This window comes from Ursus americanus, chromosome 25 (assembly GCF_024610735.1).
Source record: "Ursus americanus isolate L20-20 chromosome 25, mUrsAme1.1.p, whole genome shotgun sequence".
Taxonomy (NCBI): Eukaryota; Metazoa; Chordata; class Mammalia; order Carnivora; family Ursidae; genus Ursus; species Ursus americanus.
The window spans coordinates 43,478,122-43,615,215 of record NC_142151.1 but is presented as its reverse complement, the minus strand read 5'-3'; the positions used below and the strand labels follow the sequence as shown (position 1 = coordinate 43,615,215).

Below are 137,094 nucleotides of genomic sequence, written 5' to 3'. Positions count from 1 at the left end.
GTGATATTTCTGAGTCTGCGTAAAAGAGTCCTATAGAAGACGTGACCTACTATCTCCTTCCCTGAAGGAGTGCAGATGGCAGTCGGATATGGGATTCATTCAAATATGACTGCGGCCCATACTGATAAGACTGTGTGTTCCCACGCACGCCCCTACCTCCTCTCTGAGAGGTTTCTCCCCATCTCACCTTAGCGACAGCCCCGTGGGGGGACGGGCTGGGAAAGGAGAGGTGGGCAGAGGGGCTGCCCGAAGGGAAGGAGAGAGGGCGTAGACAGAAGCCATGTCACGCTTAAAGTAAAAAAAAAACAAACCAAGAGCACGGGGCAGGGACAGGGCGAGAGAAAATAGCAGTGGGTGTATCAGCCACTGGAGACAGCCAATGGAGACAGCACATGAGCCGACAGCGGTTGGCAGCCCCTGGGGACAGGCGTGGGGACCAGGAAGGTAGTAGTGTGCCGAACCCGCTTGGGCTCTTCCGTAGTCTGACCACTCTGAGGACGTTACTAGAGAGGAGTCCATTCAGGTGGCAGTGGCCAGGATGCAGTGGTGAGCGATCAGAAACCTGACCACAGGGGGACAGTGGAAGGCCCTGGAAGTCTTTGGGAGGAGATGTGAGAGTTAACTGCAAAGATTGGAAGAGCTTCCCTGGCAAAGAGGGATTGACCCGAGCTGGTGACCAGATGGGCAGGTGGGAACTGTGGCAGATTTGGCTCAGTGTTAGAAGCAATTTTTTTTTTAAGATTTTATTTATTTATTTGACAGAGAGAGAGACAGCCAGCGAGAGAAGGAACACAAACAGGGGGAGTGGGAGAGGAAGAAGCAGGCTCCCAGCGGAGGAGCCTGATGTGGGACTCGATCCCAGGACTCTGGGATCACGCCCTGGGCCGGAGGCAGACGCTTAACAACTGAACCACCCAGGCGCCCCTAGAAGCAATTTTTATTGGTCCTCAGATGGGAGAGGCATGAGGAGTTGGCCCATCTCAAGCAGAGGTTGGCCAACTATCGGGCAGGAGGATGAGGGAGGGACTGTGGGGTACGTGGGAATATGTGTATGGCCGCCATGCATCCCTTTGCTGCCCTAAGAGTTCATGTGATGGAGCCTGAGAAAAAAGGAATTTTTCTGTCTATTTTATACTGGGGAAAATTGAGGTCAGATGCCAAGGAAGGATCAAGCCATGGAGAGGCCAAGGGCCCAAGGGCCAAGGATTGTGAAATGAACTCAAGTTTTCTGACACCACAGCCCTAGTCCCGGGTGCGGACGAGAGTCTCCCCAGGATCATGCATGTGCATATGACGTGCTTAGGGAATCCAGGCTGGCTCTGGATAGGAACACAGGGCAAGGTGGATCAGAGGTCATCTCGCCCTATCCTTCTCCTTCTGGGCGGGGATTGGGTTGTCCCAGAAAACATGGCCCTGCTTTTTCTCTTCAGAAGCCTTGACCTTCTCAATCACAGAGAACTGGGGGACAGATGGAGGGAACCACGTGCCTGAATCCTAGAATATTGGAACGGAGATTCCACAGGGTAAGGGCATGAGATAGGTAGGGCAAGGAGAGAGGAGTTAGCCAAAGAGGATCTTGGACTCCAGGGAGAGGCCTCGATGTCATGCTCTGGGCCTCAGCAAGGGGGCTAGCACTAAAGATGCTGGACGAGGCCTCCTGGTATAAACAATACTCCTGTTAGAGACACTGAGATCCCATCAGGAGCAAATGCCTCTCACTGTAGCTCACCCCGTGACAACAAGGGGCCATTCCGTAGCCCCCTAACCATGTTCAAAATGCTTCCACACACAGTATCTCGTACAAACGTCACGGGCCCCTGGGGGAGGCTGGGGGGGATCACCTGTGGTCCTTCCAGAGGCCAGGAAGCATTCCATCCCTGCTTGTGGTCAGTGCTGTTCCCACGGTGCTGACACTCAGAGGGAGAGTCAAGCAGGCCCATCCACCCAGCAACAGAGGGGTGGGCAGGAGGGAGCACGGAGGAGGGCAGGAGGCCGCTCCCAGGGAGAGTTTGCCAGCTGCCCCTCCCGCCGAGAGGCTGGGGCAGGGCAGGGCGCTCTGGGAATCTAAATTTAATTCCACCAGCTCCTCATCTACATAGATTCTCATCTAGGAACACGGTGACAAGAGGAGCAACCATTGGCTTGATAAAATTCTAACTCTGTCTGACCTCGAACAAGGTGTACGTTTCTGGGCTGGGAAAGTCCTCGATATCAGGAAGCCTGTGAAGAGTGTTGCTTCACCCTCCATTACTGGACCTTTGGCCCAGGATGCATCTTCCAATTAGGAGCCAAGTGCTCCGATAGGCCTTCTTCCAGCTCCGTGTAACTCCCATCATTTGGTTGGACCTGCTGCCCTGGTTTTATCAGCTTTCTGATCAGTCCGGGAAACAGTATCTGCAGGTTGATCAATACTCGGCTGAAGACTGAGCTGGGAACTTGGGGCGCTGGGAGGTACTTGAGCATGGAGGACTGGTTCTGAATGTCTCAGTGCTGGGCCGGAAGGACTTCTGGGGGCTCCGAGGGTGTGTTTCAGCTTCCACACCTGTCCCAGCATGCTCAGCCATGGGGCTCTGTCCCCACCCTGCGGAGCAGGGATTCCACAGTGACAGTAGTTCCCAGCTAGCCCAGCCCCCTTGGCTGCAGGTGCATTCTGCATTCCCTCCTGTGTGTGATGGGCCCCTAACTTCCCTGTTAAAGATTTATGTCCCCCTCCTCCCCTAAGACTTTTGCCCACGAGATGACCTCATCACAAGAACTTAAGCTGCCTTTCCAGGTCCTTTCAGCTTCCAATGAAACAGGAGCTTGTTCCAAAGCTTTTCCTGATTGTTATATCATCTTCTGGATCCTTCCAAATGCAATAGTGAGAATCTTTCCCGCATCTACTACACTTCGGTTTCCCTCTAAGGTAGATGCAGTCCCTCTTTAAGATGAGGAAACTCAGGCTCATAGAGGGCTAGTGACCTACCCAGAGTCACACAGCTAGAAATTTGCAGTCAAGAGTGGGTCTCTGGCTGACTCCATGGCTCAGACAACCTCCACCTCCCCTCTCCTACATGCTCATCTTTGGCTTCCTCCTTCCTGTCCTCTATTCCACTCCAACACTGCTAGCAAGCCACTGGGGGCCTCCTTCCCTGCTGTCTGTCCTGGGCAGGCTGCCTCAGTTGGGCACCTCTCCCTCCTGCCTAAAAAGCCTCGGCTGGCTGCCGGCTTTCCACATCTCACCCCGCCTCCCCATTGTCTCTGACTCTCCTTTATGCCCCCCAGGCTTCAGCTTTCCCCACTCCCCTGAAATTTCCTGCTCCTACGTCCCTGGTGGAGTCCCACAGGGCTGGGTGGCTTGTCACTGCATGTCTCTCGTCAACTTTTTTCTCAGTCCCATCCTGCAAAAAGCTATCAAAACATCACCACCCCTGCCCCTGCCCACGGCCACAGCCCGCCTGTGGTGGCTTCATCCCCGTGATCGGTTCCAGGGTGTGCTTGTGGGTTCTCAGGATTGGAGGTGCTCTGGCACTCTGATAGCCAGCACGGATGGGGGTACCTTGAGGTGCAGGGGACTGTGTGGGAGGCTGGAGCAAGTGGGGGTGCGAGGAGGGCACCCAAAGACACAGAGGACTTAGTTTTACTTTCGAAGGGCTTCCAGAGCAATTGAGGGACTAGTAAACACACACACACACACACACACACACACACACACACACACACACACACGTGTGAACATGCACTTGAATCTGGCAGCAGCTGAGCTTAGAAAAAGAAACCAATGGAGCAGCCGAGTGGCTTTAATCAAGGGAAACTCCCTGGAAGAGGGGGCCTTGTCCACTGCCTGGAGGAGCAGGGGTGCTGTAGGCATTTGCTCTCAAGGCCTGATGGACAAATCCAGATTCAGGCCCAAACGCTCAGGAACTGAGATCGTGGGTGCCCCAGAGCTTGCCTATGAGTAGAAGTTCAGAGTGGGTCACTGACAGGCTGGAAGGCCCATCAGGGAGAGAAGCACGTGAATGGGGTTGGCAGATGGAGAGGAGCAGAGGAAGAGCGAAGAGGGTTGAATGGTTTGGGCAAAGCACGGGAGTGGAAAGGTCAAGGCATGAGGGTGGCAGGAAAGCTGTAGGCCATGGGGGCGGGACCATAACATGAGAAGGCCTTTGGGATGGAGGCAGGCATGTTCTCGCAGTTTGACAGGCTTGGCTTGTCCGTTCCCAGCTGGGGGCACATCTTTTAAGCTCCATGGACCTAAGTTGTCTTTTCTTTAAAATGGAGCTTATCTCAGTGACCACTGTGAGGACCTTGGGTGATGTTCAGATGAGACGTGGCTCCCAGCCCATAGTCTGTACCTGTGGGTGCGGGTGCCTCTCTCCTCTTTCATGCTCTTTCTTTTATAAAGGCAGGGCCCGCAAGGAAGCCAGGAGGAAAGGTGGGTGGCTCACCCCTTTCTCCCACATTCGCTTTTTACGATGGCCACATGCTCACCACGGTCCTGGGGACATGGTGGGGAAGGATGAGCTGGGATCGCTGGTGACATTGTAGCTTCCAGCCCCGCTGGGTTCCCGCAAAAGTGAGCAGTGGGAATAAAATGCGAGTTTGATTCAGAAACTGGACGATTCCCAGGAATGGATTGCATGACTTGGACACATTTTTTGACCTCTTTGGGTCTGCCTTCTCACTTGTTTCATCAGTGGGTGAGACGGTGTGGTCTCTGAGTCCCTGCAGATGGGAACATTCTGTGATCGTCTGACACTCGTGTCCAGGAACCCGTTCCACTTGCCGGTCTTTGAGCCTCTTCTCAAGCCTCTTCCTTTAGAAGGAAGAACACTTGAACTGAAAGGAGGAAACTTGGGTTCTAGTCCCAGATGTGTGTTTTCCCGGGTGGAGAGTCTAAGCAAGTCTCCTCATCTCCCTGAGCCTCGGTTTTCCACTTTGTAAATGGGTCTAAACAGTCTGACTGCTTCGTTCTCGCGGCTGCCTTGGGGACAGTTTGGTGTATGCGCGCGGTCAGGCGACGGGCACAAACGTCAGCGGACGGTGATTTTTATGCCTTCTCGTTTCTTCTTTTCCCTCTGACTCTCCCTCCTCACGGTACCCCCCACGGTAAGTTTTGCAGCTCTGTAAATTGTCAGTCAATTGTCTGTCCACCTCTTTGCTTTTACTGTCGGTTTCTTAGTTTGGGGTTGGAAGCACGGGTCCCTGAGAACCTGTTGTTGGCTGGCAGAGGTGAGAGAATAAACACACACACACACACACATGCACACACAGGTGCACACCCCTCCAAACTGCTAGAAGGAGTCAATGTGCAGCGCGACGTGTCTCACAAGGGAGTATGCTGAACTAAAGGAGTTTTGATTGCCTGTCGGGAGGTGATTAGGCAACAGTCACTAGCATGCCAAGCCCGTCCCAGGTCCCATGATTCCTACTTAGGAACAAGATCTGAATTACTCATTCCCCAGATAGATGGCTGGTTTAGCAGCCCACGGATGTTAGTGTTAGGACCGAGTCCCAGACAACAGTGTCACAAAGATGAGGGGCGAGAGGGGGATTAGTGGAGAGGTGAGGGGCACTTTCTGGAGGAGGGTGTGTGCAAAAACTGTGGGAGAACAGGAGGGACAAGGCTCAGCGCAGACGCCTGGGCTGGGGAGGGCTGACATGCAGCTGGGCTGCTTTAGGAGCACAGGGAACCCGTCTGGAGGGTCTCCCCAGGCTCTCCCTTCTCCCGTGTGTCTTGTATTCCACAGTGGGACCTCGCACACAGGCCTGGGACCACTCAGACCCAGCCGAACTTAGTGCGGGCTTCTCACCGAGTCTTCCATTCTGTGTTCATGTGCAAGGGTGGGGAGCAGGCTGGGCTTCTAAGCAGTCTCAGAATGGAAGTCTAAGTGGGGTTCAGGTCGTTCCAGATCTCGACCCCACTTCTGTCTATTAAGATTGATCAAAGGGTGCTCCTCCAGGAGCACCCCTGCGGCTTCCTGGCCAGTCTATGCAGTCGGGACACTCTTGTACCCGGATGGAAGCGAAATCTCCCCACGGAGCTCCGTGCCTGCAGTTTCCCCTCCTGCGAGTGACTGAGGCACTTGGCAAGTGCTTGCATGTGCCGGGGACCAGCTCTCTGTGGCGGGAAGCTGCCTGTGTCGTCCGGCTTGACAGGCAATGGCCAGCACACCCCAAAGTCATTGCCGTGGTGTCATACAACACGCTGGTCAGGATCCCACACGCTGTCACTCAGCATCCTCAGATCAACCCCCCGCCATGCCCCTTACTGCCTTTGTAAACTTCAGCTTTGGTGCCTCGGTTTCCCGGTTTTATTTATTTATTTATTTATTTATTTATTTATTTATTTATTTATTTTTAAAGATTTTATTTATTTATTTGACAGAGAGAGACAGCCAGCGAGAGAGGGAACACAAGCAGGGGGAGTGGGAGAGGGAGAAGCAGTCTCCCAGCAGAGGAGCCTGATGTGGGGCTCGATCCCAGAACGCCGGGATCACGCCCTGAGCCGAAGGCAGACGCCTAATGACTGAGCCACCCAGGCGCCCCCAGTTTCCCTGTTTTAAAAATGGGCAGCACAATAGCATCTGTCTCAGAGTTGTGAAAATGAGACAGATGGCTACATATAAAAGCTGTAGAACAGTGCCTGGAACCGCACCGGTTTCTCGTACATCTCAACTATTGTCAGTACTGTTGTCTGGAAACAGTTTTCACTTCTCGGATCGGGCTTTCCAGAATCACATCGTTGTCCTCCCTTCCAAATCTACATTCGTCTCTGCATGCCATCTGGGATCACTCCTGACGCCTCCGTGAAGCCTCACCTCCAGCCCTTCGCTTTACAAAATGTATGGACTGGGTACTCCCTGTTACCTCCCAGCTCGCGAGGCTTCTCCCACTGGCATCCCCATGGCCTCTGTTTGCACCAGTTTCCTTTTGCTGGTTTCTCTGCCGCCTGCCCTGGCCTGTCTCTGAGGAAAAGGAACAACTGGCAAACTTAGAAAAGAACATGTCTTTCCCTCTGGCTCTTCCAGAGCCCCTGCCCACCCATCCTGTTCTTGGCCAGTGTCTCTTCCTATAATATGAATGCACATGTTGGTAAAGCTTATGTAATAAAAATAAGTTCTTTTAATATTTCACTTATTAAAGCTCTTATTCGGGGTCAGGAGATATGACTTGATGAGCTCTGGGCTCTAGAGAGCAGTCTCAGAAATGGGCCAGAGAGTTCCTCCTCCGATTCGAGCATGAAGAGTTGCACCTGCCAGGCTGAGGGGACGGTGTGCTTAGCAGCTTACAAGGCCAAGGCAAGAAGGGGAGCATCCATATCTCTGTGACAGGAGGTTAGGCAATCCTACCAAGAAGCACCAGGTGGCAGATGCAGGGTCCTGTTTTCCCAAAGTCACAAGCACTTGAAGGAGAGATTTTCTCTGATAAAACGATTACCACACGATCAATCTTGCAGGCACAGCAATTTTGAGAGCTATCCTGGGAGCTAGGTGTGTAGTGTTTATCGTATTGTTGAGTCTCGTAAAAATCTTGTATGGCTGCAGGCAAACCAGGCTCTGCGTCCCGCTGACTCGAGGACCAAGCCCAGATGTGCTCCCTGTATATAAGGGACGGTCTCTGTGCTCAGGGTAGAGGAGTGTGAGCTCCTTTCCTTTCCCGACTTTGCTCCAACTCTCTCCAAGGCAGCATGAGCCGACACTTTAGTTCTAGGTCTGGGCTCCGGAGTGGAGGGGGCTTCAGCTCTGGCTCTGCCGGAGTGGTCAGCTTCCAACGCAGAACCACGAGCAGCTCTGTGCGCCACGGTGGGGGAGGAGGCGGGAGATTTTCAGGGGGAAGATGTGGAGGTGGCGGTGGTGGCGGCGGTGGTTTTGGAAGTCGAAGCCTTGTCAACCTTGGTGGCAGTAAAAGTATCTCCATAAGCGTGGCCAGAGGAGGTGGACGTGGTGGTTTTGGTGGTGGTTATGGTGGTGGTGGCTTTGGGGGTGGTGGTTATGGTGGTGGTGGCTTTGGGGGGGGTGGTTTTGGTGGCATCGGCTCTCTAGGTTTTGGCAGTGGAGGTGGCTTTGGTGGTGGTGGCTTTGGGGGGGGTGGTTTTGGTGGAGGAGGTTTTGGTGGAGGAAGTTTTGGGCCCGTCTGCCCCCCTGGTGGCATACAGGAAGTCACCATCAACCAGAGCCTTCTGCAACCCCTTAATGTGGAGATCGACCCCGAGATCCAAAAAGTAAAGACTCGAGAAAGGGAGCAGATCAAGTCGCTCAACAACCAATTCGCCTCCTTCATTGACAAGGTGAGTCATTCTGCTCAGTGCCCTGGGAGGCCTTCTCTTGGTCCGTTTGAGATGGCCTGGGTTTCAGCCTCAAGTTTCTGTTTGGGTATGTGTGGAATTGTCTGCTAGGAGATACGTTCAAAGTATTCTCACGAATGATTCTAATGACTAAACTCTCTCTCCAACAAAGAGGTCTGTGGTCTACGTAAGTGTGGGTCAATGTGACATCACCTTGAAGTGTCTTTTCATTCAGCTCTTGAGCTGAATTGGGACTTGCGTATGGTGAACGAAGGCAATAGAAATGGGGCTGACTCAGCTTTCTAGGGTGCAAACAAGAGCTCTGGAAAGGTCTTCCTAACCATGAGAAGGGAGTTGAGGGTGAAGAGAGTGCACTGTGATAATGTAGCTGAAAGGAGTTCGTAAGGCAGCACCAAACATCTTTGCTTTCAGGTGGGGAGTCTGCCCTCTGAAAATATTACATTGGGACCAGGTTTTCTAATACTTATATTCTGAGTATCTGCTCTGGAAAAACATGTAAACCATTTCTTGGTTTTTGCTTATTCATCAATCATGTCAACTCAAAGTTATCTACAATAGATTTCAAATTCTGTTTTGGATTTCCCAACATACCTCTGAATGTGTGAATGCTTACAGAATGCATTTCAACGTTTATGGCAATCTACCTAAAAAAAATTGAAAGGCAAATCTCGTGTCATGTATCTATCTCAAGTGTAATTTCAGTAATTTTATATGGGGCTTTGCTGTTTGGTGTTTGTTTAGTTGCTCCCTTTAAAAGTTCCAGCTGCAACAGCACAGTAATTACCCTTCTCAGGGAAATTAAAGCTTCTGTGAATTAACAGTGAGTTAGATTTTGTTATAAAAAAATGATGCTAAGTGGATCTTCTTCTTCCTGTTTCTCTGCCATGGCTAGGAAAACAGGGCTTGAAAGAACAAGTTCTTTTCCAAAGGAGGCATGGGTCTCACTGTGTGGTAGCCTATGGCACTCAGTGGCCAGTGGACTCCGTTTCTGCCCCAGTCGGTAATGGGAGCTTGTGTTCTCAGGTGCGGTTCCTAGAACAGCAGAACCAGGTGCTGCAAACAAAATGGGAGCTGTTGCAGCAGGTAGACACCACCACTCGGACCCACAACTTAGAGCCCTACTTTGAGTCCTACATCAACAATCTTAGAAGGAGAGTGGACCAACTGAAGAGTGACCAGTCTCGGATGGATTCAGAATTGAAGAACATGCAAGACCTGGTGGAAGATTACCGGAACAAGTAAGGGAGACTGGCCAGGCAACCTTTGACTTGCGTTCTAAAATATTTCCAGAAAGTGGCAAGCTAAGACTACGAGTCTTAAGCTAAGACAGTATGTAGTGATGTCTATTCTCAGGTTCGAGGCCAATTAATTTGGCATTTTCAGAATTCTTCCTCTTCTCAGAAGCTGGAGATAACTTAGCAGTTTTGTTGCTCAGAAGGAAGGGGTGGCCAAGCTGTCCTAGGCTAAAAACAGGAGGCAATGACAGGTGATGCCAATCTCAGTCAGGGAAGCCGAACTTCGGGTCTCACCTTCTCCGAAAACCCAAATCCCTCTGATTTCCTTGCAGGTATGAGGACGAGATTAACAAGCGGACAAATGCAGAAAATGAATTTGTGACCATCAAGAAGGTGAGCAAATCTGTAGGATGGATCTCACATCTGAAATAAAGAATAGAAGAGGGTCTCCAATTACTAAGCAGAAGGAAGTCATGATGTGGGATACCTGGTGGGGGGCCTGATGAATAGCCGAATAGAGTTTTCCCCCCACATTATCACGGACCTGGGCTTCTCCAGGCCCTTTGCTTCTCCAGCTCTCTCAGCCCTTCGTGGAGAAGGCGGGGAGGCACGTTCTTATCAACTCGGGCGAGCTGTCCTGTGATTGTGATTCCAAGGGTGGGGCAGTCTAGGGATTGAGATCCGCCTGGCGTAGGAAGATGTGGAGGAGACTCCAAACCCTTGTTCTACTTGGAGAAGCCTCTCACAGCTGGCGAGAGCGACTTGTCCTGGGAAGAACATGATGTCATGATGTCCATTGTTCCTCTAGGATGTGGATGCTGCTTATATGACTAAGGTGGACCTTCAGGCCAAAGTTGACAACTTGCAGCAGGAAATTGACTTCCTCACAGCACTCTACCAGGCAGTAAGTCCTCTGCTTTCGACCACGTTTACCCAAATGAAGAGCCTCTGAGCCAGTGCCCAACATTACCCAGAAGAACAAAGATACATCTTCCATCTCCTGGCTCCTCCCTCTGTCTAAGTTGTGCTTTGTTTTAACACTGTAAGAGTCACTGAACTATTATGTCTTGCAGGAGCTGTCCCAGATGCAGACTCAGATCAGCGAGACCAATGTCATCCTGTCCATGGACAACAACCGCAACCTGGACCTGGACAGCATCATCGCTGAGGTCAAAGCTCAGTACGAGGAGATCGCCCAGAAGAGCAAGGCTGAGGCCGAGGCGCTGTACCAGACCAAGGTGAATGGGCCTAATGTCTAGCCAGTTTTTCTGAAATGTCTTGTCTCGCTGTCCTGTGTTTTCTCTTATATGCGTATGTGTGAGCCACGGTATGCTCTGCCGCATCTGATTGACTTGATCCACCATCTTTAGTACGAAGAGCTCCAGATAACTGCTGGCAAACACGGGGACAATCTGAAAAGTACAAAGATGGAGATTTCAGAGCTGAACCGGGTGGCCCAGAGACTGCGATCTGAAATTGACAGTGTCAAGAAGCAGGTACTTATTCCCTCCTTCTACTGCTCAGCGATCACTACATGGTGTTGGGGAGGGAGGCTCAGGTAACTAGAGGACACTTCCCTAGTGTTGAACCTTGAAATCCACTCCAAGACTTTGGTGACTATTCTGGTTTCCACAATTCAGCTTTCATGCTGGGTTCTCTTTAGGGAAGCTTGCGAAAATGACCTAGCAGAGAAATGGATGTGATGGTCATGAGTGATCTAGCCCATGATGAAAATGCAGCCAGGAGGTTTCAGGGTAGACGTTTAGAAGAAGGTCTGTAAGGGGTGGAGAAGCCTCCACTCAGGGCCAAGAGAGGCTGCTGCATTCCGTTTAAGGGCTTTTAAGGAAGTCAACGCAGTGACGAGCTATCCAGAGGCAGTGATGTTATCCAGAGCCATGAGTTGACTTAAAACTGTTGTGATTTGGTTGGACCCGGAGTACTGGCCTCACTGAGGTGGACAGAGGAATCAGATAAGAAGGCCAGGGTGGGATTAGGTGATAGGACAGTGGGTAACGTGTGAGCCTCTCCTCTCTCAGATCTCAGCGCTCCAGCAGTCCATCAGCGATGCCGAGCAGCGTGGTGAGAACGCCCTTAAAGATGCCCAGGGCAAGCTGGCCGAGCTGGAGGACGCCCTGCAGAAGGCCAAGGAGGACCTGGCCCGCCTGCTGCGTGACTACCAGGAGCTGATGAACACCAAACTGGCCCTGGATATGGAGATCGCCACCTACAGAACCCTTCTGGAAGGAGAGGAAAGCAGGTGAGGACAGAATCCTGGGCAGTTTGGCCATTTCTTATGGTGCTTCCTCCCTCGAAGGCTGACTGCTGTCCAGCCTGCAGCCGAGGGATTGTAGCTTGTCCTGGGTATGAGGAGAGGAAAGGAACAGGGCGCAGGAGGAAAGACTTGGTCTCATGTTGGGACCCCAACGTTGTTTGGAGGGCTGTATGAAGTGCTTTGAGAAGGAATAATTTATTCTCCATCTGGCCTGGCTCAGATGTCCTGTGGCCTAACCGTCAATGGCACTGTTAGAGTTAACCCATACTCTCTGCAAGACTCTTGCCTACTTTCTAGAGATTTCTCCCTGTTTGTGCTCACGCTGCCAAAATGGCAGCAGTTTGGGAGGCCAAGGGGACTGGCTTAGGTTTCAGATCAAGTGGGGAGGACGAGCCCCAAATGCGGAGAATCTCCGCCAGAGCTGAGAGGGTTCGTGCAGCTGGAGAGTCACGAGGGACTTGCTTTTCTTCCTCCTACAGGATGTCCGGAGAGTGTGCCCCGAACGTGAGCGTGTGTAAGTACAAGCCGCTTTCTCAGGGCCACGCGCAGGTTTTGCTGGGCTGGGAACCGGCGTTGGGCTGACGATCACGGCGTGTCCCCTTGCAGCTGTGAACACCAGCCACACCACCATCAGTGGGGGTGGTGGCCGAGGAGGTGGGGGTTTCGGCTCCGGAGGCGGCGGCGGCTATGGCTCTGGAGGTGTCAGTTACGGATCTGGAGGTAGCAGCTATGGCTCCGGAGGCGGCGGCGGCGGCAGCTATGGCTCCGGAGGCGGCGGCGGCTACGGCTCCGGTAGCAGCAGTGGCGGCCACAGAGGCGGCTCTGGAGGGGGCGGCTGGGGTTCCGGCGGGAGCTCCGGAGGCCGGGGATCCAGCTCTGGGGGTACCAAGTCCTCTAGTGGCAGTTCCAGCGTGAAGTTTGTTTCCACCAGCTATTCCAGAGCAGTCAGATAAAGGGGTGTCCTCTATCCTGTTAGCTCTCCCTCTCCATCGCCACCAAATACGCTTGGCAAGACCGAGGTCCGTTGTCCCAGCCTCACTGGAGAAAAGAGCTATCATCAGTTACACCAGTTCACCCTACTTCCCTAGCTCTTTCCTTTCTTCTCTGCTTCCCAAAGCAGTTTTTAGATCAGTGGCAATCTCCGTCCCTCTGGCTATGACCCTGCTTTGTGCTTTACCTGAGAAACAGTCCAGCAATGACCACTACACACATTACATTTCAAAGCACCTTCTTAAGTCAGCGAGGTGAGGGCTGGCTAGGACACAGCTTCTTTGCTGTGTGTGGAGCACAGGCTCTGGACACTCCTTAGTATCTTGTCTCTTGGAGCAAGCTCTGTGCTGCTTTGGTTTTGTATATAAGGTGTGAGCAAGTTGATTGTCTTTTGTGTAGAGGTCTAAACTCCCCCCTTCCTTGTATTGCTGCAATAAACTGCATTTTGAAATTCTCTCTGAGTCTCAATCTCTTATGTTCACGGCACTGTCTGTCCTGCGCGGGTGCTTTGTGGGAGAGGAAGAAGACCTCGGAGCCACATGGCACATGGGGGAGCTGGGACACAGAAAAATGATTGGCAAGACGGGGAGGCTGGTCTGGCATCATTCATCTTTAAGCATTTGGTAGTTAAATACAACACACTCTTTCCCAGAGTGTGCAGATATAATGGAGACACGAAGAGACCAGAGTATTCATCTGAGAAGCTTTCATTCATCTGAGAAGTCTTTCTTGGAAAGAGCAGTGAGCAAGCAGTTTGGGAAGGAGGAGTTCGGCATTGAGGAGAGAGGGAAGTATGGCGTGGAAAAGTAATTGTTCATGTGGAACAGTCAGTGATGAGAGGGGCGTGGGTAACACAGGGTCGGCAGCTGCTACAGCCAGAATGAAGACTTTGGCTAGGGAGTTCAAGAACCAAGAGTGGTACTGAACAGCTAGACAGCCATTTCCCTCTTTTCAGTGCCCTACTCAAAGCTCTGTTCAATCTAGAAAGTTCAGTGTGCACGAATATCTCGTACTCGTGAAGTAGTTCAACGGGAAAGCCTGGCGATCAGAAGCATGGGCATTTGGACTCAGATATGCTTGGATTTGAATCTCACTACCCCATTTACTAGCTCTGTGATAATGTGTAAGTTATAGACTTCTCCGTACCTCAGTTTTATTATCTCTAAAATGGGGATAACAATGCTTTCCCTGTGGGACTTATTGTAAGGATTGAATGAATGAACATGGTTTAGCACCAGTAAGCACTCAGCGGGCGCCATTTTTGAGAGTAATGTCGCTGCTGATCTGGCTGTTGTAACGTTGCTTGTTGGTCTCTAGATGGTTCAGGAGATGCTCGCTTTAAAGACCCATGAACATCGGCTTCCAAGGGGATCTACAACCATGAAAAAGTCAGTCAACTTTCCTGAAGATCAATTTTTTTTTAAAGATTTTATTTATTTATTCGACAGACAGAGAGACAGCCAGCGAGAGAGGGAACACAAGCAGGGGGAGTGGGAGAGGAAGAAGCAGGCTCATAGCAGAGGAGCCTGATGTGGGGCTCGATCCCAGAATGCCAGGATCACGCCCTGAGCTGAAAGCAGACGCTTAACCGCTGTGCCACCCAGGCGCCCCTGAAGATCAATTTTCTTAACTTCCAATTAGGAAAAGTCTTCCTAGCTCTGGTGTCAACCAGAACTGAGGGGAGTAAAGAGAGTATAGACCGACAAGAGTATGATGTAAATACAACGTGGTCAGCTAGATCTCTCCTCTCCAATCCTGTCTGGACTGATGTGAAAGTCAGAGAAGCATTATGGTGGATAAAAGAACAAACTTCAATTCAGAGGAACTGGGTTTAAGCTACTGTGGTATTTAAGGGGCAGGCTCAGGAAAATAATCCGCAGCTCACTGGATGTGTGGATCCTTGGACAAGACACTTGGCCATTCTGAGCTTCGTTTGTCTTGTAGGTAAAATGGGATGAGACTATTTGCTTCTGGACCTCAAAAGGATAAAATACATAGTGTGAAATGCTTTGTGAACTGTGAATATGTTATACAGAAGTAGGTAAATGAAATCGAAAGGGAATGGCAAAGAAGTAGAAGACAGCTGGCTGTCAAGGGCACCAGGACAGAAGTGCCTTGGCGTGGTCACTGTGGCCCAGTGATAGCTCTGTAGTGATGTAGAATTGATTCCGTTAATGTACCCAATTTGAATGTGCTCCTGAGGATTAATATTTGTGAACCAAACACACAAGCGATGGATGTGTGAACCATATGTCCATGTATTAGTTCGTGACACACTCAGTCACTGAGATGCCAGAGCTCCCCATCCTGTTATCCAGGTACCTAGGAAACTGAGTTAGTCAAAATAGGTGGTTTGGTGCTTGTTAATTTAGAACAATGGGAGTTGAGTGGCCTTGAAGGAAATGGTTTACTTTCCTCCACAGGAGAGAAGACTTCCGGGGCCACTAGATTCAACACCCGGGATACTACTGAGTGAATGAACCAGTGAGAGTGTTCTAGGGCTCTGGCACACATTTTCTAACTTCTTTCTTACAACTTTCTTTGGTTACATTTTACATTGGCGTTACCCTTGCTCATCTTGTTTGGACTTGGGTTTTCTTGGTAAGGTCAGATATGAAACACAGACCCTACAATTTGCAGTGAAACTTATCAAAACCTGTCAGGTCACGGGACTAAATGAAAACCACGTGTAGGTCAGTATATAACGAAGAACTAAACGGAACACTACAAAGTGCCAAAGTGCACAGAGAGAGCTGAGGAAAAATCTGGGATTCCATTCAGTTCGACAAACAGTTCCTGCACACATGCTATGTGTCAGGAGCAAGTCCACACGTTCGGGGATACTAGGATGAGCGAGACATGGCTCTTGCCGTGAAAGAGCTCAGAGGCTTGGGTGATGGGGTGTATGCAAATGTGCCATTACAATGCACCCAACCCCCGCAGTGATAAAAACACATGTAAGGTGTAGAAATGGTACATACGGAAGGGGTGCAGGCAGGGTTTTAGAGGATAAACAGGAGTTTGTCCAGCAGACAAGGCAGAGAAGGACACTCCAGACGGGAGGAATAATGTGGGTAAAGACATGGGAGAATGAAATCACATGAAGTGTTTGATCATCTGAAGGAGCATGAAGTTAGTGACAAGAAATAAGGGTGAAGAGTTCATCAGATCCACTCAGAAAGGACCTTCCCTGTAGTCATCAAAGGAGTCTGGACTCTAGTTTGTGGGTCGGAAGTTCTCAGGTGGGGTTTTGGACCTATGGGCTTATTGTAACGTACTATGTCCTGCGACAGTGGAAGATGAAGGGGTTGTTTTACTGCTGTGGAATAAGAATTGAGTATGGACCACAGTTTGTCTCGTCCTTGAGTATCCCATAAGAAATCTGCTCTGCTTATGGGAGATCTGCTCATGGAAATGCCATTTTTTTTAAGGTATTTAGGAGCTGCAACAGCTATTATAGGTGAGAAGGAGCCAGTGAAGGGATTTAGGAGATTGGCATGGTCAGATGGGTGTTTTCAAGGAATCACTCAGGCCAGATTGGAGGGGACCATAGTGGAGTAGGAAGACTTGATAGGGAATGATTGCAAAGGTGCGGGCAAAAGATGATAAAGTCTCACACCTTAAGTTCAGGTCCTTCGAGGTGGGTGGGTGGCCAGAAATGAGGGTGTGGATCTTCATTCCACAGGTAGTTAGGATTCACATCATCAGAACTTGGTGACGGATTGGTGTCTGGGTTGGGGATGGGTGACACAAAGGGAAGAGTTGAGGAATTCTCCATGTTTCTGGCTTGGGTGGTAACAGATAATGTAGCAAGAGGGCTAATGTGGAGAAATGATGAGTTAGGTCTTTTGAGGTGCCTCTGCTCTATCCATGTAATTATTGGGGCTAGAGGTGTAAACTGAACTTCATCAAAATCTGAAAGTCAAGCTGTGAGATAACTCAGGAAGAAGAGGTAGAGGGAGAATTGCAGAGAACACGCAGTAGCAAAGTAAAACAGATATGAGAGGAGCTTGCACAAAAGGAGAAAATTTGAAGGTCGTGAGACCAGACATGATTCTTTGGGGGCTCTCCAGCCAAGACAGCGGAATCCCCCAGATCTAGTGACGACTTCTCAAAATCTTGGACTCCCATATTTCTTTTGTTAAAAGATTTTGTTTATTTATTTGTCAGAGAGAGAGAAAGAGACAGAGCAAGAGTGTATAAGCAGGGGAAGCAGCAGGCAGAGGGAGAAGCAAGCTTCTAGATAAGCAGGGAGCCCGATGCAGGACTTGATCCCAGGACCCTGGTATCATGACCTGAGCCAAAGGCAGACACTTAACCAACTGAGCCACCCAGGCATCCCTTAGACTCCCATATTTCATCCTTGGGTAAGTCTAGTGTGAATTTGATGCCTGGTGCTTATCCAAGTAATGGCATTCAGAAGGATGGAAATCTATAAGTAAAATTGTATGATAACAATTCTCCCATCCCCCACCACTGAGTTCCCTTTCTCTGTGGCAACCAGTAGTTTCTTGGGTATCCCTCCAAAGGTGTGTGCGTATGCACATGCAAGCAAAAATATACCTATATATTTAATCTCTTTTCTCAGAGGTCCTGCCACTCTGGCCTCCCCCCACCCAGCACCAGACTTGACTGTCTCCATTGGGATTTGAACTGCAACTTCTTCAGCAGATAAGCCTTTTGGAATTTGGCTGTGGCTTCTGCCTATACACCACAGCCTATGAGCCAATTTTAGCCTTTTGTCCTTACCTTAAATTGCCTGCACACAGCTCCTCTCCCTGGGTCTAGATCCATGTGTCTCACTCCTAACGTCTCAGCTGGAGGGACAGAATCCTTCCATCGGCCCTTGGGCTCCATTTGGGCCATTCTTCTTCCTTGAATGGTCGCAGTGCTGCAGCCATCAGTTCAGTGGCCCATCTTCCAAAGTTCTAAACTGGCCAAAGTTTCTTTTCATAACTGTCTGGCTTGAGCATAGCCGTATCCCTAATAGAGTTCTGAGATTCATCTAACTCTGAAGAAGGGCGGCCTTCCCACCTTCTCCCTTTCTCCCACACTGAGTGCCTCTCCTACAATTCCAGGCCTCGGACAATCATCTACTGCCCGTGGGAAAAAAGCAGAATCCAGCAACTCTTCCTGCAACGTCTGATGTCCTAGTTCAGCTTAGCTCACTTCTGCCATCTCCACTCCCTCCCATGCGGGAGGGTCTTCACTAGCCTTAGGGGCTGTTCACTAGCCCTTGGGACAGAGGATTCCAAAGATGATCTTGAGCCAGAGCTTATGTCTTTGCACGGAATTTTAGGAACCATAACCTCCCGGGACAGTCTTCATTGGAATGGGGACCTTCTGTCAGTCTCTAGGAGGGATTATGAGGAAGCCTCATTCAACTCCTCTGTTCTCTCAAAAACATGTGTGGAAATGTTAACAGGGGCTTTATGGACATTGATAAAAGTTTACTTTGAAAAGGAATATTCTTTCTTTAGGTCCGTTATTCTAAAGGTATCAGTCTCATTGCCCTCTGTTTTATAACAAAAATTCAAACAATATCCTTTTACCGTCAGGAAAAGCATAGATGGTAAACCTTGCAATCACGTAGAATTAAAACAAAGCAACACAGCGCTTTAACTGCAATATAAAGGAGACACAAAAAGGAAAAAACTGGTAATCGTATGGCCCATATTTCACTTTGTAACTTGTCAGACAGGATTGTACCGAAAACATAATGAAGCGTTAGATGTTTGCACTGACAGATGGAGTTGCCATACGTTCCACCAGCTACAACTGCAGGCTGACGCAGGTCTGCTTACTGGCAATCTGAATGCTATGAGCAACTTTGCCCTTGACCAACACAACTTTCCGGCAAGGTGAAAATTCCTGTAAGCGTTCTCAGGAAAAGAAAATATACTCCTCTTGATTTGCACAGCTGTTGCATTCCTCAACAACACAGTTGTTGAGAACAGAAAACTGAGTAAAACCACTTTGTGTGTGTATGTGACATGGAGTTGGGTTCTGGGCTGAGCCATTATAAATGGGGGGGTGTTCAAAAGTTGTTCAGGAAGTCTAGCATAATCTGGATCATGCTCACTAAATGTCAGTAGCAGCCCCCCAAATCACAGTGACAAGCAAAAAACTGACTCTGCAGATTTCCTAAAGATTTCTAGGGCAATGCCGTTGTGTGTGTGTGTGTGTGTGTGTGTGTGTGTGTGTGTGTGTGCGCGCACATGTGCTCATGGAGTGGGAGAAGTTGTGGAAAAGCTAAACTCCATCTCAGAGATGGACCCCGATTTGTGTGACTGTTTCCATTAGTTTCTGTTTCATTTGCAATCAAAGAATCTTACTCCCTTAAAAAAAAAGGAGAGAAAGAGGAGAATCAAGAACAGACTCCCAAGACCATTCTTCCCAAGGACAGAAAAGAAAGACAAATCAGTAGAGTGTACAGGAGCAGTCATGGAAGATGGGAGAAATGAGAGCGTGATGTCATGGAAACCAAGAAGGAGGAAGCACAGTCCAAGAAACAGCCAGGAAGAGAGGTCAAGTGTGAGTGGAAGGTTCCAGGAGGAGCTACACATTGAGAAGAGCCTAGAAACATGGTCGGGATTTGGGCAGATGAAAGGGATGAAGTGGGCACTACGGGCCCGTTCCCTTGTGAAGAGGATGTGGCTAATAGGCTGGCTACAGTGGGAGGCCAGAGAAGTGTTCTATAAAGTTGCTGGAGCCAGAGTTTGCTGGCGTTTTGTGCCAGATGAAAGGGAGGGTGAAGATACCCCCAAGATATTTGGGTGGTGCCAGCAATTTTTGGTGTTTGTTGGAAGGATGGATACCCAAGCTGCCCTAGGATGCTCTGTGTCACTATGTTGCTCCTCCCATATCTGCTGGAGGGAATGTGGCACTCCCTGACATCCATTATCAGAAAAATGGAGCAGTCTTAGTCAACTTATGACCTTCCCAGGTTCACCTTGGGTTATTCCCACTCCTCCCTCATGCCCACGCCCAGTTTCCAATCTGTCAATAGGCTCTGTGAGTTCTGTCTAAGCAGTACAGGGTGAACTCTGCTGGTAAAAGGCTCCTTTACACACAACGATGGGACCTGTATTGAGTATCACAAGGCAGTTGTTCCCAGGCGCAGTGAGGGTGAAGATCATGCAATTCGAGTATTTCAGAAAGTTCTCGGGAATAATAAAAAGACGTTTTTCTGGGTTCTGTTCTGCTAGTCATGAAGACGTAAGGAAGCAGTTAAATCCTTCTTGGTCCAGAGAGCCTCTGGTAGTGGGGAAAAGGTCTCCCCGCAGTGTGGTGCTCAATCCTGAGCATTTGGAAAGTTTGTGTGACTCTCTGCAAAGCTAATGTGAACTCAGGGGCAAGAACTGAGGCGAAGGAAGGACTTGAAAGGAGATCAAAGATGACCAAGGGTGGGCATGATGGTCACTTTCACTGAAGATGGACCACACCATTGTTGAAGGAAGAGAGTGAGACCTGTTCTTGCTTGGCAGTGACAAGGGTCCCTCTGAAGAAAATCTTTCACCCCTGTGCAGTTGTCTGATGGTGGTAGGAGCTGCCCCGTGAGATGACAACTTAATTTCCACCAGAGCTACATGAGTAGACTGGCCTTTCCCAAGGCCAGGGTACTTCAGGAGAGAGTCAACTGTGAATGGAACCACTTCCAACCTTGAGATCTCCTTCTTCCTTCCCCCATAATCTCCCCAAATCCTCCATATTCTTCTTCATCTCTTCCTTCTCCAAGTCTCAGATTCAACTTTCAGAATATTTTGACTCTTTATTTAAGAAGGTATCAAAGTGTGATCTTGGTTTGAACTGATTGGATAGGTGATTTGGAGAACATTTTTGTTTGTTCAGTTGAGAAAATGCCAGAATTCAATCCTTGAGCATGGGTTGTTCATGATGGGGTGTACCTGAGGCAAGGACTGAGGTGAGGCCATCTTGCCCCTCCTCTAGCTAAATGGAGGTATACTTAATTAACTTCAGTTATTTGGAAGGTGAGAAGGGGTGTGGGGACGGGTGGGTCTTCTACTCTCATTCCTACTCTGTATGCAACAGGGTAGTTGATTAGCCCCTTTTATTACCAGCCTTAAATTTCTCCTGTTGTCAGCACAGTTGATTCCCTTTTGTTCTATACCTGGTGGAACTGGAAGAATATTCTGGGCAAGTAAAAAGCAGCGTGTGCTACCTCAGTGTCCCGGAAGAAAGCTTGAGATGTTCCTGCAGTTGTTCCTGCAGTTGAAACCATTCCTCATCAACATTCGCAGGTTGACATTCGAGTATCTTCACTCACACTGTGCTCACTGCTAGGGTGTGTTGGGATTGGAGAAACTCCTCTGGGCTCCAGGGGAAGCGCCCAGTTTTGGCTGCCTTCTCCTCAGTAATCCTCTCTCTTGGCTTGATAATGCATAAACAAGGTTTCCATGGTGAGGACATCAGCCTTTGAGGCAAGGCTGTGTGGTAGGAGCCCCACGCCATCTCATTGGCACGTGCGACCTGCCACGTGCCACCACAGGGAGGACCGTACCTGGCAGGACCAGGGCAAGAAATGCAGACTATCCCGTGGCAGGACAATCACCAGCCTGTGGTTGTTGAAGGTCTGATGGAGTGAAGGTTGGATGATCTTGCTGCCGGACCCAACCTATTAGCCTCTTCCTGGGCCATCCACAGAGGTGTGAACAGGAAGGAGCAGGTGGTTTGATGCCTTAACATCCTGGGGGAAGTGTTGCAATGAAAGATTTAACAGCCTGGAAAGGACACAACTCCTGTTTACTTCCTATTTTCCGTCATTGTGGGTAACTGAGCATTGATTGTGGTATCTATTAAGCCCTCACAGCTGGTTTACCTGAAGCCTTTTCTGGCTGGAAATTCCACGCTGTCAGGGGTAGGTGGGTCAGTGGCAGGGCTGCTGGGCTGGGTTCTTCTTGCGTCACGGGACCTTGACAGGTCACTGAACTCAGTTTCTCCTTACAAATGAAGGCATCAGTTGGGGTGGTCTCTAACCTGTTTCTGAGCTGTTAATCCAGAGCCTGGAACAGAGCGGAGAGCCTTTCAGAGGAGGGCAGAGCACTCTCCTCAAATCTCTGTGTGGGGAGCAAGCATTAGGCAGAAGAGGGTGGAGTGAGCAGAAGTGGGGCTCACAGAGGGATGTGGAGCCTGAAGACGTTGGTACAAGTCCTAAGTCTGCCATATTACTCACCTGGTGACCTCAGGCACATCTCTTATGACCTTACAGGCTCAGTTTGCTCATGTGCGAAGTGGGCATAAGAGCACCTGCCCTACTTACTTCAGATTGTGAAAGCGAAGTGACATCTGTGAGGGTGATCTGAACTGTTACGGGGAGGGCGCATCACGACCACTGTTCTTCTTGGAGAAAGCCCTTGAGTGTGGGGCGGGGCCGGTGGGCAGCCACATAGCTGGGGTGCCTGGAGAAGGCTGCTTCCTTAGGGACCAAGGTTCTTCCCTATGGCTCATTCTTACAGGTCTTGGAACACTCAAGAATCTTCCTTTTAAAAGAAGTACTCATCCATGGGGCAGTTTCATATTCTAGAACCGATACTACTAGCTCCGCAATGAGTGGCTGGTTAATACCCGAGCAGGGCTGAGCCGACTGTCAGTATCGGTTCCCCAGTGGGGACCCAGCTGGGGAAGCGACAGGAGCTGCAGGGAGCAGGGGACCGGGCAGTGGGCTCGAGAGCAGGGTTGGGTGGTGATGTTGTTTTTATTTTATTTTACCACAATGTTGACATTTCTAGACGTCTGTGACTTCTGTGGGCAATGGGAAAACAGAACCATGTGCTTCCTGCTGGAAACTGTGCTAAGCGCCACATGCATTATTTCCTTTATTTTCATATCAACTCTCTGAAGTAAAGACCACCATCATGCCCACTTTACAGATGAGGAAATAGAGACCACGAAAGGGAAGGTAGCCCTTTTAAAGTCACGGAGCTGGTAAGTGGTGGAGCTGGGATTCACTGTAGGCGTGTAACACACATCCATGTCCTTAACCAGCGTGTGATGTAGCCTTTGTGTATTACATGTGAGGGTCATTTATCATCATAGTTTTTCTCCCCCTGAACACAGAGTCCCTCAGAATCTTGTCTTCCTTTTTTTTTTTTTTTTAAAGATTTTATTTATTTATTTGATAGAGAAAGAGAGAGAGCACAAGCAGGGGGAGCAGCAGGCAGAGGGAGAGGGAGAAGCAGACTCCCTTCTGAGCAGGGAGCCCAATGTGGGGCTCGATCCCAGGACCCCAGGATCATGACCTGAGCCGAAGGCAGACGCTTACCTGACTGAGCCACCCAGGCGCCCCCCTCAGAATCTTTTCTGTTGGGAGACTGTGGTCACATTTTCTACGGAGGCAGAGGGCGAGGAGAAGACCGAAGGGGTAGGAAGAGCCCCCAAAGGCCCAGTTCTGGAAGGCAGTGCTTCCACCACCCAGTTAGAGCAGGGCAGCTTGGCCTTGGACCCAGTCTCAGAAGCTCCTTCTCATGCTGTTTCTCCACCAGGAGCCTCACAAAGGTTGATAAGGAGCCCTGCCCTCCCAGTCCTTTGAAGGACCCCAGGTCTGCCCGGGTACAGGGGAGGCTGCTTTCCCCAGCACCAAGCAGAGAGCCAAGTGCTGTTGCTGAAAACCCCAGTGAGGCCATCTCCTCTGCCATCTCCCGGCCTCAGCAGTAGCTTAACCTAAATCCCTTCCCTCCACTGCCTGGCATTACTCCCTTCCCAGGCTCTCAGGAGAAGCTGGTGGACACTACGCCCCCCCCCCCCAAGGTGGTTGTCAGAGTTTTAAGGCAAAGGGAAAGCCTGTTTTTCCAGGAAAAACCATCTAAGCAGTGTGAGGGCTGGACGATGACATTCTCCAGGTCACTGTCTGGGAAACAGTTTGCTCCTAGGAGAGCCACGATGCCAGACCCACACGAGGGTCTATGTGGGGACTGGGGCTGTAGGAACTTTCTGCGGGAGCAAGGGTTAGGAAGGTTCAGGGTCATCCTGGGGGTCAAACTAAACCCAATCTCCCAGCTACTGCTCTAGGGAAGCAGGGAAGAGGAAAATACGGGAGGAGGGCACCTGGTGAGTAAGACATCAAACCCCAAGGGTGTGGGAGCTATTAAAACTCTGTGGAGACAGCCTGGCACTTCTTTCAACAGCACTGAGATTAGCAGCGGGACAGGCTCCTCACTCCCTGCATTCTTGCAGCCCTGCTCTAGTCCTCCCAGGGGGAGTCACTCATCTAGTCACGGCCACCCTAGTGTCTGCCCCTGGAAGGCCCTCCAGCCCCCAGGGCACTCTTTAGCTCCCAGCCTCCCCACAAGTGCTGAGACCCATTCCCCCAGGGGGTTTAGTGGCCCTGATACAGCCTTGATTTACTCATTTCCCACTGGCCTGGAGCACTGCCCCCGGAGCACTGCTATGCCAGAACCTCTGTGCCCAAAGACAGCAGCTCCAGGGCCTCTGAAACCTGTTCTCAGCGAGACCCTTGGTTCGTGCCTGCTGTCTCCTGCAGTAACACAACACAGGGCTTGCGAGCTGAATTCACTCTGTGAAGGGAGGAGAAGAAGGCTGAGATTTGCTCTGTCCTTTCCAGTTGGTGACACACCCATTTTCAGGGAGGCGGGAGGAGGGAGAAGACCACTCCTCTTTCTCACACTGTTATCTGATGATCTGTCATCCTCCTTCTCCGCCCCCCCACCCCTCCGCCCACATGCACCTCCCCTCCTCCTTGCTCCCTGCCCACTGTCTCCACCCCCTTGAGTGTGAACAGAAACCCTGACCACCCTGACCTGGCAAAGGCCTCTTCTCTCGGCCCCCATGTGCCGCTGCGAAGCAGTGGCTTGAGAGAGACGAGTCCGTCAGCACATTTGAGGCAACATCGAGTGTGGAATCCAATTCTGGGAGTTAAGGCCTGGCGCAGGCGACAAGAGACACAAGGAAGTGAGATCAATTCAGGACAGTGGTGTGTCAGCATATTTGGGTCACGGGTCCCGGAGCGACTCCGGAAGAGCTTTACCCCGTCTCCTTAGTGAAACTGCACAGCCCCACACGAGCATTTTGTAAGAACGCAGCTTTGCAAGCACTGCCCAGAGCCCCGCCATGGTCTCATGCTTCAGAACCCAGCTTGGGAGTCTGTGCGCTGAGATGGGCAAACACAGTGTGACCACTCGAGAAAGGGGTGCAGTAAACCAGTGAGGGGAACAAGGCACAGGTGCTGCAGAGTGCGGGAGCGCAGTGCTGGGGGGGTGGGCACGCCTGGGTCAATCGGAAAAGCTTTCCAGCAAAGGGGGATTCAGACGGAGCAGGCTCTCCTTGGGGACGTGGGATGTGTGGGGAGGAGCCAGGAGGGCGGCCGGTCCAAACGATTGGCCCTCTGGTGTCTGGAGAGACACTGGGAATCCCTGTGATGAACAACAGCGTGTGTCCTGGGCACGAGGCCTGTGTCCTTACAGCAAACCCTTCCATGCCTCAGTTTCCTCGTCTCATACCACACCCTGGGGAATAGGATGAGGAATGGGAAAGCAACCCGCTAACAAAGGACAAAGTCCTATGCAGAGGGGAGATGCTGAGGTCCTGCCAAGGAGGCCAAACCAGGTGGATGCACCACCCCGTCCCCTCCGTGGTCAGTGCCTCCAGCTGCTGTGTCTCCTGCTCCCCAGGAAGCCCTGCTTGGTGGCTCCTGCCCTCCTTTCTGCTGTCTAGGTGAGCGCCCACATGGTACGGGGCATCAGAAGATGTCCTGGGCTTGCCTAGACAGCCCCACCACAACATCCCCAACATAAAATTCTGTCATTTTCATCTCTCTTTCTTACGAGAGAAGCATTGTTTCTGTTTAATAGTGACCAGCATTGGAGCCAAACCTACAGGGAGAAGTATGGACATCATCCTGGTCCTCTGGGGACTTCCATCGTACGGATCCTGAGCCAACTGCATGGATAGAGTAAGCGGTCGCCAGAGGACAGGCCTTGACCAGAGGGCGCGGCTGCCTGGGAGCCTCCCTGAAACATGGGGCCCGGGAAACGGTCAACATATTACCCTTTGGGGTCTAAGGGCCAGCTGAAATGCGACTTAGAGGCCTGGTGGGGAAGGTGGGCTCCATACAGACTCTCCACTGCCGGTTCTGCTCCCAAGGGTCTTTGTCAGGAGGTCCTGTGACAGTCCCGTCTCTGGCTCTTGCTCTGCATGGGAGAGAGACAGTACTGAAGCCCGCAAACCCAGGCCAATGAGTAGCCAGACAAATGCCAGAAACGGCAAAGCTATTTCCACCCAAGGGAGGAGAGAGAGCCTGGAGATTTCACATCCCAAGGGCTCCAAATCTCCGACCGACGGACTCTCTTAAAATTTTTCTGACTCGCTCATGTGGGGTCCCAGAAGGAGAGGCAAAGTTCTCTGCTGCTCCCAGGACTGCTGGTGAGCTCTGATGCCCAGGACAGGGAAGGGAAGGAGAAGCGGCAGATCTAGGTTTTAGCTGCTGTGCCCGGCGTTTGGAGGTGGCGAAATGCTATTTCAAAGACACAACTAATTATTACCAGCTCTATTTCTAGACATCTCTGAAACACAGAGATATAAACTGTGGAGGAGCTTCTGGGTGGGGGGGGTGGGGGTGGGGGTGGTGCTCAAGACGGAAGGAAATCACGCCTCTCAGATCCAAACTGGCCAAGCCTGCAGGGGCATCTCGGTTCCTGCCTGCTACCAAAGCTCTCCTTCTCCAGCCGAAGCCATACTTGTTTGACCTTCTCCTTCCTCTCCGGCTTCCTTCTGTCTGCCTTGCTGCTGCCATTTCCTCCCCTCCCCTCCCCTCCCCTCCTGTCATTTCTTTATTTTCAGTGAGAAAATCAACGAAGGTCTGGGTCTGCACGTTTTGTTCTCCAGGTTCTCCCGGAGTTTGCCCCAGCTCGCAGGGCTTCACTTCTTCATGTCCCTCTGAAGCACAGACTGACTCCTGAGCTGAAGGGATCCTTCCGGCTCTGTTTTGCAACACGTCCATTTTGCAGATGGGAAAACCAAGGCTCAGAAAGGCGGAGGGCTGCCCCTAGGTCCTAGAGGCAGTCGGTCACAGGGCTGCAAGGAGGATGTAGATCCTCTGACTCCACTTGCAACGTTCTTCCCAGTCCTCTTGGTTTCCAAGCCCCTCAGCCCACAGGGGAGGAAGGGGAAGCCCGGCAGGAGGAGGACATGCCATGGTCACACAGTCACTTGCAGGCAGAGGGGCTCGACCTTTACAACTGAACAGGCTCTTCCCAGTTTGTCACAAAGCTTCCCTCATAAAAGTACTGCTAAATAGACGCACACAGACTGCTTTGACCACCTGGCAGGCTGTGAGTGTGCCCGTGGCTCATGCAGCTCTAGTTCGTGTCACGAACGTGACGCCAGAAAGAACGCCTGTATTAGTCCTATTAGTCATTTGCTGTTTAATTAGCAATGATTTCACTAGCTTTTCTTAAGGTTTAAAAGGTTCTTAAAGAAGAGTTTGGAAGACCCATGGTTTCCTATGTGAAAAAAAAAAAAGGTGGCTGAGAATTTTGAACAGTTATCTTTTTTTTCTTAATAAAAATTCCTGGGCAAGCAGGTCATCCAGAGGCAAGCTCTTTGGCTGTTCCTTCCAAATGAGGCAGCCCGGAGCCATAGGTCTGAAAGCATCTGGAAGAGCTTTGTTGCTACACCGAGGAGCAGAAATCTCTCTTTTTTTTTAAATTTTTTTATTATATTATGTTAGTCACCATACAGTACATCCCTGGTTTCTGATGTAAAATTCGATGATTCATTAGTTGCGTATAACACCCAGTGCTCCATGCAATATGTGCCCTCCTTACTACCCATCACCGGTCCATCCCATTCCCCCACCCCCTCCCCTCTGAGGCCCTCAGTTTGTTTCTCAGAGTCCATAGTCTCTCATGCTTCATTCCCCCTTCTGATTACCCCCCCTTTCTTTATCCCTTTCTTCCCCTACCGATCTTCCTAGTTCTTATGTTCCATAGATGAGAGAGATCATATGATAGTTGTCTTTCTCTGCTTGACTTATTTCACTTAGCATTATCTCCTCCAGTGCCGTCCATGTTGCGGCAAATGTTGAGAATTCGTTCTTTCTGATAGCTGAGTAATAGTCCACTGTATATATGGACCACAACTTCTTAATCCAGTCATCTGTTGAAGGGCATCTCGGCTCCTTCCACGATTTAGCTATTGTGGACAATGCTGCTAGGAATCTCTTGAAATAAGAGGTGATTTGTTTGGTTTTCCACAATTCCATTTGTTTTCATGCTTTTCTCTCTCTCGTTTTTTTGAGGGGGAGGTTTCTTCTCCTGCCTCCTCCTACCATTATCCGCAGTCAGGCCAACACAGGGAGCCTTGAAATAGGTCACATGGGGGGCAGCTTTAATGATGGGGAGGGGAAAGGCAGGGGCTAGGGGTGGGAGGACAGGTGTGGTCTGACAGCTCGGCACGGGGGCACTGCTGAAGGACCGGCAGGCGTCCAGGTAGAGGAGCCGAGGGCGAATGACAGCCGTGTAAAGCCGACATAGCGGGAAGGCACCCCGAGGGTGAGGGGAAGGGGAAGAAGGAGGCAGCATTACATCTGGGGAGGGCTGGAGGAATATCTGAACTGTGAGGAAGGCCTGAGTGGTGTCTCTATGACGCCCTTACTTTTCTGAAATCACAACCAGGGTGGAATGGACTGTCTGACGGCTGTCTGTCCTTCCATGCTGCGGTGGCTCTACAGTTAACGGGCAAGAGAAAGAACATTAGTGCCAGCATGGGGGGAAAACGTGGTCTGGGAGACAGGCCCAAATGAGGGTTGGGGCTGGGAAGGACAAGAACTTTCCATGAAGACCCATTTCTGGCTCTCCGTGTTGTGAGTGAAGACGTGTTGCAGGTGAGAACACAGAGGCAGACATGTCAGAGGGGTATCATGAACCAGACAGCATGGAAGCACCGAGACGCCTGTCCCCGCGAGCTGTAGGTAGCCCCGAGAGAACCGAGTTCACGCAGCCGTGCACTGAGCCCGTGCCCTGACGCCGTGGAGAATGAAACAGGGAGAGGTAACTTCCCATTGTCTGATGCAGATCTCCTGGGAATTAGAAAATTCCCAAATAGAAAATGAGAACTGCATGTGACCTCCATGGCCACAGCAGAGGGAAAGGAGGTGACGGTGCCGAGTGCCTGCTGCGTCAGGCGCCGTGCTGGAGGCTGCGTGTCAGGACTGCTGGGGTGCTTCATTGGTCCAAGCAGCATGCGATGAGGCCCTGCTGTGGCCCCGGCAGCGTCCCTGCCCTTATCCGACTGTTGCTGGGGTCTGTGCTGCTTCCGAGCAGTGGGCACACTCTGATTTCCTGATAAGCTTGTTACGTCCTATGTTCCAAGGACTCTGCGTTCCCAAACGGAGTCCACACAACAGAGTGTGGGGCTTTTCATGCTCTGGGTGCCTGGCTGCCCACCAGCTTGGCGTCTCAGTTACACCAGTTTGGCCAGGACACCTTCAAATCAGTAGCTGTGCGGTTCGTGGCTCTAAAAAGAAAAAGGAGTCAAATAAAAAAGCCAAAAAAGGACACAACAAGAAAGGAGAGGTCTGGGGCTGCACTGAATGACCCTGGGACGAGTGACTGAGTGAGCGGGGTTAAGATAATCATTGACAATCCAGTGTCCCAGGGGAGATATTGAGCAAGTGGCTTCTCCTGGGAGCCTGGGAGCCTCCTGTCCCCCCTTCCCTTGGCCCCGGAGCCGCCAGGCTTTGGAGCAGGATCCGGACACTTTGACGGAGAGTACCCTGTTTAGCAGCCACTGCAGGGACCGGGACGGGACATCTGCTGCCTTTACGGGTCTCTGCGGCAGGCTGGCCTGTGGGTGGCTGGTTTCCAGCCTGTGTGCTTTCTGAGCTGTTGATGTTATTGGGCTCTGTTGACTGTTAGCCCCTAGAGCACCCTGAACTCAGCTGCTGGGGCTGGAAGAGGAGGGTTTGCAGTTTGTTTTGTTTTTGAAATCCAAGCACTTGGTTTCAGCAGCTTGGTTCAGCGATGCTTTGAGTCCTTGGAAGGAGGGACTCACGTTGCTGGCAGGTGGAGGGGAGCCCCTCCCTGATAAGGGTGAGTCAGAAGCCGGAGACAAGGTCCAGGTGGGATCTTTGGGGAACAGGTGCAGGGCAGGCTGTGAAGACTCAAACGCTGCTCACATCACATTCCCGTGTCAGGGAAGGCTGCCAATTCCCAACCCCAAACCCTAAGCATGATTTTTGGATCCTTAGGCTTATTCTCTGAGTGACTGCTCTGTGCTGAGGGGTTGGAGGTTTGGGGTAAAGATGAATGCGACCCAAGCTCACATCCGGGGACGTGGCTCCTTGCAGCACAAGGAGGACGTGACGGGCTGTGAGAGAGGTACAAGGGATTGTGGGCAGGGGGGATCCAGTCCTACCAGGAGAGTCTGCCCTCTGCGTCCATGTGTATTTCTCAGGGGCTGAACAGTTCCCTTCACAGCGGGGGCTTGCTTTTCTGCTCTACTGGCCACGTTAGAGGCTTTTGACGCTTAGGAGGAAAGTGTTTAGGGGTCTGCGCTTGCCAGCAGCTTGTTGAAAGAAAGATTTCGTCCTACAGGATGATCCCTCTTCTGTTATCAGAGGCAGTAAAGCCTAAAACCCATTACACCAACAGATCGATATCCTTGTGGGGTAGTGGGGGATCCGGGGCAAATGTTCCCATTTTATAGGTAAAGGCACTGAGGATCACAGGGGAAGTCAGCCGCCAAATCACAGGCAGACCTGAGTCTCCACTCACACCGCGCTCCCTTAGCGAATGCGGGACATGTTATCTGGACGAGCACACCGAGGTGATATAAAAGGTAAAGCTTAAAAATATGGAAATAAAATGTTATCTGATATTTAAGCACCTGGAGGTTACGTAAAAGGTAAGGTTAAGAGTATGGAAGTAAAATGGTGTATGATATCAAAGTTGCATTAATTCTACCCTCCACATTTCAAGAGAAGAGGACTCTCCTTCTTGAACTTGACTTTTAAAAACTGGCAAATGGGTCTAGAAAGGGCAGACGCCCAGTGGAGACAATGGGAAGGGAGACTTGGAGTGAAAGCAGAATCATAGAGCAGTAACGTAGGCAGACTGTGTGCCTGGCACAAGCCTGGGGCATAGCAGATGCTCCATAAATGTCCCTTCCTTTCCTTCACAGAGGGACTGAGACGCCTGTGGCTGGCGTGGCCTGGGCATAGTCATGCTGGAGTAATGGACAATTAGGGCGGTGCTCAGATATCCACAGATAAGGACGCAATTGATTTTGGATTGAGGTTCTCTCCAAAGCTTTCAGCCTTAGGATTTATTTGCCTGATTATGATTATATAAGCCAGATTGGGGGAAAAAAATCAAGGAGACACATGGGTTTGCTTCCTTCAGCATTTTCTTACTGCAAACCAAGTAGCACGAGCGGGTAGCTCCCTGTTCTCCACCCTTATCCCCGCTCCAATCACAGGATTGGGGATTGCGGGGGAGGGAATGTAAGAAGGAACATGACACGTTCTGAGTTTCTGCTACTAACTAGGAACTGTGTTTAGCACATGCCACGTGCTCTGTTCTATTTTTTACAATAGCCATATTCTTCTTATTTGCTTTTGGAAGTGAGGAAATTTAGGCTCAAAGAGCATTTTGAATGATCCAGGGTCATTTAACTAAAATACGATGAAACTGAGACTTAAACTCAAATGTATGATTTTTATGTTATTTTCTGCTCACTCTGTCCTGGGCCCTGAGAAATCCTGGTTCTGCAACGCATGGGCTACGTGGAATGCACGACCTTAGCACCAGAAAAGAGAAGGAGATAGCTTTGCTTCACCCAAAATAGTAGTGATACCTAACATTTGTATCGTGTCATGGTTTTCAAAACACTTTGTGTGAATTTCCCATTTTATAGCTAAGAGTACAGAGCCTCAACGTTGAATTCAAAGTCACAGAGCCTGGAAATCGCAAATTGGGGCTCACACCTAGACCATTTGACCTTAAATTCCATTCCAGTCCTCACATGCCTGGCCACACAGGCAAAGGAAGGACTGCGATTGAGTTTAGGGGTGGATGCTCTCTGCTTTTGGTGACTTGATGGGTTTTCTGGTATTCGTCCGTCCCTGGTGATCTTGAGAAGTTGGACTTCCTGGCTGCCTAGCAGAAACACTCGATAATACATGATTACTGACTGGTTACATCAATAGACACTCAGACCTTGGAGTCATGGAAAGCCTTTGATGACAGCCTCTTGCTGGGTGCTCAGAGTCGGACAGACCCAGGAATAGAGAGGTTTTTCTCTAAGTCCCTCATCCTTTGGGTTTTCATGTGGGTAAATGACAGAGTTGATAAATATGAGGACTTCTAGTTACAAGAAAGAAAATTCTCCTCCTCTCAGTGACTGACTCTTGTGCTCTCCTGGTGTGGTATGTATTGGAAGGAGTCAAGATATTTTGAAAAATGCCAATTTTTTTGAAGCATCCTAGGCCAACTTCTTTCTGTAAGGGCATGCATACCTGCCCCTGTTACTTTGTACTCCACAAAATTACTTGTGGACACTCTCCCTGGAGCAGAGGGAGAAGCAAGAACTCTAAAGCTGCCACTGAGGGGCCCCATAGTTAATAAGCCTGTCACCTCTTTCATCAGCCTCACCGGGTGGCAAGCCGGCACAGGCCCGGTGGTAGCTGCCCTCCTTTGGGTTGGTCCAGAACAGGGAACAACATTCTGCAGAAGGTCTTTTTTTTTTTTTTTTTTTCTGATTGAGAAACCCACGTCCTGATCTCCTCTTTTGATGATTTCACAAAAATCGAATTGCATGACAGATGCCCAGATAAACAGGAGGAGTTTGCAGTCAAAGCAAGTTTTGGGATGGAGCTGATTAGTAGATTTTTAATGGCTATTAGCTTGATAATCACTAACCAGGCGTAGCTTCCAGGGAGACCAAACCCATGCACAAGTGTGCCCACACCCATGCACACTGACACCTCATTGGCAGGTATAAAAGGGGGGGACCCTGACAGTCTCCCGACAGCAGAGCGTAGTCTCCAGCCTTAACTCGTCTCAGAAACCTCAGTTTTCCTCACTGGGCAGAGGCGTCATGAGTTGTCAGATCTCGTGCAGATCTCGAAGAGGAGGAGGAGGAGGGTTCCGGGGCTTCAGCAGCGGCTCAGCCGTGGTCTCCGGTGGGAGCCGGAGATCGGCCTCTAGCTTCTCCTGCTTGAGCCGCCATGGTGGTGGCGGAGGGGGCTACGGCGGTGGCGGCTTTGGCAGTCGGAGTCTTGTCGGCCTCGGAGGCACCAAGAGCATCTCTATTAGTGTGGCCGGAGGAGGTGGAAGCTTTGGCGCCGGTGCTGGATTTGGTGGCAGAGGCGGTGGCTTTGGAGGCGGCAGTGGCTTCGGTGGAGGTGGCTTTGGAGGCAGTGGCTTCGGTGGAGGTGGCTTTGGACGCGGTGGCTTTGGCGGAGGCCGCTTTGGAGGTGGCGGTGGCGGTGGCTTTGGAGGTTTTGGAGGTTTTGGGGGTTTTGGCGGCATTGGGCCTGCAGAATTCCCCGGCGGAGGCATCCACGAGGTCTCCATCAACCAGAGCCTCCTGCAGCCTCTCAACGTGAAAGTGGACCCAGAGATCCAGAACGTGAAGGCTCAGGAGCGGGAGCAGATCAAGACACTCAACAACAAATTTGCTTCTTTCATCGACAAGGTGAGTCACGAGAAGCTGGCTCCGTCCGATGCTCAGGATGCCCCACTTCCACTACGCACCGGAGAGGAAACAGCTCAGAGTCACTTCTTTTAGGAGGCCTTGGTGTGGTCAAACTAGCCTGGCTTATTTCCCAAATGGCAAAGATGCTGGCTTCATGGGCTGCGTCTTCTGAAACAGTCTGCAGCTAGGAATTAGGTATGCCTTGGGCTTCACTGTTTCAGCCTAAATAAGTAAGATTTATGGAAAATTCGGAAAATCGTGGGAAAAACTGAAATAGACAGGTAATGGACTGAGGAGTTCAGGCCAAGAGGCAGCAGGTGTCGGAAGGAAGAAGTTGGAAAGACATCTTCTGAGATAGTCTTTCCTTCCCTGGAAGTCATTACTCTCTTAAGTTCTGGAAAGCTGAACCTGCTTGGGGTTGAGTGAAATTCCTGCCTTCAAGAGAAGCATGCTCAGTTTTGTGACCTATAAATTCTTTATTGGGGTCACTTTCGAGCGTTACAGAGTTTAGTCCTACTTCAAGGCAGATGAACTTGCCCAAGAAATTTATGAGGCTCTTAAAAATCAGACCGAGGAGCCCTGCCCTGCAGTGCTCGCACACTCAGCACCTTTAGGGGCAGTGCCAGTGGACGCCTGTTTTTGGTTTGCCCAAGACTTTATAGGACTTTTGCTGGGAATTTAACTAGGATGGGAGAGGGAAATGGCCTGGAGTCTCGGGAGCAGCTGCAAACAAGATAGTGGGCGGTGAAGTAGGAGAAAGAGTTCTCTGCATGGAAAGTGCCAGATGTCACATTAGGAGTCTGTAGAACTTTCCAAGTGTGGAGGCAGGGAGCTTGGGCTGGATCCGGCATCCGGCTTGTGAGCACAAAGCCGCATAGACTTCTTTATGTCCCGAAGCAGGATCAGAGCTGCCTCTGGCAAGTGAGGCTCGCCGGTGGGAAGGGCAATCCAGAGCTCCCGTGCTCTTCCTCTGGTCCCCGCAGGTGCGGTTCCTGGAGCAGCAGAACCAGGTGCTGCAGACCAAGTGGGAGCTGCTGCAGCAGCTGGACGTGGGCACCCGCACCACTAACCTGGAGCCCATCTTCCAAGCGTACATTGCCAAACTGAAGACGTACGTGGATACGCTCTCTGCAGAACGGACATCCCAAGATTCAGAGCTGAACAACATGCAGGATCTTGTTGAGGATTTTAAGAAGAAGTAGGTGGCCGAGTAAACACTGAATGGATATTGACTGTAGCCATCCGATCATTCCCCCAGGAGGCCCCTCATGTCCCCATTGCATTTGTGGTGATGATTTGTGTATGCCTGTTCTTTGTGAGGAAGACATTGAGGGCTTCAGAGATCGTGTTTTCTTCACATGTTTGGGAGTTAATTTATAAAAAGCATCCTTATTTGGGACATCATAGTTAGCATTTGGAGAGTGAAGGAGTGTTCCATACTCTTAGAGAGTGGAGGATTTGGGGGTGAGTCCAGTAGGAAAGGGGAAAGAAAAAAGTAAACAAAGTAGAACGAATCTAACAGCTGTGTCCCCGGATCCCCACAGGTACGAGGATGAAATCAACAAGCGCACAGCCGCCGAGAATGATTTTGTGACCCTTAAAAAGGTGAGCAAGAGAATGTCACGGCTGGGTGGGACTGAGGGGGCTTCAGAAGCCCACTGGATCCAGGCAGACGGGCTGGAGTACAACTCTGAGTGGAAACAGCAGCAACCAGAGGAAAGGATGAGGCATGTGCACCGCTGGTTCTCTTGAAAACAAACGTGTCTGCAGTTCAAGCTGCTGGAGCATTTCTACCGATAACCTCCTTAAAGCTTACGGCGGGCTGTGCAAGACGCAAACAGAAAGCACTTCCGTTTTCTTCTAAAGAGCTGAGGAAGGGATGGACATCCCTTAGGATGCTAACAGATGCTGTTGGTCGTGCTGACGAGTTTGGGCTAGAAGGCAGAAGTGTGGCTTCTCAGGCCGGTTCCTGCAGAAGCTTTGGTGTAAAATCCACAGAAGTTCCAGAGAGGTGGGATGGACAGACGCCATGGGAGAGTTGAGGGCTGTTAACAGGCACTGGGCCCTGTAGTGGGAACACACAGTGTCTCAAGCAGGAGGGAGAGAATGGTTGAAAAAGCTCGTCCCGCCAGAGCTCTGATGGTCTTGGGGAAGGTGAGCAGTGGACGAGGGCGGGGGCCCCCAGTCGAGGTGCACTGTGGACTCCGCGCCAAACGACGCCCCATGGAGACATGGCTCTCCTGAGGTGCCTGGGATGTGGGACAGCAGCTGACAGGGACTGGGTGGAAGAGAGGGACAGAGAGTGTGGGGCCCATACCTTGAGCCGTGCGTGAGTGTCGCCAGAGGCCCCTGACGTTTTCTGCAGGATGTGGACAATACCTACATGACCAAGGTGGAGCTACAGGCCAAGACGGACGTGCTGACCCAGGAGATTGAGTTCTTTAAATTCCTGTTTGATGCGGTAAGGAGGCTGCTCCTGGAAAGCCCCTTGCTTCCCACTCTTCCTACCAAAGCAGTCCTTCTCAATGGGCAAAAAGGGGGGATGAGTGGGGTTTATGGACTGGCTGACTCCCACTTTGCCACCACTCCAGCCTACTAGGAGTTTCTGGGGTGCAGGTCTTGGAGGAGAGGAACTATCTCTTCTGATGTCACAGGAGTGAAGGCTCGGGAAACCCGGGACACTATCCCTTCACTCCATTCCTCCAGTGTCCAGCTGCCCTTAGGAAGAGAGCCGTCCTTTTCCCATCCCCATGTCTCATGTACTTCAGACCTCCCCTCCGTGTCCATGTGTACACATATCTTCCAAAACATTTGTCATCCACAGGCTTCTTTCTGGGGGCACCAAACTTATCAACACTGTCTAAATGGTGGAGGCTAGACAGCAGGGAGATCAGAAATAGACGCCTCTCCCATAATTCTCTGCATCCCCTTGGCAGAGGCCTAAGATGGGTGGTGATCTCGCTTTCTCCCAGCCATCGTATCCCACCCAGCTTCGTCTGAGTGTCTGTGTTTCCCTAACACTGGGGAGGGGGCTGCCTCCTCACCGCTTTTGGCTGTGGGCAGGGAAGCCATGGCCAGACCTCCCATTGTGTTGCAGGAGCTGTCCCAGATCCGGCAGACTATCACCGACACCAACGTCGTCCTGTCCATGGACAACAACCGCAGCCTGGACCTGGACAGCATCATCTCTGAGGTCCGCGCCCAGTACGAGGAGATCGCCCGGAAGAGCAAGGACGAGGCCGAGGCCCTGTACCACAGCAAGGCAAGGACGCGAGAGCAGAGAGAGCCACAGCTTGAACAAGCTGGGTTTCACCTCGGCCAGAAGTGGCCAGTGAGATGACAGGTGCCTTTGTCTAATGGAAGTTGGGCCTCATTCCCAAGCAAGAGTGTCCACGGGACCACAACTGCCCTCAACTAAGAATGGCACCGACTCCTTTTGGGGATGTGAGATAGCCCCCCACCTCTCACGAAGCCGGCTTGGTTGACCCGCCCTGTAGTAGACTTTCCTTAGCTCCAGCCAGGCTTTCTCCAAGCTGCCACTGTCCTCCTCTTCCCGTACAGTATGAAGAGCTCCAGGTGACCGCGGGGAAACACGGAGACAGCCTGAAGGAGGTCAAGATGGAGATCAGCGAGCTGAACCGCGTGATCCAGAGGCTGCAAGGGGAGATCGCCCATGTGAAGAAGCAGGTGGGCACAGCCCTGAGGGCTGTGCGTCTCCAGGGGTCGGGTCGAGTGGGGCTTGGGCGGGTGGGAAGTCATGTGTCGGTGTGGGGGGGGGGGCGGGAATGTGTGAGCGTGTGTGTATGTGTGCGTGTGTGAGAAAGAGGAGAAACTGAGAAATTCTCGTCTAGCATATGTTGATCTCAAACATCTAGAGCGTAACATCAATTAAGGCTTGTAACAATTTTTATGGTGGCCTAAGAGACGTTCCAAAGTGAGGATTCGTGCAGGGAAGGACTGTGTTACCTTTCGGATTGCTTCCACAAATGAAAGGGAGTGCTGACAGATAAAGCACAAGGTCATTTGGTTGGGGGGGTGGTTGGAGGCAGAGGGTCCCCTCCCACGCTTGGCACAGGCCCTAAGCACCAGCGGTGGTGGTGGGGGCAGCAGGTGTGGCAGGGAGCTGGCCAGCGGATGGGCGTGAGCTTGGAAGAGATCGTGTGGGGCAAAGAGTCGACTCCCGAGGCAGCAGAAGTTCTGTGAAGCAGTCCATGTTTCATCTGCAGCTGTAAACTGGGATAATGCCCTGTGTTGTGAGGACAAGGGTCATCACGGGGAAAGCATAAGGGTCCAGTCACAGGTGACTGGAAGACGATGACTCAGGGATGACAGCAGGTCTTAGCATCATTGTTTGTGACTCACATTAACTCCGGAGGGACCCAATCCTTCCAGGGCCAGTGAGTCTGGCTTCCCACACCCTAAACACATCTTCCCCCCCTTGCCCCCCTGCCAGGCAGACTCTACTCTCCAGACCAACAGAAACCTTTCCTCCTTCTCTCCCAGTGTAAGAGTGTGCAAGAAGCCATTGCGGATGCTGAGCAGAAGGGAGAGCACGCCCTCAAAGATGCCCAGAGCAAGCTCTCGGACCTGGAGGACGCCCTGCAGCAGGCCCGGGAGGACCTGACCCGGCTGCTGCGCGACTACCAGGAGCTCCTGAACGTCAAGCTGGCCCTGGACGTGGAGATCGCCACCTATCGCAAGCTGCTGGAGGGCGAGGAGTGCAGGTGGGGGGCGCTGGGGAGGCAGAAGCCCCTCTCTCCTAGAACCAGGGCTGGAGGCCAAGGCAGGGAAAGCTGGGGCGGGGGATGGGGAGCAGGGCCTTCTGACAGCCAAGAGCTGACATCACGAGGTTCCTCAAGCAGCCATTCTCGTCCCAAAGCATTAGTGTAGAGTTGTAGATTTATCAATACGGAATGACTATCAAAGCAGATTAAATTCAGCAAGTTAATCTTGGTCTTTTCCGAAAGAGAAAATAAAATGTGGTGAAAACAGGTTAGTCCTAGACAGCCTGAAACATTGGCTTATGGGTAAGCAGGGTGCACGGTGCCTTCTCCCTCCACCTTGTGACCCGGAGCAGGGGGGACCATGTTGGAAGGCGCTGACTGGCTGGCTATTCCCCGGCAGCAGGTGCCAGACCCGGTTCTGTGCAGATTTCTGGCGTGACAAACTGAATCATTTGCTCACCTCCCAAGGGGCATCTTTCCCTCCTCTGTTTGAAGACCCTCTCTGAGCCCTTTGTCCATGTTAGCGGCATCCCCAGTGATTTCATCTGGCTGAAGCAACCGGAAGGGGGAAGCGACCCCAGGCCACCAGCAAGCCAGCACGACAAGGAGGAGCCGCTTTGCTTCGGCTGTTGCTCTGCGCCTGTCTTCGAGGCCAGGCCTCCTATGCCCCGCCTGCAGGAAGAAGCGGGAAAGATTTCGGATGCAGCCAAGGCGGCAGGGGCAGGAGGGTAGACTAGGGAGGCTGTACAGAGTTGTAGTTCTTTCTGAGTTGCGTGTTCACAGTGCAGCCTTGTTTCAAAATTTCTAGCAGGGCTTGGGTTCGGACTATCAGACCGATGGGTTTCAATTCAAAACTGTGTTGCAAATCAGAAGTGAATTTGCTTGTCGAGATGCCTCGGGCTGCTACGCCGTGTGGACAGACGTGGGGCCTGCCCACCTCTGCGATCTGGCAGCACGGAAGAGAGCGGGCTCTGGAAGGCCCCGGTGGCTGGTGGTCGAGGTGCATGCTTGCAGGCGGAAGCTATGGAACGCTGCACACAGACCCCAAGGGCCCTGCCATGAGCTCTTTTTTCTGTTCCTGACAGGATGTCCGGAGACCTCAGTAGCAACGTGACTGTGTGTAAGTAGTGGGGGGCTCCTGTCCCATGGGGGGTGTGTCGGGAGGACGCAGGCCGAGGTGGTCGGAATTGCCATGGGGACACCATCTCTCTCCGCAGCTGTGACCAGCAGCACCATATCTTCGAGCGCGTCATCCAAGGGCGGCTTTGGAGGCTATGGGTCTGGAGGTAGAGGATCCGGTTCTGGAGGAGGCTACAGCTCCAGAAGTGGCAGTTACAGCTCTGGAGGCAGGGGCTCAAGCTCCAGAGGGGGCGGTGGAGGGGGCTACGGCTCCGGCGGCGGCTCCAGAGGGGGTTCCGTCTCTGGAGGAGGATACAGCTCTGGAGGCGGTTCCAGAGGAGATTCTAGCTCTGGAGGAGTATACAGCTCTGGAGGCGGTTCCAGAGGGGGTTCCGTCTCTGGAGGAGGATACAGCTCTGGAGGGGGTTCCAGAGGAGGCTCTGGCTCTGGGGGAGGCTCTGGAGGGGCATATGGCTCTGGAGGTGGCTCTAGAGGCGGTTCCAGCTCTGAAAAGGGTGGTTCTGGCTCAGGTGAAGCTTATGGTTCCAGTGTGACCTTCTCTTTTAGATAAGGGTGGAGGTCCCCTCTTGACTCTTGCGCTTTAGAACGTAGAAGCCTGTCTCTGCACATCCAGTGGACAGCAGGTGAAACCTTGTCATCCACCTCTGATGGCACTTTGGAGGAAAGGGATGCCCACACACCATGTTTGAAATATCTTCTCTCCAAACCCATTAGTTGGAGCCAGTGACACCCTCTGTGCCCTAGGGAAGACTCTGCATTGCCTGGGCTTGTACTTCCAGCCATGCCCCCTTTCCTGGCCCCTCCTTGCATTGCCCATTTGCTGGTCCTTCTCCTGAGGACTACTCTGTTGGGGGCCTCATCTCAAAGCCTGCGCCTTTCTCGTGGCCCTGCCCCCAGGGAAACCTGTTTCTGTGTACATAGCCCACCTTGCTGGCTCTGCATCTAAAGTGCTGTGGTCTTGGTGTCTGCACAATAAACTTCATTTGCAATTTATAACATGTGGTGTGTGTGTAATGTCAAGCCTTGGCAGAAGTGGGTAGCTGGGAGTTATTATTCATCGCTGTCTGATTAAGATACCAGAAAATGGAGAGATTGGGAAATGATAAAAGAGAAGCTTCCTGGAGCAGGGACATGTTGCCCGGAGGCAGTGTGGCTGGGAGAAGCCAAGGGTATTTTTTTTTCTGGACGTCTCTAACATCAGAGACAGGAGGGGCTAGCCCTGGAGTCAGGGCATGGGGGTGATGTTCTCAGAAAGTATTTGCCAGATGTGGGGACTGTGATATTGCCAGGAGGGTCACAATGGGATTTGTGGAAAGTTCTCATTCCCAGGAAAAGCCACTCTTAACAAGCTTTTCCAGCAGCTGTCCCCTGCCCCCCTAATCCTCTTCTCACATGAGCTCTGATCTGAGGTCCCTTCTCCTCAGGGCCAACCAGCTGAGCCCCTGGAGTTCCATTCAGGCTGTCTGCTTCCAAGGCCGAATTCCCTTAGCTCAACCTAGGTCACAAACACTCTACATCCCGAAAGTTCTAAGTCCCCAGCAGGAGTTCTCAATGAAGGCTGAACAAGAGGGTCTGGGGAAGTCTCTGGAGAACTATAAAGTGGTCTCCAAAAAAAAATCCAATCACTATTTTCACAGAACATTTTTCCAATTCTATCAGAGAAATCCCCCAACACATTCAGCAGACAACGGACCCTTTTCTTCCCCCCACATCCAACAGCCCTCTGAGACCCCCTAGCCCCGGACATCCCAATCAGGCAGTCTTCCCCTGTGGTTGGGATGGTTTCAGCCTCTTCCCCGCAAAGACCTGTCACCTCACTGGAGCTTCCTGGAGCTGAGGAAGGGCTGGGCTCTTGGGGTTGGGATTAGACTGGCCAGAGTTGCCCAATGGGAGTCGGTGGCTTTGGTTGGGTCAGGTCAAGCTATAAGTCTGTGGTATTCAATGCAGCAGACATGGTTTAAAACAACTCAGGGAAGAAAAAAATCCTGGGGGATTCTTTTGTCTTTCATTTTACTTTAGCTTCAAAGCCTTGGTGAGGCCTTAGTTGAATCTGTGAGACCCTTCTGCATCGCTTGAGGCTGTTGAGATGACTTTGAGCCATGCAAGGGAGGCGTTAAGAAGGAATAAATGCTTCCAGCTGGTCCTGGGTCTGAGGGTGTGGGACAGAAAGAGCTCTGAAGGCTGTAGGCCGCAGGGTGACAGAGTCCCTGAGGCTGACCAGTCCAGGGTGCTGTGCCTGTCACAGCCTTGGTTAGGTGGGAGAGGTCTGCGGAGGTGAGGGTACCAGCCAGGAAGGGGAGGGGCAAGGGGCCTGGCTGTTCCAGAGTGTATTTACTATGCAGGCATGAATATGGCCTTAAACAGGGCCTAGTCACCCAAACATTTAGGGCTGGAAGGGAGCTTTAGCCTCAGTGATTTTGAGCCCCCACTGTAAGTAAGGAAGCAGGTAAGGTCCAGGGTGGGCCTAGAAACCAGGCTTCCCCAACGCATGTACCGCTTTAAGGCTTCAGAAACAGTGAGCTGTTCTGATAACTTTCTGAGGGGAAAGAAGGTGAGGCAGGTAAAGTGTCAGCTTTTATTCCCAACTACCTTAATTGCTGAGTCTTTCGGTGGTATGAGTCTCCCACCCCTTTTATGGGTCACACTCCTCACTTCTCCTCTACCGGGGACGAAGCCCTTCTCTTCAGATCTACTCGTTACTTTCATGTTGGGCTCCAAAGGCCAAATGAGCCCACAGAGGAGCTCAGAGGGACACAGGCCTGAAGCCTGAAAGAAATCTGGCTGTAAGCAGGTAATGGAGTGAGGCGCCAGCTTTGGGGGATGGATTCTCCTTTCCTCCTAATGTCACAGGTGACTAGTCCAGAATCTGGATCACACCCCTCCTACCTCTGCTTGTCTTCCACCGAATCTGGTAACTCACTTGTCAGGGCTTGGGCTTCGAAAGGGAGATGGGCACAGGGAGAAGGGTTTTATGAGCTCTCTTTCCATAGGGAACTGGGCTAAATATTGACATCCTGATGGTGTGGCAGAGTATTTGGGAAACCCTCCCTGCTGTGCGGCTCCCTCCCTTTCTCTACCTGTGAGTCCCGGTATGAATTCAAACGAGCTTCTTTCCTCCTTTGACCCGTTACCACCCTCTTTCTTCCCTCTCAACTCAAACGAGAGTCCTCGGAGAGCTCACCCCCTCCAGAAAGCCTGCTTGAGTGGGACACTCATGCTCCCATTTGCTGTGAGGAGGGGAAGGCCTTTCACCGGGAGTTGGGAGACTAACGTGCTGACCTTCACCTGGGGGAAATTGCTGGGCAACATCAGACTAGTCGCTTCTCTTCCCAAGCAGATAGAATGAGATTATCCCTACACACCTCTCCAGCTCAGGGGCAAAGAGCCCTGTCCGTGCTGTGGAGTTGGGGAGGGCTGGAGCACGGATGGGGCTTCAGTCTGGGGGTCCAGAGGAAGGTGCTCCAAGGCGCATAGGGAGAGGCTGGGAGCAGAAGAAGGCTTGGGGACCCACTGCAACCGGCTCTTTCTTTGCCTATTTTGACTAGAAGCTCCTCGAGGGCTGGGAGAACACTTTCTCTGGCTCATGACCTTCCAGAGAGATTGGTCCAGGGTCGAATGTGCCTGGGGTGCTCGAGAAAATTTTTAAGAAAATGATTTTCTTTCTTCTTTCTTTCTTTCTTTCTTTCTTTCTTTCTTTCTTTCTTTCTTTCTTTCTTTCTTTCTTTCTTCTTTCTTTCTTTCTTTCTTTTTTTTCTTCTTTCTCTTTCTTTTTTTAAGATTTTATTTATTTATTTGACAGGGAGAGAGGCAGTGAGAGAGGGAACACAAGCAGGGGGAGTGGGAGAGGGAGAAGCAGGCCTCCCGCTGAGCAGGGAGCCCGATGCAGGGCCCGATCCCAGGACCTGAGCCGAAGGCAGATGCCCAACGACTGAGCCACCCAGGGGCTCCAGAAAATGATTTTCAAAATAGTGATAACTTTCACTAGAATCCCAGCCTTGCCTAAGGAAAAGGACAAGACAGAAAGGACCGTACAGTCACATTCTGCCTCCACCTGGGAAGCCCAGTGGGCCTAGGCTGGTCTAGTGGCCAAAGTGCACCACTTCCCAGCAGGGCTCCCAGTCCGTGCCACTGCAGGTGTCATACGTTCAATATCTGCTTTAATTCGACATGGACGTATTGAGTTCTGGGATCAGCCCGTCTTGGTCAAATCCTGCCTCTACATCTTCACTAGCTGCAATATTTGGCAAAGCCCTTAATCTTTTGAACCTAGTTTCTCCTTCTAAAAACTGAAGATAACGGTGATATCTACCTCGTAGCGCTCCCGTGAGGATTAAATGAGATTATCTTTGTAAAGCACGTCCCACTCTCCGGAACACAGTGACCAGGCAGTAAACGTTAGGGCTGTGGGTGCTATTTTTGCTGCTGGAGAAAGACATGGACTTCATATTTATCTTTATAGAATGTCAGTGGTGCAAATTAGTAGTTATTTCCATTCTCTTGATTGGTTACGTAACCCCCTAGTTAAGTAGCAAGAACAGATGTCATGATCACCCCATTTGACAGAGGACAAAACTGAGGCCGAAAAGCCCACAGTCACAAAACTGGGAAGTAATGGAGCTGGAATGAAGCATGAAAGGTATACATCTTACATTGCACGTCATTTCCGCTATACCCCCCTCTCTTTTCCTCCTTTGCTCGGATCGCATTAGGGGTGTTTGTACAATGGGTGGGGCCGGCTACTTAGGCCTGGTGAAGCAGGGAGGGTACAGGATTATAGGGTGAGGGAAACATCTCAGCTTCTCAGCTGCGGTCTGGAGAAGGAGCCCGACTAGGAGAGATCGCTGAGCCCTGCCAGTGCACGTGTGAACGCTCAGGGGTACCAGGTGACTTGTGGAGGGCCTGCAGGGTCGGGGGGCAGAGATGGGGCTAGGGGTCAGTGTGGTAACCTGCATTTTCCCGGCCTGGGTGACAGATGGTGAGAGGAGCCTGAGTCCAGAATATTCCCTTGGGCAGCTGCCCTCATAATCATGGGGGGACCAAAAGAAGAGACCAGTGTCCTTGCCCTGCTGAGCATTTTCCAAAGGAAGGGTTGTTGCATTTCCTTGCAGAGGGGTTTGGAGCATTTCAGGGCTTGATTGCATGTATTATAAAAATAACAACTGCTCATTATTTCAAGTTTGGAAATACAGAAAGGTAAAAAAATTTTTTTTTTAATCAACCATTATGTGCAATAACAATTGTTGACATTTTGATATAAATGTATCATATTTTGAACATATTTTTCTAAGGTATGGAGCTTTAGTCAGTTTTAAAAAATATATAGCTACACGCCGACTCGATCTCCAATCTTATTCTAGGTCTTCTTTTTCTGTACCTCGGACTTCGTGGTCATACCGATTATTCAGTTTTGATTCCTCCCTTTCTCAGTTAACAATAACACAGAAAAAAATCTTGTTTGCATAAAACTTATGACCATCATTTAAATTTTCTATGTACTATTCCATTTACGGATCCAGTTTATTTAACTATTTTCTCTTCTCTTTTGCACATCTGTTTTGGGAACACACACACATAGTCACACCCATGTATTTGGCGAGGGGGGACGGTGGGAGTAAAGAAGCAGAAGCGATCCCCACCAACTGTAGAAAACTCCATTGAACAGGTCTCTCTGAATCACCTTTCTTTCCAGATCAGTTTCCAGTTCGTCAGTGTCACTGTTCAAACCTCTAGAAGAGGTACCTCGAGTTTTAATACCACTCTGGTAGAAACTAAAAATGTTGAAATACAAATGGTTTCAGAAAACAGCTTATCTGAGAGCTTTTGGGATATAATCGCACACACCTTGTGTTGCCTAGGTCAGCAGACAGTTGATAGATAAATAATAATAAGAAAACCCTGTTAACTGATGATTATTTGACATACTGGTCCCACATAGATGGTACTGTTTTTGTTTTGTTTTTTTCCTTTCCTTTCTTATCACTTTCAGCTTCAAGGGAGTCAAACCCAAGAACTTATCCTTGGCCAGCTGCCAACTCCAGGAGATCTTTGAGGGGAGCCCTCTGCATCTTAGCAGAGAAACATCAAGACAGCCTCTTCCCAGCTCTTCAGTGTCACTCATGCCCCTCATGTCACCATGAGCAGGCCAATCAATGCCTTGAAGTGTCAGAGCAGGAGTTTGGGCAGTGGCTTGGCCATCCTGTCAGGAGGGGACCGGGAGGGGCAGAAAGCTCACTGTTGGTCCGCAAGACTGGTGGCTGTTTCCAAGGCTACACCAGGCCGGGGGTTACAGTAGCTGGAGTCTTGCTAGTTTTGGTGGGAGAAGGAGTTTTTCCATCAGTATAGCTGGAGGTCTGGGCCAAGGCAGCAGTCTAGGGAGGTACGAGGGTGGGTGTTTTGGGGTGGCAGCCTCAGGAGGGTGAGCTTTGGCCTTGGTGGTGGTTTTGGAGGACTGGGGTTTGTATGTCCAGCAGTCTGCCTTGAGGGCATCCAAGAAGTTGTAACGAAGCACAGCTTGCTGGAGCCACAGAGGTGAAGATCCAGGAGGTGAAGCAGCTGGAGTCACAGCAGAGCAAGGAACTTGATGACCATTTCACTTCCTTCACTAACAAAGTGAGTCTTCTTCCAGGTCTTTCTTCCAGGATGGACATGGGCTAGTGGTTACCACATTGGACAGTACAGGTCTAGATTATCTGAGGTCAACTAGCCCAGTCCCTGTCTCTTAGATTTGGCTCTGATGGAAGGTGGCCACTTTATTTTTCATGTTCTCCAAGCCTCCTTAGGAACTGGACCTCTCAGCTACCTGTCACCACTTCATCAAACTAGCACTTACAGTCTCACCCTGAAATAAAGGTGATCTATGCTGCGCGTAGTAAATCAGAACAGCCTGACAGGTTCAGTCTCAAAGAAGTCAAAATGGCCAATGGATATTTTCTCTCCAGCAGACTGGCATTTCCACTCTCAAAGCCAGTGAGTGGAGACCACCAAAACCAGATGTTGTCCAGTTAATGGGCTCTGGAAAAAGGAGCATGGGGCCAATGCAAATGATTTGACTAGGTGATTTTCAAATTCTGCTGGCCAGGCCGAGAGTGGTGAACTATATTCACAGCCTGGGGGAGTCCTGACCTTCAGATCTCATCCAGTCTTAGCACCAAAAGCAGGCCAGACTCCGTATACTAGCTGCAGCAAACAGTGTGCTCTTGGAGCAGTCTTGGATTGAGGTTTACTCTGAGTAGCCCTGGGGAAGATGAGGCGGGCAGGAAGGTTGCATCTTGAGTCTGTGCCAGTGGGACGCTCAGGATTGTCTGGGAGGAATGCTGTAGGTCTGCCCAAACCCACCCCTCTCAGGGTGCTCTTTCTTTGGGAGGGGCAACTATGGATTAGCACTATTGCATAGACTTGGAGCTGGGAAAAAAATAAGAAGCAGCCAGTAAGAAGTAAAGCAGAATTGGTGAATGTGCCCAGAGCTCTGGAGTTAGGGCTGTCTTACCACTGTAGACAGGATACTAAGGAGCTATGTTCTTGGGGCACCTGGGGGGCTCAGTTGGATAAGTATCTGCCTTCGGCTCTGGTCATGATCTCAGGGTCCTGGGATCGAGTCTTACGTCGGGCTCCCTGCTCAGAAAGGTGTCTACTTTTCCCTCTCCTCCTGCCCCCTCCACTCTTGCTTGCTCTCTCTCAAATAAATAAATAAAATCTTTTTAAAAAAAGGAGCTGTGTTCTTTCCTGATGACTGTAGTTGATAACACTATATTGTGTAATTGAAATGTGCTAAGAGAGTAGAACTTACATTTCTCACACATAAAAGATAACTATGGAAGGTGATAGATGTGTTCATTAACTCAGTTGTGGGAGCCCTTTCATGATGTATACATAAATAAAATCATTATGTTTATACTTTCAATATATTATCATTTATTGTATCTCAATTATACCTCTATAAAGCTGAAAAAAATGTGGGAATTTGTATGGGGCTCCTGCTTGATTAAAGCTCCAGCTTGGGAAAAAATTAAACTAAACTATGCTCTTCCTTCATGGCCTGACGAGGGCTGCTGGGCTGAAAGGTGGGGGCAGGAGTTGAGGGATGAGTAGGACAGGAGCTTCACTGTAGGAGGACAGTGTCTCATGAGCTTTACCACGAAGGTGCTCAACGCATTCAAGGTACTGATTATCAGTTAATTTTTCTCTTTTGCTACTAATTGTGGCTGTCACTTGCAATGTCAGTAAAACAGAGAGAAGGGTGGGAAAAGGGAATATTTCATCCCCATCAAGTAACTGGCTATTTGGTAAAAGAATATTCCCGAGAGTGAGTTATTTTGCTGGCTCATCGATAAGTCTCTTCCTGACTTCTTCCCAAATCATGCGGGGCAATGGTTCTCAAACTTTGGTGCAAGTAAGAGTCAAGGAGGGAACTTGCTGAACATTCAAAGGCCCAGACCCTATCCTACATTAGGAAACCCAAACCTCTGTATAAACATGCCTAAAATTGCTTCAAATAATAGGGCTAACTAGCCTCTATCGTAGCATGTTGGGAATTAACACAAAAATGGACTCACTTGTCCCTCTCGCCAGGCCCAAGCCCACTGTGGCTGTCCCCTGGGGCTGAGACCTTGGACTTCCTGGTTCCAGGTGTGGTTCCTGGAACAGCAGAACCAGGTGCTGGAAATCAGGTGGGAGCTGCTGTAGTTGGGTGTCAGCACCCGCACCAACGGCCTGGAGCCCAACTTTGAGGGCTATGCTGGCAACCTCAGGAGGCAGAGGGACAAGTCCCCAGCAGAGAAGATAAGGCAGGCAGCAGAGCTGAAGATCACCCAGGATGCCACGGAGGAATATGAGAACAAGTGAGTGGCAGGGGAAGGTGGGACAGTTGGTGTTGGGCCAAAATACATGTGGCTTCCAAGTCTGGTGTGAGAGCAATGCTAGGGCACAGAATTGGCCTCGCTTTCCAGGAACTTGTGGGGTCTTTTTCTGCCTGTTTTCTTCCTGTGAACCTGTTTGTGGATGTACGTTCGGAGTGTAGGACAGCAGAGAAAAGAGAATGTCTCGAGACGTGACAGTCTCCTTATCCACAAACCGCCACCAGATACGAAGCAGAGGTCACCAGCAGGACAAAGACTGAGAGTGACTTTGTGGTGCTGAGGAAGGGGAGAGGCAGCTGGCTTTGTCCGCCAGGGCTCAGTTTGGTGCTCTTTCCAGCCTGCTCTGCACCGGGCTCAGTTTCTTCCGCTGTGGAAGCATCCCCGGCCCCAGCTCACTGCCAAGTCTGCACTGAACTGTGGGCAAAACTGTGAGAAGTGGTAAGAATGAAGGCTACCCTGATTTCTGTCTCGGAAGTCCTATTTTCAACTTCTTAAAGGTATCAGATCCACCTGGCATTGTTCCCACTCTGTTAGTCTCCCTCAGCGCCTGCCCTACTGATGTCACTCTCTCCCTGGCATCTTGAGGTCACTGGGCCCACTGCCTCCTTTCTTTCAGGATGAGGACAGTGCCTACTTGGTCAGGGTGGACCTCGATGCCAAAGAGGACACCCTGCAGCAGGAAACTGAGTTCCTCCGGGTCCTCTATGCTGCTGTAACTTTGGGGTCTAAGCTCCCTGGAAGCCCCTGGGATGGTTGGAAAACTGAGAAAGAGAGAGAAGTTTCTCTGGGCTGCCCCTGAACTTCTCTGCATGGCTGCTGGTGAGGCGGCTCTGGGAACCCCTAAATATGGGTGCTGAGCATTTCCAGAGGACTGATCCCTATCCTGCTGCACGGGCCCAGGGGCAGCAGCTGGTCGATGACACCAACATGGTACTGTCCATGGACAACCACTGGCATCTGGACAACATCTTCTTTGAGGTCAAGGCCCAGTATGAGGAGATCGCCCAGAGGAGCAAAGCTGAGGCCGAGGCCCTGTACCAGACCAAGGTGCCCACCTGGAGAACTGTCCTGTGCTGGCTTATGCCCAGAGGACATATAGGATCCCCACTCCCGCCAATAGCGTTTGATCTACTCCTTTGGCTTGCGGTTGCTAGGGCCATCTTACTTCATCCGTCCTGTGCTGGAGATTAGTGGGGAAGGAACCTGTGAAAGTCTCTGGCTCAGCCACCGCAGCAAGTGGGTCTTGCCATTCCTATGTTGGGGGATGCTGACCCAACTCTGCAGACCCAAATGTATTTAGAGGCACCACACTGGCTTTCAAACCGGCACAGCTGGCTCTTCAATCCATGCGTCATGGTAGCCAGTGTCTCACCCAGGCTGGCTTCCTTCTACCAGCACCTGCTCCCCCTGCCTTCCCTCCCATATATCTGTGGGAGCACATCTTCAGGGAGCCTGAACTTCCCAGTACCCACCTGAGTGGAATAGGGTTGAAGGCAATTCCTTAACAGGAATAATGATTCCAGGTCCACACTTGAAATGGTTGCTGCCTTCTTCCTACTGTGGGTTGCCTGTTGGCTATCTCTCCTGTCAGAGCCTGGCTGGGAAGGACAGACCAGAGGTGTATTCTTGCCCAAGATTTGGTCCTGCGATCTTTGGTAGTTGCATTCCTAGGCTGGGTAGGAATGTTTTCTTTCCTCAGCCAGACCCTGCTTTCCCAGAGATAGGAATGTGTCTCCTGTATGGGTTGGTTTCAGCCACAATGACTAGACTGAGCAGGGCACATGAGTCCTGGCTGAGTGAAGCTTAGAGGTCTGGAGTGAGTTGCTCTGGGTTTGGCTCTCCCTGTGCTACCTTTCACTCCTGCCTTTTCCTGGTTCTAGTGCCAGGAGCTCCAGGCCACTGCCAGAAGAAAGAGTGATGACCTCAAAGTGATTAAGATGGAGGTCAGCGAGCTGAACCAACCTTCCAGACACTTCAAGCGGAAATCACCAATCTCAAGAAACAGGGCACCGACTTGGCAGTGGAAGCTTTTCAGGGGTGGAGTTAAGAGAGATTATTTTATTTCTTTATTTTTCTAGGTTTGTACATCTTCCATAGTAAATTACGCAGGTGGGCAAAAGAGAAGCACAGCAAGGGGGTTGGTTTTTGGTCTTCCATGCCCCACTTACTGTCTGCTGGTGGCTGTTGGCAGAGCACTGCCCCCTGCAAGGCACCAGCCTGGAGGCAGAGCAGAAGGGTGAGCTGAGCCTCCAAGATGCCCAGGATAAGCTGGCCGAAGTGGAGGCCACCCCGCAGCAGGCCAAGGAGGACATGGCCCGGCTGCTGTGTGACTACCGGGAGCTGCTGGGAGCTGAGCTGGTCTCGGATATGGAGATCGCCACCTACCACAAGCTGCTGGAGGCTGAGGAGAGTAGATAGGTGACCCAGGGGGCAGAGAATGTGTGAGTGACCATCAGTAGTGACCCTCTGTCAACCTTCCCATCTGTGTCATGGACAATTAATTAATTCACTTATTCCCGAAACATCACCTGAGGTTTGTCAGGGGTGGGGAAGGGGGGTCTGGTCAGGGCCTTTGTCCAGAGTGCACATGAGTAGTGCAGGTCCTGGCCCTATAGGCTGGGGTTCCTAACTCCTTCAAACTTTCCCTCTGAACCTCTGGACCAAAGGGCAAAGTGGGGAGATTTCCCTGCCATTGAGAAAAACAGAGGAAAAAGAGTTTTCCTTAGCTTTCTTCAGTCCAGGTATGGTTGGCCTAGGCCCTAGCTGGGGAAAGGGTAGAGAAGGACTCTTGGACAGAGGGGGCTGGAGAGAGAGTATCAGTTGTGGGAGTCCAGGAACAACGGCAAGGAACCCACCGAGAGTCAAGATTGTGGGCAGGGGAAACTGAGGACAGCTACCCTTGTCGCTCCAGGTCGAAACTGATGCAGTTCTGGAGCCCAGGTATTTTCTAGAGTGAGACTAAATTACACATTACACATGGTATGGATCACATGTAGGGTATCCTTCCTTTGGAAATTGTCCTCCTCTGAGCCCCCATCAGAGGATTTATTGATTATTCTAATTGTTTTCATGCCAACAGGCTGTCTGGAGAAGTCACTGACAATGTGAGCTACTGTGAGTAATGAGGGATTCTCCTTTGTTGGTGACTCAGTAGTCACCCCTGACCTTTCCTGAGATAAGGAGGGAGGAGCTCTCAGCTAGGAGACTGGGGACCTGCAGCCATGACCTCACTCTGTGGGCACTGGCTGTGCAGTCTTGCACTGCTTGCGTCTTGTCCCACAGGTCACAAGACCAGGAGGGGATTCGAGTAGAGGATTCCTTTGCTTCTAGGATCTCATGCCCCTCTCCAGGTGGAGGAAGCAGAGACCCTGCCATTAGGACCCCCTGGCTGTGATGTGGAGAGTTGGTTCAGAAGGATGGGTGGGGTGGGAGCACTGGCATTGGTGGCCATTGTTCCTTTACGGACCACTTCAGGAAGAAGCCCCTCAATGCTGTGTGTGAGATGGGTGTTCAGGGATGTAGAAATAGCGATACCCAGAGCTATCCTGAAACCTTCCTCTCGGTCTCCCCATAGCTGTGGTGTCAAGCACAGTCCCCGCTTCTGATGTGGTTGCATCTGGCTTCAGGTCAAGGGGCAGAGTCTCTGCAAGAGGAGGCAACATCTTCAGAGGGTCTGGTGTAGCATCTGGGGCTGTGCCCAGGGCTTCAGGGTCTGCAGGGTGCAGTGGGAGATCCGGACGGTCCAGACCTCAAGTTGGGAATTCTGGAGACACTGGTTTTGGTGTGGAAAATGAGGAGTCCAGTTCAATTATTAACCAGGGCTCCAGCTGAGGGCACAGGAACCTGTAGATTGCCCTCCCAGAAGGAAAAGAAAATCTGGCCCTGATCTCACGGTGTCCATTAACCTGAGTATTTCACAGTGTACATATCTGCTCTGGCTGTACCCCACCTTTTAATTTTTTCATTTTTTTGCAATTTGGAGGCAGGCTTCTGGATCAAAACAAAATCTTTTTTTTTTCCCATACATCTAAAGGCGGGGGCCTCACAGGAAACCCGTCACATGCAGTCTCAATGGGCCTACAGGCCATCAGTCACCTTCTTGCCTATCTTACCTAGGGCTCTCAGTCTACACTGTCCCCTTCTATGGTACAGAAGCAAAATCTCTTCTTCCATCTCAGTCCTGAAGCACAGGCATACACATACCCTCTCTTTTACAATCACTATCAATTCTCAGTTATCCACCTTAATGGGTGTCAGTCATTAAACTGATAATCTGCAACCTAGATTTATCAAGAACTTACTTTCATTTGATGATTTTCTAAAGCCCCATCTGACCCATTCTGGGACATCAGGACATTCTGTCTCCTATAGATTCACAGACCCTGGGTACTTACCAAAGGGAGGAGTTTAGAGGAAGATCTATGGGGACCTGGAGGGTGTGGGCATGCCAGCCCAGACCCACCCCTTTCCCTGAGAAAGGCTGTGTGCATCATCACCTGGAGATAAATGTGACAGCAGCTGAGTTCATGTGTTTCCTCTTTCCCAGGGATGGGGATAAAAATATAACAGAAGCAAATATGTCTTAGGACCATACTCCAGGTAGAGTCCAGTTTAAAATACATACCCAGTGTGACCTGCTCGGCTAAAAGAGTGTGTAAGCCCTGGGCCTTACTAGTAAGGAGAAGATCTTGTAACCTATTTTTCCTTTCGAAGAGCTGCCTCCTTCTACCTTCCTACTCCTTGTCCCCCACCCCCCACCATACTTTCCAGGAAACTTCATCAGAAACTTATTCGTGTGGGAACTTTAAAAAATGTGCACTACTCAGATGGGCCCTGAGTATTGCTCTTCCCCAGTCATCACCCCGCAACACAAGCATACAGGTACGCATGCTCACTCTCTTCTCCCCATGCCCACTTACTTGTGCTGACAGAAGGCTGTGTTATTTCTACTTTGCTTTGAAAGGTGGACAAAAATGACCCTTCTTTCCCTCCTTATTGAAGAAGCTTCCGTTTCTGAAACAATGAACTGCAGGTCCTCCAGCCTTGCTTGGCAGCCAAGCTGGTGTCATTACTGCCTAATTAAGGGATAATAGTCTTGTTATCATTCCTGTTACAAGAATTATTATCAGCTAATGGCCAGCAGGTGTGAAGTGGGAAGCAGCAGCCTGGGGGCTCAGGTCACAAGGGCAACTCCACTGCTTTGTCTCCTGCTTTGCTCAGAAAATACTTCCCAGCTTAGCACCCTATGGAGTCCCCGGTGTGGGATTGGGAGTACGGTCTCATCAGTTCCCTGTCATGAGCGCTGTTGGGAGTGCTGAAAGGAGAGAACATGGCCAGCCAGGGAGAGGATGTGCATAGCTTCTCATCTGAGAAAGCCCTGGGTTTCTAGAGAGGCATGCATTCATTTGACAATCATTTATTGAGCACCTACTATGTGCTAGATTCTGTCCTTGACACTAATACAAAAAGATGGCCAAGACCTATGTCTACAAGGCAAGAGAGTGCACAGAGCACAGGGTATAAGTGCTGACTAGGGGGAGTGCCTACCAGGAGCAAGAGGCAAGACTAGCAGGATGGGGGAAACTTCTTTGATGGAGAGCCCTCAAACTGAACCCTGAAACCTAAATGTTGAGGAGGAGTTAGCCAGGGGGAAGGGATAGAAGTTCTACCTCCTAGTGATGGGAACAGTGCTTGGCACACAGTAGGTCATCAATAAATATTGATTGTTGAAGGACTGAAAAAGAGCTTGACAAGAGCTTGGCTCTTCAGGCTCTTTCCCAGAAGTGAAGTCCAGTGCAGCTGAGAGAGAGGTGTGGCAGGAGAGGTTGATGAGGACCTTTCTGGCGAGAGTGACTAATTTGTTCTGTTTTCCCGGGACATTCCTGCTTTTAAAACCGAGCATCCCGTGTTCTGAGAACCCACTCAGTCCCTGGAAACCGGGATGGTTGGTCATCCTGCTGCTTCGTTACCTCAAGTGATTTGGACTCCATCCCAATGTGTTTAACAGTAGAGTGATGCAGGGGCAAGGGTGTTTATCTAGCGGACAGAATGTGCCCGAGCCTGACAGTTGTCCCCCAATATCCTTTCTCCTCTTCTACAGAAATAGAAATTACAGATGAGCACACGGCCACCCACCTATGGGCAACATTTTCAAGCCTCCTTTACAAATAACTGTGGCTACGAAACAAGATTCTGGACAACGGAATGTGAGTTGAAATCATGTCATGCTCCTGACTGTGCCCTGAAAAGGCAGAGCCCCTGAGAGTGGGTTCAGTCTCTGAAGAAAAAATTGTGAGGATGTTTAAGAAACTCTATAAACTCAGGCTCTACCCCAAACCTTTTGAATAAGAATCACAGGGTTGAGTTGTTTTAAAAAGATTTCAGGCAGTAGTAGTTAAGAGGATGGGCTCTACAGCGAGCTGCCTGACTTCCATTCCCAGTTTCGGGCTGTGTGGTCTTGTCCAGGTAACTTAACCTCTCTGTGTCTCAGTTTCTGTAAAAAAGTTATCTGTAAAAAGTGCCTGTTGATCTTGCAACATTTATCCAGCACTTACTATGTGCCAGGTACTATTCTGAGCACAGTAACATGAAAAGAATATTGATTCTGCTTTTGTTGGGTATTTTATAAGTGCCAATTAGATCCTGTTCGGTGAGAGTGTCAGTGAGATCTTTTATATCCTTGATGATTTTTTTCTCTAGTGGTTCTATCAATTATTGAGGGAGGAGTATTGACGTCTCTAACTTTAATTGTGGATTTGTCTATTTCTTGTTTTGGTTCTATCAACTATGGCTTCACATATTTTGCAGCTCTTCCATTGGGCACATACACATTTGCATTGTTTTTTTTCTTTACTATTTTATTTATTTATTTATTTGAGAGAGAGAGCATGAGAGGAGGGAGGATCAGAGGGAGAGGGAGAAGCAGACTCTCCCAGAGCACAGAGCCCAACGTGGGGCTCCATTCTGGGAGTCCAGGACCTGGAGGCAGACGCTTAACCCACTGAGCCACCTACGTGCCCCACGCATTAGCATTGTTATGTCTTCTTGACGGATCAGCCCTTTTACATTTATATAAATGTCTCTCTCTGTTTCAAAATTTTTTTTTTGCTCTGAAGGCTACTTTATCTGATCTTAATACAGGTATGACACATACGTAACTCATAACAGTTTACCGCTATCACCATTTGACTAGTGCAAGTGAAGAAATCCTAACTCTCGGCATCCCTTTACTCCCCTCCTTTGTGATATAATTTCTTAAATATTTCCCTTAAATCTATTTAGAATTGCCCTAGTGTTATAATTTTTGCTTCAACAATTAAAAATCATTTAGAAAATTCAGGAAGAGAGGGAAAGTCTATTGTATTTACCCATATTTTTTAAATTACCATGTTCTTTCCTTCTTCCCAATGTTTCAAGATTTCTTCTTTTATCATGTCCTTTCTGTTTAGAGAACTTCTCGCCGTTCTTTTAAGGTAGGTCTGCTGGCAACAAAACCTTTTGCTGGGTATAGGAAACCATGTTGACAGTTTTTTGCTTTCAAGCACTTGAAAAATACTATGCCAGTCCCTTCTAACTTCCGTGGTTTCTGATGAGGCTTTGGCTGCCCTTTGAAACCCTTTCCTTTATAGGTAGGGTGTTGTTTCTCTTTTGCTGCTTTCACAATTTTTAATCCATTCTTAGTTTTCAGAATTCTGACTAGGCTATATCTTGGTGTGGATTTTTTGGGATTTATTCTGTTTGGATTTGTCAGCTTCTTGAATCTTTAGACTTATGTCATTTGGGGAATTTTCAGTTCTTATTTCTTTGAGTACTTTTTCAACCAGTCCTCTTTCTTCTCTCATGAAACTCCAATAACATGAATGTAAGATCTTTTGTTATAGTTCCACAGGTCCCTGATGCTCAGGTCCTTTCATTCTCCCTTCCTTCCTTCCTTCCTTCCTTCCTTCCTTCCTTCCTTCCTTCCTTCCTTCCTTCCTTCCCTTCTTCCTTCCTTTCTTCCCTTCATCCTCTCCTCTTTCTTTCTTTCTTTCTTTCTTTCTTTCTTTCTTTCTTTCTTTCTTTCTTGTCTATTTTTGTCTCTGTTGTTCAGGCTGGGTAATGTCTGTTGTTCTGTTTTATAGTTCAGAGTCTTTTCTCTGGCCCCTTTATTCTGCTGTTAACCTCATCCTTTGAGTTTTTTACTTTAGTTATTGTATTTATCAATTCTAAAACTTCTACTTGGTTCTTGATATTTTATTTCTTTGTTGAGATTTCTATTTTTCCATCTGCTTTGCATATTCTTAATTGCTACTGAAGCATTTTTATCATGCCTGCTTCAAAATATTCATCATGGGGTCCCTCAGTCAGTTAAGCATCTGCCTTTGGTTCAGGTCCTGATCCCAGAGTCTTAGGATCAAGCCCTGCATCAGGCTTCCCGCTCAGTGGGGAGTCTGCTTCTCCCTCTCCCTTTTGTCCAGCCCCCTTCCCCTGCTCGTGCTCTCTCTCTTTCTTGCTTCTCTTGCTCACTCTCTCAAGTAAATAAATAAAATCTTAAACTTTCATCAGATATTCTAACATCTTTGTCACCTTAGTGTTGGTGTCTATTGATTTTCTTTTTTCGTTCCTTTTGAGATGTTCCTTGTTCTTGATATAAGTGATTTTTGATCAAAACCTGGACATTTGGGTATTATGTTACAAGACTCTGGATCTTACTTAAATCTTCTGTTTTAGCTGTCTTCTTCTGACATTGCCCCAACAGGGCAAAGGATTGGGTGCCACCCTCTTACTGCCAGGTTGGGGTGGAAGTCAGAGCTCCCCATGTGGTGTCCAGTGGTGCTGGATGGATCTGGGACAATTGCCTGGTGGGGATGAAAGTCCCAGCTGCTGCCTTGGCCTTCCCTGGCATCACCCAGGGTGCCTCATTATAGTCTGGTGAGTCTAGGGCTCCTGCTCAAGTTTTGCTGGAGTAGGTGGGGATGGGACCTCAGAGTTTTTTGGTAATGTTTGGCTAGAGTACGGTGGTTACTGTCTATATATTTTCTGTCTTTCTAGGCTCCCCCACTCCTGGATATTTGGCTAGAAAAGTTAGACTTCTGTACGGCTTCTGAAAAATCTGCACCCTTCCAGGCTATCGCTGTCTTCTGCTCCAAGTCTGGGATATATGAAACAAAAAGGAAACCCAAGGGACTCACCACCATGTCATTCCCTGGCTCCCAAGATCCCTAGCCAGTGTGATTTTTTTCTCTCCACTTTTCAGAGTCTTTTACATTTGTTTTATATATAATATCTGGGTTCTTAGTTGCAGTAAGTAGAAGAATAATGTTCACGCTATTTCTTCTGCTAAAGCAGGGTCAGAAGAAGGGGAAAGTATGTCTACTCCATCTTCCCGGATGACAAATACTAAATATTTTTTTACAACATGATTTTATTGCTTCTGGGGGTGATGGGAGGTTGATTTACTGCCTCCTGCATGCTGAACCCTTCAGAGATGCCTGCCTAGAAACCTGAGAAAAGGCTCATGGCAGCACTGGCTCTCCATGGGACGTGAGGCTGACTTAGCAACTGGGTGAAGATCAGATAAGGATTCAGGTGGCATTGAGTTTCCCATGGCAATAGCAGTGGCAGGATGTGACATGTAAGGGGCCCTCTTAGGGGAGTTTTTAAAGACAGATGCCAAGGATCTTGTCCTTAGAGGGAATGATTTCAAGAGACATTAAAGAATCTTTTTGTCCCTCTTTGATTTCCTGAGAGTCCCTCTGTCCTATGGTTCTTGGCAGTGGAGAGGGAGGATAGGGTGTGGGTCTTGTGCTTAGGAACCTTTCTAGCTGTTGGGGAAGATTGGCACACACGTGGAACACATGTGGAAACACTGAATTAGAGCAAAAAATAGGTACACTTTGAGGAGGCTGGCCAGAGAGGAGAGTTGGATTGAGATGTGACCAGAGAAGTTTCCCTGGGGTGCCCATATGGAAAGTTCACAGGGAAGAAAGGCCAGGATGGGAGAGGGGTAGTGAAGGCCATGCAGAATGACGGCTGGCTGTGCATTAGCACTCATACAACCGCACTGCAGAGTCGGCACTCACGGTGTGACCACTGGCTGTCAGCTCCTAGGGAGTCATCTCAAGGCCGGTGACAGCAGTCTGTAGTTTTGCTGAGACATGGGTCTGAATCAGGTCTATCCTGACGCTGGTGTGCTGAAAGGAGTCAATTAGGGAGTGATTCTGGCTGGAACACTTTACATCCTCATCACAACACAGCGCTGTTGGTCTTCACTCATCATGCCTTATGAAGAAGTGGCAAAGGGCTAAAACCTTTGTGCCTAGTGAAAAAAAGAGTGGAAAAGATTGCCAAGTGCTATTGCTGGTAGTGAAATTGACACCATCTAAGAAAATAATTATTCTTAACTAGAAAATAGTTTTGTATAAAAAGAGCAGGGGAGGTTGAATTTGGCGAGTGCTTGGTTCTGCGGTGGAAGCATAATACTGGTGTATTATAATACCTAATACAGAATAGGGCTATGTCTCTGGACAGAAATAGAGAAGGACTGGCAAGCTTCATTCAAGCACTCTGGTGAAATAACCGCATTTTTGTGAAGGATATTATATACCGTGTATATATTTGGGATTTGGGAACTGGGAAACACTTGGGTCACATACTCTGGCGTTGCCAAGGCTCTAATGAAATTCAAGTGTTGGTCCTCCCTCCTAGAATTGTGAGCTAGGCTTCTGTCTTATTAATTTATGACCCCAGAGCCTAGCACAGTACCTGGGACAGAGTCAGCCTTTAACAGAAGACTGTTAAGTGAAGGATGGGTGAGTGGATGGGGAGGTCGGCAGACAGATGGGCAGATAGATGGACAACTATGGCCTTCGTAGTTCTGTATGTGGGGTCAGAAGAGCAGCCCAGAGAACCTCAGAGCTGAAGTCTTCATTGTCTTGGGTGTTTGCAACCTCTGGGATTCATACCAAAAAAGGGCTCATGAAATGTTTGCTGCCCTCGGCTCTCTGAGCCTCGGTTCTCCCATTTGTGAAATGTGGGTTATCATCCTTCTCCCCAGGCTGACTGAGGGACTAAGCAAGCTTCGGTGTGCGAGGAGCTCTTTTAATGCTGTAAAGTGCTGTGTTCGTGCTGACTATCATGAATGGTGGCAATGCCATTATTTCAAAGTCAAGGGTGGGGTGGTGGGAGAGCACAGGAGCAAAGATGTTGGTGTGTGCAGGGCTGCCTGGCGTACAGGGGAGTAGAAGACCTGCCTGGAAGGACGCAGCAGAGGCCTTGGATTCCTGTCTCCAGGAGCCCTGGGAAGCCAGGCCACAGAGCTTTTTCCTAACCACATAAAAGCAGTTCAGCCAGGGTCCCTGATCTGATGCCGGGAGAGCCCTGAGATCTCTCACAGATGACGCTGTCAATTAAAAGTCTTCCTTGGCACCCCTGCAATCCAGCCTCCCCCCTCCCTGAGGAAGGGCAATTGAGGCTGTGACAAACCTCTCAGCCAAGATCTTTCTGGGGATAATTTGGTCAGGCTAATTATCCCATGTTAATTAGATAAGGCTCAAATTACATGAGCCAGGCTTGCAAGCCCAGCACTTCGGGAGTTTTCAAGTTATTTACCTGGTGTCTCTGATTTTGCTGGGAGAAAATGATTTCTTGCTCCCAGGCAAACTAAACCCACAAATTAGGGCAGTGGCTCCCTCCTGAGCCCTATAAAGGGGGAGCCTGAGATTGTAGGCTGGTGAATTGCATCTCAGCTAAGGGTGAGCCTCTTATTCTGTCTCTCTGGCCTTCCCAGCATGAGCCGCCAATTCACCTACAAGTCCGGAGCTGCTACTAAGGGGGGCTTCAGCGGCTGCTCGGTGGTGCTCTCTGGGGGCGGCTCTTCATCCTACCGGGCAGGGGGCAAAGGGTTCAGCGGGGGCTTTGGAAGCCGGAGCCTCTACAGCTTGGGGGGAACCCGGAGCATCTCCCTCAACATGGCCAGCGGCAGTGGACGGGCAGGGAGCTATGGGTTTAGTCGAGGCCGGGCCAGTGGCTTTGCTGGCAGCTTGTTCGGCAGTGTGGCCCTGGGGCCCGTGTGTCCGTCCGTGTGCCCTCCAGGGGGCATCCACCAGGTCACCGTCAACAAGAACCTCTTGGCCCCCCTCAACGTGGAGCTGGACCCGGAGATCCAGAAAGTGCGCACCCAGGAGCGGGAGCAGATCAAGGCTCTGAACAATAAATTTGCCTCCTTCATCGACAAGGTGGGACTTTTTGGAGCCAGGGAAGCATAGAGCCCCTTCCTTCCTCTACCTTCACTGCCCTCAGGGGGCTCCCTGTTTGAAGCAGAGGAAGGCAGGACACTCACTCCTCAGGATGCAGACACAGTGAGGACAGAGCAGGGAAGAACGGGACAAAGCTGAAAGCAGTGCTGAGGGGGTGGGGGTGGAGGGTGGCCAGAAGGGCAGGAAGAGCCAGGGAGTTTGGTTTGGAAAGGTCTCCAGGGAGGCAGGGGACGTGGCCTCAAAGTTGAGAAGTAGGAGAGTAACAGTTTATGAAACTAGGAAGCTGGGGAGACCTCCATGGCAGGCTAGGATATCTATAAACCATGAGACCCAGTTTCTCCTCTCATGGGACCCAGACCAGCTCAGATTCAGGTTGAAAGACAGCCTCATGGCCTATAGTACCCCCAACGTATAAGGTGAGGCAGGTGGGGATCAGCGATACCCCGGAGCTGTGGTCCTCAAAAGTGCTCCCTGAACCAGCAGCATTAGGAGCACCTGGACACTTGCAGAAATGCACATTCTCAGGCCCCACCTCATACTGAACGGCAAGCTCTGGCAGGGAGCCCCAGGAGCCCCCAGGTGATGCTGATGACCATTTGAGTTTGAGAACCCCGAGGAACAAAGGGGTAGCAGGGCCTTGGGAAATAGAGACTTCCTGCGCACAGAGGAGCAGGGGAAGCTCACTGGGTGACAGCGAGCAGGGTGGCAGAGCATGAATAGGAGTCCACCGGACGGAGGCGGGGAAAGGAAGCCGAGGGAGGGGGAGCCGTCCCATGTAGCATGGTAGACCTGTCCGGAGAATGGGGAGAACTTGGCTTTGCGAGAGAGTCAGGTGAGTGGTGGAGGAGGGGAAGGACGGGGTGGGGACATTGCGAAGAGCACAGGAGGAATTTGGATTGGATCCTGCAGGTGATGGGGAACGGCCAGAGCATTTTGAGTAAGGGAATGATACAGTGTTCGCAGGCTGCCACTTGAGAATGCTGGTTCTTCCCCTGGAAAAACGCTCTGAGATCAGAGACTTGGACATGAAAGCAACATAGGAAGGCCCAAGCCCCTGAGTCAGCTGAGTGCTTGCCTTTGGCTGGGCTGGGAGATGCCATGATGGAGGGGACAGAGTGGAGGCAGAGCACAGGCCAGGCCAGCAGGCCCTAAGTGGGGGCACCCAGGAGTGTGAAGGCCAGGCCCGGCCAGCTTACGTGTCTAAGGACTGGCCCGTGGACGCTAGTCCAGGCAGATTTAGACAGGGGCCAAGGAGACAGGTCCGACTAGCGGGAAATGAAGATGATGAGGCCCTGCTGCATCTTCGGGGCTGCCTCCAGAAAGAGAACCTCAGCCAGACAAAGGGCGCTGGGCGGGGGAGGGCTGTGAGGGACATTTCCTAAGGGCCGAGGCTTACGCTTGAAGCTAATGCAGCCACTGTCCAGGAAAGAAAACGACATAGCCTCTCTATTGACCCAGTACCTGTTGCTTTGGGCCCCAGGTGCGGTTCCTGGAGCAGCAGAACCAGGTGCTGGAGACCAAGTGGGAGCTGCTGCAGCAGCTGGACCTGAACAACTGTAAGAACAACCTGGAGCCCATCCTCGAGGGCTACATCAGCAACCTGCGCAAGCAGCTGGAGACGCTGTCCGGGGACAGGGTGCGGCTGGACTCGGAGCTGAGGAGCATGCGGGACGTGGTGGAGGACTACAAGAGGAGGTGAGCGGGACCCCACACCTGGGCTGACTGGCCTGCTAGAGCTGGGCTTTCCTAGCAGGCACCGGGACACTTGTCGCTGGCCTCAGGGGCACTGAGTTCAGGTGAGAGTGGCCCATCCTGAGTTCCCCTACCCGGGCAGGGTGAGGGCCCTCTCTGGGCGGCCAGGCAGTTCGGACAGTGGAGAGTCAGCCTCTCAGGCAGTGACAGGGCTGTCCTGGCAAGTGGCCACCTCCTTGGCATGCTCCCTCATCCTCCCCACTGGAGAGAGCCTCCCAGCTCCTAAGCTTGCTCAGTGGGTCCCCAAGTTCCAAGGAACCACCCTCCCCCTGCCCCAACCCAGCAGGACAGGGAGTTGGAGTTGCTCTCATCTCCCTCAAGTCGTGGTCATTTGGGCCATGCCCCCTCTCCCTGTCCCAGGGGATAGTTCTGGCTTCCTTAAGACTCATGCTTCGAGATGGGGTGAAGTTATTAGCAGGGGTATCGGACAGCTGGAATGACATAAGAATCACAGCTAAAAGAGGCAGCAACATGTTCCTGTGATTTGGACACTTAATGGGAAGAGGAAGAACCCACTTACTCTCCAGGCATCAGGGGAAATCCAGACCCCACATCGTTTGGTGCCCTGGCCTGGGAGCGAGTTGCCCACAAACCCTGCCTATAGCACTGGCTAAGTAGTCCTAGCGAGCTGGACAGATTTGCAAAGCCATAGAATAAGACCTGCTATACGGGACATAGTGTGGGCACCTATTTTCCCGCTTCCGTGATGAGGACACACGCACACACCTTGCTCATGGCAACGCTTTCCCTGCAGGTATGAGGAGGAAATTAACAAGCGTACAACCGCTGAGAATGAATTTGTGGTGCTCAAGAAGGTGAGGACGGGGTGCGTATCCCTCAGGCACCCAGGTGGTGGAGTGTGGTGGGCAGGGGAGGGAACAGAGAGGAGACTGAGGACTGGGCTCCTTATAGAACGACCCGGAGCTGAAGTGCCAGAGGAAGATGGGGGGATGCACTGCTTGGGACATCTTGGGACACCTTGATGTTTACCTAGAATATATCACCTTGTCCATTTTTTATATTTGGTGTGAGTGGGCAGGAGCCCAGATGTGGGTAGTCAATGCCCAGGTGTGTCCACTTAGGCTTGGGAAACAGGACAGGCTTTGAGAGGGGCTGCAGGTTTACCTTTCAACTCTGCCTGTCCCTGGCAAAGTGCCGTGGCTGTCCTGGGCTCTGACGGCCGAATGACCCCCACGTGGGAGATAGCACTCCCTCCTAAGCCCCCTCTTTGAGAAACAGAAGCAGTAACAAGATTCCATTTTGGATGGGGCACAGAGGAGTTCCAGAGCTCACAGTGAGTCCTGGGTGAAAGTCGTGTTCCTGCCCTCTGGGTCTTGACTCCATTCCCTGGAGGCAGCTCGCTAGTCTCAGTGTTGGTGCTTAGATGCCAGTTCCTGGGAGAGCCCTGTCTGGGCTTGAAGAATGGCGATATCAGGGGGTCTCTGGATTCCTTTAGGATGTGGATGCGGCTTACATGAGCAAGGTGGAACTGCAGGCCAAGGTGGATGCCCTGGATGGAGAAATCAAGTTCTTCAAATGCCTGTATGAAGGGGTAAGGCTCCATCCCCCAGTCCTATCCCCAGCTCTGTCTTCTGGAAGGACAGACATGTGAGTGGTTGGTTACTCATTCCTTAGTAACTTTAAAAGCCCAGGGGATCTCCAGGATTTGGATGCTGGGCGCCATGTTGATCAAAGGAAAGTGTGACATCTATCCTGGTGCTCCCAAATGTTGTGTGCCATCAGTCCCAGCCTGGCATCCAGATGTCCTGGTCTCACTTCCTTCAAGAAGCCATGGGCCCTTATGGTGTTCCCACTGGCCTTCAGCCAAGGATATTCTCATTTCTTCCTGTCTTCTCCCAGCCACTTGTGTGTCTCCCTGGGTCTTGAGCAGGAATCTCCAGGGACAGAGGTAGGGAGTCTTCACACCCTTTCTAATGCCTTTGACCATCTGGCTTCAAGTCTGAGCCTGTTGGCCAAAAATATGTGGGCTCCTGTGTCCTTAGTGTTTCTCATGTGGTGGCCAGGCTCAAGTGACAGACAGATGGGCTGTTTTCTTTCTGAGCTGCTTCAAACCCATTCAACAGTTTTCAGATGTGGTATTGAAACATCAATGGGAGGCTTTGGGGAATACAGCTTGCATCTATTTAGGAGGGCGTAGGGGATCTCCTGCTAGGAAAGGGCCATCACCTTGGCATCCTCCTCTGCCCACAAAAGGCATTTCATGTTTCCTTCTTTCCCATGTAGGAGATCGCTCAGATCCAGTCCCACATCAGTGACACGTCTGTCATCCTGTCCATGGACAACAACCGGAACCTAGACCTGGACAGTATCATTGCTGAGGTCCGTGCCCAGTATGAGGACATCGCCCTGAAGAGCAAGGCCGAGGCCGAGGCGCTGTACCAGACGAAGGTGGGCCGCACACCTCCCCAGAGTCCATGGCCCTCCATGACCCACACATTTGCTGGGAACGCAGTTCTGTCCCGGGCACTGGGGGGAAGCCCAAAAGGAGGAGAAGATGAAGCTCTTAGACTGATCCACTTAGACTGGGGCAGCCATGGAAGGACACCTACAGCCAAGTGCAAATGAATGTGGCACAGACAGAGTCCCAGATGCTGCGGAGACAAAGGTTAGGGGACCAGGTGGGGCAGGTCAGGACTGACTTCCTGGAGGCAGAGGGTTTTGAACTGAGTCTGAGAGGAAGGGAAACATGGGTAGTTAGCATCTCAACTCCCTCATTAATTACAATAAATTAGGGGGTCTCTTGAGTGTGATCTGAGATCAGGTAATTCCTACCTTTCATTCAAGTCCGACTGCAAGGATAAAGGGGGAGTATGAGTCCCTTAGATCTTAACTCCTCTAATGGGTTGTGGGTGGGGAGGTGATTCTTTAGATAATTTGGTTTCTCAGATCAAGATGGCAACTTCCTAATCGTTCCATGCTGTTTATCGGGTTCCTTCTCAGGGGAGATTCACATACCTGAGGACTTGTCTTCTCCCTCCCCCTACCTCCTTGCCACTGTAGGGACAGAAAGATGTGGCCAGCAGGGGTGAGAGGAAGGGAGGCTCTCAAGGCCCAGGCAACAACACCAGCCAGGGCTCCTTGATAAAAGTTTAGACCCAAGTCTCTGGTCCCCACATCCCTACACGTGACTGCTGCAAGCCCTGTGGGACAGCCATGCGGCCCAGCCCCTCTGGATTGTCAGTGGCCAGTGCTTAACCCCAGGTTCCTTCCAGAAGAATTAGGCAGGTCTGCACAGACGTGATCTTTGGATCACTTGCTGTTTGGGGTTATCCATACCTGAACTTCTCCATCTCAGGGTAAGCACATAGTGACCAGAGTTTCATTAGTGTAGTTCTAGAAACAGAATTATGAGGTCTTCTTATTATCATTCCCCTTTTAAAGATGAAGAAACCAGGGCTCAGGGGGTGTCCGTAACGTGTCAGGTTCACTTAGCTGGTAAGTGATGGAGCTGGATTTGAATCTAGATGACTGATTGCCAATTCCACGGTGTAGACAGAAGATCAAGACATGACTCTGGTAAGAAGTGCTCATAGTGAGGGTTTGGGGTGGGCCGGGAGCGGAACGGAGAAGGCTGCTCACCTGTCTGCTTCAAAAGGAGACTGCTTGGTGTCAGAACTAGGGAAGTTAGTGCCTCCCTCTCTGTAGGTGTGTAGGGAGAGCCATCTTGCTCACACAGCTTTGTAGAGAAGCAGGAAAAGAACCACCTGTCCTACCCTAGTGTTTATCGTCCCAAGATTAGAACCAAAGATAAAACACAGGAGCATAGTGAGAATCCCCCTGCCTTCCAGGGGACCTGGCACCTTTAAGAGGAATCCTGAAACTGTGACCTTGTTAGGGTCAGATACGACCTGCAAGGCCAAGCACCGGGGGCAGAGAGAGGCAGTGCACAGCCACCAGAGTTGTAAATGTCACACTTTTCCAAGTTCCTCTTAAGCCAGATTCTGGGGTAGAACTAAAGTACCCTCTCTGGTGATTCCCTGGATGACATCAAAGGCAGGAGTGATCCTGAAACTAGTAGATGGCTAGTGGTGTTGGGGAGCAGCAGAAGCTGCCACCGCACACACACACACACACACACACACACACACACACACACACACACAATGTCCCTCATGCCCGGAAAGACTTCCAGTAGCCTGGGGCCCAGCTGAGCTATGAAGGAGAGGAAGCTCAGAGAAGACAGGTCCCTGCCATCCAGTCATGCTAAGTCTGATGGGGAAAACACAGAAAGGTGTGCTTGTAATACAGCGTGGTAAGATCTATGGACTGGAGTGCCAGGAGCTATGGAAATAGAAGTACACCCAACCAGGAGATGAAGGAAGGCCTCCTGGAGGAAGTGACTCTGCCCCAGCTGAGTTGGAACTAGCTAAGGAAAAAGGGGAAATGGATGGGGAAGGGTTTTCCAAGTGGAGGTAGTGGCTCATGCAAAGACTCAGAGACTTGAGAGCACAGGGACATTTAGGGAACATGGAACTGTTAGGCAGGTGTAGAAACAAGCAGATGAAGGACAGGGACAGTGAAAAAGGAGTCTGGAGAGACTGGTGGATGCCAAACCTCAAAGAACCTTGACGCTGTGCTCATAGTTTGAATTTGACCTTGACTTTGAAGGGCTATGGGTAGAGGAGCGTCATGGCTGGAGTTGAGTGTTATAAAGCTGCTGCATGGGTAGCCGGAGGCCTTCAACAGTTCTTAGGACCCAATCTAACCACCAGTGAGATAACTGTGCTTAAGGCAAACTAATAAATCCAATGAGCAGGTGGTTGAGTGGGAGGCTGTTGGCAGGCCTGATGAAGTTGGGGACCCCCACCCACCCGTCACACTCTGGAGACAAAGGCACAATCTGCCAGGCTGAGCTCAGCCAGGCCCCGAGTCAAGGTCTCTGCTTTGCCCCCTGTCCCGCCAGTTCCAGGAGCTCCAGCTAGTGGCCGGCCAGCATGGGGATGACCTCAAACACACCAAGAATGAGATCTCTGAACTGACTCGGCTTATCCAAAGACTGCGCTCGGAGATTGAGAGTGTGAAGAAGCAGGTAAAGGGGCTTAAGGGAGTCCTGACTCAATTCCCAAAGGAGGAGTGAACTGCCTATCACACATAGCTCCCCTGGGTCCCTCTCTTACTCTTGGTCTTCCATCTCAGAACCCACTTTCTCAAATGGACCCCCTAGTCTCATCCCCCACACTTACCTCCCATCTGAAGTCTGGAACAATTGGAAGGGTCTTTTCAGAAAGCCAAGTAGCTGAGAGTAACAATCTTCCCTGACCCACACTGACAGGACTCCTTCATCATGAATGTGGCTTTGCTGTAGGAAGTGGGGCCAGACAGAGGAGGGTCCAACCACAGTGAGCACATTGGGGTGAGGGGTGAAGTGAGGCCTGGAGGACCCTAGAACTCAGGGGAAAACGCTACCTCCTGACCCTCAGTGCTCCAACCTGGAGACGGCCATCGCCGATGCCGAGCAGCGGGGTGACTGTGCCCTGAAGGACGCCCGGGCCAAGCTGGACGAGCTGGAGGCCGCCCTGCTCCAGGCCAAGGAGGAGCTGGCCCGGCTGCTGCGCGAGTACCAGGAGCTCCTGAGCACGAAGCTGGCCCTGGATGTGGAGATCGCCACCTACCGCAAGCTGCTGGAGGGCGAGGAGTGCAGGTGGGTGGTGGGAAGGGTCTTAGAATATTAGAGCTGGAAGAACTTTCGGAATCTTCTGACTCAGTTTCCCAGAGTATGGGAGAGGTTGCTGGAGGGTCTGGAGATTCTTTTCAGGTCACCCACAAATATAGCTGTAAACAGCATCTGGTCAGTGAACAAGGCAGCGATATCCTTTATAGGTCTCCTGTGACTTTCCAGATTATGACAGGCAGGAAGTCTCAGCGTGGTGCTGTTGTGTCTCTCACACCACCCTGACCCTTACAAATATCCCTATTAATAAAGAGACAGTAGATTCTAGGTTCAGAGCCTCTGGCAGGCAACAATATCTAGCCAAAAATTTTTTAAATTGCTATATTTTTATTATGTTTATTTTTATTGCTACTTTTCTCCCCCTTTTTTGGTCAGGTAGTGTTGGCTTTCTATTTACCCTGGTGATCTAAAACTTCTTTTTAAGAAAAATGCATTTTTTTGGTTATAAAAGATGGAGCCAATGAAAAGCACTAAACATATACTGTATGAGTTGTACACGTCCGTAGCAACAATCAAACAGGTGTACGGGAAGCACTGGGGTGTGACAGTCTCGTTCTAACTGAGCACCGCTTGTCACTGAGACTCACGGGGGAGAAGCTACTGGCCCTAAAACCAGACAGCTCCTTAACGGCACTTCCGATGCTAATATTCTACACGTATATTTATTCCGGCACTAGCCTTGCAGGAATGAGGAAACGGGATAAAGAGAAACGCAGAGGAGGGACCCTGAGGGGTGTTGTTGTTGGGGGCCCCAGGTTTGCAAATTGGCACATCTCTGGGGGGAAGAGTAGCCTTGGGGGGGGGCACAGAGACTGCAGGTATGCCGAGGCCCCCCCAAGTTTGCAAATTGGCATATCTCTGGGGGGAAGAGTAGCCTTGTGGTGGTGGTGGTGGGGCACAGAGATTGCAGGTATGCCGAGGCCATCCGGCCGGCTGGAGGGGCTCGTGGAGGCTGGGCTAGGCTGCCTGCTGGCTTCTAGATGGGGTTCAGGGAGCTCGGATTCCACGCCCTGGAGATTCACCTACGCTTTTCTCTCCGCACAGGATGTCGGGAGAATACACCAACTCCGTGAGCATCTGTGAGTATCTCACACCCCGAGGGAGCATTTGTAGTCCATCAGTGATACGAAGTAAGCGGATGCCTACCACCCGCATGGAGCAGCCTGGGCTCTGGCTGGTGGATCACTAGGGTCGCCATCGCCTTACTTGCTGAGGCCTGTTGCCTCTTCCTCTGTGGGGTTCCCACTGCCAGCCTCCCATCACATTCCAGTACTCCACAGGGGCCCCTGCCCCAGAAATCTCACCTATGCTGGGATGATTCCCAGCACACCCTTCCTGCATGACAGAAGCCTTGAGCTTCCGGAGGCCACCTCCTCACTGAGAGCGGAGACCTGCGCCCAGACACGTGGTGCACCGCCCGTGTCCATGCTGGCTCCGTAGCGTTCCGCCCAGTCTCCTAAGACAGGCCAGCAAGACCTTCTCTAAATCAAGCAACCAGGAAATTCTTTGAAAAAAAATTAAGAATGTATTTTAAAGTTAAATGCAAGACCTGTTGGCTTATGTGATGCTTTGGGGGAAGCTCTTGCTACTCCTGTTTGTCTGGAGAATGAGAAGGTCCCCGATTGGGGGATTCTGTGGGATCTGGGCTATTTTTTTCCAGATCTTGAGCCGCTCAGGCATTGAGCATGTCATTAGAGTCCACTGTTGATGTGAAGTGTTTGCTTAAGAGGGAGGCATCGACGCTAGATACAGCTGGGAGATTGGAGGGGACTTGGGGTCACCCCTGCCCGGGGACATACACTTATCACTCCTCCCTGCACCCCCCACAGCGGTCATCAGCAGCACCACGGCGGGGACCACGGGCGCCGGGGCCGGCTTCGGTTTCAGCAGTGCCGGCACCTACGGTTACCGGCCCAGCTCGGTCTCGGGGGGCTACGGCATGCTGCCGGGGGGCTGTGTCACTGGCAGTGGGAACTGCAGCCCCCGCGGGGAGGCCAAAACCAGGCTGGGGAGTGTCAGTGAGTTCAAGGACCCCCAGGGGAAGACCTCCGTGCTGAGCTCCCCCGCCAAGAAAACCACAAGATAAAGTGGAAGCCCATTTCCCAGCTGTCCACCTCACTCTGCTTTTCCTCTGGACTCCCTTCTCCAGGAAACTCCGGTCGCACGTTTCTCCTGGTCTCCTTCTTGCTTTCCTTTGCCACTGACATTTCCGCTCTCCCACCTCCTGCCTTAGTCTTTCTGAATCTAGAATCAGGATTCCAGACCATCCTTCTGCCTCCATACTAAGAGAGCCCTTAACTCAGCACCACCCCCTTCCTGAAGCATTGCCAACAATGATGGCCTGGACCTTGCCCTGGCCTGCACGCCTCCCCCAGAGGAAGGTCTCTCTCTCAGCCATGACCCCCTCCACGCCCTGGCTTGGGAGGCTGTTTGGCCACGTGCTCCACGGGCTCATGAGATTACAGGTCCACCGATAGGCCCACAAGGGTGTCTCCTGTTACGGCAACACCGGCTCAGGCGGAACACCGGGGTAGAGCTCATACCTTGTGCGGCCCCTGCATGTATAGACAGCTGGGAATAGCCCTGAAGATGGGTCCCGTCCACGAAGGGATTTGTGCCCTCAGTATGTGAGTTCTTGTCCTTGTTCAGGCCTTACCTCTCTGCTTCCCGCGTCTCACCAATAAACTCAATAAAACTCATGCAGGACGAGGCTGCTTCTCTCTCGCCACAACTCTCCCATTTGTGGAGGTCAGTGACCTGGAGCCTGGGGTATCGAGGTCCAGGGTGTTCCACAGTGCCCCAAAGAATCTTTTAATCTGAGGGAAAGTGATCCCATTGGGTTTTGTGAGACTCGAGATTCATCTCTGACTGCCATCCCCAGCAGATGCAGCTCTGACTCAGGCTTTTCTTAGGCCAAAGCTCCAGTGCGTGGGCCATCTTTTTTTTTTTAAAGATTTTATTTATTTATTCGACAGAGAGAGAGAGAGAGAGACAGCCAGCGAGAGAGGGAACATAAGCAGGAGGAGTGGGAGAGGAAGAAGCAGGCTCTCAGTGGAGCAGGGAGCCCAATGTGGGGTTCGATCCCAGGTCCCTGGGATCACGCCCTGAGCCGAAGGGAGACACTTAACGACTGAGCCACCCAGGCGCTCCTATGAGTGTGCCGTCTTTAACAACATGCAGATCAGCGGCTGGGAGAGGGCAGGATTTAAAACTGGTCCAGAGGCAGCAGAAAGGCAGTTCTGGAAAGCCTAGGGCTCAAGTTACAGCTATTCCCTGTTCTCTGGGAAAAGGCCGAAGTAGAGTCTCTCTAAAGTACTGAGCCATGTCCCCTTGGTCTTGGGTGAAGTGAATGTCTATGAGTACGAGTTGTGTTGAAGCATGGGCCGTCTCTGCGACACACGCCACCCAGCTTCCAAAACACTCTTGTGCTGAGAGCCGTCTGCCCGGTTCCAAGGCCGTGATGATGCTGTCAGGACACAAAGAGCCAGGGAGAGGCTGGCCCCCATTCAGGCTGGGACTCACAGGTCCATCTGAACAGGGTCCCTGTGGATCCAGGGAGCCTTAGAGTTCAAGTCAATGGCTTTGACTTCAGGTTCAAACTCTGCAACAAACTGGGGATCAAGAGCAAAGCTCTTTAGACTTTCGAGTCTCATTTCTTTAGCTATAAAATAGGCAGGGTAATCACCCGTGGATTATTGTTAGGCCAAAATGAGGTGACGCAAACACATCTTGTACAGTTCCTGGTACAAAGTTCATTCGTAATAAATGTCAGTGGAAACAGAATCTCGTCCTCAAATCTTTTTGCTTCAAAAACTTGACTAAATGTGCTCACTGAAAAGAGACGTTTAGTGCTGGCAAAGCAATTCACGAGCTCCAAACTTTAAGGACACTATCTCATAAAGTGTACGCCAATTTATTCATTGCCTAAAGGAGAATTGGCTGGCAGAGTAACTAACTAGTCTCAGAGAACACTCTCAGGGCCAGTAAAGAAATTGTGGTTGGGTCGCTGAATACTTATTGAATATCTAGCATGTGTCTGACGCGCGTTAGTGTCTGGCATACAGAGATGCGCAAGCCTGGTTCATGTCCTGGACGGTGACATCACCATGAGAAACGTAACTGTAACACAGTGAGATGCTGGCAACCAAAAGAGACACAGAGACAGCACAGAGGAGAGGGAGGAGCTCCAGGGAGGTCAGGGGAGGCTGCCAGGGGAAGCAACAGGTGCTGAGTTGTCATAGGATAGAATTTACCAGGCAGACAAGGGGAGGGGTGGGCATTGTGGTCAGAGGCACTAGAATGGTGAAAACCGGTCCTGATTGCTGGAGTGTGAAGTCACGGGCTGGAAGAGGCCCAGCAGGTGGAGAGGGTGGGGGCAGGGGTGCCTGGAGCTGGGGAGGCAGGTGGCAGCCACATCACAGAGGTCCTTTCGATCTGCTATGGAGCGAACCTGGGTGGCTCAGTTGGTTACGAGTCTGACTCTTGATCTCAGCTCAGGTCTTGATCTCAGGGTCTTGATCTCAGGGATGTGAGTTCAAGCCCCAAGGTGGGCTCCATGCTGGGTGTGGAGCCTACTTAAAAAAAAGTCTGCTACGGAGCTGGGATTTAATGCTACAGTGTTCATGGGAGAAGCCAACCTCTTGGGTGTCAGATGCACCCAGGTTGAGTCCTCTTCTGCCACTCACTACCTGCTGGACGGAGACAAAATACTTCTGCTCCATGAGCCTCAGAGTGTTCTTCTGTAAAAAGTTAATAATAGAAGTTCCTGCATAAAGTTATCATGAGAATTAAATTAAACAAAAGAATGCACGAGAATTATTTAATTCAATACCTGCCGCGTAGTACGTGCCCAATAGTTGTTATCATATCATTGTTCGTATTAACGTTCTTAGTATCACTAGGGTAGACTATTCTTTCAAAAACCCTAAGTGAGACGTGAAATGGAGAAGGTCTAATAGCCGTCAGATTATCCGAGGAACAGGAACTCAAGAGAAAAAGCACTGGCTATTAAGAGATATTTCTATCATCCCACCTCTATGCTTGGATCCAGAATATTAACACTGACGGCCTCAAAGGACAAACCCTGAAGTCTGAGTGGCTTAACTTAACACAACAGAGGGTCACTTCTCACTCAAACGGTCCACGGCCCATCTGGGCAGCTCTCCCTCGTGGCTCTCCCAGCGGGTGTCTCATAGCCCTCCGTGCTTCTGTCTCGTAGCCCTGCCACACGGGACGCGTGGCCTCCAAGGTTACTGGGACAGTGGAAAAGCGAGATGAAGGAGACCCACGGGCTGCTAACTGCCTCACCCTAGAAGGGACACATGTCAATGCCACCCACATTTAACTGGTGACATGGCTCCAAGCCCCAACCAATCCCCCAAGGAAGCTGGGAAACAAGGAGGAAAGCGAGGATACTTGATCAGCACTGGAAGTCTCTGGCACAACCTTCCTCAGTGTAGATCCCCGGCATCGGTCACCAGCCCGAGAATTCTCTCCCCCGAGCAGAGCTGGGATGGTGCTGGCACAGGCGCTCTAGTCGAGCCAACAGTCTGCCTTTGGCTTTGACGATGTAATGCTGGGCACAGCGCCGTAAGCCAGATCAGGCCGCACACCGTAGTAACTGTATTTCGTTCTCCTTCATGTTTTTAAGGAGATAGTGTAAGTCCATTTGGATTTGAGAAATGTTAGTGTATCTAATGGTGAAATAGAGAGAACTTGTTCTGTGTCTCTTAAAGCACACGTTCCTGGAAACCCTGGTTCCTATAAGATATTTGGCCAAAAAGAGGGCTCTATGGTCACACGAAGGTTTGGGAAACACTGGATTTTTGGGGGGGGGGACAAGAACAGTACTTTATTTCTGATACTAGAATCAGCCTACCTCTCCTTTCTTCTCTAGTTGTTTTTTGAAATAAAACCTATAATTCCAGGATTCATTGTTTGCATAGAACACCCAGTGCTCCATGCAATTCGTGCCCTCCTTAGTACCCTTCATATCATGGGGCACCGCATCAAACGCTAATGATGGGCTGTATTGCGACTAACACATCATAATACATACATACATACATACATACCTCACCCATAAAAACACAATAAGTGCATATGAGAAAATTCAGAAATATGAAACAGTAGGAAAAAAACCCCTTATTTTTAAATGATCTCATTTCCCAGTCACTGTCCTTGGAAAAAACTGAGTTTTGTAGCTTCCTTTGGCACAGCTTTCCTAAGTGTCCGTAGCAATGGATTTAAAAAGTCTTGCAGTACCATGCGTGCTTCATCTTGTTTTTTTTTTTTTTAACCCCACAGGAGAATCCATCCCCACACTTTTTTCCTACAAGATGCCTATTAATCTTCTAAGAACCAGGGTTCTAGGGGTGCCTGGGTGGCTCAATCGTTAAGCATCTGCCTTCGGCTCAGGGCGTGATCCCAGCGTTCTGGGATTGAGCCCCACATCAGGCTCCTCCGCTGGGAGCCTGCTTCTTCCTCTCCCACTCCCTCTGCCTGTGTTCCCTCTCTCGCTGGCGCGCTCTCTCTCTCTGCCAAATAAATAAGTAAAATCTTAAAAAAAAAAAAAAAAAAAAAAAGAACCAGGGTTCCAGGGCAAAGGAGAGCCAGTTTCAGCACAACATGCTTGCAAATCCTTGCTTCGAGGGACCATCCATCTATCCTTTGTCGTTGAGCTCTGGTTTCAAAGGGTGATGTTTGTCGCTTCATCTCCCAATCCAGGGGTTGCTTTCACCCAGAACCAGTGGCAGAGGTGGTCATGGAGCCCAAGATGACACAGTAAGCCGCTGTCTGAGGCAGGTGCCATGAGAAGCCCTCCTCCCGGGCCTCAGCCACCTTTTGATCTGCCCACATCCCCACACATCCGATGGGTCTGAAACCTGGACATGCCACTTTGGTCTCTCCATAATCTGTAAGAAAGGTGAGCCCGGGGGTTCAGGAATTCCTGATTCATCCAGCCAGTCAACCCCTCACAGGAAGATAAGAATAGGTCATCTTCCCTGTTCCCTAGCCCTGGGCAGAAGTGGCTTGGTTGCAGAGACATGGGTGTCTCAAATTTTTAAGAAGTTTCCAGAAAAAAAGGAGACTTCAATGCTCCCTTTGAAAGACAATCCTATGTAAGTTTCTCCTGTTTCAGTTTAAATACTTTTCCACTTTTCTATTCTCAATGACTGGAGTTAATAAACTCTTTCTTGTGCTTGTGAGGCGGGGGGGAACTGACTAAATTTATAGGGTGTAGGAAGCAATCTCATGAAATACTGGGAAGCATAACTTTGAGCTTCTTGAGGGGACTGCTGGTCACCCAACTTCACTGACATTGTCTCTCCCGTCTTCAGAAAGAATGAACTATAGTGTCTCCCCTGAAGCAGCATAGAGAGCCCACCCTCTTTCCCACTCAGGACATTCCAGACTCTTCTATCTGTTCATCTGTGGCTGGCGCCATCTCTATCACTCATGGATGCCCCCACAACCTCATTCCCTGTGGGGTAAACACCTTGGCTGTTATTATGCTCTGTGATTGGTTCAGCAGGGGTTGTGTCACTCAATTACCCCCAGGTGTCATCTGGCCACCCCATGAGGGCTCCAAGGGGAGCCCAGGCCCCAGGGTATCACTGAGGGCACAGCGATGAGCCTCGTCCTAAGTACCAGTCTGTTTCACACTCATCGTGAACGTCCCTGGTGCTGAGGCCGGGGCTGAGCACAGGGTGAACAGGGGAGGGAAGGGTTAACCCAGGCACCAATTAATCTGACAGTGGAAATGGGACACACACCCAGGATTCAGACAGACTGAGAAGTAAGAGCGATGAGATAGAATGCTGCCTGGGTACCAGAAAAGCAGCATTGGAAGGGGCTCTTCTGATAGAAGAGGAGAATTAAAGGCAACTTAATTTGGAAAAAGGAAATTGGGTTAGATCGGAAAAGAGACTCCTGAGTTTATTTGGAATGAAGTTTGAGAATCTAGTTCTTGATTTTTCAGATTGAAGGCATCTTCCTTGGCCCTTCTCAACTCGTTCTTAATAGTCACATTTTGATCCAGAATCAGAAATGCCAGGGGAGCGAATGTCCTGATCAGGGGTTCCTTGGATGGGATGAGATGGGATCCTCTTTTGCAATTAAAGACAAAGGAAAAACTCAAATCTAATGAAAAACCATCTTCCTGTACCATCTCCTCAGGCCCCCTTCCCTTCCTCCCAGTTAGTATCTGCCTCACTTTTATTCCATAAATGTTTTTCTGGAGAACTCTTTCAGCTCTGGCCCAAAGTAACCCCCCTTCTCCTCCCCTCCCCCCACACCTGTCACCACACCCGCCCCAGCTCTTGTGACCAGAGCTCTCACTGACCTTAAGTCCGTCACTGTGTCTGGTCTTCCTCAACAGTCTGAGAATTCCTTGTGGATAGGCCAGAAGTCTCTACCCTCTGGGACTTCCTTCCAGTACTCAGGACAGATCGGTCCTCATCCAGAAGCCTGGGGAAGCAGCAGCCAACTGGCTAAGGATGATTGTCGGGAATATTCTTGATCCCGTTTATGTCTTTCTGAAGCAGAACTGGTCTGGACATCTGCTCCCCTGTACCACACCCCTCTACCTCGCTGGGGCGTCTTCCCCTACCCCCAGCCAGACCCACTGGAAGCTTCCACCACGGATCTTGGCCCTGATAACCCCAGTAATTGAAGGACAGCAAGTGGAGATAAGGTAGCCAAATTATTATAATGCAGGAGCTCAGCAAAGCAAATGCAGGGTTCAGGGCCATTTTATAGGGGATGCATGGGGAGTTCAAGGTGGGAGAGACAAAAATCACGGGGAGGGGTGGTAATTTCCTAAACGGAGAACCTGACAGGCCCCACGTGGCTAATAGATGTCCCCGACCTACAAATTAGGCTGCCTGCAGCCGGCTATTTAAGGGGTTAGGGGCGAGTGAGGCAGGCCAGCAGAGCCGCCCTCTGCGCCCTCGTCCCCCCTCCCGTCGCGCCCCGCAGCTCGTCCCCCAGCATGAGCCGCCAGCTGCACCACCGCCCCTCCGGGGAGCGCCCGGGCTTCAGCGGTTGCTCGGCCGTCATCTCGGGCCGGGTCAGCGCCAGCTCCGCCTCGTTCCGGGCCGGCGTCAAGGGCACGGCCGCCTTCGGCAGCCGGAGCCTCTTCAGCCTGGGGGGCGGCCGCCGCCTGGCCCTGTGCGCCGCGGCCGGTCGGGGCGGCGCTTACGCGCTGGGCCACTGCTCGGGCTCCGGAGGCGGCCGGCTGGGCGGCTTCGTGGGCACCGTGTTCGGCAGCGCTGGGCTGGGGCCCACGTGTCCATCCGTGTGCCCGCCCGGCGGCATCCCTCAGGTCACCGTCAACAAGAGCCTGTTGGCCCCCCTCAATGTGGAACTGGACCCCGAGATCCAGAAGGTGCGCGCCCAGGAGCGGGAGCAGATCAAGGCTCTGAACAACAAGTTCGCCTCCTTCATCGACAAGGTGGGTCGTCCGGCATGGGTTTGGCCCCGCATGGCGCAGTGTGCACAGGAGTACTCGCTGGGCCACTGACAGCTGCATGAGAACTTGGGCGAGCTGGTTATCTTTTCTGAGCTTCCCTTTGCTCATCTGTAAAACGGGCACAACCGTGGCTCTTACCCCAGGGGAGGATGTGAGGATGAATTGGATGTTTATAAACGGAACAGTGCTTCCCACTCCACCCGCTGCCCCATGATAAACAGAAGCTTCTTTTTTCCTTTGGGGACAAGACCCTGGGATGGAAGGGGGTGCTCCAGAGGCAGGAGACATGTGGAGTGGCCTTCTGAGAGTTCTCAACATCAGACAAGGAGAAGGGGACACATATCCAGGACAGAAGCACCATAAGGCACACTGACCAAGGAGTATCACAGGACGTGATGCTTAGTGAAGGGAAAGGACTTAAAAGGTAGGAAGTGGGATGAGGGTATAAGCCAGGAAGGTTTCTAGAGGAAATGAGAGAAAAGGACCAGAAAATTGAAGGGTGGGGCTCAGGGGAAAAGACCGAGGAGGAGGGCCTGTCGAGTTACGTGTGTGTGTTTTATGTGTGTCTGTGGGGAGGGGGACATGCAGGGGTTAAAAGGCAAGATGTCTCTGGTGACTCAGAGGCAGTGACCCCAAAGGATGGAGAGGAGAGAAGGAATAGGCTTTTGTATCCGAGCTGGGGCGGAAGATCTGGACCATGAGTCACAGGGGACATAATCCGGACAATAGCTGACATGTATCAACATAGCTCATGTATCAACATGTGACCCATGCTTCTGTTATCATTCTGCTTTGCAGATGAGGAAACCAAGGCAGAGGGAGGCTAAGAAACATGCCCAAGTTGCTAGAACAGCCACAGCAGACTGAGTCCCTCACCACTGTGCTTGGGAAGAGGGAGGAAGGTGGTTGGAGGCGAGGGGGCAAGAGTGGAAGAACCGAGCTGCTATCCCAGGGACAGGGCTCATTTTCCTGCTCCCCCTCACATTTCCTTCTCTCCCTGAATAGAGATAGGGAAGAAGAAGGTTAGTGAATAGCGGAGGCTGGAAGTTTTTGAGTCCAAACGTGTGCGACCTTTGGGCAAGCAGGCAGGAACCTTGAAAAGATGGGATAACCCACTTTGAGATGAAAACCAAAGAAACCAACCAACCAAGAGCAATTGTGGTTGCACATAAGAGAGGACAGTTTAACCACCAGAGTGACTTTCCATGCCATCCCCCATCACTGCTTCTCCCTTGCTTCCCATCTTCCTTTACTTTGAAAACACCAGGGCAAAAGAAGCTACCTGCATCCCATGATAACTCATAGTAGCATTTATAGCATTCTTTAAGCCTCCTTCCTTGATTTCGTTTAGACTGAATCTTAGTTCTTGTCTTGGAGACCCGGATAGGCTTGTCCCCCCCCCCAGCTGGATCCATTCTCTGATGAGACTTACTGTTTCCTGCCTCCCACCGTCGGATGACTGTATCGGATTTCTGGGGCCCTCTCCCCAGTGTTGAGAGGCACCAGCATGGGGACTCTGGGCTGTGACCACCTTTGGGTCCCAGGTGCGGTTCCTGGAGCAGCAGAACCAGGTGCTGGAGACCAAGTGGCACCTGCTACAGCAGCTGGACCTGAACAATTGTAGGAAGAACCTGGAGCCCATTTACGAGGGCTACATCAGCAACCTGCGGAAGCAGCTGGAGACGCAGACGGGCGACCGGGTGCGGCTGGACTCGGAGCTGAGGAGCATGCAGGATTTGGTGGAGGACTACAAGAAGAGGTGAGTGGAGACACAGAGACTCTGCCCCTGGTGGGTTTTGGTTACAGATGAGGTTTCCAATTGGAGTCAGCATTTTTGCCTTTTTCGATCCTTTGACTGATAACATTTGCTATTTCCCTTTCCATGGGGGAGGGAGGGGGATCCAGACAGGTTGAGACTTAGGAAGAGGAAAGATCTATCCAGAGTGGTGCCCTGAATTGTCTAGGAAGTGGTGTGCCCAGCTTTTAACATTGGAAATGGAGAAACGGGGACAGGAGAGTTGTCTCAAAACCAGGTGGACACCCAGAGGGCTTGGTAGCTCCTCCACGTCTTTCATGAAAGTACGTAGAACATGAACCATGACGCCAATCTTAGAACAAATCCTAAAGCTAAGCACATAAGAGTTTTAAAAACGTTTTTCATATTGAGGTATATCCGTGCTGCTGAATCCCACCATTAAAGAGAGTGATTGAAAATGTACTTGGAACCAGACATAATTTCTCCCAAGTTTGAGGCAGCGAGGAGAGCGTAACACATCCCGGCTCAGTGTGATCTGCTATCTTGGAAGTTTGCTTCCAGGTGCCTGGATTTCTAGGGAAAGATAACTTCTTCCCCAATTCAAGGGGATGGAGATGGTCAGAGCTGAGCGATTTCTCTTGCTCCACATTTAATCTGCCTGTCCATTCCTATTCTGAAGTACCTCCAAGTGGAACTCTGCCCTGAGTCCTGCATGGAGTCGTGAGGGAGGAGGTGGCATGGTCTCTGACCTCTGAAAACACCCAGATTGTGGGGACGGGCTTGAAGACCACTCTCAGCCCCCAGGAAGTGCAATGAATATAACGCGAGTTGAGATGGAGTGGCAGTAAGATGGAAATTGCAGCCCAAGGGAGAACTGAGCAGAATTGTGGGAAAAAAGAGGGGTTTTCCAGGCACAGCCCAGATGTCCAGGTCAGAGGCCTCCAAAGGCCGTGCTGCCTCTGGAAGGCCAGGTGTTCTGGAATTACCACTCAGTCTAGCTGACGATGGGGGGGCCTCCCGATCCTCTGTGGACTTCAGTTTTAATATTTATAAAATTCAGATAATGACACCTGCCTTGCCACTAAAAGAGCTGTTGAGAGGGTAATGCTGATAGTAACGTATTAACAGCTCTTGAAAGAACCAAAGTGCTAAGCAAATCTCAGGCATTGTTTCCCTGATGTCATTGGGATCCGAGCTTTACTAGCTTTGTGACCTTGGAAAAGTCTTTGCCTCGCTTATAAAATTGAGAGATGATAATGAGAGCATCTACTTGGTAGGGTTGCTGTGGGACGAAATGGAATAAGGAAATGAATTGGGAACTGTTACAAAATCCACCTAGCGGTAAACTAAAGTTGATGTCTTGTACAGTAGGCTACTGGAAGCACTTGAGATTAAAGTGACGTAGACTTGATATAATTAATACGCCTATGTGCTAAGACAAGAAAAAGCGACATGCATTTTGTTATGGTTTAACCTTTAATTGTGCGTCATAACGTAGTTTGTAAATCATGAGTTATTGATAAAGCCAATAGTACTAAAAATGCATTGTTTTTCTTTATAAATACACGTGTGTGTGTGTGTGTGTGTGTGCGCTCTGGTGTTTGGTCTCTAGAAGTAAATCATGAAAAATTACGACAAACGGATGTCATTAATTTGATAGCCATCATGGCCAAACTTTTTCTGTGTGTTTTATGAAATACAAAGGTAGGCCAGAAACTAGTCTGCAATGAGCATATGCTCTTATTCATTAAGAGGAGGAAGAAAAATGAACTGTTTTCTGAGATAATAGGAGATAACAATAATTATAATAGAAACAACTCTATCATAATATAACTTGATACAAGGAAGTATTCAATTGTCTTTTAAATAACACACCTGGAATCTGAGATAAATCACGTCCACTGTTTTCTGCGTGTTCTATCCAGTGTCACTAACACAATCCGGCAGTCTCAGAAAATGTTCCAGTCGCATTTTTTAAAATAACCCACTTCGCTAACCTGTACTGTCACCTGACAAGGCTTTCCCCCCCTTGGCAGCCAGCGGCACGCCTGAGGAAGGAGTAAGAAGCTGAAAAGGGTAGCTCACGTTAAAGGATATGGAAAGAAGCCATTCGCTAGCACTAATTACTTCTCTCCAGGGCTCTATTTCATTTCCCAACACAAATGTCCTGTAATACAATCTTCAACAATAATAAGAGATGGAATAGTGAGGTCTGTAAGTGATCAGTACTCCATCTCCCCAGTCTACAATGTATCTGCGTGAAGAACGTCCCAGCTCTATCCAAACATCCTGTTTCTAAGACCTTGCTTCCCCTGGAACAGAAATATGCATAAAAAACAAGTAGAACATACAACTCAAAGGTGGGGATAGTCTTTGGTGCCTGGGATTTTGTACCCGGGCTGATGCACTGTACTCACGTCCCGGCTGGCCGAAGAGGTGTGTCTTTCTGCTAACGTAAGGGAGGGGTAGTTGTGAAAGGGAGGAGGGACGGTGAAGCCCATTACAGGTGCATTCCCGGCAGATGCACTGTAGGGTAGATTACATGTAAACTAAGGCGCTGCACATCGATGCCTTTATAAGTTCCCTTTTGAAAGCTGCACGTGCCCCAGGGGTACAGGAACCCCGGTTTGTAGGCCACTGCCATGCAGCTCTTGGCATGGAGGTGCCCCCTGACTGCTCAGTGAGCGTTTGCAGAACTGAATTATCCCGATGGCAATGCCACGTCCTCTCTCCTGCCGCACACAGGTACGAGGTGGAGATCAACAGACGCACGGCTGCTGAGAATGAGTTCGTGGTGCTCAAGAAGGTGAGAGGGGAGCACGAAGGGCTCGAAGAAGCCTCGAGGGCTCCCTGAGTGCCTGACACAGTGATGTTGGTAGGCTGAGGAAAGGGATTCTGTGGGTCACTCCGTCCCTTGGGCAGAGGTGACCGGGGTTCTGATTTCCCAGCTCCTCTAAGTCCCCTTGCCTGGGATGCATGCTGTTCCCGAATCTGCCAGCTTAGAATCCAGACACTCACCACACTTCTGGCACAGCCATTGCCCTGCCCATTGGTTCATTTGCTCTCAGCCAGCAGAGCTCCCTGGGAAGCACAGGGTGAGGGGAGTGGCGAGAGTGGGGAACCCGAGGCTCCTTCTGGCAGGGAGGGAGGGCAGGGGAAGGCAGCCGGCTCCTGTCTGGACCCCCCAGGACGTGGACGCCGCCTACATGAACAAGGTGGAGCTCCAGGCCAAGGTGGACTCCCTGACCGACGAGATCAAATTCTTCAAGTGCCTCTATGAAGGGGTAAGAGTGCTGCTGAGCTCTCCCGTGTGGTCTGCTCCCCTCATGGGTGGCTTCTGGCCCTCCGCCAGTGTGGACGTGTGGACCAAAGGCTGGCAGCTCCGTGCAGCTGACGTTTGCTGAGCAGGGAGGTAGGCTTGGAGGAGGCCATGACCATGACGGAGGAGGGGGGATCCCTGTCCTGCGGGAAGTCACGGTTTGGTAGGGAAGACCACCTGTGGGTGCCCCGGGAGAGCAGAGGAAGGTGTAGTGAATTCTGCCTGAGCTGCGGGGAAGGTTCCTGGGGAAGGATGAGGACGATCTCAGACGGGGGCTGAGAAGGGCCCGGGGTGCAGCCTGAAGGAGTGGGATGAGCGGTCTGAGCTGGGTCAAGTGTGAGGGGCCTGGAGAAAGCAAGGTTGTCGGCGACTCCAGAAAGGCTCTGCAGGCCACCTAAGGAGCTCAGGCTTCATTCTATGGATGAAGAGGGGCCGTCTCTGCAGAGCGTGCGTGGGACGGCAGCGGGAGCAGACCTGAGTGCAGGACAGAGAGGGCAGTCCCACCCCAGGACGGAAAGCCCGATGCGGTCACCTGGCTCCTGGCAGGCAGCGGTGCTGGTGGGCTCTGCCGAAGGCGGAGTTCGAACATGATGGAAGGGCAGTGAGGGACTTGCCAGGGAGGGTCAGGGGACGGGCTCCCCTCGTGGAGACCCTCTAACTGGCTCCACCCCCCTAACTGTTCTCCAGGAGATCGCTCAGATGCAGTCCCACATCAGTGATATGTCCGTGGTCCTGTCCATGGACAACAACCGGGACCTGGACCTGGACAGCATCATCGACGAGGTCCGCGCCCAGTACGAGGACATCGCCCTGAAGAGCAAGGCCGAGGCCGAGGCCCTGTACCAGACCAAGGTGGGCTGCGCACCCCGTGTGCCGAGGCCCGGGTATCACAGCTGCCTCTCTCTCCTCGTGCGTGCATGCGTGTGCACGTGTGTGTGCACGCACTCGTGTGTGTGTGTGTGTGTGTGTGTGTGCGCATTGGGCTGGGTTGAGACCTCCTTTGTCTTGAAGTTGGGCTTTGTGGAAATGCCTCCTCATGGTGCTAGGAGGTCAACCACAGTCCTGGCATGTGTTGGGGCATATGTGGGCTTAGCCCTTGTCCCGCGGTGGCCCTTGCTGACAGCAGAGGCCACACTAGCCACAGCCCTGGGAAGACTGACGCCGTCTCTGTGGGTAATCCATCTGTCTTGGCTTCTCTCCGTGTTTCCTGCTTTGTCAAAATGAGGACAGGAAATTCCAACCCCACCAAGGCTTTCACATTTGTGGGCCTGAGGACCCTGTTGAACTGGGTCAGGGCCTTCCTGTCCAGAAGGAAAGGGTGGTCTTTCCCCCCACTTTCCCGCCCCACCTCCTCCCTCCCCTCCCTCTCTCCTCCTGTGCCTTTGTTGCTCAGGTGATGAGAACAGCATGTGGTCCCTATCCCACCCTCCCCACGTTCAACACCCTGAAGAGGCAAATTCCTAACTGTCCTGTGCCCTTCCTCTCTCGTCCCCCAACCTCAGATCCAAGAGCTGCAGGTCACCGCGGGCCGGCATGGGGATGACCTCAAACTCACCAAGGCTGAGATCTCAGAGCTCAACCGCCTGATCCAGAGGGTCCGCTCCGAGATAGGGAACGTGAGGAAGCAGGTGCGTTCCGTGAAATGAGTCAGCTGGCAGGGGTTATGGAGCAGCAAAGGTATGAGACTAAATACGGAGCAAGGACAAGACACGGCCCCTCCTTAGGGCCTGTATAACTATGAAGAGAGAGTAGCCTGAGCCCACATACAGGGACGTGCAGCTTGCTACCCGAGGAGTCCCCAGTGGCCAGAGCAGAATGAAGACCCCAGTGAGGCTTCTTGCAGGAGGTGGGAGGGGATGGGCAGGAAGGAGAGGGGACGGGGCCCTGGTGAGGGAGCCAGCAGGAGCCGTGGGTCCAAGGTGGGTGCTGCATGGTGTGCGTGCAGGGGCGAGAGGCACCTACCTCAAGCAGAAGTTCCATGACGGCTGGCGTGGCAGGTGACAGGATACCACTGTGCAGGACGGGTGGGTTAGGGGCACCTTCAAAGCGTGGGGGTGTTGGTTTAGACCCAATGTGGTAGGTTAACAGGAGCCGTTTGGAGGTTTCACGTGATGAATGCATGCTGGAGGAAGGAGAGCCCAACAGTGGAATTTAGAAGAGGGGAGGGGGGAGAGCCTCCCACCCTCGGCTTGGCCCAGGGCTCGCCTCTGTGTCTGCCCACCCCCATGGCTGTGCTGTGTGTGGTGGACTGGCACTGAGTGACCCCATGACCCTGGGTGCAGTATGGGTCTCACTGATGTTTCTGAAGCAAGCAAGCCCATGAGTTTTCCAGAGTTGGTGGAGGTTGGCGCAAAGGCTCTGAGCTTCTTGGACAAGTCAAGTAGCCCTTTGCCCTTGCTCTTTTCTTCAGTGCCCCCTCCCTGCCCTGTGCACGCTCACACACACACACACACACACACACACACACACCCCTCTCCTGGGTGCACCAGGCTCATGGTAGTGGAAAGAAAAAAGACCACTTAAATAAGAACTCACGGTGTTTTCATTTAATCAAGTTCTGCATAAACGAAAGAAAAATGCAAGGTGTTTGAGGCTGCCCTCGGTATCCATTTATAATATTTATCTGATAAAATGCTACGTGGTCATGGTTGGGTGAGCTTATTACTAGAAAGTGACTTTGTCATTAGAACGCCACCAGGGAGGTCAGGGAAGATGTCCTCCCTGGGGAGCAGTGAGGGTCACTCTCGATACTTGGTCCCCATCACAGCTCCTCTTGAGGGCCCCCAGCCAAGGTGCTTTCCTGCCCTCTGGCCTTTCCACCGAAGAGGCCCATGGTTTCGCCTGCAGACTCTCTTGGCATTCGGTGGTCCCAGGATCCATGTGATAACTGTTTCCAAACATGCCCAAACATCACGCCCTCTCACCTCATACCACATTCACAAGACCCGGGAGTCTCCCCGGCTCACCTCCAGGACCTAGGCCAGTGAAAAGGAGCAGGGCACAGTTTGATAGAATTCAGGTCACAGAGTGTCTCTCCACCCCCTGAATGATTGGACCTCCCCCGTTCCAAGGACAGGACATGGTCTTCCGTGGCCGGGCAGCTGGGTCCTGAGCATCTCCGTGGAGGCTGTGAGCCACTCACCCCAAACACTGGGGGTGTTTGCATGGCAGGAGGCCTGCCTGGCAGAGGGGGTCGCACTGGCTGGACAACAGTCTGGAATTCCATCTGGCCTCGGGATCAGCTGCTCTCCTTGGGGTGAAGCAAATTTGACGCCACAGGAAGGGGACACACGAGAAAAGAGAAGCCAGATATTTAGGTCTGGCTTGGCCAAGTGATGGGAACACACCCCCAAGACTGAAAGACTCAAGAAGCCCCCAGCAGCGTCTCGTGGACGCGGCACAGAGCCCCGCCCGCGGCTCTGTACTGCAAGTTGCCTTCCCACCTAACAGCAGGCGTCTGTAAGCTAGTGAGACCTGTGGTTCACAAAACTATCTTTTGAGGGTGTCGCCCCGTAGCATGATTTTCTGTGGAATTTTGGAGGCTAGACTCCGTGTGGCAGGTTTATTGGACAGAAATTTCATTAATAGGAACTTTATTAGTACTCCCCTCCTTTCTCTCTCTCTCTCTCTCTTTTGGGTTTTTGATTGGTTTGGGATTTACAGGATCTCTTAAGACAACCTCTACACTGTGGGGCAGAGTTAAGCCAGTTAGCCCAAGAGTTTTCAGGGGTGGCATTAGAATTTCGCAGCCAGTGTTACAGACCAGGAGGGAGAGGACAGGGGCCACATGCCCAGGAGGCTCCCCGTCTTGGTGCCCTTCATCTCTCTCCTAAGGGGGGGAAGGGCCATCGTCATATGCCAACGCATGAGCGGAGGTGAACCGTGCCCGGAGTTAGGAGAAGGACACATTCATCTCTCACGATGTCCCAAAGTGGAAAATGAGGAGGACCTGAAAGCAGTCAGGACCACAGGAGAGGTGTTCTGACTCAAAGTGCTGAATGCATTTGCCCCTCAGTGCTCCAACCTGGAGACGGCCATCGCCGATGCCGAGCAGCGGGGCGACTGTGCCCTGAAGGACGCCCGGGCCAAGCTGGACGAGCTGGAGGCCGCCCTGCTCCAGGCCAAGGAGGAGCTGGCCCGGCTGCTGCGCGAGTACCAGGAGCTCCTGAGCACGAAGCTGGCCCTGGACGTGGAGATCGCCACCTACCGCAAGCTGCTGGAGGGCGAGGAGTGCAGGTGGGGCGCCAGGTAGCTTTTATTTAGAGCAGTCATCTCTCTGCTGTAGCAGGAAGACTGAAGGCAAACAGTTTAGTTCTGTTCGGGTCCTACCGGGTAAAACCTTAGAGGGAATGGCTTTGGCAGGGTACAATAGGAACGATCAGAGTTAGACTGCAGGAAGGACCGAGTTGTAAAGATCCCAAAGAGGAGGTGGGAGAGGAAATAGTAACATCAGCAGCTTTTGAGAAAGGAGCCTCCCTGGCCCTTTGTGCTGCATGCTTAAGGGGGTGTGGAAGATGGCTTCCAAGAGTCAGCTAAGTGCCTGGTCATTCTGGCAAAGCTTGGGGCCCAGCGAGCAGGAGAACTCATTCCTCTTAACTGCGTGAGACCACTGGGATAACAGAGGCGAGCAGGGCCTCGATGACCCCACCCATCAGATCACCCAGGGCCACTCTGGTGGATGTGGAACGAGCCCTCCCAGCAGAGGTCCCGCTGGGGCGTGTGGGACGAAGGGAGAAGGGAGGCTGGGATGGGGTGGACGGTGCGCGTTCTGAGGGGCACCTCTGTGACCCCCGGAGAGATGCCGTGCTGCTTTACAGAGCATTTACCTGCCTTTCCTGTCCCCCTCCAGGATGTCTGGTGAGCACCCCAGTTCCGTGAGCATCTGTAAGTACCTACAGGACTGGGTTCTGTGCCTGGTCACCTACCAGCAGTCTGAGCCTCCGATTCCGTGACACCAGAGAGGGTTCAGGAGAGACTTAGGGGCACCAAGAGGGAGCTGGCTTTAGTCAGCGACGAGAAGCAGTGATGGAGAAAAATAATACCATGAAATACCAAAGTACAGCCTATAGAGAGATTGAAGCATACCCAACAGTGGATAATCCCAAGGTCTCTTGTACGAAAGAGGCTTCCTGCCATGTTGTATTTCTCTTGAGGCCAGCCCCAAACCAAGGCTCCAGCTTGCAGTAAGAGGGACTGGGGGGTGGGGGTCGGAGGGACTGGGGGCGGGGCGGTGGAAGTGGCTGTAGATTGAAAAGCTTCTGCCGATTGAAAAGCTGGAGATGAAGGTACCGAGCAGAGGAACTCTGTCCCCCCGGGGGGGGAGGGCATCGAGGGAGTGGCCGGGGTGCCCCAGGAAGGCCCACAGCCCCGTGTCTTCTCTCACCCGCTCCAGCGGTCATCAGCAACACCGGCGCCGGGCCAGGAGGGGCTGGCTTCAGCGTGGGCTTCGGCGCCTCCAGCAGTTACAGCTTCAAACCCACTGCCGTGGACGTCAAAACCAAAGGCAGCTGTGGCAGCGAGTTCAAGGATCCCCTGCCCAAGAGCCCAGGCGGCAGCTCTGCAGCCAGGAAGGCCTCGAGGTGAAGGGCTGGCCTCTGCGGTTGGCTCTGTGAGCAGAAAGCTGCAGGGCCCAGCTGCTCCCCCTGTGCCCCGCCCTGTCCAGGCCAGGAAGCGCTTCCTCTGTGGCCACGATCCCCGCGCCCTCCCCACGCCCTGTGGTCCTTGGCGGTGCCCACTGTGAGGTGGGAAGTCCGGACAGGGGTGCTCCCAGTGACCTCCTCCTTGGCCGTGTTTCCCTGGGTCACTGCCCCAGTGCAGAAATAACACCCCTATGTGGATGTTTCCCTGCGGCCAGGTGTGAACCCCTCTGTCCCCACGCCTTTCTGGGGCCTTTGCAGCCCAGGGGCTCTCTTTGTCCTCTGCTTTGGGTCATGTCCAGTCCTCTGCTTCTCCTGCAATAAACGATCAGTGCCATGGGATTCTCAGCGTCGAATGTGTCCGCAGCGCCTCTCGGACTTTCCTCCGTCTATTTCTTGCTTCCCTCTGGGTGTGGCCGGACAGGAGTCTCTGCCGTCCAGACCAGTGAGGGTGGCTCCTGGTTAACAGTTAAGATTTGTTACTGACATGCCTCTGGGCAGGCTCGGGGCGTCCCGGGCACGGGGCCACCAGTCCACACAGTGTGAGGCGGGCATGATCACATCGCAGTGAGCAAGGAGCCTGGGCCTGCCGGGCCGGGCAGGCATGGGAGCTTCGGGGTGTCTTCTCCCTTTGTTTCCCGAAAGTGCCCACAGCCCCACCCTGAGTGCCTCCTATTTCTAGAGCGGTCAGCCCCTCTTTTTCCTTACCTCCTCGCTCTCCCGCCCACCCATCTTAACCCTGCTCCCCCACGAAGGCCCTGCTTTCTTCTTCCAGCCAATTCTTTTCCACCCCAAAGTCTGAGGCTTGGATGCATATATGCTTCTGGATGCATCCGTGTCTGCTGTGTATATACAGGAGGGGCGCACGGAACCAGCCCAGGCGCTGGGAATAGCAGAGCAAACAGGCATGGACGCTGTTCTCATAGAACTTACAGTCCACGGGGAGCGGAGAAATAAGCAACTATCAAACATAATCCATACCACGTGGTCAAGCGGCAATTCCTGCTCTAAAGAGAGATCGGGGAACGAAGGGTGCTCTCTGAGGTGCGCGTGGGCTTCCGCGAGGCTGCTTGTGTTCTCAGCATCCATTCCCACAGTTGGCTTGAGCAAGGTGCCAAAGAGGAGAATCCTCACGGGCAAGACCACCTTCCAAGGATGAGCCTCATTGAAGCAGGGCATTCAAGGTGCCCGCGACACTTTCTCCTCCCCCGGCATCCCTAGCCTTATCCTCTGGTCTTTTCTTCCGGCAGGCCAGGACTTTTCACACCCAGGGACTTCTGCAAATAGGATTTTTCACTCGCAGGTGCCCAGGCCCCATTTACTGCAAGCCGGCTCATCCTTTGTGGCCTAGCTGAAATGCCACCTCCCGTGTTCATGCTTTTTCTGGCCTCTCCATGTGGACTCCAGCAAAGTCTTCAAGCATTAAATGAGAGGAAACATTAGAGCTAGTGGCCTGACAGTTCTCCCCGTCCCCTCTCCCCTCACTTTATAGGCCAGCAAGCAGAGGCCTGGATGGTTCAGTGCCCTGCCCAAGTTCACAGCCCCCCATACCCGCGGCACCGGTCCCGAATCTGCATTACAGTTGGTGCTTTATTTTCCTGGTGTCGAGGTAGTGGTGCACACGTCTGTCCCCCTATCCCACTCCCTCCCAACCCCTTGTCTCAGGATCCCCAGTCTAGCTCACAGCACTCAATATACATTTGCTGCAAGAATGCATGGCTTAGTCTAGCCCACCGTGGCTGGGAAGGAGCTTGGGGGATACACATGCATCCCGATGACTTGGCTTGTGAGTGATGAAACATATCTGTGTTAGCAAATACACACATACATCCGTGCATATGCACTGTATCGAGTTTATGGACCAAACCAGAACACTGGTTCTGGACACATGCTGAACTGGATCCTCAGATGACAGGCATAAGCCAGGACTGTCTCAGGCAAATGGCCCGCCTGCTGGCATACTGGCCGAGTGTCGTATGCCTGGCCTCCAATCCTGGCTCTTCTACTGGCTAGTTGTGGTCCAGTTCAAGATCCCGCCCTTGCAAAATAGGACCGATACAAGCTGGCCCAGGCACTGTTCTCGGCACCGACTCTTCTGACCACTTTATGTAGGGCAACTCAATTAATTCTTCTTTTATTGTTATAAGTTGTAATTATAATAATGCACATCTCACTAATGAGAATATTGAGGCTCAGAGGGGTAAAATAAACCACCCAATGTCACCTAGTAAATGGCAGAGTTGGGAGCTGAACCCCAGTCTAATTGCAGAGCCCTTACTTCCGGACAGGACACCTCGTTACTGACAAGGTTCTCATCGTAGAGGAGTGTTGAGAATATGGAAAGGGGTAATGGGAGTACTGCAGTGCCTGGGGTACAGTTTGGAGCCAATACACGTTAGCTGTTATTATAATAATTATTATTAACTTGTGTTCAGGGGCCTTCTTTGCTGGCTGTGCACTGGTTCAGGACCCATCGATCAAAAGCAGGACTGTGCCCAGGGACCTGGCTGAGGGGGCTGAGTGCAGGATGGAGGGCCCTGGGTCTTCTCACGGAAAACCATTCCCACGCAGTCACCAACTCCTGATTTCTAGGCAGGAGGAAGAACTCCTGGGCGCCTGTATTTTGTGCACACACTGCCCTCTGCCAGCAGCCCTGGGTACTGCACCTCCCATCCACGGGGCCCTGGAGGAAAGACTTCCTATGACGCAGAGGGTTGGGGATGATCTCGGACAGGCTCTGTGCCCACCACGGGGCTGCCAGCTGGAGAGATGCCGTTTCACTCTCTAGCATGCCCAGGCTGGCCTCAGCTTCGTGTTGCCCAGGCCCTGGCTTCTGCCCCCTCCCTCTCCTCTCTGCCCTCTCCTACAGGGGGTGGGGGGTGCTGGTGCTGCCACTGCCTGAACCTCTTCACCTCTACTCAGAGAATTTGGGGCTTTCAGACAGCTCTCCCTCAACGGGCGCCTGAGAATCTTGGTGCTGATCTGGAGGTCCTGGGAGAAAGACCCCTGTCCCTTAGCAATACCCTCCCCAATCCCATCTGCACTGTGTACAAACCCCTGCCTGCTGCAAGGGGGCCCCTCTGAGATCTCTCTCTCACTCTCTCTCTCTCTCTCTCTCTCTCTCTCTCTCTCTCTCTCTCTCGGTGGATGATACAGGCATGGAGGCACTGGCAAGGCACAGCCAAGGGGTAACAGAGGAAAGAAGGGGTCAGAGCTAAACACAGACGATCTGGGAGGGCTTCCTGGAGGAGGTGAAAAGGGCACGGATTGTTAGAGACAGGGAGCATCTTAAAGACCTTTTACATCAGACTTGGCAGCTGCTCTGAGACTTCAGCTGCCCTTCACTGGCTGTCTCCCATCTTCCATTGCCACCCCCACTTCTGCCACCTTCGGGATGACAACGGCTCGTAGGACAATCACTTTGCTTATGGCGCCCTCCTTCAGTTCTTACATTCGTATTGGGCAAATGCCGCCAGAACCACCAGAGACAGTGGGAGTCTCTCCTCACCTGTAAACTACTTTCCATGGCCTTGCCCATCCCTGCCCCCTGGCATGCATCCCCACCACACCCCTGCGTTGCTGTGGTCCCTCTTAGAGGCTTATTGCTGGAATCCTTCCTTCTTGCTTCCAACCCATCCATCCATCCAACCCCAGGAGGGCTTTCAGGGGGTTTCAATCCTTCTTGCTAAAACTCCAGACACAGCACCAAGTTCCAGATTAAAGCTGCTCCCAACTCATGACCTGAACCGTCGCGCGTCGGGCTAGAGGGGACCTTCGTGCAGAAAGTCACCCTGTGTGTAAGGACACAATTTGCAGTTGGCCAGTTGAGAATTTGTTTCTTTTGCCACTTATCACTGTGACCTGCTCAACTCAGTCTCCCTGCTCCTTTGTTTTCTCATTCATAGAGTGGGAAAAATAAGAGTATTTTCCTCTAGGACTGGTGTGAGGATGAAGTGAGTCAAAATGTACCAAGCAAGCCCTCAGCAAGTGAGCGTTCCGTGTTCACACCTGAGCCACGGCTGCCAGGCTAGCTTCCCGCTGAGTTCCAACTGCAGGCCAGCAGTCCTTCCCCATCTCGTTCCCCTCGGCTCTCCCAGCCCAATCCATTTCTAGAAGATTCTCTCTCCTGTGGCTGCTGGTCCCACTCAGCCCTCTCCTTGGCTCTCAGTTACGACGTGCAGCCCCCGTTCTTGCTCCGTGCTGCCCAGCTGTTCTTTTTCCCAAATTGGGGGCCAGTGTGTCCCAGTCTCCTATGTTTACTGACTCCCACATCCAGACTGCTTGGGTCCTGATATGTGTGCCACTGTTCCCCACTCTTTGATCAGCGGGCTCATTTCACAACTAGCCTCGTGAACCCACAGCTGTGTGTCACACCTAGTAGCTTGGCCATAGAGTCTCCCGTGCCTCAGCAGGGGCCTGTGACACTGGAGAGATGGGGACTTGGTCTCCAGACCTCCTGCTCTGGAAGGGAGGGTTGACAGAATCTTACAAAGGGGCTCCACTTGGGTCTCAGCTGTGAATAGAGCTCTGACGCCGACCTCGGTGTCAGCGCTGGACAGCACTTATGCCCCCCTGCCTGAGCGTCTATGTTCCTGGCAGGCTGGCGTCCTGGAGGGCGGTGCCTAGGGCCCCGTGGCACAGTGGCCAGCAGGCAACTCACCCCTTCCACCCAGGCTGGGGCTGGATGGAAGCGCCTTTCCTGGAACGGTGGGGGGCTCAGTTCAAGCCCCTGCCCGCAGCCCCTTCCTGCACACTGTCTATGCCTTGGCCCCTGCCCTCAGCACCCACCCAACCCTCCCCACTGGCCCAACCTTTCCCAGCTTCCTTTTCCTAAAACACCCACTTCTTATTTCTTGTATTTCTTTCTGAACGTCCAATTTTTTCCTCCCACCTCCTACCTTGAGTGTGGTCACCCAGGCCCCTTAGTGCTTAGGTCCTGCCTGGATTCTTCTCCCCTTCTCCTGTCCCTTTCCCAACTCCCTTCCCCAGGACCCTGCAGGCTCAGCTATGAAGTGGACACAGGGAAGAGGGATGACCATTCTCCCCACACCCGAGGCAGGTGCCCCCCTCCCCGGCCCAGCCCACCGCTCCTGACAGGGGTGGGGATGGGCTTCCCCCACTGTTTGGACAGGGCTGTGCCATGCTCCGATGGGAGATAGAGAGCATGTCATTACTGATGACTGGCTTAATTACAGCCCACCGCACAGCCCGGCTTGTTTGCTTTGGAAATGGGCAAAGGAAGAGGCGGATCAAGCACCCAGCTTCACAGTCACGATCAAAAGATTAAGGCATTTCATTTCCCCCAGCCTCTCCATTGTCTTTCAAAAAAAAAAAAAATCAGACAATAAGGGGGGGCCAGGAAATACTTTCCAAACTTCTTCCGGAAGGGACTGGGGTGGAGGGGTCTGAGGTAAGGGGATGGACGAAGTAGTCCAGGAATGGGGGCCTGGTGGTATTTTGAAACAAGCAGATGGAAGAAAATGTGTCCTTCCCAGAGCAAGACTGCGCTTGTCCGCACATAGCTTTGTGCATTTGCGTGAGAGAAAAGCTCCCCCGGGATGACTAGGTAGGTGGGGGGGGTGGAGCTGTCGAGAGTTCAGAGAGCTCATCTTTTTAAAGAGAGGGGATGAAAGAGCTCTGAAGTACTTGATCTAGCTAAAGGGCTGGGGGTCTGTCCAGCCACAGAAGTCTTAGGGGCCAGAGGAGGCTTAGGGCTCAGGGGGAAAGAAAGCAACAAGAACGGAGGAGTTCAGTGAGACACGGCCCTGGGATGTGCTGAAGGCGAAGGATCCTCAGGCTGTGGACATTGAACACCAGGCTGCGGGTCCTAAGTCTGAGCCCAGAGTAGACAGAAGTGGGAGCTGAGGGACCACCCCCCACCCCCAGGGGCTCAGAGAGGAAGAGGCCCAGGGGACTGGAAGACAGAGCTCAGCCAACCCTGGAGAAGCAAGGGAGAGCTCCCAGGGAAGCCAGGACACGCCGATGACCCTCCCCTTGGGAAGAGGGGGACTCGCGGCCACAGGCTCCAACTCACCTATAAAGCATGAGCCCATCCTTGAGATTCAGGCAAGCCGCCCCATGCTGCCCTGAAGGCCGTGAGGGTTGTGCCCAGCACTAGGGCCTGGTGAGAGGGCAAGTGGGGCTGGAATCCATCTGTGCACCCAGGCGCGGGGCTGCACCTGCCCAGAGGAATGGGTGCCTGGAAGTTTAAACTGCTCTGATGCTTTCCTCTTGCGGAAGGGAGGCTGAGTCATGCCCCGGCTGAGCGGGGCTACCAAGGAGAGAAGGAGGGAGATGCTAGATGCTAGAGTGGACGCAGGGAAGGCCCTCGACTCAGAGAAGGTGTTTGTGGAGAGATGCCGGGGAGTGCCTATAGGAAGTTCTGGACACTAGCAGTGGTCAGAGAACCGCCTGCCAGCTTTCAGGGCATTAAACATCCCCTGTGAACTTTCAGTGACTAGAAGCTTACTACGCAATGTCTTCTATACTAATGTGGCCCTAAGAAATGGGGGTTTTGACCATGGTGATGGCCTGTCTGGGATTTTACTCCACACAGCAAGCATTTAATCAGTGAGCGTGGAATAGAATTTAAACTGATGTCATCCAGCTCCCTGTTCCCTTACTAATCTGGGGGAATTCATGCTGACACGTCCTGTCTGGGGTGCACTCCCTCATGTTCTGGACCCCTTCTCACTAACACAGAACTTTCTGTCTCATTCCCTCCACATCACTGGCCCCTCTGCCTCCAGTCCTGTGTCTAGGGCCCCAGACTGCCGCAGCGGGCTGCGCCCCACCTCACAGGTGCGTGTCCCACCTGCTGTCAGACCTGATGCTCCAGGACACAGAGTGGTTCATGTCAGGGAGGGGAAGGGTGCCGGGAGGGGGTGTGGTGAGCATGGGAGAAAAGCAGATGAACTCTATTGTTGGAGCTAGCTAAATGTGAATGAGGATGGAAAAACAGCCTCCTTTCAAACCGGTTCAGACAGGTCGAGAGTATTAGGTTTCTGCAGCTGAGCTCACTTTCAAAGGGAAATCAGAGAATTCAGTTTCGAGTCCTTCCATTTCTAAGGTGCAGTGGTTTGTCCCCAAGTCTTGTCGCCCCAAAGTTAGCTCAAGGATCCTCCAAGTGTCTTCTCTCTATGAATGACCTTTATCAGCAGAATGCTGCCTCCCTGGACTGTGTTGAGGGGTCGTCAAAAGGCCAATGGACCAGAGAAAAATGGCCTTCGGTATCCGTTCACACCAAGCACACATGACTTTGGTTATGTCCCTTTGGGATTACTGAAGGCCCTGTTTTCGATTTACCGCCAGTGTGGTGTGCCCTGCAGAGCGAGCCTCTTACTCTCCAGCAGCATCCTTAGCCAAGATGGTAGGAGACTGTGGTCTCACAGGCTCAGCAACCCTGGGGCTCCCTGGGGTTCCCGTCTCCCTGACATGATCTCATGCAACACAGAGCCTGTTCGTTAACCTGAAGCGTGAAGTTTCTTCTCCTCTTCACCCTCGCATGATTCCATGCTGTCCGCAGGGGGCAGGTGTCGCAGCCCACTCCACCATCTTTCTCTCGTGCCCCTGTGCAGCCTCGCCCACCTCCCGCTTCCTGACCCCACCTCAGAAAGTCCCGTATGTTTTATTCTGATTTTTTTCAAATCAGAATTCCAGGAGCTGCTTGTCTGAGTCATTCGCGATCCAATGCAAGCATGTGGAGTGAAAACTACAACAAGAACAACAAAACAACTTTCACACGCTTATATTTTGTTTCCATTCCGATTTCAGCTTCTTAGGGGAGAAGGAGAGTGTCTTAGATGTTTCTCTCTCACTGTCCAGCATAGAGCAGTGCGCACAGTAGGTGCTTAGTTTTATAGCTATTGAATGATCTCTTCAGGACTTGGGACACCCATTAGTCCAAGGAGCCCAAAGACTGGGGTGTGGAGTGTGGTGACTGATTCGAACGTAGCCAACACAGTGAAAGCTGGGACCGCTGGAGATCTCATGGGGTAGGCAGAGACAATCCCCTGCAGTTACGTCCCCTAGCATCGCTAGGAGGGGCACCTACGCGTGGCCGCCATGATGACACTTGGCAGGAAATGCCCCTCTGCCTTCTCCTCTTCCTTCTGTGTCCCAGTCACCACCCGACGCCATCATCACCACCATCATCATCATCACCTTCACTGCTCCCCTTACTGCCCAGCCCCCAGCACAGAAAGCCCTGCCTCTTCACTCTAGCTGTCATCCCATCACATAACGTGCTGGTTAGGACCATGACCTTGAGACCGGACACCCTCGAATTCCAGTCCCAGCTCGATGAACTGGCTGAGCGACCTCGGGCAAGTTCTTTAACATCTCTAATAAGCCTCCGGTTCTTCACCTGTCAAGCGCAGTTAGTAACATCAGGGTTAAGATAGAAATCCTTGTAGTCTTCAGCACAACGCCTGGCACATGCAATGTGAACAACAGATGTGAACCCTTTATGTTATTACTGTCATGATCACTACGGTGGGTACTATCACTGCCACCATCACTGCTACTACAAGTAGTACATCGGTCCCCACTGCCCGGGAGCCGCTGCTCTGAAGCAGCCCCTGCCATGAGTGCTGGTGGTGTACAAGCCTGGCCTTCTGGACGTTCCTAAAACCCCAATCAAAATTAGCCTGTTTTCCCCAGCATACTTTCAAATCCTTTGTTCACAATGCCCTTCTGTCAGTCTGAAGCATGGGCCCCAGATTCAGTTCTTTACGTAGAATCATCTCATTGGTCCTCAGCCTCCTTGGAGCTGGGGCCATATGTTGGTCAAGGGACTTAACACCGTTTGCTGACATGCACACACCAGCACTTGCAATCTGTCTTAGAAAACCACAAGAAACCATTTAAATTATGCTCTCCCATGCCTTGGGACTAGGCCAGGAAGTTGGGGAGACAGTGTTCCTAGAGAGGGAGCTCCCACTGCTGCTTTCTGGGATGAGAAGAGAACACCGTGTGTAGAGAAGACCCTCTGAAGAGCATTCCAGGCTCCATCCTGCTGGCCGGCTCACCATCTCCACCCTCTTCCCCAGCAGCGGGAGCACTGGTCTACCACTCTCTGGCTGATCCAAATGGGCCGAGGCGCTCAGTTTACTTACAGAAAGTGGTCAGAGTCCTGCATTAGGGTAGCTACCAGATGCCAGTTTTTGAAGTAATTTGGTAACATTTCACCCTGCCAGGACTACCTGAGCTAATAAAGGGCTGCTGTCTCCTGTCCCCAAGTTGAGTGGCTTCCTGAAGTGATCTGGAAACTGGCAGAACAGCCCACCCTGAACCCCTGAGTGAAACTCAGGGACTCCTGTCGCTTGGTCCCTGGGCATGGAGTGTTTCCCCAGGGAGCACAAAGGCTGGGGAGACACCCTCCCCAAGGAGAGAAGAACAAATGTCTGAGTCCTGGGATGGGGCAGACAACCTTGTTTGGGAGCAAAAACGTGGCTGCTGGAACTGCCAGCTGCCTGAAAAGTTTCTTCCTGTTGACAAGGCAACATCAAGGTCACCGCCACCCAGGCCTCGCCCACGGAAAGCCCCAGACGATACCCCTGCTGAGGGCCACGCAGTCTCTGTGGGGTCATTTGCACTATCTTCTTGGTGTCCATTCCACTGCTGGACAGCTTGGGTCCTAAGCGAGCCAAAGAGCGACTCCCGGAAATTCTGTCTTGGATCTAGATCTTTGAAGACACCCCTCATGTTCTTTCCGAGTGTCCTCTTCTCTGGCCTGAACACTTCAGCTGTTCAACAAGACCAGATGCTAGGAGATGGATTCTCTTGGGAGAAAACTGGGTTTTCGGATGAGCCCTTTCTGGATAAAGTCAGACATTTCCCCCGCTCCTTGCTGATAGATAAGCAAGAAGGAGGCAGCCCTGGAAAAAGAAAGCTAGGAGATCTCAGAAGGGGATAAGTCAGGTCCCTAATTAAGAGCACAGATAAATGCCCGATTAGACCACTCCAGGCTGCAAGGGCAGCACATTCTGAGGGCTATCAGAAACGCTTTGTTGCTGCAAAGGGCTTGGAGGTCTCTGTTCTACAGATTACCTGTGGCTCCTGGCCCTTCAGCACAAGGAAAGGAGATAGCGAAGAGACGCCCTTTTCCGGTGTCTTGGGCTCGACAGGATAAAAGGAGGCAGCACTCTGGGTGCTCATCAGAGCGCTGTCTACCCATCGGTGACTGCTTTCTTCCATCGCTGTCAACTCCGTCTTTCCCAGCATGAGTCGGCAACTGAACATCAAGTCTGGTGGTGACAAGGGTGGCTTCAGTGGGCGCTCAGCAGTATTGCTGAGGAAGGCCGTGGGCAGTGCGGCTTCTTACCGCGCAGCTGGCAAAGGACCTGGGGCTGGCTTCTGTAGTCGGAGCCTCTACAGTCTCGGAGGGACTCGGTGTATTTCCCTCAAGGTGGCTGGTGGTGGTGTTCGGACTGCAGGTTACGGCTTTGGGCCTGGTTCTGGGTATGGAGGGGGGCGGGCCACAGGCTTTGCTGGCAGCATGTTTGGCAGTGTGGCCTCAGGGCCTGTGTGCCCATCCATGTGCCCACCTGGGGGCATCTACCGGGTCACCGTCAACAAGAGCCTCCTGGCCCCCCTCAACGTGGAGCTGGACCCTGAGATCCAGAGGGTGCGCACCCAGGAGCGGGAGCAGATCAAGGCTCTGAATGACAAGTTTGCCTCCTTCATCGATAAGGTGGGTCTCATGGGAGGAGGATGAGACAGTTCAGTGAGATGTGAGCAATTCCCTGCTGCCTGGGAGTGGACAGCGCACTGTGGATGGAAAGTGGCTGCTGGGCATCAGGAAGGGCTCCCCCATCATAACATCCTGTAAGCTGGGTAGCACAAAGGAATAAATGAATATGTTCCTTCCTTGGGGGATTTTGCAGAGAAGGGTGGAAAATTGAGCAAAGGGTAGCCCCACCTTGAGAAAGAAGTGCTGGGTTCCTGGAGGACAGCTGGATGAATATCCAGGACTTTAAAGAAGATGAAGAGCTGGTGGAATCAACACCACTGGAGGGGAGGGCTCACGGTGCAGAAGAAACTCGTGGCTGAGTCACCAGGAGGAGCATCTCCTGGGTGCTGAGTCAGGCAACGGAAGAAAGCTATGGCATTTCCTTCATCCACGAGTTTTCAGGGATTGGTTTTTTCTAGAAAGCTTTGGGATGAGCACTTGTAAAGGGTTTAGTTTGCATGGAATTCCATGAGTGGAGAGTCAGCACCTGAGCCTAATGACTTTAGAAAAATCTGTGTGACCTAAGAGTCAATATTCTATGTCCATGGACACGATAACCTCCATTGTGGTCCCAGGTGCGGTTCCTGGAGCAGCAGAACCAGGTGCTGGAGACCAAGTGGGAGCTGCTGCAGCAGCTGGACCTGAACAACTGCAGGAAGAACCTGGAACCCATCCTCGAGGGCTACATCAGCAACCTACGGAAGCAGCTGGAGATGTTATCCGGGGACAGGGTGAGGCTGGACTCGGAGCTAAGGAACGTGCGGGACGTTGTGGAGGACTACAAGAAGAGGTGAGCAGGCTCCACCAAGGTCATGGGTCATGGTCGCTGAGGCTCCTGGGCAAACCCAATCTCTGTGCCACTTTTCAGGAGGGGAGAGAGCAAGCACCAGGGCCAGGGGTCATTCCCCTCCCTTGGTTGTGGGCGAACAGCCTGCCCTGTTTGATGAGAACATCCTACCTGGTTGATAAGAAGGAGTTCCATGCTCATTGATCCTGTGACTGGTTCAATGGCCAGTTTGAGGAACTTAATAGACACTTGGCTATTTTCCTAGGATCCGGCAAGCAGAGTATAAATGAGGTAACTCAGGGGCATAGTCCTGCCACCCCCAGACTGTACAGCGCTCACCTCTAGGAGATCCTGCAGGGACTCTGCATCCTGAGCACTTGCCTGGCCAGTGGGAACAGAAGGTTACTTGGCCCAGGGGACTGAGGCCCCTGCTATCTTCTCTCGTTACCCACAGGTACGAGGTGGAGATTAATCGGCGCACAGCAGCTGAGAACGATTTTGTAGTGCTCAAGAAGGTAAGGGAGTGAAGAGCCTACACTCTCCTTTGCATCCCTGTCCTAACCAGCTCTGCTCAGGACTCCAGCCCAGGCCTCCTGGGGAGGGGCTGATCAGAGTGGGGATGGAGTCACTGTTCTGGCCTCCAGCAAGCTGAAGAGGATACACACCTGGGCAAAGGACAGAGACAGACAGGAGAGAATTCTGGTCTGGGAAAAGGGAATCTCTGGTCCAGCTTGGTCCTCCTGTGTGACTTGGGGAAACTCATTCTACCTCTCTGGGTTTTGTTTTCTCCAGTGTAATAGAGCAACATTCCCCTTTCTCTATTTTCAAAGAGTTATTGAGTATGAGAAAAAGCAGTACTGAGTAATTTTATTCATCCATATGCTCCCCTTTGCAGGCAAACAATAGGAAATCAGATGGCTCTGGGAGCAGGGACAGGGCAAGCTCATGAGATGAGGGTTGTATTGACTGAATGTTCTGGATCTCTTGGCAGGATGCAGATGCAGCTTACACAGTGAAGGTGGAGCTCCAGGCCAAAGTAGATTCCCTGGACAAAGACATCAAGTTCCTCAAGTGTTTGTATGATGCGGTGAGGATGCTCCTGCCTTTCCCCCACCCCGCTTCTTTCCAGCTGAGGGCCTCACTTGGCTCTTCTGGGAAGATGCCAGTAAGAGGGATAGAGGATGAACAGAATGAAGGATGTTTTGGTAGAAAGGTACAAAACTCCTCACTGGGAGACCATGGAAGTGTAGGATCTTGGTCCCCAGAGGCCATATACACAAGAGACAATCCCACCTGGGCTATGATAATGATCTTGCGCTCAGGCAAAAAAAAAAAAAAAAGACTCCATGAGGTCCTACTCAAGCACAGGTTCTTGACTCTGTGAATTACAGAAAATGTCTCCCACTTCCCACTGCCCATGAGGGGTGCATCCTGCTGCTGTGAGACTTCTCCTTTGGCTCCAACATTCAGACCTGGAGCAGGCACTTCTTTCCACCACTTCATCCCAGAAGATGAATAGACAACAATGGGAGGCTAGGGGACCCTAATCTGTTCTCACCTCTCAACTCAGGAGGTGGCCCAGATTCAGACTCATGCCAGTGAAACCTCTGTCATCCTATCCATGGACAACAACCGGGACCTGGACCTGGACAGCATCATTGCCAAGGTCCGAGCTCAGTATGAGGAGATCGCCCTGAAGAGCAAGGCTGAGGCTGAGGCCTTATACCAGAGCAAGGTGGGCACCAGGGGGATCTCTGTCCTCCACCAGCCTCTCCTTTCTTGGGAAGAGACACCTCCATCAGTGAATGTAAGAGCTACCTTTGTAGATGTGCTGGATGAAAGAATGGTTATAACCAATGTTTAACGATATTCTATTCAAAAAGAATTCTCGGTAGAGACTGTTATCAACGATAAATGGATGGGCATATTCAATGGAGAGGATCAGGCAATCCTCTGATGGAGGAAAGAAGAGAGGCGTTTCTGCTGTAGAACAAACGTGTTTCCAGGGATTAGGGCATGTCATCATGGGGCAGAAGGAGAGAGAGTAACAAATATGGCGGAGAGTAGCTATGGGAGACCCAGGGTGGGGCAGGGAGTGAAGAGGAAGCCAGGAGCTCTTTTCTGGTCAGTGTGGGAAGACTTCCAGGAGCAGCAAGTAGAAGTCTAGGTGGCTTCTGGGCAATGGGAGTTATGCTTGGAGAAGACCCTTTACCTGTGTGCTCTCCAGGGCTTCACACCTGTCCTGCTCTCCTTCTCCTGCGCTCCTCTCCTGCGCTCCTTCTCACGTTTGTTAAATCCCACCAACAGCAAAGATCATAGGTTCCTCATCCCCTGTCCATGGGTACATCGTCCCCTCTACTCTGAAGGCCTGGGCATGGGAAGAGGGGAGATATGAGTTACAAGCCCTTAGCCAACAATGCCACCACCTGAAGGGTACACAGCTTCCTGGCCCTCTACTTGTCACTGAGAAAGGGCTGTAGGAGAATGTATGTCCTGTGAGGGCAGGGACCTCACCTATGCTGTTCACGCTGCATCCGTAGCACCTGGGACAGAATATGACATTCAGCAGAGGCCTCTATGAAGAGGTGCTTAATGAGTGGAGAGCTCTTTCTACATTTCAGAAGTGCTTAATAAATGTGCCCTGCACCTTTCTTTCATTCAGCTCAGGAAAGACTGCAGGCAGGGCGGTGAGAAAGGATGGGTCCAGCACACACTTTCTGCTTAGAGAATTAGGTGGACTTCTTGGTCGGAACCACCACCATGCAGCTGGAAGCATGCCCAGGCCCCAGCTCCATCATGTTCTGTTCTGGAGCCACCTCCCCTGGCTGGCCCCAGCCATGGAATTGTTTGCTCAGGACCCTTCCCCTCCTTTGAACTGGGGTTGGGGGTGCAGTCCTGTCTCATAACCAACTTTCTATCTCTGGAAAACCAGATCCAAGAGCTGCAGCTGGCAGCGGGCCGGCATGGTGATGACCTCAAACACACCAAGAACGAGATGTCAGAGCTGAACCGGCTCATCCAGAGGATCCGGTGTGAGATTGCGAATGTAAAGAAGCAGGTGGGCAGCAACCTCACAAAGAATGTCAAGGTCTTTGTGAAGTTCAACTCCACCTTCTGCGACGGAGAGACTGGAGCCCACTCTTTAGTAAAAAGCATATCTTCCAATTTGGGTTTGGGAGCCCCTCAGGCATCCACTGTCCCTCTTTCCCACCTGCCTCTGTACCCGTGGTCAGAGTTGGCACTCTGCTCAGAGCTGGGAAGTGCTTTGAGCTTACCTTACCCAACTTCCAGTCTGCAGATAAAGAAGATGGGTAGATAAGGAGAGGAGAAGTATCTTGCCCAAGGTCCCCAGATGGTTATCAACAGAGTCAGGATAGAAATCAGGTTTCCTCCCTCTTTCCCCCTCTTTCTCAGACCTTTTCTGTGTGCAACAAACCTGCTTTACATCCCCTTCAGATGTGCCTTCTGATGACAGGTCCCATGTCTCCTCCTCCCACTGGACACGCAACACACATGGGAGGAGAGTGCTTGGGGAATGCGTCCCGGGCCCCTCCGTGGCCACGTTAAGTTCCTGCCCTTGGGGTGGGGCATAGTCCTGGTGACCAAGGGAGGACAGCAGCAGATGAAGCCCTCCTGGGTGTCCCTGCCCTGTACCACGGTACCATGTCCACTTCAGGTAGGGGATGCTGTCTTCCCTGAAAGCAGCAAAACTTAAACACTGTGTCAGCAGGGAGACAATATTAAGGGGTTGGGAAATCCTTCCTGTGTCCTCCCCAAAGAATCAGGTTAACTCTACTAGTGATAGAACACCAATGTGAAAGATCAGTGTCTACTCTCCTCCCTGTGTCCCTAAAACCTCCACCAGACAATGTGGGGAGCACGGCGACAGCTTTCCTCTCCATCAGTACAAGCATCCCAGCGCTGCTAGATGTTTGTCAGAGCCCAGTTTCTGAGGTTGAGGTATGATTTTGAGCCTCTAACCTCCAGCTCTAAGGGAAGCCTCCCTCACCCAATTCAAGCTGGCACGGGGAGCATTTAGCCAGACCCTGCCTGCAGAGTGCTGAAGTGTTCCAGAAACACTCACTGTTGGTGCTAACAGGTCAAGGGTCCCCACTGGGAGCTGTCCTGCAGATACGAATCTGACTAGAGTGGTGCCTTGACATGCTGTCTGATCCCTAGAGGTGTCCTGGCTGGGCTCTCAGCATGATTCTCTTGGACCTGGTATCCTTTCGACCTAGAGCCGTTGGTGGCCTCCAACCGCAGGGACTAGACAACTTTGCAAACATCACGAGTTTCTTCCTGTATTCATGAAATGCAACTATTTCAAAGCTTCTCACAGAATATCCATCTGCAACAGAAAATAGAGGAGGCCCGGCTCCAGCCGCTGCCCCTGCAGCTTTCCTCGCTGTCCCCTTGGGCCTCATCTGGGAAGTGAGGGGGTTGTGCTACCTGACCTAGAAGACCTAAAAGCTATTTTGTGTTCTGATGATCTCCTGTTCTTTGGCTTTCAGTGCGCCAACCTGGAGACGGCCATCGCCGATGCCGAGCAGCGGGGCGACTGTGCCCTGAAGGACGCCCGGGCCAAGCTGGACGAGCTGGAAGCTGCCCTGCTCCAGGCCAAGGAGGAGCTGGCCCGGATGCTGCGCGAGTACCAGGAGCTCACGAGCCTGAAGCTGGCCCTGGACATGGAGATCGCCACCTACCGCAAGCTGCTGGAGGGCGAGGAGTGCAGGTGGGAGGTAGAGAGGAACGCTGGGGAGAAGGGGCTGTAGGTGGCTCCCTGCTGGGCTGGGGACATTTGGGAAGTGGAAGATGAAAGACAGGAGCACAAGCACAACGTGAGCGCATGGTTGGACTGCGGAGCTCTGCGGCTGCTCCCTGCGAGGGGAGCTTAGACATGAAGCAGGCCGCACAGGTGGTGGAATCGGACAGACCAGCTTTCCTCACTGGCTTTGGCACGTACAAGCTGCGGTCCTGGCTGATCATTTAGCATCTCTGCGTCTCTATTTCCTCACCTGTAAAATGGGATTATAATCTCCATCTCACAGAGTGTTTTAAGGATGAATGACAATAATATACATGGTAAAGCAGGTGCCCATCAAGGTCTAGCTGAGCACAGACACTGCACTGAGGTCTTATCCTCCTCTAACTTTCTGTCTTATAGGATGTCTGGTGAGAATCCATCCTCCGTGAGCATCTGTAAGTATCCCTGAGAGATGGGTCGGGTGGGGATTCTGACTGGATGGGAAAGCCGGGGACCCCAGGATAGGGCGATGCCCCCTTCCCTCATGGTCTCTCCCAATCTGGGAGTCTCTGTTACTGTCTTTTGAGACTTCTTTGGCTTCAAAGGAAGCCTATTTCCCTTTGTTCAATGGAAACAGTGGCTGAAGCATGCCCACCTCATTTCCTCCCTGTCTCTCCCCGGGGCATTGTCATCAAGAGAGAGAGAGGGTTGAGAACATGCATTTGGGGGCCAAACGGTCCAGGAATCTCCAGGAGGGCAGAGACCGCGTCTGTGTCATGTGGTCCTCACCTCACTCAGAGCCTGGCACCTCGCAGGCTGCTCATTCGTCTTGGTGGTGTTTCCTGACTGCTGAGGGTTGCTGGGGACAAGGTGGAATGGCTCCTTTTCTGACTGACCCCTGCTGCCCTTCTTCTCTGTTCTTGACCCTTCCCCCTCAGCCGTCATCAGCAGCGGTGGAAGCAGCTACTACCACCCCAACTCTTCTGCCAGCACTGACCCTGGGGCCAGCAGCATGGCGGGCAGCTCTGGCAGCACTCGGGCCGGGCAGACCAGGGCCAAAGGGGCATGCGTGGGAGACCTCAAGGACTCCCAAGACCTCAAGGGCAAGAGCGCCTCTGCCAGCACCCCGGCCAGGAAAGCCACCCGATGAACCCTGAGGACCCACTCCTCCCAGCACCTGGGAGAAGAGATGTCCTTGCCGCCACCCACCCTGGAGATGCCTGCTGTCCCCCATCCTCTCCCACTGAGTCCTGGGACTGTCCGTAGTGCACTCAGCCACCCGGGCCTTGGCTCACCTCACTGTCCAGCTCTGACTCGCACCATCGCCTCTCTGTCTCCTCAGGTCCCGTGTGGACTCTGTGACTTCTTGTTTTCCCTACTGCCTTCAGCTGGCAGGAGGCTTTGGGACACAGGCTATAATTACCTTCTTGGCCCTGGGAAGCTATGGTCCTCCCCAGAGGGATAGGAGAGGAGGGAGAGAGAGAGGGAGGGGAGGAGGAATAGTCTTGTTCTGCACTTAGGCTGAGTCAGCAGCTGTCTGGGAGGTCTCCCCCCCCCCCGCCCCAATCCCAGCTTCAGGGGTGAGGATGGGTGGTGAACAGTCAGCCAAGCTTTGCCTGTCCCCTCCGAAAGCTCTTTGTGGAATGACCCCCTTATTCGGAAGAAGAAGTGTATATGCTCAGACCACCAGCTGTTCCCATAGTCACAAAGCCGAGTGGCAGAGAACTGGGGTTTCCGGCCACCTTGTGTCACCCACCCACTCCTCGATCACTGGTAAGAGCTACGACCCTATGCTAAGCAGCGGCTATGTGCCAGGCTCCCTGCATGTGTTGCCTCTCATGCCATTGGCACAAGGTGGGTGCAATTGGCATCCTCAGGACAGTCCTCTGGGAGGCTGTAGAACCCGCCCCTGTGACCCACTAAGTGCCTGGGCCAGGAGCTGAGCCCAGGTCGGGCTAATTCCACGGTCTATATTCTTTCCATGGCATATCACTGCCTCTGTAACAAAGGGAATTTTTTCAAACACTCGGTTCTTTCAGTGAAGGTAGTGTGAGTATGTTGCCTTTTTGTCAAGGGCTGTGGGTATGTGATTTATCTTTAGTCCTGTCACTACGGTCCTATCCTGCCCTGCTTGTGATTCTCAATTTCTGTTGCTATGAGCTGTGTTCAGTGAGGGGAGCTTGACCTATCTCTGGTGGTACCGCCCAGCCCAGAAGTCATGGCTCTTGATGTAAATATTCCTAAGAATGGCAACACCCAGTCCCTCCTTTGCTTGAGTTAAAGACTTTGGATCTCTGCTGTATATTCAATAAACTGCCCTTGGGTAACATCGGTGTGTCAGTCTTGTCAGTGTGTCAATCTCACCAAATTGCCCACCCCCTAATGATAATGGACCTCGCCTCACACACGTGCACAAGCCTTTAGGGAGTCTGGAGGCAGATCAGAGCAGGCTGCTCCAGATATGATCTCAAGGCTGATGGGAGAGATGTATGTACGTACAGGCAAAGCCTGTCCTGGTACAAATCAGGGAAGGGAAGCCCCGTGCAGCATTGCTGAGCAGGGACCAGAACGCAGAGGCTAAACAAGGAAGGCCTCCTGGAGGAAAAGGAAAGTTTAATCAAATGACTAGAAAGATGGGCACATGGATTCCTGGAGAGAGAACTTAAATCACTGTCACGATAGATTTGGGGGCAGGCTGTGTGTGCTTATTTTGGTGAGGGTTGGGAGGTCTTAGGTTTTCTGAAGTGGGTAGTGGGGCTGGGTGGGGTTCCGATAGCTTTGGCCTGCAAAATTCAGCCCTCTGATGGGCTTTCTGATCCATCTAGTAGCATGGGTATCCTGAGCTGTTTGCCCCTCCAGCCCTCAGGCCTTCCAAGGGCAGGGCCTCTCGCCCCAAACTGCCACCTCTATTGGCCTCATTGTGCCTTTCATGTATTACGGAGGTCCTCTTCTGTGTGTGCCCAAGATGCAATAAACCTTGGGAAGCACAAGAGCCCAAGAGTCTGGTGGGCTTTCTGCCCAAATGCCTCCCTCTGATGTCATTGTTGTGGTCACTGTAGGTACTAGGAATAGTGCCCTGGGAGTTATGGGGGTTCTGTTCTGGCTCAGCCACTAACCTGTCACCTGTTACACTCAGACCAACTGATGTGAGCTATGGACCTTTCCCCCCTGTTCAGAGGTTTGCAAACCTCCCAAAGCCCATCCATGGACTCCTTGGGTCATGAACCCCAGGACCAGAAAACCTTAAGGCCCTTCTCAGCACTGATGCTCTGCCTTTCCCCAAAGACCAAATTCCCAGTGACCCAGTAAGAGGGCCTGTGGGGAGGGGAGGGGTGAATGGGATCCACAACCTGAAATAGCCTTTAGAGGAACCATGAGCCATCCATGGGATTGCCTCCTCCAGGATCACAGTGCTGGTATGCCTCTGACCATTGGGTTATGAGGCTTGGGTGCTATGCCCAGGCTTGGGTGCACAGCGAAAGACGCAGAGGCTAGGTAGATGTGATTTTGGGGGACTGAGGCAACATGTCCTGTGCTGGGGTATTGAGGAGGGCAGAGGGGCAGCCCCTCTGGTTGCAGTTTATCTGCCTGAGAAATGGAGAGATTCTTTGTCATTTGGGGCTTAATTAAGACCCTGAGAAGTGCACAAGGCTGACTGTGCTCTTGCTTTAGGTCTCAATTTGAAGATTCCTTTGAAGGCCAAGAGAGGAAATCATAGCGATGGGACATGATCACCAACCTCAGTTCTGTGGGTCTGACTTCAGCACACAGGGCAAAGAGACCGGAAGGAAGAGGTGTGCATGGAAGTTTTGCTTGGAGAGCAGCCCAGGGGAGTGAGGGAGTGTCCACAGTGTCCGGGAAGGTTCATTTGCTCTGTGTAGACCTCCAATGAAGGTCCACTTAGGGGCTGAGTCATCAGTCCGGGTGATGCTTATGCTCACGCAGTCTTTGTGCATGGAGACTTTCATTCACACCTTTCATCACCTGGACATCCTGCTCCTTTGACATTCTGTTCAGGTACTCACTCATTCTGGAACCCGTAATGAATCTTTAGGCTTGTCTGAGTGCCTGTTTTCTAGGACCTTGCAGTGCCCACTGCTCACGTCCAACATGACATTTCCACACGCGATTGAGATGATCTCTCTGTGTGACTGATTCCATCAGTGCCAGACTTGGGGACCTCGAGGGCAATGACTGGCCTTATTCTTTGCTGGGCTTTACACTTAAGGGAGCTTCACCTAACAGAGACACCCAGGAGGTAGTGCTCGTAGGATCTTCCTACCTAGCACAAATACGTTTAAAAGATTTGGGGGAGTAAAACCCATACATCTACAGCTATTTTGACAAGGACGCCAACACCATTCCTGGACATGTGGGGACAATTGCCTACCCACATGCAAAAGAATGAAGTTGGACTCCATTTCTCATCATATACAAAAATTACATCAAATCGATCAACAACCTAAATATAGGAGCTAAAACCGTAAAGCTCTTAGAAGAAATAAAGAGATAGATCTTCATGACTTTGGATTTGGCAAAGGATTCTTAGATATGACATGAGGCACAAACACCAAAAGAAAAAATAGATTAAGTTGGATTTCATCAAAATTTAAAACTTCTTTTTTTTTAAAGATTTTCTTTATTTATTCGACAGAGATAGAGACAGCCAGCGAGAGAGGGAACACAAGCAGGGGGAGTGGGAGAGGAAGAAGCAGGCTCATAGCGGAGGAGCCTGATGTGGGGCTCGATCCCAGGACCCCGGGATCACACCCTGAACCAAAGGCAGACGCTTAACCGCTGTGCCACCCAGGCACCCCCTTTAATATTTTATTAACTATTTGTACTTACAGCTTTGACTCAAGTTTTAAAAGCAGATGTGTGGAAAAGGGGGAAGAGAATTGCATAAATATTTTCATTTATTTAATGGTAATGGTATTTTTGTTCATTATTAAATCTTAGCATTTACATATTTTTAGGGAAGATTATTTATTTATTTATTTATTTATTTATTTATTTATTATTATTTTTTAAGATTTTATTTATTTATTCAACAGAGATAGAGACAGCCAGCGAGAGAGGGAACACAAGCAGGGGGAGTGGGAGAGGAAGAAGCAGGCTCATAGCGGGGGAGCCTGATGTGGGGCTCGATCCCAGGGCTCCGGGATCATGCCCTGAGCTGAAGGCAGACGCTTAACGACTGAGCCACCCAGGCGCCCCCCAAATTTAAAACTTCTGTACATCAAAGGACTCTACCAAGAAAGTGAAAAGAAAACCTGCAGAATAAGAGAAAACATTTTCAAATCATATATCTGCTGAGGGTCTAGTATCCAGAACATATAAAGAACTCTTAGCACTCAACAACAAAAGGACAAACAACTCAACTAAAACATGAGCAAAGGACTTTAATGGACTTTTTTTCTAAGAAGATATACAAATGGCCAAAAAGCACATGAAAGGATGCTCAACATGATTTATCATCAGGAAAATGCAAATCCAAACCATAACAAAGTACCACCTCACACCCACTAGGACGGCTGTTAAAAAAAAAGTAATGGAAAATAAAAAGTGTTAACAAGAATGTGGAGATACTGGAACTTCTGTACATGACTGGTGGGAATGTAAAATGGTTCAGCCATTGTGAAAAACAGTGGGGCAGCTCCTCATAAAGTTAAACATAGGGCTGGCATATGAGCAGTTCCACTCCTTGGTCTATATATCCAGAAGAATTGAAAGCAGGTGCTTAAACAAATTCTTGTACATGCACGTTCATAGCAGCACTGCTCACAATAACCAAAGTGGAAACAGACTGCTATGGTCTGAGTGTTTGTGTCTCCCCCAAATTCACATGTCGAAACCCTAACCCCCAAAGGTGGTGGCATTAGGAGGTGGGGCCTTTGGGAAGTACTTAGGTTATTAGGTCTAACAAGAGACCACACAGAGCTCCCTAGCCCCTTCTACCATATGAGGACATAGGGAGAAGTGGCTGGCTATGCACCAGGAAGAGGGCCCTTCTGGAATGCAACCATGCCGGTGTCTTGACCTCGGACTTCCCAGCTTCCAGAATCGTGGGAAATGATTTCTGTTGTTTATAAGGAACCAGTCCGTGGTATTTGTTACAGCAGCCTGGCAGGATGAAGACATAGCCTAAATGTCCAACAATGAATGGATAAAAAAAAATTGTAGTATACAGTTTACAATGGGATATTATTCATGCATAAGAAGGAATGAAGTACGGACACATGTTATAATATGGATGAATCTTGAAATCGTGGTGCTAAGTGAAGGAAAGCAGACACGGAAGGTCACATATTGTATGACTCCATTCATATGAAATGTCCAGAATAGGTAAATACATAGAAACTTGGCGGTGGCAGAGACTAGGGTAGGGGGAATAGGGAGTGCCTGCTAGGGGGTACCGTGTTTCCTTTTGGGGTGATGCAATGTATGGACGTAGATAGTGGTGGTGGTCACACCACATTGTGAATATACTAAATGCTACTGGATTCTCACTTTAAAATTGTTAATTATATGTTATGTAAATCTCGTCCAAATAAAAAATAAAAATTTGGGGTGGGGGTGGGTAGCAAGGAAGAGGCCAAAGAAACCATGTCCTTGGACTTTGCTCCCGGCCTTTCCTACCATATGGCAAATAGTGGCCTGGAATAATGATGGGGGAGCACTTGGGCCCAGTAAGGGGACCGAGATAACTAACCCTCCGTTTGATGGGCCAAGGACAGTCCCGGGGATGGGCCAGCCTCTGTCTTCCTCTGGCCCAGAGTGCTTGCTCCATAATTGGAGAATGAATCATGGAATGTGGAAGGAAAAGACAGTCACAATGTGTGTGCCCTGCCTCCTGGAGCCACCACTCTTCCTGGCCTCTCCTCCCTGTGCCGTCCCCTCAGCCTCAAACCTCCCCATTTTCTCACCTTCACAACTGTTTTCCCTAGCTTCCAAACTTGGTATTGTGCAAGGCTTTCACTGACTCATCTGTGTTCTTCAGTAGAGAAGGTCTCGGTGAAATGGATGGATGCTCTGTGACCTTGAGAAGTCACCTTGTCCATCCTGCTGCCCTTAGGAAGGAATGTTCTTTCAGGCCCAGCTACCCAGAACCTCTCTCATTTTCATGGTTTTGGATATGTTGAATGAATGAATGAATGAATTTAATTCCTCAGTTGGTCACCAGCTGGAAGTCACCATGCTTCCCCCCTCGGCTATTATTGAAAAAGAAGAGGGGCGCCTGGGGGGCTCAGTTGGTTAAGCATCTGCCTTCAGCTCAGGTCATGATCCTGGGGTCCTGGGATCGAGCCCAGTGTCGGGCTCACGGTTCATCGGGGAGTCTGCTTCTCCCTCTGCCCCTCCCCCCACTCGTGCGGGCTCTCTCTCCCTCTCTCTCAAATACTAAGTAAAAAAAATTTTTTTAAAGAAAAAGAGTATGATGAAAATGGGACAGTCCCCTGTGTGCCACTAATGGAATCCGACAGGGACCCATTGTCAGGTGGGCTGTTGTCAGAAGCCAGTGTATACATGTGCAGACACACGCTCGCTGGCTCACAGGCCCACGTCTGCAGAAGATGCTCAAAATACCTAACAACTGGTACAGTTGGGTCTGGCCCACCACAGCAGATGTCAGCCGCAGATCACTGGGACACCCATGCCACTCCCTATGGGCTGGACCCCCACGGGGCTCATGGCCATGTTCACGACCACCCCCACACAGATGCGCACCCACACACGCCCTCTGACACCTGCTGGAGCACATCTGTCAGCTGGCACAAGCCCTGGAGCTTGAGGCCCCAGGACCAAAAGCATTGCCTGAGCTCAGAGGAACCTCCTCGATCATTCTGGAGGGATGCACACAGCACCTGGGCCATCAGGTGAGTGCAGAGAAGTGCAGCCGACCCTGACAGGGAGGGTGTGGAAACTGAGAAGGAGCTTCTTAGAGGAGGTGTGTCTTGGTTTGTCTTAAAGGCTAGGACAAGCTGCCGTGGTGGGCAGGAGGCTGGAAGAACAGCCCAGAGCACGACATCAGCGAAGAGCCTGATATGTGTGAGAAACACGTAACTGCCTCACAGGCACCCGCCACCCATCTTCATCCAAGTCCTGACACTACCTTAACCTTCTTCAGAAGAGCAAAGAAGGCTGAGAAGGAGAGCAAGGGGTCAGGTGCGGCTGGCTGGAGAGCCAGGGCAGGAAGAGGAGTGGGAGGAAGTCAGTCCTGGCGAGCGCAGTTTGTCATCCCGTTCAGATGACAGGGACCGCAGGGACTCAGAACCGGAGCGTGGGGGAGGCCTGAGCTGGTCCTGTACACCTGGAAAAGGATGGGCACCCATGCTGGACATCTGTACACGAGCGAGCCAGGACGGCGTAGAGGCTGAGTGTGCAGACTACCACCAGGCTGCCTGGATTGAGCCCTGGCTCCTCTCCTCATGAGCCGTGTGACCTCCAGTGAGTTACTTAACTTCCTGGTGCCTCAGTATCTTCATCTGTAAAACGGGGTAATAACAGTATCTGCCTCACACGGCTGTTGTGCGACTAAATGAGTTAGTACATGGGAAGTGCTCCGAGCAGTGCCCGGCGGAGCTCACAGTGCATGGTAGCTATCGTTAGCAGTACCAGCAGCAGCGTCACCATTAGTATTCCTGCGGTGTCTCCCATCCACCTCTGGGAGCAGGTGCAGTGGGTATGAGCATCCCCCTTTTTAGAGATGTGGAAATAGAGGCTTAGGAAGTCGGGAGACCTGCCCCTGGTCACCTGGCAGGACCCGGACCTGGGTTCTCGGACTCCCGAATCCATACCCTTCACCAGAAGCTTAGGGTGGGACTGGAGGAAGGAGATGGCCAGCAAAGCTCAAAGGAGATGCTCCTGGCCCCAGAGCAGAGTGAAGAGGAAGCCTCTCTGGCAGCCACACTGCAGAGTGGGACTGGAGCTGAGTGTCTGGCAGGACAGCCCTTCTCCATCCTTTATATCCCAGCTCCTCTGAGATGAGCTCACCTCCAGCCTTGCCAGTTGTAAACCTGCTAAACAGCTGTCCTGCCCCCAGATGAGTGGCTCTGATTGCGGCCAAGTCCCCCAGGGACTGCGCTCCATCCAGCAGGCTTGGGGCTCGGTGCCCCACCTGCCTGAAACTGCAGGGGGGAGAGGGGTACGAGGAGGGGGACCTGTGGGGGGGTCACAGGCAGCAGCTCCCTTCCTGAGTCCATCTGCTGAGGAGAGTTGGCAGGAGCTGAACTGACGTCATCCAAATAACCTAGCTCATTCTCTCTAATTTTGGGGACAATTATTTGCTCAGAGAACCACCTGCCCCTCTCTCAGTGCCTCCAGTCTCTCCCCACCCCTGCTACTCCTACCCACCAACAGCCACATTCTGCTTCCTCAAGGTGTACTGCTCAGGTTCTGCCTGGCTCAAGAGCCCTCGATGGCTCCCTATCACTCACCCTATCACATATACAGCTCGGGTTCTAGGAGTCATCACCCATGGTCGCCCTTCACTAGCGCTTGCTGCAGCTGGAGGGCCCTTCCTCACACATGCCCTTCCTGAGCTGCTTTTGCCGTTCCCCAATGCCGGTCTACCCAAGGTTTCCCTTGATGCATCAGAACCCAAACCCCCTCCTCCAGGCAGTCCTTGTGGATTCAGCATCCCCTCTCCTCTGTGTCTTCTCTTTTTCTCTCATCCACCAATTATCCTCTTGGATCTTACTAGATTTCTTGCCCCTCTCCCACTGAGAACATCTCTGGAGGTTTGTCAGACCCCAGAAGGCCGAGAGTAAGAGCCAATGGATCTCGACTGGGGCCGTGGGATCTTACAACAAGCGTGTCCAACTGATCATCACAAACGTAGAAACAAACAACATCAAAAAAAGCTACAAATTATTTGCGTAAATTAAATAAAGCATTTTGGCTATAAAACCAAGAGCCATACAAATGTAATTAATTTAACAAGCAAATTAAATTTTCCTTGAGTGTCTAAGGAAAGCTGGAGGGTCCTGGAAACTTGGGGCGTTGATTCTCTGATCTGACACACTTCCCCACCATTTCACAGACGAGTAAAACCGAGGCTCAGAGATGTCCGTGCCTGGCTCAGCATTTAATTCCCAGCGAGAAAACCGAGTGATCCCGGTACCTCGAAGCGTGTGAGGGGAAGATGAAGCTGGGACATGGGATGTGGGAAATTGTCTCCTGTCTCCCCCACCAGAGCCAGGGACCTCCCGAAGCAGGGGGCTTGGCTTCCTCCTACCCCTCTGTCTCCCCAGAGACTTAAGGCTAGGGCAGGGCCTTCATAACCCTGCTGAACTGTGGCTCTGTCCTGGTTTCCTCCCGTCCCTCCCTTTTTCCTCCAGCAAAAACACAGGCGCCCTGGGAGCCCTACCTGGGCCCACCCTTCCTGTGGGTGGCCCAGAACTCTCCTCCTTCCTCTCCTATCATCATCCTCATCAACAACATGGGACGTTTCATTCCCGATGGCCAGTATCTGATTAACTAATTCATGCTAAGGTGTTAATAACTTGTTAATAGTTTGATGATACGCCTTTTCCAAAGATGCCTGCATTTGGACGGATCCAGAATCTAAGTTCTTTGAGGACAGGATACTTTGTATTACTCCCCTCAGCACCTGGTAGGTGCTCAGTAAATACCTGATGAACGGATCAATCCCAACAGGTCTAATGTTTGAAAAGTGCTTCCTACTGAGTTTTGCAAGTAGACAGTAGCTATTATTATTTCTAATGGTGAATTTTCCATGATCAGTAATGGTCTGAGTGGAGAGATTCCTGGAATCTCTGGGACATCAGTCCCTCCTTGTCCTCCAACAGCAGCTGACATTGTATGGGGATGTGCTGATCCAGATGTCCTCTCCCAGAGGACAGGAAGAAGGAGACAGAGCGGAAGAGGAGAGTGCAGGTTGATTCCTGACTTCTACTTTACTCCCTATTTTTGGTCATCGGTTAAACACTGAAGAAGCAGCAGGTACATTCCAAGCACTTCACATGGGTTAGTGTATGTGACTGTCCCAGCTACCCCACGAGGAGGTTATTATCCTATTTACGTCGGGGAAACAGAGGCTTAGAGGGGTCAAGTGCTGCTGGGTGGTGGAGTGGGATTCAGACCCCTGCAACCAGCTCCTGGTCTGGGCTCCTACCTGGTGGCATTCTACGTGGACGTGGGCCCAGGGGCTCCCTGAAGATGCACGCTCCCTGCTGTTTGGTTGCTGCCCCAACAACTGTCAGTCCTCTGGCACCTGGGGACGGATGTCCAGAGCCTGGTGTTGGGCCCCGAGGAAAGATACAGAGGGAGGAGTCCACTGGGGGACATGAGACCCTCACCCAGACTGCCAGGTCCTAGGGAACGTGGCAGCACAGGTCTCCATGGACAGAGGAGTCCAGCACACAGAGGAGGAGATGGGGTTAAACCCAGGTTTGAAGCCGGATTTTGAAAGAGCGGAGGATTTGGATCAGAAGGGTTGGGGAGAAAAAGGAGTTTCAGGCTGGGTAGGGATAGTGTGGCAGAATTGTGGAGGTATTTGGAGATGAGGACTGTGGGTGAGATGTCCTTGGCTGAGGCGGGGACCTGCAAGGATGGCAGCTGTGGGGGGGGGGCGGGGCAGGGCAGCAGCTGTGGGGACGTCGAGGGTTGGACGGGTGAGCTGCCATGCACGTCACAGAAGCATACAGCCGGCAAAGCCATCAAGGGGGACATCGTGCTAGGACGTGTTCCAAAAGCTGGGAAAAGCATTTAGCATTAGACCATAAGCCCCCATGTCCCTTATACTGGGCCCAGACCTGGCACACAGAAGCTCTCGATAGACGTTACCGAAGGGAGAAAAGGAGGGACGGAGGGAGGATGGGAGGAGTAACTAGGGGGCCTCTGAGCTGGGGGACCATCGACTGTCCTTACAAAGGAACACTGAGATGACCTATGACACAGCCTTCAGAGAGACCTCATGGGAGCTGTCCACAGAGTCACTGTGGAGACACCTGCTCTCCCGGGGGCTCCCAGCCAGCCTGCACCCCCGGCTCGCGTGCGTCTGGAGAGACATAGGAGTTCAGTCTCACCCGGACAGCAGCTCCTCCATTTGAACTCTAAACAGATGGTCCCGAACAAACAAACAAACAAACAAACAAACGGTTCCTGTCCCCACCTTGCTCCTGCTCTTACTAACAGATACACATCGGAAGAAAGACGGAAATGAACAGACAGACATCCACCCCTTCCCACGAGTCTTCCCTCGAAGCCTCCAGGCCCTGGCGAGCCTCTCTCTGCCATCTCCCTGACTCCTCTGAGTTGACACCCTGAATTTTCAGCCACCTGTCCCAATGCCGTCCTCCTTTTCTTCATTCTGTCCAGTGCTGGGGCCAGGCAGCGATCGTGCCTTGCGTGGCCTCCAGCCTGCCTTGTGGGATTTGAGAGAGGTGAAGTGTGGAGATCCCAGTTCTTGGAGAACTGACGGAAGCCTATGACCCCCCACGTGCTCATGTCCCGTGCCAGGGAGAGGGTCAACCACCCCTCACACCCCAGCAGACACAGCCGCTGTCCTCTGTGGGTAGGGGAAGAGGCCACCAGGGGTGTGTTTCCAGGAGACCTGAATGAAGGGGCTCTTTCCGGGAAAGAGGAGGACACACCGATGGTTGGAGCCCCCAGATACTCTACCTGTCCAGGGAAGTCCATCCCCTTCTAGCTCCCTGAGCTCCCAGGAGGAAGTCCACGACCCGGAGAAGATTAATCAGAATAGGGATGGTGAAGTGCCAGTGACATCCCCCTGGAGAGGCTGGGGCCTGGGGCAAATTACCCTATAACAGCAGGTTAATTAGATAAAACCCAAATTACGTGAGCAAGGCTTGCAAGCCCAGCAATTTGAAGGTTTCATGTTGTTTCAGAGGCGGGGAGAGCTTGATCTCTAGCTCAGCATAGAGAAAATGACTTCTTGCTCCCAGGCAAGCCAAACCCACGAATTAAGCTCTTGACTGCCCATCCATGAGCCCCAATGGCAAGCACATATAAGGAAGGGTGCCTGCCAGTCCTCACTGCAACCTGCAGAGCCCGTGTGGGATTTGCTCTTCATCCCTCCTGCCTCTGACTCTATCTCCACTACCAGCATGAGCCGCCAATTCACCTGCAAGTCGGGAGCTGCTACCAAGGGGGGCTTCAGCGGCTGCTCGGCGGTGCTCTCAGGGGGCAGCTCATCCTCTTACCGGGCAGGGGGCAAAGGGCTCAGCGGGGGCTTCGGAAGCCGGAGTCTCTACAGCCTGGGGGGCATCCGGAATATCTCCTTCAACGTGGCCAGCGGCAGCGGCAAGAGCGGAGGTTATGGGTTTGGTCGAGGCCGGGCCAGTGGCTTTGCTGGCAGCATGTTCGGCAGTGTGGCCCTGGGGCCCGTGTGTCCGTCCGTGTGCCCACCTGGAGGCATCCATCAGGTCACCGTCAATGAGAGCCTCCTGGCCCCCCTCAACGTGGAGCTGGACCCTGAGATCCAGAAAGTGAGAGCCCAAGAGCGGGAGCAGATCAAGGCTCTGAACAACAAGTTTGCCTCTTTCATCGACAAGGTGGGTCCACCTTCTCTTCTCAGAGCATGAGCTTCTGTTACCGCAGAAGGGATTCAGGTTAGCTAGGAGGAGGCACTTACTGTGGATGGAGCAGGTGTTTTCTTTCATCGGGGTGGCTTATGTACGATTCCCTGCAGTCTTTCTCAAGAGAACACAGAAGGAGGTCTGTCTCTACTGGCAGAGGCTTCTGGGGGTTACTGGCAGGAGCTCCAAAGGAAAGACCCCCGCTTCTTACTCGAGGGTCAGCGTGGTGCTACTGCTAAGCCTGGGGTCCATGCACGCTGTGCGTGGAAAAAGCCAGTGAGAGGAGACACCCCGGAGTCTTCCTCCCGTCCATTGTGAGCAGGTCTCATCCACTAGTCATTTGACTAGATGGGTCAGGAGCATCGGGGTGTGGTCATTCCCAGATGGCTCGGCCATGGGCCTTTTTGCCGTCAGCTAAGGACTCTCAAGGGAGGCGGAGTGGGGGAGGACGCCTCCGCAGTGCTCTGAAGTCAGACCCGGCTTCAGCTCCGGCCCCATCACTTTCCAGCTGTGTCTTCGCTAAGCCAGCCACATAGCCAGCTGTGTGGGGAGTTACTTATCCTGTCTGTGCCTCTGTTTCCTTATCTCTGTAATGCAGATAATAGCCTGCGTCTGGGGAATTTTGTCAGGTTGATAAAAGAAAATGCGCGGGAAGATCTTGGCACAGTGTCCCACACATACTAGGTGCTCCCAGGTGCTGGTGATTGTTACTATCGTTTTCATCTTCAAGAGCTGGGGGAGGAGTGTTGAGAAGGGGAGGATCCAAAGGTCTGGAGGAAGCCTCAAGGCATCATCCAGGCCAGATAGGCCCCTGACTTTCGGTAGATGAGAAATTATTGCTCCCATTCTATGAGTCAGCAAAAGCATGGAGGGACAAGCCTTGCCAGTGTATGGCATCTGGGGCGGGGGTGGGAGGGAAGGAAGGTGAGACCCTGTCCTGGGGCCTGGGGGGCTACACTGGCTCCATGACAATGAGGCACCCAGGATGGGTCAGCGCAGGACAAAGCCTGTGGTTGCAATGGTCAATGGCCACTGGAGCCTACCAGTCCCTCTGTCCCACACCCCAGTTCTAGACTCCTGCTCCGAGCATCCCCTGCTCACCTAGGGGCCAGCACTGTCTTTTTGGCTCTTTACTCCTCCCAAATGTGGATACATCCTGTCGGTGACCCCGATTGTCCAGTGTGCAGTCCAGATGCCAATTGTGGTGTCCTGGGTGCAGGGTGTGCTCTGTGGCTGAGGCTCAGTGGGAGGGATATACACGGAAGAGTCAGGATTGGTTAAACCAAACCGATGCTAGATGATCTGCTGGGGGCCCGAGCAGTTCGGTGGCTGATCCCATCTCAACGCTGAATCTCAGCCAGTTTTCTGAGGGCCTGTGCTTATGACAGTAGGGAACACAACCTGATTTAGACAGTGGCTGTGCTCAGTGGATTAAGTCGTATTTTAAAAACTGTGCACCTTCCCCCAACCCCACAAGGGAGGAGTATGTTGATCCCCTCCCTCTGGTCAGTTTCCTGGCCCAGTGAGGCGACAGTGGCATGGGGAGCGCTGTCTATCCATCTTGCCCCACGTGTCACTCTTGCTCTGCGGATGATGGTTCTAAGGAGCAGAACTAGCGCAGAGGGAAGAGACCACGAGCAATGATGGAGTTGGGGCCTGATGCAGAAATTTAGAACACCCAGAAGCTCATGGCCCATTGAGCCTCACTGAACTCGATATGCTACGAAATGAAGAGGAGATTCCCTTCTTTAGAATGGTCAACCTTTCCAAAGATGGACCCAGCCTGCCTCTGTCCTGGTATTTTTTTAGGCATGCCCCTGCCCTGAGCTGGTTTGGCCATAATGGGTTCTGAGTAACTGGATGCATGAGTTATGGGGACATATGTCTGGGTTCATTTCTGGGCTCCCTTGCTTACCAAACTGTTGGACCTTGGAAAGAGGCTAAACTTCTCTATGGCTCCGTTTCCTTTCCATTAAGTGGGGTTAACGACTTGCCTGCCTCCTGTAGCTGTTGTGAGCGGGTAAAGGAGAAAATGCAGGTTTGCACAGAGCCTTGTGAATGACAGGTGTAACTATTTCCATGGGGGCTCAACACTGGCTGTGCTTTGGGCCCCAGGTGCGGTTCCTGGAGCAGCAGAACCAGGTGCTGGAGACCAAGTGGGAGCTGCTGCAGCAGCTGGACCTGAACAACTGTAAGAACAACCTGGAGCCCATCCTCGAGGGCTACATCAGCAACCTGCGCAAGCAGCTGGAGACGCTGTCCGGGGACAGGGTGCGGCTGGACTCGGAGCTGAGGAGCGTGCGGGACGTGGTGGAGGACTACAAGAGGAGGTGAGTGGGGATGGGAGTCCCTGCAGCTGGACAGCTGCCCCTTTCCCTCTGAGCTCCTCCTGTGGGAGTGGCAGCCACCCTGGCTTAACATTTGTGGAGATGAGGGGCAGTGTTCCTTGTCATACCAAGCAGAATTATTCCAACAAGACTCTGGAACTTGCTCTCTGCTTCTCCAGCCTCTGGTCTGGCACTTTGGACAAATGTCCGGTTAGCTGGACAGTGGTCAAAGGACCATCTCTGGCTGGATGAGGAAAACCTTGGGTAAGCTACACATCATCTCCTGGAGCTTCTGGGTCCTCATTGGTAAAAGGGGGCTGAAATCCATCCACCCCCAGAATGGCTATGAGGAGGAACTACGGAAACACTCCCATTCATTTGTAAGGCTTTATTCAAATTTTCAAGGAGGAGCCTGCTTCTTGCTTCCTATGATTTCCCCTAGAACATTTGCTCCACATGCTCCTACCTCATTTTTGTAGCTGGATCTTCAATAATCACCTTTCCCCCCCCCCCAAACTTCGTTACCATGTCCCCTCCTCCAGGAAGCCTTCCTTGCCTGGTGGCCCCACCAGCCCAGGAGTCTGTGGCCCACTAGCATCTGTCCCTCAGATGGGCACACTGCCTCTTGCTTAGAGTCTTCCTTGAGTGCAAGAGGGTTCTCAGTGAGACGTAGTCACCGACCAAGTCCTGGCGTTCTTGCAGGTACGAGGAAGAAATCAACAGGCGCACCGCTGCAGAGAACGAGTTTGTGCTGCTCAAGAAGGTGAGGGGGAGGCAGGCCTTGAGTGCAGGGCTGGCCTGGGACCAGGCAGCGCCGAGCCTACCAGTGTGCTCCGCTCTCAGTGAGAGCACTGATGGCAAACTAATGACGTGAAGGCCGAGGAAAACCACAGTGGACTATCCAGAAAGGGAATGAAAAGGCAGAGAGGATGATGGCCTTCCTGAGGGTTTCACGTCCACAGTGGAGAACAGCAGAGGATGACACACGGGGCTCCCCTGCGGCCGTAGGGCCTGATTCAGACATCCGAGGGACGACTGACAGCAGCCTGGCTGGGGCTCCCTTCCTTAGAGGGGTACCCCAACCCTGCTAAGGGAACGGAGTCTCAGGATGGGGCAGGGCTGGGCCTTTCGCTCCGTCCTCTCCTTTCCCATGAGCTTCTCAGACAGAAAGGGGCAGCCATTTCGGTGTGCAGGGCACCCAGGCTGGGGTGGGTGTTTGCTTCTCGGCTGCACCGGCAGTGACCGAGGGATGTCGGGGGCATCTTTCAGGATGTGGATGCAGCTTATGCCAATAAAGTGGAGCTCCAGGCCAAAGTGGACTCCATGGACCAGGAGATCAAGTTCTTCAAGTGTCTCTATGAAGCTGTAAGTCTGTGTCTCCACCTTCCCCATCCCCCCGCCAAGGGCAGCCAGTGAGTAACACTCTGTTCTGGGCGCTGGGAGAGGTTCTCTGCTCTCAGGGAGACCCCCTGGTTAGTCATCCATCTCCCATTTCAGCCCTGAGAGGCTCCCAATCTCCATGCTCTGGGTGGAAAAGGAATGGTCCAGGCCCTGGCTTTGTGGTGGTAGGAATCTATCTGGGGCCTGGAGGGAACTCACTTTGCCCAGGGAGCAATAGCCTTGGTCCAGAGACTAAGTTAGCGTCATCTGGATTTGCTTATCTTGCTTGGGGGGGAAGAGGAGTGGGGGCGTGTTAGCCTCTGATAGTCAAGTCCTGAGACCAGCCCTGTTTCCAATGTAGGAGATCGCTCAGATCCAGTCCCACATCAGTGATATGTCCGTCATCCTGTCCATGGACAACAACCGGGACCTGAACTTGGACAGCATCATTGATGAGGTCCGTGCCCAGTATGAGGAGATCGCCCTGAAGAGCAAGGCCGAGGCTGAGGCGCTGTACCAGACCAAGGTGTGCGGGGCTGAAGCAGGACCGGGGAGGGCAACGCCAGCAGGCATGAGGGCTGGGCCTGATCATTCCCAGCACAGAGGCCATGTCCATCCAGTTAAGTGTCCAACATGCCCTTCCCCCATGACCTCAGCAATCCCGAGACATCCTGTAGCCCTATGACACACTCATCGTGCTCACCACGGCTCTGTGCTTGGGGTCCCCAGTTCCAGGAGCTGCAGCTGGCAGCTGGCCGGCACGGGGACGACCTCAAAAATACCAAGAACGAGATCTCGGAGCTCACCCGGCTTATCCAGAGAATCCGCTCAGAGATTGAGAATGTGAAGAAGCAGGTGAGGGGACCGGTTGCCCATGCCTGGGGCAAGAGGGCATAATTGGAGGGAGAATGAGTTGGCCAAGGGTATCAGCCCTCAAATCTCTGCCTATGAGAGGAAAGGAGCCCATGAGGTCACTGCCTCAAATACTTAGAGCAGACATCCCTGGGGCATCTCATCTCCCACTTAGCCCACGAACCTCTGCTTTGAAGCCCTTCCTGTGGGAAGCCGTCTCTCTCTTTCTCCAGGATGGGCTAGGACCCCCCCCCCGTTCCCTCTGCCCTAATCACGTGCTCTCCTGGCATCTGTGTTTCTCTTGTCCTTGTCACACGTGGGTGATTGCCCTACACCAGCCTGTCCCTTCTTCCACAGAACTGGAGGAAGGCAGGGAGCCAACTGCTCTGTTCCTCACTCTTTTCCCAGCATCTAGTACAGGGCCTGGCACCTAATAGCAGCTTAATAAACATTTGTTGATGAAATGACTGATAAGTGGGCTCAGAGAGCACCCATTAAAGTGCCTTCCGTAACTACTTAACTACTCACTAAGGCCTTGCTTGGACCCCTTCCGGGACTCTCGGCTGCAGTCTCAGCTTGAGTAGGTGGGGAGACAGGATGAGGTTTTAGAATAACAACAGCAGCGACTCCTATCATTTGATCCCCCTGACGTGTCTCAAAGATTCTGAGGCCAGTGCTCTCCGTCGTTACAGATGAGGACACAGAGGCTCCGAGAGGTTAAGTGGGTGGCAAGCTGGCGCATGGCAGAGCTGTGATTGGAACCCACTCTGGCTCTTAGTTCAGTGCTCTTTCCACCTTCCAAGGGGCTTTAACACTTAGGGACTCTGTGATGTGGGGCAAGTTAGCTGTCCTCTCTGCATAGGGTAGTGTAAGCACTGCATGAGCTAAGATATGCCACAGGCATGTTAGGGCTGAGGGTAGGCCCAGGCATACAGTAAGCACTCGGGAAATAAGAGTTGGTTCTGGGGAATCTCCCTCCCTGCACCCCTTGTCTGTGGTCCTATGTACCTGGGCGACCACTCCTAGTGGACCCACAACACCACATTCCAAGGATGTCTCTTCCCAGACTTTAAACAACTCAAGAGCAGAAAGCCAATCTTACTCTTACTGATTCTGTATCCTTGGCATAGCGGTGCCCAAGTAAATGTCTTTGTAATGAACTGACATGGTACTGAACTGGCCGTGATCACAGGAGGGCAGGAGGCAGGATGCACTGTTTTTCATCACCACCAGTGCCTAAATACAAGCAAGTGGAGATAGAGCTAGGAAGGCCTTGCGGGCCCCAGAAGGGGCTCCAGCCTAGAAGAGGAGTGGGGGGTGGGAAAGGGGGAAGTGGGCATCTCCACCCAGGAGTCTCCAAGCATTAGTGGGATTTGGATGGGGATGACTCTAATCCCATCCAGTTTTCCAACTTCTCAGATTCCCTGTTTAGGCTTCTAACCTGGAGACGGCCATCGCCGATGCCGAGCAGCGGGGCGACAATGCCCTGAAGGATGCCCGGGCCAAGCTGGATGAGCTGGAGGCCGCCCTGCACCAGGCCAAGGAGGAGTTGGCCCGGATGCTGCGCGAGTACCAGGAGCTCCTGAGCCTGAAGCTGGCCCTGGACATGGAGATCGCCACCTACCGCAAGCTGCTGGAGAGCGAGGAGTGCAGGTCGGGAGTGCTCTAGCCGGGGAGCCCCAGGGGTTTGAGAAGGACATAAGAGAAAGCTTAGCACATACTCATCCAGAAAAGATGAGTCCTTGGGAGTGAAGGGGTGGCGCTGATGGGAATAATAACAGTAATTAATAATACCTACCCCGGCGTGAGCCCTCACTCATGCCAGGCACTGTGCCTCGGGGATTAGCTCATTCCAGCCTTACAATTTTCCTGGGTATACCTAGGCATACTATCCCCACCAACCCCAACCAAAAAAAACAAAACAAAACAAAAAGAAAAAAGCCAAACCACCCCTTACTATGTTAGTCCTTCTTGTTCCATCTTCTTTACCCATCCAGGTACAAGGTGAGCTTGTCTGAGATGTCCCAGGGCAACCATCCCAGCTCGCCCACTGTTCTCAGCAGATGGGAGAGACTCAGTACCCGGGCCTGACCTTGGGAACTGTGCATGCCACCCCACCTGTGTACCTCGTGCCAACTACTGTTTGATTTGTGTTGTTGCCTGTGCCAAAAAGCCCAAGCATTTCCATAGGTGCCCATCGGGTTCAGAACCCCACATCACGCCAGTGGGGACACTAGATTTGGGGTTAATAGATTGTGGGTTGGATGACAGCTTACTCTTATTTTATTTCTCTCCCTTACAGGATGTCAGGAGAATTTCCCTCCCCTGTCAGCATCTGTAAGTACTTGGATGCTGGGACCTGAAACTGTAGAATCTGCCGATAGGAAAGGGCCTTAGTTGCATCCCATGTGTGGAGCTGAGCAAACTCAGGACCAGAGAGTAAACAACTTTGTGATCACGCGGCCAGATAATACAGGCATGGCCAGCAACCAGGTCTCCTGACTCTGAGCACAGAGCGGCTTCCTGCGTATCCTGCCTCCCTGCTCCCAGGGGGTGGCTGCTAGAAGGGGGAACAGAGGAGGAGTGTGTGTGAGGCCTGGGGCCCCAGGGTTGCAAGTCATGACCAGCCCTGACCTGGGGAGTTAGAGGCGGCTCAGGGAATCAGCGAATGGGGACCTCGGAGGTTAAGCTGACAGTCTCAGCGAGACTAAGAATTAAACCAGAGCTCCAAAAGATGCCATTTGCTGGACAGCTAGTGAGAGGGAGAGGCTGGAAGGGAAGTTTAGCAAAACGGCTAACAGAAGGGGTGGGGGGCGGTGTGTGTGTCCAGAAGGACAAGCGGGGGTATTGGTACCTGGACCAAAGTGTTGGGCTTCTGAGAATTAAGAATCAGCCATCTGGCTGGGCAGGACCTGGGGGAAGCGGTTTTTGGGATGTTTTCTCCAGGGGGAGAGGGAGGGGGCGGAGCGGCTGGGGGGAGGTGGCCTCGTCTGGCCCCGCCCCTGAGGCGCCGCCCCCGCGGTCCCTCCGCAGCCATCATCAGCAGCACGAGCGGCAGCGGCGGCTACGGCTTCCGGCCCAGCTCGGTGAGCGGCGGCTACGTGGCCGGCAGCAGTAACTGCATCTCTGGCGTGTGCAGCGTCCGCGGCGGGGACGGCCGGGGCAGGGGCAGCAGCAGTGACTACAAAGATACCCTGGGGAAGGGCTCCAGCCAGAGCGCCCCCTCCAAGAAAGCCGGCAGGTAGAGAGGGCTGTCCCCTGCCCTCCCGCCACCCCTGCGGCCCCAGCTGTCTCCCACACGTGTTCTCCCCCAGCCCGCTGTCAGTCCCCTCTCCACCCCGCCCTGCTGTTGTCCCCCCACCCCTCCCCGCTTCTCCCAGCCTGTGGTTTCCTGAGCCTGGACAGGTGTGGACAGCTAAACTTGGTGAAATTCCTCCTGGCACGTGCCTGACATTCACCTCCTTGCCTGAGGTCCCCCAGGCAGGCCATGGGCTCAGCTCCAGGCTCCTCACCTTCTGCCCTCGACCCAGCCTCCAGCTCAGTCACTAACCACTCTGTCCGGCTCCCTGGGTCTCAGACCGAGGCCCCCCTCTCACGCTGGGGCCTCTGTCCCAGCAACTGCCTATGCTGGGAGGGCCGAAGCACAACGAGCAAGAGAGGCCAGTCCCCACCCCACCCTGGCCCCGTCTCATGGCTCAGGTGTCTCTTCACTCTCCTGGATCCAGGAGCGGAGAAGACGAGGCCCCTTCACATCTCCTTTCTTCTTAGAGGCCCTCCCATTGCATCCTCAATAAACAGCACGATCTGATGGCTTGGTGTCTGAGTGGTGAAGGTGTGTACACGCACTCAGTTCAGTACCAACCCCAGCAGGCACCACCCAGGCACACAGACACACACACACACACACACCGGACACACTGCGGATTGCCTGTGCAGCCCATGTTCTAGGTGACTTTTCTCCATAGAGCTGAACAAACAGCTCTCCGAGCACACATGAAGCATGGGGCCGAGTTTGGGAGGAAGGAGGAAGAAGAGGAGGGAGAGAACAAAGGAGGAACACAGGAAGGGGGTGAGTGTAGTGTGGTTTGTGGCTTTCAACAAAAGAATTACCTGTGTCTACTGGCAGAAATGGTCCTGCTCCTGAAGGGACCCTGGCCTCCATCTAAGAACTGGGTCTTTCCTAGAGGGAAGCTGGGGGCGTGGCAGGCAGGTGTCTGTGTTTATTCAGCCCTTCCCTCATTGCTCAGAGGCCTGGGCTTTGGGGGGGGGGTGTCACCCAGAAAGGGTGGTGTTGATGGGGACCCCACACTCTGGGCCTGCTGGGATGCTAAGAGAGAGAACAAGTTCTTGGAGCCTAAGACTAGACTAGGATGAAGTGAGTCGAGGGTCAAGGCAGGCTGTGAGCTTCAGTCACCAGCCCAGATAGCTCTCCGCCCTGGGGTGAGGAGGGGTATAAGGAAGACAGACAGACAGATTTCCCAGCGACCAGCATGAGCCAGCAGACCTCAGCCAGGAAGTCCCTGGGGGCCTGAGGAGCTTACAGAATTGGAGATAGAGGGATTGGAGAAAGGGATGAATGGGCTGGGTTGGCGGACAAGAACTTCAGAGTAGTGGCTGGGGCTTAGGCCAAGGTCACAGGGCCAGGCTCCAGCCCCTGCCACCCAGGAGATGGCCATCAGCTAGAGCCTCTTGTCCTTGGGGGATCAGAGAGGGCTCCGAGGAGAGGGAATGATGACAATGACTCGCAGGTACGGTGGCCAGGAAGTCGCATGAGTCTCGGTTCTTCACACAGGCTCAAAAATAATCTGGGAACTTGAGAAAAATACTGAGTTCTGAGCCAGTACTCCAAACCAGTTAAGGCGGTCTACCAGGGTGGGGCCCAGGCACTCATGGGAATCTTTTGAAAGTCAGGGAAGGGATTCTAGGAAGCATTCAGAGCTGAGAATGTAATCAGTGGAGAAAGAGACCCAAACTCCAGTAAATGCAGCAAGGTCTTGGAATGACCGAGTAGAGATGGGGCCAAGGCATTAAGATGGCAGGACGAGCTCGGAAAGGGACATGCGGGTGTGGCACTGAGGGCACCGAGGACACTAATAGCCTAGATTTGAGTCAGGTGAAAGGGCCACGTGCTGTGGGACAGGGTGGCAGGGGTTACAGGGCACCGACAGAGGGTGAGGGGCAGGTGGGTAAGAGCATTGGATGGGTCCCCCATCCTGCCTTTGGGTCTGCGCCTCTGGGCTGCCTTCCTCCCCTCACAGCGAAAGGACGCGCTGCGGAGTGGATATAGGAGAGAGAGAAAGTGAAGGTACAATCCCTGCGCTCAGGAAACTTCTGGTCCTATGGACCACTCAGAAGGATACAGGTGGAGGAAAAGGTGGTGCGAGTGAATGAAGTCCCCAACCCACCTTATTTGTCCTTTCTATCCCCTCCCCCAAAGCCAGTGATAAGGCCTGAACGGTCCTCACCTGTGTACTCTTATACCTGGTACGCTGTTTGCACTGAGCACTAGCTGGTGGGCTAACTACCCCTCCGCACCCCCCATGGGACTCCGACTCCAGGCTGCCGCTGTGGCCACTGATGGGAGTGGGCCCTGGGGACATCCCCTGGAGAGGACCCTGCAGCAGGCCAAGCCAGACACAGCATAGCCCAGCTGGGGGACTGCCAGGGACTGCATGGGTCAAGCTGGCACCTTCAGGATGTCTCTGGAGGGCAAGGAGAACAAAAGTGGTCCCACATGGTAACTTGGGGTGCCCGCCAAGGGGGCTGAGGCCTTCTGGCCTTGATCACTACTCACTCCTTCTCTCCATCCATGAAGCCTCCCCCCGTCAGCCCTTTCCCATACTTCAGGCCCAGCGTACCAGATGGGGGTTCGAGGAGAGGGATGGGAGACTGCTGTTTATGGACCACCTACCATAGGCCAGAATCTCCCAGAGTTGGGCATGCCACCAGCGTCACCTCTCCGAGGTGGGCGTTGTTATTCCTGAGACAGACACCTGCTACAGACACGGCCACAGAGCCAGTACGCGGAGCCAGGATTCCATGAGGTCTGTCTCTCCAAAGCCCACACGCTTTCCACATCACCGCCCTGCCTGCCGGTATGAGAACCATCTGTCTCTGCCCACCTGGCTGCCGTGCGTTCCCACCCTTCCCTGATGGCCTGCGGGCTCCCGGCCCACGATTTGCTGGAACTTCCATCGTATTCCATCATCTGAAGCCTAACGGCTCTGTGTCCTGGGCACTGGGCTGGGTTCCTTGTACGCCTACAATTGCCCTGTAACCCATCTCGGATTTCCCCACCATAGGCTGCCACAGAGGTTGTGACCCCATTGCCACCTGTCAGTCACAGAAGCTGATCCCCTCAATGGTGTGTGGGGGGGTGTTCAAAGCAGCACATAGATCAAGCCGGTGTCCCCCCCCACCGGCTTGCGGCTGTGGTATCCTGTGCCAGAGGTGGCCAGGAAAGCTGGTGGTTTTGGCTCTGGAGTAGGAGCAGGAGGGGACAGAGGGAGCCCCAAAAAGCCAGAGTGTGGAGACGGACGCTTTTGAAGGGAATGGGGCTGAAGCAGACTGGGGTGGCCAGCTTATGCTGAGAAGCTGGCTGGGCTCTGGGAGCAGAAGGATCCACATGAAATCGTCAACCAGCAAGAAGAATCTGGAGAAGCATGAAGGAGGTGGCCGCGGTCATGCGAGTGGGATCCCCTGGGCACTGTCCTTTCTGCAGACAATGGTACGGAGGCCAGTCCAGCCCGGAACACAGCCACCGCCTCTGCAACCATCCCAGGCAGGGGCATCTCCGCTTTCCTTGAGCACTTTCTGAGGACGCTCTGGAGTCCTCGTGTCTCACGACGTGGACTTAGAAAAGTTCTGCTTCGCGTCTGCCCACCCTCCTGCAGCTACACTGGACCTGGGCTCCCTGTCCTGCCCGGCAATAAACACTGTTTCTTGTCTGGCTCTGTCCCCGGCTGCCCTTCTCAGGGGTGGAGATTCCCAGGTCCCACCGCCCACCCTTGGTGGCTCAGTTCTCCAGTGCTCCCCCCGCCACCCGTCAGCTGGGGTCTCATCCCAGCATGGCTCAAAGGAAGAAAATTATCTTTCTAATCAAGGTATCTCCCTTCCTCTGCCTCGGCTATTCCTCGTCCCCCCTGTGCCAGACTTGAATACCGTCACTGTCTCCAGTGCTCGTGGAGGAGGGAAGAGCCATCCAAAAATGAAGAACGAGCCATGAAACAGGTAATTCAGAAGCACAGGTGACCCAAGGATTATTTCCATTTATAAGAAACAGAAAACATTTATCCTCTAGGAACTAGCTCCCCTCACATGGTCCTGATTTTGTTTGTTTGTTTGTTTGAATGGTTCTTCGATTGTCTGGGAATCTAGCCAGTCAGGAGAGAGGGGCCTCCAGGCTGCCATAGAAAATCCTCAAAAGAAAGACAAGGTGGATGAATCATGGCTTTTAGGACAGATAGGACAAGGAGCGGATGGGACAAGGGTGGGTGGTGAGAAGGTCCCTGCTCGATGCTCTCCACCAAGCAAACAAGTGGAGCAGCAGAGAAAGGGGCCCCATGCAGGCTGAGGCAGATATGAGAAAGAGGGTTGGTGGGGATACCGCACTCTCAGAAGCCAGAAAGCCCCGAGTGTTCCCTCTGCACGGCCTCAGCTGGGGGCGGGCAGCCTAGGCCATGGCTCTCTCTGAGACACCTTCCTCCAGAGTCCCGGGTAACAGAAGGCATCTTCCCAGCTCGGTGGGAGGCAGGCTGGGCACTACCCTTCAAGTATCCTTCACACTTTGTCAGCAGCAATGGTGCCCCTGGGTAAATGGCCGGGCCGGGAAGAGGGGTGCCGTGAGAGAGCTGAGCCCAGGCCTGGATGCGGAGAGCCCACGATCCGTTAGGATTTCATATCAGATGCTACTTACGGCTGCCAGCCTTTCATTTTGCCAAAATGGGACATAAAAAAAAAAAGGGGGCAACAATTACCATCCCTACCTTCATCATTTCACAAAGGAAAAGGACACTTTAACAGCGGAAGGACACCTCTCAGAATGAAGTCCAATCCTTTAGATTAAGTAAAGTTAGCCCCACATGAAAACCGCACTGCTCTCTCTTACCTGCCTCCGTTCGCACGGGACTAGGGAAAACCGCTCCAAGCTGCCATCACTTTGTGATCTCTGTGTCCTCCTCTCAACAAGGAGGATAAAATCACTGTCAACTACACGACATGTAGAAAATCATCAGAAGGGACAACAAAGGGAAGCCTGTAGGAACCCTGCATGAGCGTTCGCAATGATGCCGGCACGACCCTGCAGAGGTGAGGGAAGCTGTGGGCGGTTGGGGGACTGGGGCTCTGGTCCCGGGTGCTGTCCAGCGGCACTGCGCCCCATGGCAAATTCATTATCCTCTCTCCATCTGTTTCCTCTTCTGCAAAAAGGGGAAGAAGAATTACCCCCTGGCACCATTGCAGTTGAGACATAAAATGCCAGCCCCACAAGAAACGTTAGCTGCTATTGTTATTAATTATTACTATTCTCACTACTGCTACTTAGACAATGGTAGTGACCTAGGAAACCATGGGTAAGGTTTAGGGCTTCCTTGGGGACTCTGATCCTAATTCGATTTCCCAGCAGCAAGAGTGCCTGTCTCCTCCTATCTTCACTTCGTACCCCAGACTCTTGTATTTGAGCCCATGTTTCTGAACTCTGCCTCCTTCAGGGAACTAACCCAGATTGTCAGAGCCCCTGCTTCCTGATCATTGTCTCTTCACCATAATGGAGTTTTGGCTCCTGTACGTTTCCTCGAACCAACCCCCCGGAATCTCCTCCTGAAGCCATGCCTCACCCCTGATATGTGTGTGCTGCTCTTGGTGGTTTACTCGAAACAGGATTGCTAGTCTTACCCCCAAGTGCCCACTGGCTTTTATTAGTCTTGGCTGATGTGTCTGTTTCCTCCCAGCTCCCGGGCTCCCGGGCGGGCAGAGCCTGGAGGGGCGATGTTTTCTTGTGCAGCGAGCGTCTAGGACAGAACTGCCACGAGCTGAACTCACTGTTTTTGATGATGACAGTACAAGAAACCTGCAGAGTTGTGTCCCAACATGTTCCACGCCCCCCTACACGATGCCCTTGTCTGCAGCTCAGCCACCCCTGTGCCTCACTTCAGACCCGTCCTTGATGGGGCTGGGAATGGCCACCTGACATCCCCGTGGAGCAGGAGCACCGGTAGTCACTGCTCAAGATGACTTCCTGCCTCGAGAGTCCCAGGGCAAGAGCGGGCAGACAGGGCTCCACTAAGTGTCCAACCCCGCAACGGCATCTCTGAGGCACCACGACTGGCCATTCAGGGCTGGTGTCCCGGAACTGGGAGGCCAGCCCGGATGGGTGAGAGGAGAACAGACTGAAAAAAAGGCATTCTGAGTGGAACAAAGTGGGACAGGCGCTCTAGTCCACACCTCTGAGGCCTGCAGATTTGGAAATGAAGCACAGGGAGGGACAGTCTGGCCGGGCCGCAGAGGGCAGGGCCTGGGGGGTGGGCAGTGGGCAGCCAGAAGGTTGAAGACAGCTGTGTGCTGATAAAAGCTCTCTGGTGTGACTGCAGAATAAAGGGGAAGGAAGAGCAAAGGGGGTACGCACCAGAGTTTTAGAGATGGCAGTGTCCTTAGAGTTTATTTGGAGATCTAAGTAGATGAGGAACGTGAGGATTAGAGAGGTCAAGGAACTTGCCCACGGTCACACAGCTAGCAGGTGGAAAAATCAGGTCCACTTGACTTGATATAGATAAGCCTGTTTTTAATTCAGGCATTCACGCCTAAACTCACACGTTCATGTAATTATTCCAGTTAGCAACTTATTTCCAGATGCATGGGGGGTCCAGGACTCTCAGAAAGGCATCTTCAGAAAATGGGAGGGAAAATGGGGAGAATACTATGAAATGTCTAAGAAAAAACAATGAGAACAACTGATTAAATAAGTAGATTTTATTAGTTTCTGAGAAATGGTCTGGATATTTGGACACCCCAGCCTTGCATCTGCTGTCGCAGGGGGAGACCCCAGGAGCTTCTTCTCTGCATCCCCATCCTTGTCTCACAAACCGGAAGTACCGAGGAAAACACACTTAGCAGGCTCACCATCTGACCTCTTGAAAGCCCCAAGCACCGCAGAGAACCCACCCCTCCACACACTGAGCCAAAGGCTGGTGGTACAGAAGCATGCAAGAGGTGACCTTGTTCCTGCTGAGACATCCAGACTTGGGTCCCCAGCAGGCCAGTCTCAAATGGAGTCTTCTTGGGCTCCTCAGAGTTCCAGGTCTGAATGTGGCAGCATGGCGAGGAGCCCCAGCTCTCCACCTACACCCTGCCCTTCTCTTCCTACCCTTGGCTCTGTCCTCACTGCAAGGACCTCATACGAACCATGGCCTACACTTCCAAGCTCCAGCAACAGCTGCAGGCAGACTGGAGGAATGCCCACCAGCAAGGCAGTCTGTGCTCCAGGAGGTGGACCTGGGGAAGAGGCCCCCACAGGCCTGGGTGTGGGCTGGGTAGTGGGTGGGCGATTCTGGGGTTTGGATGCCTAAAAGAGGAGAATGGCTGCAGATGAGCTTGTCCCAGTGACCCTACAGACTCCTAGCTCTGTGGGGAGAGGACAGCTGGAAGAGACCGAAGCAGGGCTTGCCAAAGAAGGGTCCAGGGCAGGGTCCCTGGTGACCTAGTATAAGGACCCACACCTGAGACACCAGCTGGGGCAGACTTGGACGCCTAGGCCAAGCCGTGGGTGTTAAAGGACAGGAAGATGAAGCAGGCAAAGGGATGGTGCTGAGCCCGTCAGAGACACGGCAAATACAGAGAGAAACTTTAGAGGTTGGAATAATGAAAAATGCTATTGTCCATTGAGAGCTTCCTGGGTGCCGGAGCTCGGGCTAGCTTCTTTAAGGGTATTTCCTCATTAAATCATCATCGACAGCTCTATTAGTGCCCCTTTTATGGAAATAAGAAAACTTAGGGCCAGAGAGATCATGAAATGCACTTGGGCATGAACCGGAAGTGGCCCCCGCACTCTCCTACCTGAATGGTGCATGTATGCTGGAGACAGGATGGATGAAATTTCAGTTTCCCTCTTGTTTCTGCCCCAGGGCTTGGCTCTGCTTTCAGGAGCCAGGTCGGAGACACCGGTATTGGGAGAGGTGTTCCATGGAGCTGGGGACTCTGTGTGGGACCAATGATACAGGGGTGGGCGAGCAAAGGGTGAGGCTGGAGCCAGTTCTGTGAACTGGGCAGGACTGCCAGATATGCAAGGCCATGCAAGGCCCCGAATGCCACATGGTCAAGGTCGTCCTTAGGGGGTGGCCAGTATGGCTATGGTCATGAGCCCGGTGTGCTGCAGAGGGGGCAAATGCCTCCAAAGGAGAAGCTCTTCAGGAATTTCTCCTGGGTCCCGCCTGAGGTCAGTGACCGTGGCTCTTGGCATCTCTAGGTAGGCCCTACCTATCACTGGGGGGTAGGGTCAGGAGCCAAAGCCACCCCTCTCTTCCCCAACACACACCTGGGCTGAATCGGCCACAGCCCCAGTTGTTTTGACTGCCCCGTCAGAAGCTGCTGCTTGCTACACTCACCCTCTCGCCCTGTAAGGACTGTAATTTGGCTTTCTGAGTGCTCATTTGTGGTTTCCAGACACTCGATGGTGTAATTACAGAAATGGACTTGCCACCTCCCTGACTCCAGGTCAGGTATACCTGTTGGCCCAGGCTTTGCAGCTGGACATTCTGAGGACATAAAGCAGCCCAGGTATGGCCCCTGCCCCTGCCCTGTCCTAAGTGCCACAGAGGGGTCTCCTCCTCGCTTGGTGGGAGAGGAGGCCTGAGAGCAGAGAGCAAGGCCGGCCTTGTGGTGGAGAGTGGATGCAGGGAGCCAGGAAACAGAGGGCATGGTCTAGTCCTATTTTGGAGAACCCCAGAAGGAGGAACGTGGAGGCACGTTAGCAAAGAGTCTGGGGCAGAGGCTTGAAGAAGGGGCTGAGATAAGCAGGAGGGACCCCGGAACCCTGCAGACACATAAAAGGTTGTTTCCCAAAGCACACAGCCCAGCCTTGCTGGCACACAAAATCATCCCAGGCTCTGTCATAGTCTTGACATTATTTTATAGTCTTGACATTATTTTGATGTGTCTTAGAAAAGATGTCATTCAATAGTTAAAAAGTTGCCTTATAAAATAAATATATTGGGTAAATTTGCAGGTCCATCTAAAGCAAAAATGTTAAAGGAAGTAACAGTCCAGGTGGTTTGTAGATCTGGGCAACATCCCGCGTGGCCCCTGAACGGCTGTAGACGGGGAAATCTTGGAGGTGTGTGCACGTTGGAGAGGGGCCAACAGGCACTGGCTGGAGAGGCCAGCTATACCAGCGCAGCTCTGGGTTGGCTGCCAGGGCGCAGCCAGCTCCCGAGGGCTGTGAGAAGCGCAGGGTTGGGTAAGCTGCCACGGTGGAGACAGCCTGGGATAGAACCACATTTTTCTCCTTGGGAGTCAGTGTCCTCCAAGTCAGAGAGGGGGTAGCGACTCAGAAATGTCCCCAAATATGGAAGCGTTTGCCAAAGGGAAAGAGAAATTTGAGCCTCTTCTGTGTCTCTCCGTTGAGCAGAACGACCAAGAAGCATATGTTGTGGGGAGGTGACTTCAACTCGCAATGAGGAAGGGCTTTCTTCTAATGGGGACTGTCTGAAAATGGGCCCTGGGCAGGGCAGAGTGGTTCCCTCACTGGCCTCCAGTAGGGCCAGGAAAGGGCACCCCCTCTAGGTTCCTCCCAGCAAGTACAGTGTGATTCTCCAATGAGGCAAGGTGGGAGGGAAACGACCACCATGTTCTCAGGAGCAGCTGAGGAGAGGCTTGCAGCCAGTGTTCCTGGGGCCCAGCCTGAGGGGAGATGCTCAGCAGGCCAGTTGAGGCCAACTCTGGTTGCTGGGAATGGAATGAATGAAAGCAGGGAGAGTGAGACTCTGTGGAACCTGACAGAAGGTGCTCCTTCCCTCAGCCCTCAGATGTTCGGATGGAGACCCTGCCTCAGACATCTCGAGATTCTGGTCTACGGAAAACAACCACAGCCTGGAGCTGAGCATGTCAGAATGAAGAACGCGGCCAACCTGCTGCCTAGCCTGAGGCCTAGCTTGAATCCCCATACCACACTGAGGCAGGTAATTGATGGCGCTGGAGGCCTTTGGAGGTGTCTGCCCAACTGACTCACGAGGTGGGGCCCAATTTGGCAATCTGAACCCCGTGTTTGTGTGTTAGGACAGTAGTGCTGCATGGTTTTCCTCAGGGAGCAAACCCAAGACATCACTACTCTGCTCCTTCCACTTCCATCTGGGGCTGTCCTTCATCAGTGGAAGAGCCGTGAGCCAGCCATGCTCATTTCCCTGGAGGAATGTGGAGAGGCCAAGGCTGTGGGAATCCTCATGAGCCTGCAAGGTGACAGGGAGGGCAGAATTCCTGAGAAGCCCAGAGCTATTTTCATATTAGGCATGCCCCATTCTTCTCAAGTAGAACCTCGGTCAAGATCCCAATACAAAGAAAGGGCACTCTCTGTTTTCGGCCAACCAAGAAGACTATGGGGCTTTCGGTGGATGAACAGAGCCCATTCTGTTTGGGGTAAAACTCTGGGGACTGTCTGGGAAAGGTTGGGGCCATTTCCACTGCCTCCCTCACAAGGAACCAGACCACTGGGAAATGTCAGCATTTGTCCATGAGGCCAAGGTCCTCGGGGAGACACCAACTGTGGTGTCATATTCCAGGAAAGACACATTCTTCACCAACTGTCAGAGACTCTTCCCTATGAATTGCCATCTTGCTTTTCTTGGCCACACCAGCATGAGGACTTACAGGGGGAGAGCCCAAGGTGGACAGAAGCAGGAATGAGCAAAGTCAGGTGACCAGGACCTGAGGCCGCTGAGCTGCCAAGACCAATCCCCTCAAGACAACCAGGACAAAGCCTGGCAAAGCAGAGTGCTCTTTACCAAGCAGCCTGGGCCCAGCCCAGGAGGCCAGGCTCCAGGATGGAGCAGACATGAACTTGATGGCTCACACTCATCAAACAGTAACCAAAGGATGGGTCTAATTCCAGCCCAGGTTCTTCCTATCCTCTGCCAATGAGTAAGCACCTGTGACCATCAGTTTGTCCCAGGCACAGTTCCTGCTGAACCCTGGGGCAAGACAATGTGGAGGCGTCAGGAGGGAAAGGTCAGTACTGAGGAAGATGGACTCAGGGACCCATCTGAAGTGAACTCTCCAACTGAGAGCAGTGAACAAACACCCAGAATACACATAGTCCCTGGGGCAGAAAAACATGTATCCGGCAGAGGAACTGCAATGGATGGTGAACATAGCCTGTTTGCTGCTGTTCCATGGACCTAGTCCAGTGCCTGGAGGCACGACATGGGGAATGGGCAAGTAAATGAGACCTAAGGTGGTCCTCTGCCGTGGGCAGCTTTTGCAGGGGGGCTGTGAAGAAAGGAACTGGTGGGGGGGCAGGACTGTGTGGAGGAGACAGGGGTGAGGTCTTGAGGTTGGGAGAGGGTTACCTGAGTGTGGTGTGGAGGATAAAGAGTAGGTTCCTTGGCCAAAGCCAAATCTGGATAGAGACGGTGTATTTGTTTCCTATTGTTGTAACAAACGATCAGAAACTCAGTGGAAACAACACAAACTC

At 52.1% G+C, this 137,094-nt stretch overlaps 7 protein-coding genes across 11 annotated transcripts; all 7 read left to right on the top strand.

Moving 5' to 3' along the window:
• Window positions 1–7,666: 7,666 nt before the first annotated feature.
• Window positions 7,667–12,744, top strand: LOC123794623 (keratin, type II cytoskeletal 1). The gene is made up of 9 exons (XM_045800778.2): window positions 7,667–8,266; window positions 9,308–9,522; window positions 9,852–9,912; window positions 10,328–10,423; window positions 10,593–10,757; window positions 10,890–11,015; window positions 11,556–11,776; window positions 12,271–12,305; window positions 12,398–12,744. The coding sequence occupies exons 1-9, from the start codon at window positions 7,667–7,669 to the stop codon at window positions 12,742–12,744; spliced, it is 1,866 nt and encodes a 621-aa protein (XP_045656734.1).
• A 20,110-nt stretch (window positions 12,745–32,854) lies between these two features.
• KRT2 (keratin 2) lies at window positions 32,855–40,077 on the top strand. 3 transcript variants are annotated; one of them, XM_045800981.2, is made up of 10 exons: window positions 32,855–33,454; window positions 34,438–34,652; window positions 34,999–35,059; window positions 35,820–35,915; window positions 36,552–36,716; window positions 37,016–37,141; window positions 37,958–38,178; window positions 39,264–39,298; window positions 39,396–39,590; window positions 39,705–40,077. In XM_045800981.2, exons 1-10 carry the CDS (start codon window positions 32,855–32,857, stop codon window positions 39,866–39,868), a joined length of 1,878 nt encoding a protein of 625 aa, XP_045656937.2. In that variant the 3' UTR covers window positions 39,869–40,077. The 3 variants fall into 3 exon arrangements, with proteins under 3 accessions (XP_045656937.2, XP_087711558.1, XP_045656936.2); XM_087855432.1 differs by having other exon boundaries at window positions 39,396–39,626; XM_045800980.2 differs by having other exon boundaries at window positions 39,396–40,077.
• Window positions 40,078–47,439: 7,362 nt separating this feature from the next.
• LOC148107819 (keratin, type II cytoskeletal 2 epidermal-like) lies at window positions 47,440–50,591 on the top strand. Its single transcript, XM_087855397.1, has 8 exons — window positions 47,440–47,475; window positions 47,944–47,984; window positions 48,066–48,155; window positions 48,398–48,446; window positions 48,790–48,885; window positions 49,074–49,220; window positions 50,054–50,210; window positions 50,365–50,591. Exons 1-8 carry the CDS (start codon window positions 47,440–47,442, stop codon window positions 50,589–50,591), a joined length of 843 nt encoding a protein of 280 aa, XP_087711523.1.
• A 9,350-nt stretch (window positions 50,592–59,941) lies between these two features.
• On the top strand, window positions 59,942–69,939 carry LOC123794718 (keratin, type II cytoskeletal 73). The gene is made up of 9 exons (XM_045800982.2): window positions 59,942–60,388; window positions 61,890–62,104; window positions 62,916–62,976; window positions 63,618–63,713; window positions 64,406–64,570; window positions 67,086–67,211; window positions 67,603–67,823; window positions 68,898–68,932; window positions 69,683–69,939. Exons 1-9 carry the CDS (start codon window positions 59,942–59,944, stop codon window positions 69,937–69,939), a joined length of 1,623 nt encoding a protein of 540 aa, XP_045656938.1.
• A 6,906-nt stretch (window positions 69,940–76,845) lies between these two features.
• Window positions 76,846–88,339, top strand: KRT72 (keratin 72). 3 transcript variants are annotated; one of them, XM_087855431.1, is made up of 9 exons: window positions 76,846–77,047; window positions 77,084–77,307; window positions 78,870–79,084; window positions 81,827–81,887; window positions 82,270–82,365; window positions 83,088–83,252; window positions 86,416–86,636; window positions 87,250–87,284; window positions 87,793–88,339. In XM_087855431.1, the coding sequence occupies exons 1-9, from the start codon at window positions 76,846–76,848 to the stop codon at window positions 87,981–87,983; spliced, it is 1,410 nt and encodes a 469-aa protein (XP_087711557.1). In that variant the 3' UTR covers window positions 87,984–88,339. The 3 variants fall into 3 exon arrangements, with proteins under 3 accessions (XP_087711557.1, XP_045656939.2, XP_087711556.1); XM_045800983.2 differs by adding an exon at window positions 83,903–84,028 and having other exon boundaries at window positions 76,846–77,307; XM_087855430.1 differs by adding an exon at window positions 83,903–84,028 and having other exon boundaries at window positions 76,846–77,307; window positions 87,250–87,332.
• Window positions 88,340–98,258: 9,919 nt separating this feature from the next.
• Window positions 98,259–105,449, top strand: KRT74 (keratin 74). Its single transcript, XM_045800984.2, has 9 exons — window positions 98,259–98,729; window positions 99,344–99,558; window positions 100,010–100,070; window positions 100,547–100,642; window positions 101,126–101,290; window positions 102,488–102,613; window positions 104,067–104,287; window positions 104,720–104,754; window positions 105,238–105,449. Exons 1-9 carry the CDS (start codon window positions 98,259–98,261, stop codon window positions 105,447–105,449), a joined length of 1,602 nt encoding a protein of 533 aa, XP_045656940.2.
• Window positions 105,450–117,387: 11,938 nt separating this feature from the next.
• KRT71 (keratin 71) lies at window positions 117,388–125,662 on the top strand. Its single transcript, XM_045800779.2, has 9 exons — window positions 117,388–117,834; window positions 119,974–120,188; window positions 120,888–120,948; window positions 121,455–121,550; window positions 121,927–122,091; window positions 122,295–122,420; window positions 123,850–124,070; window positions 124,720–124,754; window positions 125,451–125,662. Exons 1-9 carry the CDS (start codon window positions 117,388–117,390, stop codon window positions 125,660–125,662), a joined length of 1,578 nt encoding a protein of 525 aa, XP_045656735.2.
• Window positions 125,663–137,094: the final 11,432 nt, after the last annotated feature.

What these genes read in the sequence shown, in the direction of transcription:
- LOC123794623 (XM_045800778.2), top strand. Translation starts at nt 7,667, where the DNA reads ATGAGCCGACACTTTAGTTCTAGGTCTGGGCTCCGGAGTGGAGGGGGC. An exon ending in GTGGAAGATTACCGGAACAA is followed by an intron (nt 9,523 to 9,851) that starts GTAAGGGAGACT and finishes ATTTCCTTGCAG; the next exon opens with GTATGAGGACGAGATTAACA. An exon ending in TTGACAGTGTCAAGAAGCAG is followed by an intron (nt 11,016 to 11,555) that starts GTACTTATTCCC and finishes CTCCTCTCTCAG; the next exon opens with ATCTCAGCGCTCCAGCAGTC.
- KRT2 (XM_045800980.2), top strand. Translation starts at nt 32,855, where the DNA reads ATGAGTTGTCAGATCTCGTGCAGATCTCGAAGAGGAGGAGGAGGAGGG. An exon ending in AGGCCCTGTACCACAGCAAG is followed by an intron (nt 36,717 to 37,015) that starts GCAAGGACGCGA and finishes CTTCCCGTACAG; the next exon opens with TATGAAGAGCTCCAGGTGAC. An exon ending in CTGGAGGGCGAGGAGTGCAG is followed by an intron (nt 38,179 to 39,263) that starts GTGGGGGGCGCT and finishes TGTTCCTGACAG; the next exon opens with GATGTCCGGAGACCTCAGTA.
- LOC148107819 (XM_087855397.1), top strand. Translation starts at nt 47,440, where the DNA reads ATGAGCTTTACCACGAAGGTGCTCAACGCATTCAAG. An exon ending in AACCAGGTGCTGGAAATCAG is followed by an intron (nt 47,985 to 48,065) that starts GTGGGAGCTGCT and finishes TGGCAACCTCAG; the next exon opens with GAGGCAGAGGGACAAGTCCC. An exon ending in AGGCCCTGTACCAGACCAAG is followed by an intron (nt 49,221 to 50,053) that starts GTGCCCACCTGG and finishes TCCTGGTTCTAG; the next exon opens with TGCCAGGAGCTCCAGGCCAC.
- LOC123794718 (XM_045800982.2), top strand. Translation starts at nt 59,942, where the DNA reads ATGAGCCGCCAATTCACCTACAAGTCCGGAGCTGCTACTAAGGGGGGC. An exon ending in AATTTGTGGTGCTCAAGAAG is followed by an intron (nt 62,977 to 63,617) that starts GTGAGGACGGGG and finishes GGATTCCTTTAG; the next exon opens with GATGTGGATGCGGCTTACAT. An exon ending in CTGGAGGGCGAGGAGTGCAG is followed by an intron (nt 67,824 to 68,897) that starts GTGGGTGGTGGG and finishes CTCTCCGCACAG; the next exon opens with GATGTCGGGAGAATACACCA.
- KRT72 (XM_087855430.1), top strand. Translation starts at nt 76,846, where the DNA reads ATGAGCCGCCAGCTGCACCACCGCCCCTCCGGGGAGCGCCCGGGCTTC. An exon ending in TCGCCTCCTTCATCGACAAG is followed by an intron (nt 77,308 to 78,869) that starts GTGGGTCGTCCG and finishes TTTGGGTCCCAG; the next exon opens with GTGCGGTTCCTGGAGCAGCA. An exon ending in CCTGGTCACCTACCAGCAGT is followed by an intron (nt 87,333 to 87,792) that starts CTGAGCCTCCGA and finishes CACCCGCTCCAG; the next exon opens with CGGTCATCAGCAACACCGGC.
- KRT74 (XM_045800984.2), top strand. Translation starts at nt 98,259, where the DNA reads ATGAGTCGGCAACTGAACATCAAGTCTGGTGGTGACAAGGGTGGCTTC. An exon ending in TTGCCTCCTTCATCGATAAG is followed by an intron (nt 98,730 to 99,343) that starts GTGGGTCTCATG and finishes TTGTGGTCCCAG; the next exon opens with GTGCGGTTCCTGGAGCAGCA. An exon ending in GTGGAGGACTACAAGAAGAG is followed by an intron (nt 99,559 to 100,009) that starts GTGAGCAGGCTC and finishes CGTTACCCACAG; the next exon opens with GTACGAGGTGGAGATTAATC.
- KRT71 (XM_045800779.2), top strand. Translation starts at nt 117,388, where the DNA reads ATGAGCCGCCAATTCACCTGCAAGTCGGGAGCTGCTACCAAGGGGGGC. An exon ending in AGTTTGTGCTGCTCAAGAAG is followed by an intron (nt 120,949 to 121,454) that starts GTGAGGGGGAGG and finishes GGCATCTTTCAG; the next exon opens with GATGTGGATGCAGCTTATGC. An exon ending in TCCCTCCCCTGTCAGCATCT is followed by an intron (nt 124,755 to 125,450) that starts GTAAGTACTTGG and finishes GTCCCTCCGCAG; the next exon opens with CCATCATCAGCAGCACGAGC.